Source organism: Vulpes vulpes, chromosome 2 (assembly GCF_048418805.1).
Source record: "Vulpes vulpes isolate BD-2025 chromosome 2, VulVul3, whole genome shotgun sequence".
NCBI classification, from domain to species: domain Eukaryota; kingdom Metazoa; phylum Chordata; class Mammalia; order Carnivora; family Canidae; genus Vulpes; species Vulpes vulpes.
The window spans coordinates 60,135,595-60,260,529 of record NC_132781.1 but is presented as its reverse complement, the minus strand read 5'-3'; the positions used below and the strand labels follow the sequence as shown (position 1 = coordinate 60,260,529).

General features: G+C 43.6%; 2 protein-coding genes across 8 annotated transcripts; one reads left to right on the top strand and one right to left on the bottom strand.

Annotated features, from left to right (window-relative positions):
- Positions 1-7,471: 7,471 nt before the first annotated feature.
- RBM18 (RNA binding motif protein 18) lies at positions 7,472-30,834 on the bottom strand. Of its 5 annotated transcripts, none has more exons than XM_026009252.2 (6): positions 30,672-30,834; positions 27,447-27,575; positions 18,252-18,378; positions 15,003-15,089; positions 13,223-13,308; positions 7,472-9,490 (listed from the first exon to the last, which is right to left on the bottom strand). In XM_026009252.2, the coding sequence occupies exons 2-6, from the start codon at positions 27,557-27,559 to the stop codon at positions 9,331-9,333; spliced, it is 573 nt and encodes a 190-aa protein (XP_025865037.1). In that variant the 5' UTR covers positions 27,560-27,575; positions 30,672-30,834; the 3' UTR covers positions 7,472-9,330. The 5 variants fall into 5 exon arrangements, with proteins under 5 accessions (XP_025865037.1, XP_025865038.1, XP_072604808.1 ...); XM_026009253.2 differs by having other exon boundaries at positions 27,447-27,565; positions 30,672-30,769; XM_072748707.1 differs by having other exon boundaries at positions 30,442-30,678.
- MRRF (mitochondrial ribosome recycling factor) lies at positions 30,702-88,336 on the top strand. Of its 3 annotated transcripts, XM_072748706.1 has the most exons (8): positions 30,837-30,910; positions 31,536-31,598; positions 35,975-36,186; positions 44,649-44,804; positions 48,069-48,187; positions 55,151-55,242; positions 75,864-76,023; positions 84,919-88,336. In XM_072748706.1, exons 1-8 carry the CDS (start codon positions 30,843-30,845, stop codon positions 84,994-84,996), a joined length of 948 nt encoding a protein of 315 aa, XP_072604807.1. In that variant the 5' UTR covers positions 30,837-30,842; the 3' UTR covers positions 84,997-88,336. The 3 variants fall into 3 exon arrangements, with proteins under 3 accessions (XP_025865035.2, XP_025865036.2, XP_072604807.1); XM_026009250.2 differs by lacking the exon at positions 31,536-31,598 and having other exon boundaries at positions 30,702-30,910; XM_026009251.2 differs by lacking the exons at positions 31,536-31,598; positions 35,975-36,186 and having other exon boundaries at positions 30,768-30,910.
- Positions 88,337-124,935: the final 36,599 nt, after the last annotated feature.

Here is a 124,935-nt window from a genome sequence, read left to right as displayed (position 1 = left end):
TCTTACCATTGGCTTTTATTACCTGGTAACCCCAGACAAGGTATTCGGTTCCTGCTTCAGCCTCAGCTTCCTTATCTGCCAGATGGGTGTGACAACAGAGTCCACTTCTTATCCTTGTGAAAATTGAGCAAATGATCTATGTCAAAGGGCTCCCATCTTACAGGATGGACCGGCTACATCTTCCAGGTATTATTCTACTAGACGCCACATCAGTTTTTTAAATGGGGGATGGCAGGGCATAAATCAACCAAATGATCAGATATGCTTCGAATAACTAAAGGAGCTGCTGAGCCATTATTCCAATCCAAGATTTGCCTGACCTCCATGGAGACAGGACTGAACTTACTTTGAAAAAAGAAATCTCTCTTCTAACAACTCCTGACTCTAGCAGGAAGGAGAGTCCATCTATGAGTGACTTTGAGAAAATCAGGATCAGCAAATTCAGGGCATTCCATGAGGATACTAAATTTCTTCCTACAGGAAGAAAGACTGTGGGCAAGTCACTTAGCTTCTCTGAGCCCCAGTGTCCTCACTTGCAGAATGGAGATTCCAACATTATCTCTCAGCAATGTAGTGACAATGAACCATATATTAAAAACCAATATTTGGAAAGTGTCACCTCGGTTTCTGGCGTTGTATAAACACCTTCCATGTATAATGTCATACAGAATCTGTATATACAATGTCATCAGCATCGTGCATATATGACATCATAAGCATCACATATAGGTTACAATGTGATCTAGTCTTTATCTCATTCTTTCTCCTGGTCACTAAACAGGATGTGATCATTTCATCCTCCAAGGTGAATTTTGCCATTCTTCTCCACTGGAGTCTAGGTCCAAGGTTTGGGTTTAAAAAGAGACTTCAATAATAACTGGATAATTCGTGGGAGTGCCCCCCACCCAGCAGCGGTTCCGCCCCACTGGGGTGTAATTCTAGGAAGGTAATGTGAGCCCAGGGGAGGCTAGAGACCCAGCTTCACATTTATTCACTCTGACAGCTAAATTGGTGAGCAAGGGGGGGTGGGAGTTAGATGAAAGTCATTTCAGAGTAAATACTAAATACAAGATTTAAACATTCAGGTTTGACAAATGGGAAATGAGCAATGGGAAGGGACACAGGCAGTACACCCTTTCCCAGCTCGGGACCCAGTCCTTACCTTGTGACCTCCTGGGCATTTCCTGTTTGAGATGAGGAAAGACCACAGAAAGAGTATGGACTGCATGACCTGGGCAAGGAGTTTGCCTCCCCTGGCCTCAGTGTCCTCATTAGTAAAATGTGTGTGTGTCATCTGAATCAGACCACTGGGGAAGTGATGGAAAGAGCACCAGCCTTGGGGCCAGATAAACCCAAAGTCAGTCTCAGCCCAGCCACTTCCTGCCTGGGTGAACTTGGAAGGGTCAATTAACTAAACCTCAGTCACCCAGAATCCCCTTCTAGTTTTGACATTTGCTATGTGAATTCAGGACAAAGGGCAATAATAAAGCATTTACTCCTTGCCAGGCTAGGCGCTGCAAACACAGAATGAACCATCCTGGTCCCTGCCCACGAGGAGCCCAGTCTGTTGGGAGAGAAGACAGACAGCATTTGCAGTGTAACGTGACGGGTGCTCCACAGTGGGTGGCACAGAAGGAGGGGCATTTCACCAGGCTTACAGGGCAGGCGTGTCAGGAAAGGTATCCTGGAGGAGGTGACCTTTGAGTGAAGTCCTAGAGGATGAGTGACTGTGACTCAGGCTAGAGAGGAGCTCAGGAGCTAGGTCAGGATGGAGACTGGGTGCCCAGTGGATGGTTCATTAGATGAAGCTGAGGGGGCAGAAGGAACTAGACTGTGGAGGGCTGAGTGCCAGGTGAGGAGTTTGCATTCATCTGGAAAGCTTTGCATCTGCCAGCCGAACTGTACAGAAAGCAGCATCCTGGTTCTGCAGATGCAGTCTGGGATGGTGGCTAGGGATGCCGGGTTTGGAACTGGGTAGCCTGAGTTGATACCTGACTTTATTACACACTGGTTGTGGGACCTAAGGCAAGTGACAAGCTCTATGAGCCTCATTTTCCTCAACCATAAACGAGGCATTTACAGAATCCAAATGAGCTGTGATGAGCCCAGAACCAAGATATGGATGGCTCAGCGGTTTAGCGCCGCCTTCAGTCCAGGGCGTGATCCCGGAGACCGGGGATCGAGCCCACAACCAGCACCCAGTATGGAGCCAGCTTGTGTCTCTGCCTCTCTCTCTCTCTCTCAATCTCTGTGTCTCTATGAATAAATAAATAAAATCCTTAAAAAAAAAAAAAGAAGACCAAGATATATCTCCAAGTTAAAAGTTTGGCACTGGCCTGGCATCCAGCAAGCATGTGGTCACCCAGTGAGTGTCATGAGGGCACAGAAAGTTCTTATTAAGTGGGAAGTCCTCAAAGGGCTAGATACCTTTAACGTACAAGCTGTGAGTGTCCCTCAAAGGCTTTTGACAATGAAGATGACATGGTCAAATTGAGGGTTTGGAAAGATGATTGAAGCAGTGGCTTGAGGACAGGTCTGAAGGGGCTGTATCCTTCACTGCACTGACTCCTGAATATATTGCAATTATCTAAGGTGAGGTGAGGAGGCAGTTGCAAGGACAAGAAGGATAGAAGAAAGAAGAAATATAATGAAGAGATAATTGTTGTATGTCCCGTTATTATGTTATAAAGGATCATATATATAACTGTACATACAATATATATGATGTTATGTAGAACCATATTATGTATGTTATATATATAATACATTTATTTTATGTATTATATGCGTCTATACAACATCATATATAACTAATATGTAAAATTGATCATTTAGAAGACAGGATGTGAGGAGTAGGGGAGTGGCAAATAATGTCGAAGATAACTCAGGGTTTTCTCATTTTTTATTTATGATGTTCTTCCTCATGGCATGGAACATGGGAGTGACCGGGCAAAGGAGAATAAGGAACTCAGATTGGATTTAACATGCTAGGGGAGTATGGTGGAGGTGCCTAGAATGAACTGGATGTTAGGTCTGGCTCAGAAGACAGGCTGGAGCTGCAGAAGGGAACCTCCGGTACATCAGTGCAGGGATGGCAGCTGAAGCCATGGGAGTTGAGGTTTTTATAGCCTTGAGGATTAATTCCACATACAGAAGAGAGTTGATTTGTTTGCTTTTTGTTTTCAGGGGAAAGCAACTTGTCCCTGAGGCTAATCTTATTTTCAGTGAGAGTGATTTTTTTTAAAAAAGATTTTATTTAGTTATTAATGAGAGACACACACACACAGAGAGAGAGAGAGAGAGAGAGAGAGAGAGAGAGGCAGAGACACAGGCAGAGGGAGAAGCAGGCTCCATGCAGGGAGCCCGACGTGGGACTCGATCCCAGCCTCACGCCCTGGGCTGAAGGCAGGCGCCAAGCCGCTGAGCCACCCGGGCTGCCCTGAGAGTGGTTTTTGAATGATAAAAAATTTTAAATAATTTTTAAAAGTATACAAACATGTAAATCTTATCATTTGTATTTCTGTCGAACATACAGTGATATAAGCTAAAACAGAATTGGACGTTTGAGAAGCAGAAAGACAACTAATTGCCTTGGGGACAGTGAGGATGAGCAGGAAGATGTCTGTTTGACAAGTGGGGTGCGGATGAGAAGGGACTTCCCAGGTAGAAGGAACATCTTGAGCGAGGACAATGGGAGGTCTGGCAGATTGCATCACGTTTGGGGTGTCCATGCAGTTGGCTTTGATTAGGGGGAGAATGTGTTTGGGAACAGATTGTGGAAGGCCACATACACCTGGCTTATCCTATGGGTACAGAGGTTCAGAGGTGTCTTAATTCCTCATATGATTAGCTCTCACTTCAATAGGCTTTGTTCCTCTTCCTCCAAGATTATTTTTTCTTTTTAAAGATTTATTTATTTGACAGTGAGAGAGAGAGAGAGAGAGACAGAGAGCACACAAACAGGGTGAGTTCAGGCTGAGGGAGGGGGAAAAGCAGGCCTTCCAATGAGTGAGGAGCCAGATGTGGGGCTCGATTCCATGACTTGAGGATCATGACTTGAGCCGAAGGCAGATGCTTAACTGATTGAGCCACCCAGGCACCCCCTCCTACATTTTTCTAAACCTTTTGCCTGGCTTGTGTTTAAACATCCTGCAGCACTCAGCTCAGGTATTGCTTTCTCTGGAAAATGGTCACAAAGCCTTATCAGCAAAAGTTAAATGGCTCTCTCTCAGAAGTGAATATAGCTTTATTCAGAAATGTAAAGGTAGAGTTTATTTATGTGTTGTAAATGGTCCCCAGTTCCACTTCTTACTACAAAGTGGAAAACTGGTAAATCTTTCCTTCGTTAAAAACTCAGTTCTTCAATATTATCTCTTGAATAAAACTTGCATTAATGTTAAAAAAAAAGGGGGGAAGGGGAGGGATTGTGCCTTACCATCTCACACCCGCCACCCCTGGCACGTGGCAGATGCTCAGCACATACCTGAATGAATAACTTTCCTTTTGATGAGGTCGCCCACCAGAAAGCTTCTCAATGGGGAGAGAGCTGCTTTTAGAAGAGGAAAACTTAATTTGATTTTTTATGGCTAAATTTTAAATTCTATTTCTAGCTTACAAAGATCACAGGACATATTAAAAACAAAATGCCATTCTGTGTAATTAGGACTCCTAGCCAAGTAAGACCAAATGCAGAAGGAAGATATAGTCCCACATCCCGGGATAAATTCTGACAGATCTGTTTTTTATACCTGGGATTCAAGTCTCTCTCCAGAGACCACTAGGGAGAGCCTGCTTGAGAATGAACCAACCCAGATGAAAACACAGTCGAGAGATCGATTTCTGACTGTATTGAACACTTGGACTTTTTGGTTACGTAAGCCAAGTAAATTCCTACCATAAGGTAGCCGGAGTAGTATTTGTCACTTGAAGTGAGTCCTTACTCATCTGCTCACACAGCTAGAGCTATGAATCTAACTCAGAGCATACCTGATGCCAAAGCTCTCTGGGTCTTAGTCTCCTCCTGTGCACAGGAGGGCATTGAATCCGTACCCATATGATTTTTTTTCAGTGTAGAGATGGTATGGATAGCCAGTTCTCTATCCCAAAAGATGTGATGAGGAACTGACAATACTCACTGTATGCCATTCTATCACTGTGGTGGGAAAATAGCCAGACACTCTGTATGTGAGTGGACATGGCTATATTCCAGGAAAAATTTATTTTTACAGACATTGAAATTAAAAATTCATTTATTTTTCGTGTGTCACAAAATAGTATTCTTCTTTTTCCTCAACCTTTAACAATGTGCAAGCCATTCTTAGCTTTGTAGGCTGTACAGAAAGGGACATCCGTATAACACCAAACATAGGTGTTTGCAGGCCTGAGTTCTACCTGGTGCTGTTTACTATGGGATCCCAGCCAAACTTCTTTGTCTGTCTCGGGTTTTTTTTGTTTTGTTTTGTTTTCCATCTGGGCAATGAGGGGCCATATGGGTTAGCCTCTCAAAGCCCTTCAGCTCTCAAGTACCACACTTTTTTTTAAAATCAACAACTATTTATTGAGCATCTATTATGTAGACAACACATGGTTTTACATGTTGGGCATATAGCAGCAAATAGAAGTTCCTGCTCACACGGAACTTATATTCTTTTTTTTTTTTTTTTAAGATTTTATTTATTTATTCACGACAGACACAGAGAGAGAGAGGCAGAGACACAGGCAGAGGGAGAAGCAGGCTCCATGCAGGGAGGCTGACGTGGGACTCGATCCCGGGTCTCCAGGATCACACCCCAGGCTGAAAGTAGCGCTAAACCCCTGGGCCTCCGGGGCTGCCCGAGAACTTATATTCTAATGTGAAAAAAAAAGATTAAACTGATGTCTAAAATTGGATAGTGGTAAATGCTATTAAGAAAATGAAGAAGAGGGAGGATTGGGAAGTGACAGGGCTGCGATTTTCGAAAGGGAGGTCAGGTGCCCTCTTGACAACTGATATTTGAACACAGACACAGACAAATGAGGGAGTGGGCTCTGTGGAATCTGATGTAAGGACCTTGGGGTGGGGGGTTCCTTATATTCAAGAAACAGCAAGAAGGCTGGTGTGGCTGGAGCACAAGGAACAAAGGCGGTAGCAAGAGGCCATCAGGACAGACAGGCAGTCGGGGACAGGCCACTCAAGGCCCTGGAGGTCTCTGGATTCTACTCTAGGTGTGATGCAAAGCCACCAAGACAGGAATGATGTGCTCAGATTTTAAAAAGGATCACTTTGGCCAACCGTGTGGAAAATTGACTCTGAGGAGGCACTAGTGGAGGCAGGGAAATCATCAGGAATGCCCTGCAAGAGTCCAGATGACAACGGCTTGAACAAAAACTGTAGTGTTGGGTGTTGGTGTGAAGTGGTTGGATTCAAGATGGATTCTGAAGGCGAAGTTGACAGGATTCGTTGAAAGACTGGGCATGAGTAAGAGAGAAAGAGACGTCAAGGATAAATACGATGGGATCAAATCATATTTTAAGATTTATTTGAGAAGGAGAAAGAGAGAGCAGGGGAAGGCAGAAGAAGAGGGAGAGAGAGAGAATCCCAAGCAGACTCCTAGCTGAGCTCAGAAGCCGATGCGGGGCTTGCTCTCACAACCTCAGAGATCACGACCTGAGCCAAAACCAAAAGTCAGAAGCTTATTGAGTCACCAGGCGCCCCAGGATCAAATATTTTAAGAACAAAGTGATTATATATAGGAAACATTTAACATTCAATTTATAAGGGAAGAATTAATCCCTTATGTACGGTAGTATTAAAAAAATCAGTTCTATTTGCTGATTCAGAAATTGACTGTATGTAATTTAAACAAAGGACAGAGCTCTGGGATATTTGGTTTTAAAAAACCTTTGCTGTTGATTTTTGACATGCTTTGAAAAACCATTCCTCTTGTGATCCTCTTACTCAACAGTGAAATGCCTGTTAGAGAATGTCCACTGGTTACGGTTACATTTTGCATTTGATAAACCAGGAGCTGAGATTACGAATATAGATCATACCACTTTCCTGAATATTCCCTAAATTCTTCACTCTTGTAACTTCAAACAATGAGTCAACCAAGTTAACTCGTATTTTACAAACCTTACACCAGACTGCTTTCAGCATATTTATGACACATACATTTATTCTTTGAAACCTCTAATCTGAAAGGACCAAATACAGTGTGATACGCTCAGTGACTTCACTTAGCTTCTTTTCAAATGGTTAGATTTGCTGTGAAAACTACTTTCTCATCTCTAACAACAGAAGTAGGCAGGCATACCAGGTGGAGAGAATTGTCTCTGAGGTCGCCTCTAGCCAGAGCCTTCTGCAGAGAAGGTACTTAGAAAAAACATCCCATCTAGACACCCTGGCCCAAGTCCTGAGGGGAAATGAACCTACCAGAGAACTGTAGTCTTTATTCCAGAAAATAAATGAGAGGAGACACAACCACACAGGCACTGTCTTGCATTTATTCACACAGAGGAATTAAGAATCAGTACAAATAATTAACATTGCTTTAAATACAAATAAATAGCTCTGGTTTCTAAAGGAAACAACTCTAGATAATCCAAAGTTAGGTAAGGTTCCTATTAAAAATAGAAGACTATTTTGCATTAAGTCCTACTCCACCATAACCCCTTGAGGACGTAAGGATAAAATGGTGAATTAGTACTCTTAAGAAGTCACCAGAAAAATGGGAGATAATGCTCCCACCTCCCTGAACTATCCCTCAAATGGAAGGAGAGTTACTTGCATCATAGACAGAGCTAATAAGTGCAGAAAGTATTTACCATCTAAAGCTATCTAAAAAGATTTACCTTGGGAAAGAGGATGAGAATTTCTCTGAACCAGTTCTATAAACTCTGAAACCTCACTCTGCTCAAGATTTGGTTCAAGTGTCTTAAACTCACTTATGCCCACAGGAAGACTTGAATTCCTATAACGCAAGCTTCCTCTTGCTAGGAAAAATAATGGTAAGTCTCCATAATCACTAAGAATGGCGGATAGGTATCAAAATGATTTACCTGGTCAAGAAGCAAAGGTGCTGCCCAATGAAACAGACTGTCAACCTGGCACCAAAATGACCAAAACTGCTGACAGAAACACATTGCCAAATCTGTTGACTTATTTTTCTCTCTCTGCTCCTATATTTAAGATATTCCAAGTGGCAAAACATCGGGCAGGAGTATGTGCTACAAAGGAAGAACCCCTTTAAAGTCATACAGTCTTCTAAACCTTTAAAAACTACATAAAACATGAAGTCATTTTACAATCTTGGTGCCAGAGGAGGGCCTGCTCCACTGACCTTCTGTGTTCACTGCATGTCCCCTCCTCATGCTGTACAAGACAGTTCCATTTCTTCTACTCAGACCCCTAATTAATAAATAGTATGGTTGATAGAGATCAATATAACAACGATTAGGTTTTCAAAGAAATTTTGCTTTCCTATTTAGATTGGCCATGATACAATTCCAAATAGAACATTCTCATGCTATAAAAAAAAAACCTCATGCAATAAGTGCAATTTTAAAAAGTCCCACGTTAATAACAACGTTTGGTATTATAGAAGGCAGAATTTAAATATTTAGATTTTTAAAAAAATGATCACTATAGAATAAAAGCTGGATTTCCAAATAGGACTTCCGTTGTGGTATAAAATGCTAAATTTGATTCTACAGTTTTGTTTATGCAAACAATCTTAAGATATACACCATGTTTTCCTAACTGGGATTTTGAAACACTAACCATAATTCTTAAACAGATTACCACAACATTTGCTCAAAGAATCAGCTCCTTTTGCCAAGAACTTTTCCTTTTTAGTCTAGTTGGAGGGATTTCCATAATAAATTCAGGAACAATAAGTTCTCAACATGATTCAAAATTTTTCACTTTCTTTCCTCTTACTTTTTCTTTATGCTGTAAAGACATCTGAGCACAGAAAAGTGTTCTATTTTTTTTTTTTAAGATGGACGTTAATAAATTTAGTTTCCTGATTTAAATAACATTTTTTACGTTTGCCTTTCTCTCTGGCCTACTATATAATGTTTCTGGAGTTACAAATCCAAAAAACCAGCCAACTAGAGCATCCCAGTGTTCAAATCACAATTTTGGATACAATCCTATTTATTCTGGATGATGCTCAATTCCACACATACTTCAGGGAAGAAACATCCATGAGACATCCAAAAATGTTGTTACCAAACGTTAACATGTGATTGTGCTCTGTTGGGAAGTACCACTCACATCTACAAAGTACAAAGGCAGAGGATTTCAGGTATAGAGACCAATTTTGCTGCTACAATAATTCGTAACCATCATCTTCGAGATTTCCAAGCTGTTCTAGAATAAGGAGTAGTCCTTTTTTTATCTGGAGGCTTGAAGTAGGAGTATACAGGAGCTGCTGGATACTCTGCATCAGGATTCTCTGCCATCATTTTCAGCTTTGCTTCAATGGCTTTTATCTTTGCAGTGACACTGGAAAAAAAGAAGAGGATCAGAGCGGGCCTGGGTACACTCAGAAAATACTTGTGTATCTCATCTTTTTTGTGCCTTTTGTGCATATCACAGAAGCAACAACATACTAAAACATGAATATGCAAATATTTCACATAAAACACACACTCAAGTAACATTTTAAAAAAAGAGACCAAACCTGAACCATCTATTACATTTTTACTAAAATCTCAGACACTGGTAACAGTACTTCACATATGGCTACATTAAATATTCAGATGCAAACACTGTTTGACACCTTAATGCTCAGCAGATAATAGGCTCTCAAATAATTCAGATAGAAACTGAAAGTGGGATCTGGAAGAGGCATTTATACACTTATGTGTTTATAGGAGCATTAGTCAAAATAGTTAAAATGTAGAAGCAATCCAAGTGTTGATCAATGGATAAGCAGGATATGGTATTATTTCACATTCTGAAATATTATTCAGCTTTAAAAAGGAAGGAAATTCTGACATGCACCACAACATGGATGAACCCTGAAGACATTATGCTAAGTGAAATAAACCAGTCACAAAAAGACAAATACTGGATGACCCACTTGTATAAGGTACTTAGACTAGTTAAAATCAGAGACATAAAGTAGAATGGGGCTTGCTAGGGGCTTGGGAGATATGGGAATAGGAAGTTATTATTGAATGGGTATAGAATTTCAGTTCTGCAATATGAAAAGAATTATGGAGAAGGATGGTGGTAATGGTTGTACATTGCAAATATATTTAGTACCACTGAACTATTCACTTAAAATTCATAAGATGGTGGAGATCACTGGGTGGCTCAGTGGTTTAGGCCTAGGACGTGATACTGGGGTCCTGCGATTGAGTCCCACATTGGGCTCCCTGCATGAAGCCTGCTTCTCCCTCTGCCTGTGTCTCTGCCTCTCTCTCTCTCTGTATCTCTCATGAATAAATAAATAAAATCTTTTTAAAAAATTCATAAGATGGCAAATGCTATTTTATGTGTCTTTTAGCGCAATAAAAAAATTGGAAAAAATAATTTCTGTAGGATTGAAAGAAACATAAGATAGATCATATTCTTCATTTTGCAGATGAAGGAACCAATGCACAGAAAGGTTAACTTGCCCAATATTACACAGCTAGTAAATAGAAGAGTTGAGGTTTAAACACAGATTCTAGATCCCATGCTATTAACTACTACACTGTACTACTTGTTGAATCACTGAATAATAATGGAAAAAACACCCTGGGAAATCCTACAAAATCTTTTTTATGAACAAATATGTATTTATAAATACAATCACTTATGGAATGCTTACAATGAGCCAGGCACTGTGCCCAAAATTTTACCTATATTGTTTCTAATCCTTACAATAATATGCACTTTTTACAGATAAAGAAACAAATGCAGAGAAGCAGTAACGTGCCCAGGGTTCATAGAGCTAACAGACTGCACAGCCTACACAGGATTCAAGCCTAGTTTGTTATTACCAAAGCCCTTGCTTTCTCCTTTCCATCAGATTGGGAGCTGAGTAGCTCTGTATTAGAAAGAAGAGGTGAGGAGACACTGCACAAGTTGGGGGAATTCCCTTCTGATGGAGGTCACTGCCTTCCCTGGACCAGGATGCAAAGCCCTCAGGCAATGGGTATTCTATGACCCATGATTCCCCTTCCATTCTCAGTGCTGTCAGTGGTCTACTGTCAGGGAGAGAAACTTGGAAGGGAATGTATACAGTGGCCTTTTAGAGATCCTCAAAAAGTTTACATCGGCTGCACATACTCAAAACTTCACATGGTCAATGTAAAATTTAAAACCTAAGTTACAATCAAAAAGAACACTGATGTATTACCAATGCATCTTATTACCAAGATGCATTCCAGCATTTCTTCCCCATTAATGGGATAGCCAGCCATTTGTTTTGTAGGAGTCACCAAAAAACAAATTTCTCTAATTAGGTATAGATGTTAATAAGAAAGATGTAAGCTGAGGTTCTCTGGATTACAAAATAAATGGAAAATACTCAACTGTCTAGTAGAAGTGCAAACACTGAAAATAAAACTAAAAACATGTCACTGTAACATGTAGAACAGCATGCATAAACACAGTGGTCTCTTCCCAACACGAGTCAGATTTATAAAATTTGTGATCACGGCGGTTCAAACTTTATGGGGAAAACAGCAGAGTGGATATAATCCCCAGGGAAACTTACAAAAGTCATCATATATGTTTTTTTAATTTCTGGGAGTACAAAATAGTAAAAGAGCACAAAAATAAGAAATCAATAATATTAACTATTACATTTAATATTTACAAAAATATTAAACTTTATTTATAATATATAAAATACAGTAATTTACCAAATAAAATATTTCAGTAAGTATTATATATACACAAACCAATGATGCTAAACTACTAACTATAAAATTAATTTTACTTTACTAACATTTATCCTGAAAACATTTAGGGATCACTTTCCTCTGAAGCTTCATGAGATGCTTATAAATCTGTTTTGTTTGGTGCAGATAGCATACAAGAAAGGTTGGGGCACCTGGTAGCTAAGTTATGCATCTGTCTTTGGCTCAGGTCATGGTCTCAAGGTCTTGGGATTAAGTCCCTGTTGGGAGTCTACTTCTCCCTCTCCTTCTGACCCTTCCCTCTCTAATACATAAATAAAAATCTTAAAAAAAGAAATACACAAGGAAAACTTGTTTGTTTGCTGTCTGGTCCTCCATCCAAATAGGCATCACTTTCCTGACTTTATGACTGCTTGCTGATTTCTAACCCTTATAGGACACTGATGCTCTTTCACCTATCTGCTCTTCCTCCCCTGGAAAAGGCTTCAGAATTGTATTCTTGTATTCACAGCATGAACTTTCTTTGAAGTAGTAACTCAAAGTAGTAACTCAAAAACTCAGCAGACCTAACTTTGAATTTGAGATCTGCTATCTGCTACCTGTGCGATCTTGGCCGAGATAGTTTACCTTGCTAAGCATCAGTTTCCTTGGATATAAAATGACTATTACAGTACATTTACCAGAATTTTTATAATTAAATGATATACGGCATGTGAAGTGTTTAGCACAGTGCCTGCTTTAGAGTAACCTCAATAAATCTGGCTATTGTTATTAAAATTTCTCCCTAGGCTATAATGTGGGGAGAAAAAAAATCCAAAAACCCTCTATTTCTGCTCAACCATCCACTTAACTTTGCCTTTCTCCACTCAACCCTTTGTTCCTTCTGTTTTGAATTAACTCTGAAGAAGTAACTGACAATTTGTGCACATTAGAACCAACACTGTTACTGTCAGAGAAACACAGCACAGAGAATGAAAGTGCTATAAACCAACACTCTGTATAAAGGAACTCACAGTTGGGGAGGAAGTAGTAGACAATGACAAACACTGATGAGACTTCAGGCTTCATGAAAATGCTTCTCTTTAGGATTGTCTGCATGCCCTGTATCCCAGGGTCCAGCATGATGGCTGGTATATGGCAGGTCCATCCAGTCTTTTTTGAGTGAATGAATTCTCTAAGTATATGATCTTAGGGGTATGCAAGGAGAGGATATGTATACATTCAGGAGATTAACTGAACATGTCTCTCAACATGTCAAAAGTTAGTGGATTCTATTCTAAATTAAGAGTCTAAAGATTCACTAAGGTATAAATGAAGGCTTGGAATGAAAAGTGGCTCATACTCTTGGATATTTGTGTTTCTCTTTAGTACAGCATCTTACCTTAGGTTAGACTGAGTGGGCTCAGTGCTTGAGGATGGCTCAAGACTGATAGGAAGGATCTTATCATTCTTGTTATGATCGTACCTCTGAAAGAAAAAGACAAATCACTTGGATAAGCAAAACCCAGTCCTTTACTGTAGTACATAAATTCAGAAACCACAAATCTATTAGCGTATTGTCAGCGTGTTTCTAGACAATCTGAGGACTGCTTTACATTTAGAATTATGCAAAACTCCACACGGTTCTGCCTAAAAGCTATACATTTAGAAAGAGAAGTTTAGAAGTAGCTTTCCATCTAGCCACTAGTCATCCTTATTTGGCAGTTGAAAGAACTTTGACTTTCTAATTCACAGCTGGTATAAATATACAATAGGATTGCCTTCCTACATTTTTGTTTTAACTGTCACATATCACCTCTTACAATATTTATTTTGCTTTATTCAAAATACTTAAGAATTTTGCTAGACTTTTGCAAAATTCTTAACAGGTCTGATTGGAGACGGAAAGTATTAACGGCTTTCAGCCACTGATATAGAAAACATCCTATAGCAAAAGAGTAGTTTAATTTGATGTCAGATAATTATATACCTCTTGTAAAAAGTAAATTAAATACTAAGGAGTAATCAGGAGCCTGTGGTCAAAAAGACTTGTAGGAGAAGAGAGCCACAAGGCATTGAGATTTTCAAACGAAAAGACAGGAACAAAGGATGATTTCTCTTGCGTGTCTTTTCAATGAGACACAGAATGAGAAAATCACAGCCAGTTTGGCAAATGAGACTTGATTTTCTTTTGAGTAAAAAAGTATTTCGTAATTCTCCTTGTTGTTTCTATTTTTAAGGCAACATGTCCTAGAAATTGAGATGGCTCTGTGATTACCTGAGATCCTTCATAAGGATCCAAAGTGCTCTTTGAGCTCTGTTTTTCAGTTTGGACACTGAGCTCAAATGTTTAACTGCCATGACTCCTTACTGGGAAGCTTGATGGGTAGGGAGTCTGTGATCACAAGCAGTGCTCCTTAGCTAAACACTGAAGCTCCACTTTTTAACTGTTACAAATCTTTTCACAGGCAGGTCTCTTAAGACCCCACCACAAAGGAAGAGAATAAGCTCTTGGGATTGCTCCAGTCCACATACTTCACCTCTGGGCCAGGTAAAACAGAATGCCATTCTTTTTTTTTTTTTTTTTAAATGGTCATATCTTTTCCAGTGCATTCTCCCAAGAGACCAGCCAGAAGATGAATAAGACGATTTGCCACTTCTTGGGCTTTGGAGACAAAACAGACCCTGCAAAGACCTACAAATAACTCTCAAACTCTCTGGAGTAATGAGACACTGGTGCTTTAAGCACTCATACAAACCACCCATTTCTCAAGCAGTTAGGATAAACATATTCAAGCTCTCCAGAAAATTGAGAGGCTGGGAAGAGTCTAATAATGCCTAAAGCAACTAATTTTAAAAATAAATACATTTTTTCTTCCAAAGAACAACCCCCACTGAAAACATGATAGAGGTCTGAGTATACACATCAGCCACATGGAAAAATCAATCAAAAACAGAATCTGTGGGTATGTGGAAAGAAACAATGAAAGAACTTAATCCCTCCTGAGATGTTTCTTAAAAGAAAAATCTGGCAACACAGATGGTAAATACAAGTAGGAGACCAAAGTATGACTGCTCCAGATGTGAAGAGGCTGGGATGCAAATGGATAAATGGACAACTATCTTCTGGAAAACTCATTCTGGGCAAGCTTGATGTTGTCTTTCTAGCCAATTAGACTTACCTTTACTTGAGCATGTGCCCATCGTACCACCAGCTTCTTAGACAGAGCCAGCTTGCCATTGAGACACTGGATGGCTTGTTCTGCTTCCTGTCCAGGAAAGGGAAGAATGTTAGCCAAAACTTCAAATGCCTAATTGGCTGTATGTATCTCATAGGGTCTCACTAGCTTTGATAGTTGCAGTCCTAACCAGACTGCCTTTGATAAACAACTTGCAAAGGATTTATAATTAAAAAATAGAGAAAGAAAGGAAAAAGACAGAATAACAGAAAGGGTATGAGTTTTGTAAAGTCAGCCAAACACAAATGCCAATCCTGGCTCTGCCACTTACTGGCAGTGTATCCTGACTGACAGGTTCCTTAATCTCTGTGAATATTAGCTTCTTCGTCTATAAAATATGCATACTACTACTTGTTCCTCATTGGCTATTGTGAGGAGTCAAAGAGTGCATGTAAAGAAAGCATGCAGCACACAGTAAGCACTCAATGTTAGTGGATTGTTCTTACTAGGTGATACCTTTCTGTACACTTCTGTCTGTCAGGACCTACTGTGCTAAGAAATTTACTTCCCTCAGGGACCCTGGAACTATACCCCAGACTAGGGCTTATACTTTTGATCCAAAGTGAGAAACAGTAATGGCTTCAAAGGATATGGGAGTGAAGGAAACTAGTCCGGAAAAAGCAGGAATGAGTCAAAGAGCCTGTGAGCAAGGTATTTGTGTGAGCCAATCTATGCACCTGGCTTTTGGAGCCAAAAGTTCCCTGACCCTTTCCCTATCAGATACAGAAGCAACAAGGTTAAAAGGAATTCCTGAAGCTGGATAAGAGTCATTCTAGGACATTCCCAGGAAGCCTGGTCGTACTTTTCCATCCTGCCAAACCTTCTCTGCCCCATGTGTATCCATGAGGCACTCAGCCAAGCATAACCCACGTCTACTAGGGGGTGAAGAAGCCCATAAGAAACAGGAAGAGGAAGAAGAAGAATCTATCTGAGATCACAGTATAATACCCACAGGCATTCCAGTCTGGCTTTACCAGTGATTCTCTTCCCCCTCCAGAGTTTGTCAGTATGACATTCAACAGACATCTGTGTACTCACTATGTGTCAGCCATTGGAAAGTCATTGCCATGCTTGTTTGTCTAACTGAGAGACAGATATGAGATGTTTTACTCTTAAGTGTCACCAATCAATTAGAATTTACATGGTACTCTCTATTGATTCTGCAGCATCAGCAGTAATAAGATGCCAGCAAGGGAATAAATGTTTTAAAAAAAATTCCTCTTTGTATATCACTTCAGAGTTCATGTATTCAACAGCATTACTAAATGCCAACTGTATTTTCTTATATACCCTCATCTATTTTTTTCAACTTCCTGGAAGGCAAGGAAGGTATTTTTAATCCCCATTTTTAAATGAAAACTGAGGCCAAAAGAAGTTAAGAGACTTGCCCAAAGTTAATAAATAAAAGAACCAGCAATAGAAGCTAGGCTTTGTGACCTGTAGTCCAGTGTTTTGTTTTGTTTTTTAAGATTTTATTTATTTATTTATTTATTTATTTATTTATTTATTTATTTATTTATTTATTCATGAGAGAGAGAGAGAGAGGCAGAGACACAGGCAGAGGTAGAAACAGGCTCCATGCAGGGAGCCTGATGTGGGATTCAATCCCAGGTCTCTAGGATCAGGCCCTGGGCTGAGAGTGCCACTAAACTGCTAAGCCACCCAGGCTGCTGTGTAGTCCAGTGTTTTAAAAATAACATGTATTCCCAGCATGACCACTGATTTTTAGCTGTCTACAAGGGTTGCAAGAATATTCATCACATTCTATCATTAGGGAAGAGTAAAATATTTAAAAATGCTAACCATACACAGCATTCTTCTAGTTTCCCCATTCAGAACAGCCACATATCACTTAGTACTTCACTCACAAAAGTTAGAGGAAATTGAAAGAATCCTCAGCACTGATAAGGACAAACAACACTCTCATACAGTCTCAGAACATACTGATACATCATTGCTTGAGGATAGCAGTTGCATCAAGAAAAAGTATGTAAGGCCTTTGTTGACACTATTCCATTTCTACGGATATACATATGTGTGAGCATAATTAGAAGTATGAAGATATTCATTAGCATACTGTTTATACTTGTGAATCACTGAGGACAACCTAAATAGCTAACAACTGGGGATTAGTCAGTTAACTTATCATATATTCCCACAGTGAAATATTGTGCAGTCATCAAAATGACATTGATTCATTTTTAAACTGAGGTCTAAGTTAAAACTCTGTATCAGTGATTTTTTGCAAATATGTAGTCGCACTGGTGAAACCACAGTATCGTGGTATAGAATGTTATCTGGATGTATAATAGAGGACAGAAAATTTTTAATATACTTTGAGTGGTAAACAGGACAATATGATTTTATATATGTGCTCTAAGCCATATATGTGTATGCATGTGTGTGGGTGAAGAAAGACAAGACTAGAAAGATATATAACTAAATATTAACAGTGATTATGCCTGGGTATTGGGCTGATAAATGAAGTCACTGATCTGTATTTTCAACTATATTTAACATGTATTATTTTTTATAACAAGAAAAACAGCCAAATATAATATTAATGAAACAATAACTAGGCAATGCCCTTCCACGTGACTAATAAAGTTATAGAGAATACTAAACAGTAAGTCTGTATTTAATAACATTCAAATTAAATTTCTTTATCAAGGTATGTTCACTCAAAAGACAGAATTTTACTCCAAGAAGATACACGTAATGCTCTCTTCCTTCATGTATATTCAAATCTGTATGCAGTTGTTCTGAGACTGAGAAGGGTACATTTTTAAGAAATCAAAATAAAAGAGTTTGTGGGTGGCTCACCACACACAGGGATGATTCTGCACCACGGGGCAAAACTACTGAAAGAAAAGGAGGCTTTGTTGGCCTGCCATTAAAGGAACAAACAAACCACAATAGGGAGGAAGATGTCCATGTGCTTAATGTGGGCACCCCAAAGCATCTGGTCAGTAAAGTAGGTCAGCCGCCTCAGACCGGGAGCCTGGGGAGGGTAGATTTTGAAAGCCATTCACTCCTTTATCATGGGTCCTCCTGCAGGACTCAGGGCAAGGCACAGAGAGATGAATCTGACATGGCTCCTGCCCACAAGGCACTGCTACTCTAGTAGTTGAGAGAGATGTATAAATAAGTAGGGGAGCATAAAAGGCACCGTGAAAAGGAAGGTTTCTTTACCTGCTTAGTTTCGAAGTTAACGAAACAGTACCCTCGAGGCTGCCCCTCCAAAGCACCTGATTTGTGGAAGAGGAAGTCAAACTGCTTTACTGTGCCAAACTTCTGGAGGAGCTTGAGGAGGTGGTATCTGTAGAGAAAGAATAGACCGTATGTACACTCTGGGAATCTGGCTAGCCACTTGGCCCAAAGTGTGAGATGAAAGCAGGAGATAATTTATCCTGAGGGGGGAAAATATCTTGCACCCCCACCCCCTGCCTTCTTCCAAACTGCTGCGTTAGTTTATTTGGCAAACAGACTTGTTTGCCTCTATTTGGAATGGGACTCGAATTGTCATGGCTATGCATCTGTCCAGCACAAAAATACCAAACAAAAAACCACACCTAACAAACAGCTGTCTGGCCCACATGTACCATTTGTTTTTCTTTCGGAGAAAAGCTCAAAAATAGTGTCAATTTATTTATTTTTAATTTCTTGGCAATGAACTAGTATTTGTGAGTAACTACAACTCCATCAGGAACACATACCCACACTCCAAAAGCCAAGGACTATCCTATCTCAAAAATAAATAAAGTAGCACATACATACACATTCACACAAACAGAAAAACAACCTTGGAAGACTTCTGTAATAGATTTCATAATTAATCATTAGCCACAAATTGCACTTGGGTAAAGCTCTGCCAAAAACCAAACCACAGCTAGTAGCACCTCCATAGGTGCCTCAGAGTTTCAAGCCCCGAAGTGACTGAATGTTAGGGACAATGTGGAACCACAATGTGACTGAGGCTTAGTCTCACACAGGGCAGGGGAACCCAGTCAGTTCTATAATCACCCAGCTGTGGGTAACTAATCAACCTCAGAGTTTTCACACACTTTCTACTCAGGAACATGGTTGATAAAGAATATGGATGAAAAAAAAAAAAAAAAAAAAGAATATGGATGACCCAGGAAGAAATTTGACCCCAAGCTCTTGCTTGTCATTTTGCCCCTAGTCCTCTTCTTGGATTCCTTTCTCTCAAACTTATTTGGTTTCTATAGAGCTTTTAAGTTATTCAAACAGATGTGGCCTTTAACAGGTTGCTGTGGCCAATCTCAATTCCAACTTCCTGTCATCTGATGTAAGGGTGAGACAAACCAACAGCTTTCCCGTTTCCTTTTCCTTTGGCCTTCCTCCTGGCATCCTCCACACTATTCAAATGGAGTCAAGGCTTTCTCTAAACAATGCTGTCCCTGTGATACTAAAAAGGTATCAGCCCACATGCTAAATCTGTTATTACTGGGAATTCTACCCCATAGGGAGTCAGTAAAGCTGTAGTTACAGCCACATTTATATTCACATTGTTTTCTAGGAGAAACTCATCAAAATTTTATTCTTAAGAATCTCCTTTGGGAGGCAGGAAGATTTGAAGTGGATCATAAGCTATATATATTAAATTTGATACTAATACATATCAACAAGCAAGCCTATTATCCTGGGTCAGGTGCCTGACACAGAATAGCAAGGAAGACATAATACAGGTCTTGCACTGGGGCAGGATACAAGGATCCCAAGGCATATTATGGACATTAATCTGGTCTTTAGACCTGTTTTGAAAGGGCAAACAACTGTATCTCCCTAGATTCCAAATTCTCAACTCCCATCAGGAGACCTCAGCTACTACTGAGGATGTAGGAGGTGAATCTTTAGGGAAAAGAGAGATACCTCAAGTGTAAATTTCTGGTTTTACTTATTTTTGAGTAGGCTTACCGTAAGGGTGAGCCTCTCGAATACACAGATGGGCTGGGAAGAATCTCTCCTGGGTCTCTAATTAACGGATTAATTAAAGTAATCTCTATGCCCAACTTAGGGCTTGAACTCACGACCCCAAGATTAAGTTGCATGCTCCACTGACTGAGCTGGCCAGGAGCCCCTCCTCTGTGTCCTTAACTCACAGCTGCATCTTCTACTTACTATACCCACTCAAGCCTCAACACAGTGTTATTTGCCATGAATGGTGGGTCAGGCCCGTTTTTCTAAAGAACAATCTAAGGGCTACTGTGGGCTGGTCATCTTTTCATCAGCTCCATTCTGCCTAATAGCAGGAAGGTAAGGCAATCGGCATTTCCTAGGAAATGAATTTTAATCTACTCAGAAAAAAAATGCCAAAAGATTATTCTTTGAAAAGCTAACAAATATGTTCTGCCTGAGAAGTGCGACCTTAAGATTCCAGGAACATCTGCTTAGGTCTGTGTCTTTCAACTTCTCCAGGATTTCTGTCCTTGTTTGATAATTTCTTGAAATTATCGGAACACCAAAACAAAAGGAATGAAATGTTTACTATTTTGCTTCCTGGAGATGGGAACTGCAAGCTCTGATAGTGAAAAAAGCCTGAAGAATCTTGCTTTCACATCTGCAAGCACTTTCATCTGCTGCTGAAGTATGAGAGGGCTTACTACTCCTCAGAGCCTTGCTTCACTTAATGAAATGTGGGCCCTGTGGCTTCAGGAGCTAGTACACCAGTCCCAACATATTTCTGCAATATAGTGCTTTCTGGTGGGTCCTGAAAAACGGCCTTCCTGCCTTATGGCACATAAGTAATTAATCTACACAAATGTTAAAATGGACAGTTACTGCTTGTCAAAAACTGTAATAGGCACTTGAATGATCCAGATGAATCCAACTAGGTCCCTACCTTTAAGGACCTCACATTCTGGTTAGAGGAAAGAGATATGCAATCAAAAAAACTACAAAGTACTATGATACTTGCATGTAGAGGTACATACAGGAGCACACAGATAAAGAGGCCCAATTGTGTAGGGGACATCTGGTTAGTGAGTATCACATGAAAGGTGAAAAGGAGTCTGCTCCACTGGAAGAGAGCGAGGGTAAGGCAGTTAAGGGATGAGGCTGAAAGGCAGGCAGGGGACAGGTTGTGAAGGATGTTGGTGTCCTCGGTGAGGTAATTTTAATTTGATGCCGTAGGCAATGGGAGGTCAATGAAATGACATTTAAGACTTATTATTTTTTAAGATTTAAAAAGCTTTTTTATTCATGAGACACACACACACACACACACACACACACAGAGGCAGAGACATAGGCAGAGGGAGAAGCAGGCTCCCTGTGGGGAGCCTGATGCGGGACTTTATCCCAGGACCCAGGATCACACCCTGAGACAAAGGCAGATGCTCAACCACTGAGCCACCCATGCGTCCCTTAAGATTGTTTTAAATGCATAATTTGTTTTAGAGAAAATTATCTTTATAAACTGGTAGAAATTATTTGCTGGGTCTTTATGTTCTCTGTTCTATACGTTTATTAAATAGTGTTACTGTGTTTCGAATCTAAGCAGCAAACAGTAAAGGCTGACTCTTGCAAACCAAGGCATCAAAAAGAAAGCATGACAGAAAAATAAGTAATGGGCTGAGAAAACCAGAGTTTCTTCATGGGTAAGCACACTGTTTTCACACATCCATGCACATGCTCTCCCCTTCTGTTCTATTTCATCCCTGAAAGTCGGCCTCAGAAGGACCTTTTTACCTGGATGGCTCTCCACTGCTTTTAAGTTTACTTAGTATAACTCACTCTGACCTCCCCTCCACAAACAGATGCTCTTTCTAGCTATTCTACTGGTCAGTGTGAACATGATTCTCCATTTCTCAGGCAAGAAACATCAGGGCCATTTTCAATTCTGCTCTTCAATTGTGTTCTTCATCCCTTAGTCACCTACTGGCTTCCAGGTTCACTGTCTCTACCTAAGGTGATAGGCCTAGTTTCTGGCAGTCTCTCCTAGCTAATCTTTGGTCATCTTTGCTCCTCCAACCCACTCTATGTACTGATATGATATCTCATTTCTCTACTAAAACATCACTTCCAGGTTGTCGGCATCCTGCTAAACACTCACAGTAATAAGTCTCTTCTATAAGAAATTCACATTTCTTGTTTGAATACATTGAAAAAGCCCTGTATTAATCAGATAGTATTCATTATTTTATATTTTTTAGATTTATGTATTCATTCATGAGAGACACACAGAGAAAGGCAGAGACAGAAGGAGAAGCAGGCTCCTCGCAAGAGCTTGATGTGGGACTCAATCCTAGAACCCTGGGATCACTACTCATGCAGAAGGGAAATGATCAATCACCCAGGTACTCCCTATTGTGATAGTATTCTATCTCTTCCAACTAATGTTTTCACTATCATTGAGTATTCAACCACTCATTTAGTCCAAAAGGTCCTCCCGACAGACTGCTCACCCTTTCCTTCCTTCTTTCCTTCTTTCTCTTTCTCCCCTCCCCTTCCCTTCCTTTTCTTTTAGATTTTATTTATCCATGAGAGACACAGAGAGAGAGGCAGAGACACAGGCAGAGGGAGAAGCAGGCTCCATGCAGGGAGCCTGATGCAGGACTCTGTCCTGGGTCTCCAGGATCAGGCCCTGGGCCAAAGGCGGCACCAAGCTGCTGGGCCACTTGGGTTGCCCACACCCACTCTTTCTTATTTCTACTTAAACCCTCTACTTAGAATGCTCCTTCTTTTAGAATTTCTGCTGCTTCGCCCTTCATTTCTCCTTATGAATTATGCAGTGGCTATTAATTAGGCTTTAATTATTATTAAATTATTATAATTATATTATATTATAATATAATATATATTATTATATTAATAATATATATTAATAATAATATATATAATATATAATAACATATATAATTAATAATAATATATAATATATTATATATTATAATATAATATAATTATATTATTATAATTATATTATTATTATTAAATTATATTTAATTAATTATTATTATGCAGTGGCTATTAATTATTATTAATTAGGCTTTCTACGCAGCACATTTAATGTGTGAAAAAGAAACCCAGTATTAATCCTTTCAGAGGAAACCACAGTGTGGAAAATAGGTAATGTCTAAGGATATTAACTTTTTTGGTTTCTCTGTTGCAGGCACTAGCAATGGTATTTGGAGGTATTGTTTTTTACCCTATGGTTAAACTGGGTCCCACAACAATTTAAAAGAAGTCCTTACATTTTAACATTTAGAATAGGATAGTTTAGGCTAGGATTGTTCTGTTATATGGACTATTAGAATATCTGCACAAAGAACACTAAGTTAGGTGATGGGAAATCAGTCCCATCATTCACTATTTTTCAGTACACTAAGTCAACGTACTCAACTCTTCCTGTCCCAGAAAAGAGGGAAAGAGGTGCATGGGTGGCCCATTCGGTTAAGCGCCTGACTCTTAATCTGAGCTCGGATCTCAATCTCAAAGTTCAAGCCTTGCGCTGCGCTCCATGCTAGGTGTGAAGGCTACTTAAAGACAAGTAAACTAGAGAAAATATTATCTGTTCTGCTTGCCTCATAAGGTTGTTGTGAGCTGAAATAAGAGGAATAATATAGTATTAGAGCTAGAAGAAATGTTCAGATCATTAGTTGAACATTTTCGCCTTAAAGGTAAGTAATATAAAGTGTCATATAGTTCGGAGCAATCAGAATAGAGTAGAAAGAACATGAGTTTACAATCTGCTACTTCCACAAACAATAATACATCATCATTCCTTGAAATCTAAACCTCTAAAACCTATTTAGTCGTACAGGTATTCTTGGCAGATAGCATAGCCATGAAATGGTGAATACTGCAACCACAGAGCAATGAACACAAATTAACATGAAGCAGAATATCAGAGTGCTACAGAGTTGGTTAGCAATGCATATTCCACTGAGAGAAGATTATTGGGACGTTCCAGGTAATTTGAACAGGACTCAGATTAATAACTAAGAAGCACATATACATAGGGTAACTCAAATGAATTACAAAATAAACTTTGAAAAATTTAGTGGAGGGATGCTTGGGTGGCTCAGTGGTTGAGCGTCTGCCTTCGGCTTAGGGCGTGATCCCAGAGTTCTGGGATAGAGTCCCACATTGGGCTCCCTGTAGGGAGCCTGCTTTTCCCTCTGCCTATGTCTCTACCTTCTCTCTGTATCTCTCAGGAATAAATAAATAAAATCTTTAAGAAAAAAAAAAAAAGAAAGGGCAGCCAAGGTGGCTCAGCAGTTTAGCACTGCCTTCAGCCCAGGGCGTGATTCTAGAGTTCTGGGATCAAGTCCCATATTGGGTTCCCTGCATGGAACCTGCTTCTCCCTCTGCCTGTGTCTCTGCCTCTCTCTCTCTCTCTGTTTCTCATGAATAAATAAATAAAATCCTAAAAAAAAATACTTAAAAAAAAAAGAAAAAGGAAAAGGAAAAGAAAAAGAAAAAGAAAAGAAAAAAAAAGAATTGAGTGGAAAAATCTTTTTAAAAAACTGTCACAGTTTTACATATCCTTGTAACTATTCACAACAATAAATATACACCTATATATTGCCTCCAACAAGAGGTGAGAGACCATTTGTATAAGAGGGGCATTCAAATCAGTTTATAAAAGAGATCAGGAAGAGGGACAGTAAAGAGCAGGGGTATGCACAGGAAAGAGATAAGAAGAGTGCACCGCAGGGGGAAACAGCAGGAACTAGCAGCAGTTTATGGGCGGGGCGGGGGGGGGGGGTGGGGGGGGTTGGTTTAATTATGAAAACTGGAGTGTGATCTACAAACTTCTCCTAAGAGTCATTACAAGTTTAAAGACCTAGATTCAAATACTGTGAGATTGAACTACAACCCAGGTGCCCCACATTCATGAAAGTCACAGCACGCAATCCTACAATGTCTAGAAACGACTATATATATATATTTTTAAATATTTTATTTTTATTTATTCATGAGAGACACAGAGGGACAGAGAGGCAGAGACACAGGCAGAGGGAGAAGCAGGCTCCATGCACGGAGCCAAATGAGGAACTCGATCTTGGGACTCCAGGATCACACCCTGGGCCAAAGGCAGGCACTCAACCACTGACCCACCTAGGCGTCCCTGGAAATGACTATATTTTAATAGTCCATCTAAGTTCATCACTACCCACTTTAAGAGGAACAGGATCCAGAAGTTTATGTAATTCAAAAACTTGGAAGGAAATTACACATTTCCATAATACCTATGTTACTAACATGTTAGGTGTCTTTGCTGTAATTAAGTAGAGTAAATGAGATAATACGAAGCATTTCATGCCAACCACAGCTATGACTGGTAGCTGTATCTTTAAAAAGAAATACATTACTATGTAATAAATCAGTTTGGCAGAGAAAAAAAATTTTTTTTAAGATTTTATTTACCTATTTGACAGAAAGAGTACAAGAGCACAAGCTAAGGGAGCAGCAGAGGGAGAGGAAGAAGCAGGCTCCCCGTTGAGCAAGGAGCCTGATGCAGGGCTTGATCCCAGAGCCCTGGGATCATGACCTGAGCTGAAGGCATACACATAACCAACCCAGGGGCCCCAGAGAAAATGTTTTAACATAAGCAATCCATAGAAGAAAAATGGTAAACAAAACTGCATGTGGCAAAGACGTGGGGAAGCCACAGAGGTAGACCCTGCAAAGCCCTGATCTGCAGTTTAGTACGTGATGTCCACCTTTGGCCTGACATAAAAAGAGCAGAGATAGCAGTAGGAAAGTTTCGATTCAATGTTCCTGTTAATGATCTAACTGAAGAAAACATTCATATACTCCAGCTTATGACATAAACTGAGGTGGCAGATACCCATTTGAACCTTCCTATCAAGCAGCAGGACACAATTAGAACAAGTCTCATTACAATGAACTGTAGCCAAAACAATGAATAGTGTTTCCATGTTCCAGATTTCCACTGAGACAAGCAGAGGTGGGAATGGAAACCACTCTTTGGAGCATCCCCTCACAGCTTGGGTTTTAGATGATGGAAACAGCCTCTCTGATCAACAGACATAATTGAGAGGCTTGGGTGATTCACAAATTTGTCCTCAAAGCCATGAGCCAAAAAGAGAACAAAAACAAATGCACAGTTCATATTCCAGGGCCCCAATGACCAAGGTAACATAATATGGGGACAACATATCTTAAATGGCATCATAATTCCTAGAGGGATCCAAAGGTATCTATATTTAGCTAACTGAACTTGAACAGGATCAAGGAACTGAACTTTCTTTTATGATCCTGATCCATTAGTTCACACCCCCTCCTCTCTCCCAATCCCAATTGTATATACCGCCTCCCCTCATCCTAGATCCAAGTAAATGGATTCTCTTGTCTCCTCTCATCTTGCCTTTAACATCATTCCAAAGGGAGTAACTCTTAGGACCCATGGCATACTCCATGCTTGCTTTAAGCACTGATGGCACTGAGCCCAATCTACTCACTCCTTACCATCCATCCTGCCACCAACCACAGCCCTGTACCTACTAAACTAGGAGAAGGAAAAACTTAATTCTCTCTGCTAAGAAATTGTTTTAAACTATAATGGCCACAGTACAAAGAGTGGGGAGTCAGGACAATTTAATTAACTTTGTTACCCGGGGCAAAGTACTGCCATGTTTTGGGCCTCAGTTTCCTTTGCTGTAGGATAAAAGAGCTGGATCATATCAGAGGTTTTCAAGCGTGCTCCAGAGTCCTCTAATTTACCACCAAAGAAAGGGTGGCATCTGCCAAAAGGCTTTGGGTGGACCTCCCTCCCTTTAAGCAGAACAGCTCAGAGCCTTTATTTTAAAAATAGGCTCTGGTTACCTTGAGACAGGGTTCCTCAGATTTGAACACTGCTTAGCATGGCACTTGTCACACAAGAGGCACTCACATCATTTAACGAATACAGGAAAACCAAAGGGACTGATGTGATCTCTAAGATGCCTTCCAGCTCTGACTTTCTATGGTTCCATGGCTACATGATACAATTAAGTGGTACCCTCTGCCTGTTTGTGACGGTGCTGAGACTTCTCCTGCTTGTTCTTTCATTTTGAGGAACAAAAGTACGCTGTGGGCTGATTCTAGAAAATAATGCACTGTAGTCACTGGGTAAAAGGATTCATATCAGTGAAATCAGGAGAACATCTTTGGCAAGTAGGAAAAAGAGGTCTATGTTTTAAACAATACCCAAGCCTGTGTTCTTGCTGAAGAATCCGGATATGGGAAAAATGTCAACATAACAGGTTAGTGACAAAAATATATACCCTTCAAAGATAATTAAAACATAAATAAAAGGGCCAAAAAATATCTTGCATCTCTTGAAAGTTTTCCTGAACATTATCACTACAAACATCCCAGGTTTGTAGGTAACAAGTTAAGATGACTTAGACTTACTCTGTGATCTTGGGGTCCAGGTTGCCAATCCATAACCGGTGCCCTTCCTGCAGGGAACCTTCAGAAAGGATGGATGCATTCTCCAGGGGAAGAGTTTTGGTTTCTGCTTCCATCAATCTCTATGAAATACTAAAGGAAATGTGAACATTCAGGCAGGAGAGGAGCAACACTCTGTGAACACCAGACTTTAGATTCAACTCAACAAACATTTATTCAAGGAGGGCAAACTCTGACCAGTTCTTCAAAGGCCTCAACTATTCCACAACTGGCCCCAGCACCAGTTCCCTTGGGACAGCTCCTCTGGCAGCTGGAGTGCAAAAGCTTCCATTTAAGGTGAAAGGGATATGGTTCTACATGCAGAAACTAAAGTTTTCCTCTTCTGAAGCAGGAGGCAGACTGGGCAGGAGGCCAAAGTCTCTATTACTACATGATACTTCAGTTTAGCAACTGTTACCCAAAATAAGTCTTGGAAATCACCAGAAAGAAGACTCTTAATGGCACTGAAGGAGATGAGTGGGAAAGAGCAACATAACATGTTTTCCTCACAGACAAGACAATCTAGGAAATTTAAGGCCCTAGACTTTGGAGTTAGAACTCGATTTTAAAGCTGGTTGTGGGTTTGGTGAATTCCCTGAACATTCTGGGAATGTCCTCCTGTTTCCTCATCTATACTATGAATGGAGATAACAGTTCTTATCTTAGAGGGCTGTTGTGAAGATCAGAGAGAGTGCATGAAAAATCATTAGATACTGCATCTAACAGCAGTAAGCAATCAGTAAGTGTTCAGTAGCATCATATTATTTGGGGAGACTCAGAAGAAGAGATTAACTCCTCCACAGTCATTCTAGTTGCACCATTTACTAGCTGTGTAACCTTGCTCAAGTTACTCTGCCATTCTGTACCTCAGTTTCCTCATCTCTAAAACGGAGTAACATCTCATCAAAGTTGTGCAGATTCAGAGTTCACACACCCAAAGCATTAAGAACAATGAATGGCACCTAAGAAGCTTCTAATTAATATTGGCTTAAATTATTACTAGCCTTCCATCCTGAAAAGACTCATCTCACAACCAGAAAAGGATGATGAGGGTTATGATGGAGACAATAGTGGCAAGAGAAAAAACCTGGGTGTCAAGAACACCTGGTTTCAAATTTTGGCATTTCCAATGGAAGTCACTTCTCTCTAAGCTTGTTCCCTCATCTCTACATACTAAACCTTGGCCTGCTTGTAACTTAAGGTTGCTGAGAGGGCCAACAATGAGATGACAGATGTATAATAAAGCTTTAACAAGTACATAATGTGGCAGAGAAAGAAAAAAGACCTGGGAAGATGGCAGGTTGTGCCAGACTTCAGAACTAAGAATACCCATAGGACCCATGTATATTATGTAACCAGGAATGCCCCAGCGGTCAGTGCAGCAGGAACTGTGTCTTAAAAAACTAGTGACATAGACTGAACACTGCTGTTACCTCCTATTTATCTCAGCACAGCTTATGAAGTCTGGCACAAGGTGGGCCCTTAAGTAATTGCTGAACGTGTTTATCTAGCCCCACATGGGAGAGTATTCTTCTTCCTTTCCCACTCACATGTTCATTCTGTTCAGCAATGCATAATAAACAACTGCTAAACCCAGGGCTATGTGCCGAAAACAGATATATGAGTAAGCTACAGATTTTGCTCTTACCATCTGAGAGAAAGGTGAAACACACATAAACAGAATCCCAGGAGTGGAAACAGGAGGAGGAACATTTTGTCTTCTCCTTGCTTTCCTTTTCTCCCATTTTCCTACAGATCACTCATTCATTTAAAAAGAAAATCGAGTATCTATTTCTAGGCCTTGTCTAGATACTGGGGACAGAGCAGTGAACAAACAAGTCTCCACTAGGGATGCTTATATTGGAAGACGGGCAGGACAAAACAGAAGCAAAATAAATAAACAAGATGTAATTAGTGACAGCTGCGAACACCATTAAGCAAGGTGATCTGACATGGAGACGGAGGTTGGACTACTTCAGAATTAGTGGAAAGGGAAGGCCTCTCTAAAGGACCTAACATTTGAGATCACGCTTCAATGATAGGACCTCCTGACTTTCTCATGTCTGAAAAAAGCAATACCACCAACTACTTATTATCACAGGAGGGTACCATGTTTTGATGCTGCGAGTACGGGATATGGGGCCAAAAGATTTGTATTCAAATCCTGGCTTTTGCATCCAGTTACTGCATGACTTTAGTTAAGTGTCTTCTCAGAAAAGCTCTCCCTAAGGGTTGAGCTCCTTGTTAGTGTCTATCAAAGCCACCTTTCTTTCCATATAACGCCAATTCAATGTGATTTACTATTCTATCTTCCCTTTCCCTCACCAGAATGTAAGCTCCTAGAGGGCAGGGCCTTGCCTATCCTGATCAGAGTTCTACCCCCAGCACTCAGTACACGGCCTGGCTCACGGCTGGTGCTCAATGTTTACTAAATAAGGCTCCACTTGGAGCTTCCATTCCTTCTTCCTTTCTAGGATGGGCCCAATTATCCCCAACTCATGGGTCGTCGAGAGGTTTAAATAAGACAGTATCAGGGATCCCCGGGTGGCGCAGCGGTTTAGCGCCACCTTCGGCCCAGGGCGTGATCCTGGAGTCCCGGGATCGAGTCCCACGTCGGGCTCCCAGCGCGGAGCCTGCTTCTCCCTCTCCCTCTGCCCCTCTCTCTCTCTCTCTCTCTCTGTGTCTCTCATGAATAAATAAATAAATAAAATCTTTAAAAAAAATAAAAATAAAGAAGACAGTGACAGCTCAGCACAGGGCCTTTTGAGGAACGGCAGGGTGTAATGAGATCAAGAAGGCACGCGACTATCAAAATCTTTTAGGTGTGCAACGGCGACCACCCCCTAGATTAAAAGTGCTCCCACCACGCTGATACATGTACCCTCGCGGCTAGCCTGCAACAACACGGAAGGCAAGAATGGTCACACGGGGAAGCTAAAGTCCAGAGGAGCAAAGCCACCTGTTCCTAGAGCTCAGGGTCCCGGCAGGGTCAAGCCTGAACCCCGACTTCCCGATTCCGGGCCGCGGATTCCCAGATGCGGCGGGTCAGGTCTCGGATTGCTGTTTCCGGGCTAGCGGCGGGACGATCCGGGGCGGGGCCTGGGAAGCCGCCGTGCGAGGGCAGCCTCCCCTGTGAGTCCCTCGCGGGGCGGGCTCCGGGGCGCAGGGGCGCATCGCGACCCGACTTACCTCGTGGTCTCGGCGGCGTCCCCTCGGCTCATGCCCCAGAAGCAGGTCCCGACTCCGCGGCCCGACGGCCCTCCAAAGGCGTCCGCCTCCACACCGCCCGCTGCCAGGCCGCCAATGACGCGCTACGCCTGCGCCGCCACCGCGCCCCGCCCCGCCCCGCCCCGTGACGTCATGGCGCCTGCGCCGCCGCCGTCCCCGCGGTCGCGTGGGTCTTTTCCTAGTACCTGGGGCGATAGCCGGTGAGTGGACTCTGCACGGCCTGGAGGCGCGCTGGGCCCTGGCGCCAGAGACTTCCACTCAGGGGGTTCTGGGGGACCGCAGGGGTTCTGATCGCCGTCCCCCGGCCGGCTCCATGCGAGTCCGGCTTGATCCTTGGGGCTAGGGGCGGGACCTGTCGCTTCCCAGAGTTGCATGGGGGTGGGCCTGGGGCTGGTCTCTCCAGCTAGGAATTTCGTGGATGGCGGAGGGGAGGGGCCTTACTCCACAGCAGCCACTTCGCGGTAGCCCACTATTTGGCAGGAACATTTAACTTTCCCGTGGGAGTAGGTATTATTATCACCCCACCTTCCGTGATGAGGAAATGGAAGCTCAGAGAAATAACTACAAGGGTCGTACGGCCAGGAGTGGTGGAGCTTACGTTACAAAGCCTCAGCTTTTACTGACGAGCGGGAACGGTTGCCGTTCCAGCAGCTGTTACCTGGTTAGAGTGTGTGAGCCGCACTCCTCTCATTCGATCGTCCTGACAAATAGTATTGTCATCTACGCTTTACAGATGAGGTTGAGGTCGCGTATCTGGGAAGGGCTAGAGCCAGGACTCTTTCCCAGGTTTTCTCTAAGTTTGGTGTCGTTTTCTTTTCACTATAGGCTGTCGCACTGCCCAGAATCCTGTCTGACCTTTCATTTTACGGTCGAGGAAACGCAACCTAGGTGGGGGAAACGATTTGATACAGGCCACGTATCGGTGGTAGAGCTGCCACAAATGCGTTTTGAGGACAGATGGTTTTGAGTCTATGGAGGGTCCGTTGGCAGGGAGTGACGAGATAGGAATATTGGGATCCATACCTTCTAGCTGTTAGGCAAAAGCTCTTTTCCCACCTGTTAAAGTGTCTTATCCTCCTTCGGCTACGTCAGGGACATGATTCTATACGATAGTCATGATACTATGAATAGTCAGATACCATATAGGCAATTGCTAGAAATCACCTTTACGAAGCACAGGATGCTTTACAAGGCACGGAATTTAGAGAGCATACCCTACTATCTATACGAAAAATCTGGCAAACCAAGAGATCATTGGAGCACTATTGAGAAGTAGAACGCAGGACCTTCACTCTGAGGCTTAGATCCCAAATCTTGCACCATAATTGTGAACTTGGGCAAGGATTTACTCTTTCTAGACTCTCGTGTGTTCATCACTTGTATTCAGTGTCTTCTGTGTTCAGAGACTGTGCTGCGTACTGGAGGTATGGCAATGAACAAGACAACCATAGGTCGGTCCTTGGGATGGTTATAGTCTTATGGGGGGACTTAGGTAATGATCAGATAACCACACAAATATTAGCTGATAAAGTTTAACTGCTATTAAGAAGTATAGGGCGGTAATGAAAGTGGGCTACAGGACATTTGATCTAGTTGAGCTGCAGGAGATGGCCAAAGAAGGCATTCTTTGAGAAGCAACGCTTAAGCTGAAATCTGAAAGAAAAATGGGAGGTAGTTCATTAAAGAGGTGGGGGAAGATCATTTCCAAGCAGATTCAACTTCAGCAGTATGTTTGAAGACCTAGGAGCAGGAGGAACATTCCAGGAAATGAAAAATCAGTGTGCTTATTTGTAAAGTGTGGGTGGTAATCACAACTCTGGTTATTGAATAATACATGTGGAAGTATTTTATATACAGCAAGGGCTCACACCGGTGTTTATAAAAATGTGCATATTATAAGCTAATCTACAGCTGGATTGGGAGAGGTTGATGGGACAATGGATAAGCGATGGCTTTTTGTCCTTCATCTAGTTCTTTCCAAAATTAAAATACACCTTCTGTGGAAAACAGAGAAAGTCAAGTTTTGAGAATCTTAACTTTGGAAAAACATTATGTGCTTCAAATAGCTTTAAAAATTACTTCAACAGTTTGAATAATAATGTCAGTAATTGCTGTGCATATTTCATATACGTAATAGTATAATATAGTGGTTAAGAGCACTAATAAAATCTAATAATGGGCAGATTGTTTATCTGTGCCTTTGTTTCTTCGTCCACAGAATGGGTATGCTAATAATAGTTATTTCATAGTGTATCATGAGGCTCAAGTGAGTTAACCTGTGCAGTACGGCACTAAGGATACTTTCTGGCACGTAGTTGTAACTCTGTAAGTGTTGGCAGTTGTTTCATTGTTATTGTTATAATTATCCTTTTTTTATTTTTGAAAGATGTTATTTATTTATTCATGAGAGACACTGAAAGAGAGGCAGAGACACAGGCAGAGACACTGGCAGAGAGAGGAAAAGCAGGCTCCATGCAAGGAGCCTAATGTGGAACTTGATCCCAGGAATCCGGGATCAGACTGAGCCAAAGGCAGACGCTCGACCGCTGATCCACTCAGGCATCCCTATAATTTTCCTTTTCTTTTCTTTTCTTTTCTTTTCTTTTCTTTTCTTTTCTTTTCTTTTCTTTCTTTTTTAAATTATCTTTTTAAAAGCTCATTAATATCACCATGATTGCGGTGACTGGGTAGCTCAGTTGATTAAGTGTCTGTCTTCAGCTCAGGTCATGGTTCTGGGGTCCTGGGATCCAGCCCCATGTTGGGCTCCCTGCTCAGGAAGAAGCCTGATTCTCCTCCCTCTACCCCTCCCCTCTGCTCATGCTCTCTCTCTTTTTCTCTCTCAAATAAATAAAATCTTAAAAAAAAAAAATCATCATAGTTAAAATGGGGTACAAACTAGCTCAGAGAGGCTAAATGATCTACCCAGGATCACACAGCTAGTAAGCTCACAATTCCAGTTCAATACTGTATCCAAAGCCCATTGACTTCCTGGCACATTTTTTTTTCTGAGTATAGGTTAATTTTGTTGTATAATACTTGGACTCCCATGACAGTTCCTTTCCTTGACTTTAATACTTCTGTGCTGAACTGTTAATATGCATGTCCTTAAAGTAAAGGGCCTAAGGGGACTGCCTTTATTGAACTTCCACTTTGAAATTTCCTGACCTCTATGCAATTAAAATCTACTCCTAAAACATTTCAGCAATGTGGTTTATTTATAGAGTTGTCTTCCGTTCACATGTACTGGGTCTGCTTTTGGGTGCTGCATTTTCTGTCAAAAGTTGTTTATTTCTAACCCATTTTGATTTCCTGTTGCTTTGCAGATTGGTACTATGACCTGCAACAGGAATACCAGGAAACCTGTCTTAAATGGAGCAGCCAAACTGAAACCCTGTAGATTAAAAAATAATAATAATAAAATAAAACCCACATTATTATACAGCCATATTTGGATATAAGTGTAGGTTAGGCATTGGCTATCTTAGAAAAATCTAGATATAGAAACCACACTTAGAGCCAAATTTTGTGAACAGTTTTGCCAAGATAGGGCAGAGCTCTATAGTTTCATGCCCTTGGACAGTGACTCTCTTGAGCCTCAGTTTCTACATCTGTAAAATGGGGATTACTATACTTTGTAGCATTATTGGGAGGATTAAGTGAAGTATATACAGGTAAAGCAAGCAGCTTGGGCCTGACTTCAATTTATAGTAGCTATTGATAGTAATTAAAGAAGAGGAAAAGATACTTCTGGATTTTTTTAATCCAGATTTACTTTGACCAACTTTGTATACTAATCACTGTCATCTAGCATCCCTTGCTATTAAAAATTCCATCAGGAGAAAAAAGAATTCCATCAGGAGAAATTATTTGCCTTTGCTTTATTCATTTACTTTTCTTTTAAGAAATAATGATAATGATAGCTAGCATTTATTAAGCAGGTATTATATCCCTGGCACTGTGCTAGGTGTTTTGCATACACATACTATTTCATTTTAAGATCAAGATTCTTTTTCTCGTTTTGGAGATGAAGAAAGGGATGCCCAGATAGGTGGAGTGAATTGCCCAAAGTTGAAATGTGCATCTAGATCTGATTGACTAAGCTATCTTGTACATTAGTAATGACATGCAAGATTTCTTTATTGTATCTGACTTTTCTTGTGTGGGAGTCTTTTTGAAAGGAAAGGTGATAGCTATCAACAGATATCCTTTCTGGGGGGCTCCTGCTGTCATCTGGCACTGTGACAATTATTTTACCTGCATAAACTCATTTATTCTACCAACCCTGAGAAGTAACTCTAATTATCCGCATTTTACAGTTGAGGGAATCAAGTGGCAGAAATGTTCAGGAGCATTTAGTCAGTGATGGAGCTTGCATTGGATTCCAGGTCTTCCTGGCTACAGAGCACATGCTCTTACTTAGTTCTACTGCATCAACATTTTAGAATGGGGCTTTTTTTTTTTTTTTTTTAATGAGGTGTAGGACGGATTTTCAAAGATAGTAGCTTTCAGGTATTTGATGTGAATTGTTCTCAGTTTTAACTGAGTGATAGCCAGATTCCTGGCAGATGCTAGCTGTAGGCTCCAGCATCTTTTCATGGTCAGACCTTAGATGTATAATGTGTAACTTGTGTTAACACAGAAGAGAGTGGCATTTTCCAGAGCTTTAGTTCTATAACATGGAAGACCTCAAACCTCAACCATGCTTCAGACTCACATTAAAGTGCATTCTAATTGGTAATCAGTGTATAAGGAACCAAGGAAATTTTTAGTTAAATGCTGTCGTGTGAATTTTCCAGTCATTTTATGCCTGTTGAAATGATTTTTTTAAAATTTAGGTTAAAGTCATCTTCCAGTGTTCTGCCCTCCCTCTTTATAGTATAACTTTATCAAGATTTTTTTTGCCTTTTTTCATGTAAGGGTTTAATTAGCATCATTAAAGACTTAGGCTGCTGCGCATTTACTTACTCTGTGTTCCCTGTGTACCATAAGAGGCATTTGGTACAGTAGTAAGAGCCTGGTGATTTGGAGTCCTTTAGACTGTGGGTAAGTTGCTTAAATCTCTGTGAGCCTCAATATCTTCATCCTCTAATATAGGACTGATCATATTTCCTCAGATGGCTGATGGGAGGAGATAATATACTTAAACTGCCTAGCACATAGCTCAGTTTACAGGGGTTGCTTGATAATTGGTACAAAATATTTTCTGAAGTTGCATCATAGTCTCTTTTACTTAGGTCTCCTTTTTGTCTTATTTTTTTTTTTAGTGAATGTTCACAAGTATTGTCTTCAGTCATGGCCTTGGGTTTAAGATGCTTCCACTTGGTCCGCCCTGTCTTTTGTAACTACCTTGCAGCCTTGACCAGACCTATTTCGGAAGGGACACTGAAGACAGTGAGTGGAAGACAAAATAACCATGAGCAATCCATGGCCTCTCCAGCTCTACCAGTCCGTCATTTTGCTACCAAGAAAGCCAAAGGTAGAGATATATGATTATCATAGCTGGAAGGGATCTCCGAGAGATACTGAATTTCTCTCCTTGTAGAAGAATGATGAGATGGTGTCTCAGACAGTGGAAATGATCAGCTTAAAAGATACTACAGTGGCAGAGACAGTGGTAGAACCGAGGGTCTGTTTGCTCATTACTGTGCTGCCTCCTGGGTTACCATTGCATATAAAATGTCTGATTTCCTTCTTTTAGTTTTAGAATCAGAGATATAAGTGCCAAGCAAATCAGACTATTTGTGGCAGAGATCAACGTATTTTCTCCTTATAGGAAGACCTATGTTGGAAGTAAAATTAAAACCAGAAGTTTGTTGGGTTAGGAAGTTTTAAAGCCATGGATTTAGATGGATGATCTTAATGGTTTGTGTCATCCAAGAATGAAACTTTGATATACCGCAGCTCTCAGCTTAAATGTCGATTCCTCATGGAAGCCCCCTCTGACCTCTTGGACTGGGTCAGGTCCCTTGTTACGTGCACTCAGATGCACTGTTATTTTACCTTTGACGTCCTTAGCACAGCACCCATTAATTAATCAATTAATTGTAAGATTAATTATTACTTGTTGTATGTCTTGTATGCCCTATAAGGTTAGGATCTGTATCTTGTTTAGTACCTAACAGGGCCCAACACGTAGTATTGTATCAAAAAATGTTGAATGAATGAATGGAGTGACAGACAATAGTCAGACATACCAGCTATTTGCAGTGGTGGGTCAGGGAGTCTGTTCCCAAGGATGGTGCTGGGAATACGCTGCTGACTATTTTTTCCACTGACTTTGCTTTTATCATTTCATATGGACCTTCCTTTTTCTATTAATGGAAAATGAACAAGTTACTGAAAGAGCATTAATACTTAGAAGACTTACATTCTGTTAATACTGATAATGGCAACAACTTTTAATCTGTATGTTGCACTAATGTTTTTAAATTCACATATTTAATATGTTGATATTTTTAACTACCCAGTGAAAGATTTATAATTATCCAGTGAAGAAATTTTTAAAATTATCTCGTGAAGCACAGATCTCACCATTTGCCAATGAGGAAGCTGAGGTGCCTATGTAAGCTGTTTGTCCATGGTCCCATCTAGTTAGTGGCAGAACTGGAAACGGGGTGGGTGGGCTCCTGATACACACAGCATCATACGTGTTAGCAACAGCATGTAAGCAGCATCTTTTCAAATTTAATTGGCTATTAGTTTTTATGTTTTTTTTTTTTTATTGCCTCTTTAAAAACCCAGTTGTTTGACTTTTTTCTTTTAGATTTATTGGATTCTTACTGTGTTAGGAATGAGAGTACTCCGTAGATTGTATAACTGTCTGCTTTGTTTTTTACTTAATGATATCTTTTATTGAGCGTAAGCTTTATTTTATTTTTTATTATTTTTTTTTAAAGATTTTATTTATTTACTCATGAGAAACACAGAGAGAGGCAGAGACACAGACAGAGAGAGAAGCAGGCTCCATGCAGGGAGCCCGATGTGGGACTCGATCCTGGGACTCCAGGATCACAGCCTGGCTGAAAGGAGGCGCTCAACCACTGAGCCACATCTTATGCTCAGGCATACCGAGCATAAATTTTAATATGGTCAGATTCTTTAGTCCATTCTTTTATCATTTATACATTTTATGTCTTATTTAACAAATCCTTACCTATCCAAGGTCGTAAAGCTCTTCTATATTAAGTTCTAAATATCTTAGAGATTTCTACTTTTCATGGGTTTTTAATCTATATGGAATTTATTCCGAAATATGTTGTGAGGTTGGGAATGTAATTTTAAGTTTCTTTTTTATAACGGGTGATAAGTTATGTCAGTATCACGTGTTGATTAGCCCATTCTTTATTCCTCTGTAGCATGTCAAGTTTCTTTATATGTATTTTATTTCTGAGCTCTTAATTTTGTTGATTACATATCTCTCCCTACACTAAATTCATTTCTACCTGAATCACTGTTATAAAGTCTTAAATCTAGGGGTACAAATCTTTCCCTTCATCCTACGCACAACACTTTTTCATTTTCTTCTTTCTGGCCTTTTGCTCTTGTAGATGAACTTTATAATCATAGTATGAGTTTTTCTCCATAAAGATTTCTGCATGAACATTTCTTTGATCAGGTTTATTTCTGGGCAGTCATCATTTTGGTCACATACATATATTTTTAAAGTAAATTTTTGAGTTATATATGCAGGAAAGTACACACGTAAATTGTAAGTGGTTACAGGTCAGAGAATTCTCATCAAATGAATCACAGCCTTGTAGCTGGCACCCACATCAAGATATAGAACATCACTCAGACTCTGGAAGCTTCCCACACGTCCCTTTCAGTTGTCACCCTTCAAAAGATAACCCATTTTATTGACTTTAGCACCGTAGATTAGAATTGCCCTTTTTAAGTCTGGCTTCCTATGTGCCTGGCTTCCTTTGGTAGCAGTCTATTTGTGAAATTTGTCTTTGTTGTTGCATGTAGTAGTTGTTTGTGCATTTTACTTTCTTTATGGGATCCTAGGGAATGCTTACACCACAACTTGTGTATGCTTTCTGTAGTTGATGGGCATTTGAGTTGCTTCTGGTTTTGAGCTAAAATAAATAATGCTACTGTGAACACACCTGTATGTGGCTTTTGGTGCCCACATGAATAATTTTCTGTTGGTGTACATACACCAAGAGGTGGGAACTCTGAGTCTTTGAGGATGTGTATATTCAGTTTCTGTACATACAGTTTTCCGAAATGGTTGTGCCAGGGTACACCCCTACCAAAAATGTTTTTGCTTTCCCTTTGCTCCACATATTTTTGAACACTTGGTATATAGTCAGTCTTTTTATTTCTAGCCATTCTGATGGGTGTGCAGTTATATCTCGTTGTGGTTTTAATTTGTAATTTCTTGATGGATAATGATTAGATAATAATGATTAATAATAATAATAATGATTAGATAATCTTTACATTTGTTTATTGGCTCTTTGTTTATCCTTTTTCCAGTCTTTTGCCCATTTAAAAAAAATTGATATGTAGGAGTTTTAAAGACTTCTGCTGTCATACATATGTATTGCTGACATGCTTGCCTTTTCACTCTTAATGGTGGTTTTTGATGAACAGAAGTTCTTAATTTTAATGTCCAATTTATCAAGCTTTCCTTTATGGATAGTGCTTCTTTTTTTTTTCTGTTTAAGAAAAATTTCCCTACCTTAAGGTCATGAGTATATCTATGGTATTATTTTTATGGATGATTTGTTGTTTTAAATTCATATCTTTTAAAGATTATGTGTTCTGTTAGGTTGCTGGTGAATAGGAACACTTTTGGTTATTATACACTGATGGGTTTTGCAACCTTGAGCTCTGTTATTAGATCTATTGTTTGTATGTTCTTTTGGATTTTCTAGGTAATCATAATATCTGTAAATAATGATAGCTTTGTTTTTCTAATCCATAGACCTTTCTAATTCATATACCTTTTCTTTTTCTCCTTCCCTCCCCCCCGCCATTGACTAAGAACTCTAATATAAGTTGAATAAATGTGACTGATGATAGTAGGCATCCTTATTACATTTCTGACTTTACAGGGGACGCATCTCATATGTTAACATCAAGAATTATGTTTGCTTTATTTTTCAGTAGTCTCTTTTGAGCAAATATCTTTTGTCCCTATTTTGTTAAGAATTTTTGTTTTGAATGAGTATTAAGTTTATCAAATGCTCTTACTGCATTTATTGAGACGGTCATCTATTTTTTAATCTGTTAATGGGGTGACTCAACATCAGTAGCTTTCTCTGATGTTAAACCACGTAAAAAAAAAAGATTTATTTATTTATTTATTTATTTATTTATTTATTTATTTATTTATTTATGATAAACATAGAGAGAGAGAGAGAGAGAGAGAGAGAGAGAGAGAGGCAGAGACACATGAGGAGGGAGAAGCAGGCTCCATGCCGGGAGCCCCATGTGGGACTCGATCCCAGGACTCAGGATCGCGCCCTGGGCCAAAGGCGGGTGCCGAACTGCTGAGCCACCCAGGGATCCCCTAAACCACTTTTGATACATGATTTGTATGTACATTATTGGATTTGGTTTGCTAATATTAATTTAAGGTTTTTGAGTCTATACTTTTATATAAGATTAGCTTTAATGTAACTCTCTGATATTGAGGAGTGTAACTTTCTAGCATTATCCTTGTCAGGTTTTGGTATCAAGACTGTATTAGTCCCATAATGTGAGTTGGAAGTTCATCTCTGTCTCTGTCTCCCTCACAGTGGGATGGTCGATAAGATCAGGATTAATTGGTTCTTCACATGATTGGTAGAATGTGCGTGTGAAATCATCTGGACCTGGTATTATATGTAGACAGACTTTAAATCATATTGTTTCTTTAATGATTATGATTTTCTCTTTTTTCTTTAGTTAGTTTCAGTAAATTGTATATTTTCAGGAAACGTTTCATTATTTCTAAGTTTTCAAAGCTGTTGGCATAAAGTTGTCCATAATAGTCTCTTAAGATTATTGAAATCTCTAATGTTTTGATAATGGTCTCCTCCTGTTCTTTCTTAATGTTATTGATTTCTCTACTTCCTTTTCTCCCTCATTTTTTCTTGACAGAAGTTTGTCAGTTTCATAGCCTTTTAAAAAAGAGCTTTTAATTTTGGTGATCTCTTTTTAGTTTTATTGATTTCTGCCCTTTATTGTTTATTTTCTCCCATTTCCTTCTTTTTCTATCCTTTGAACTGGACAGTTCATTAATTTTCAACCTTTGTTCTTTTCTTATAAGCATGTATAGCTATAAACTTCTATCTAAATACAACTTCATGGGCAGCCCCGGTGGCTCAGCAGTTTAGCACCTCCTTCAGCCCAGGGCCTGATCTGGAGACCTGGGATCGAGTCCCACGTCGGGCTCCCTGCTTCTCCCTCTGCTTCTCCCTCTGCTTCTCCCTCTGCCTGTGTCTCTGCCTCTCTGTCTTGCTCTCTGTGTCTCTCATGAGTAAATAAATAAAATCTTTAAACACATAAATAAATAAATACATACATACATAAATACATAAATAAATACATACAACTTCAGGTGCCTCCTAGAAGTTTTAGATGTATAGTATTTTTATTGTTTTTTTCTAAATATTTAAAATTTTCATTGTGTGTTTCTGTAGTCCATGAGTTATTTGAAAGTGTTTAAAATTTTTCAAGCATATGTGTTTTTGGAGAGTTAGCTTAATCCTACTGAGATCAGAGAATGTGTCCTATTATAATATTCTTTGATATTTATTGAAATTTGCTTTGTGGGTTAGAACATGGTCATTTTGTATAAAGGTCCAAGTGTGCTTGAGAAGAATGTGTATTCTTTTATTGCTGGGTACAGGATTGTATATGTGACCATTAGATTGAGTTGGCTAATTTTGTTGATCAAAGTTTCTATTTTTTTTATTTGCTCAATTTATCAGTTATGAAGAAAGGTATTTTGGATGTCCTTGTATGCTTGTAGATTCATCAGTTTCTCCCTTTAATTCTGTTAATTTTTTGACTATGTAATGGGGTATATTTAAGCTCAAAATTGTAATATCTTTCTGGTGAATTGATTTCTACTGTCATTGTGAAATGGTCTTCATTTTTTCTAATAATGCATTTTGTCTTAAAATCTATTTTTAGTTACTAATATAATTGCATCGGCCTTCTTTTGTTTAATATTTGCCAGGGTTATAGTTTTTCCATTCCTATACATTAAATTTTCTATAATCTCACGTTTTTGTAAATCTTATGTATCGTATATGACTAGATTTTAAAAGTTCTTATTGATAATCTCTAACTCTCTTCTTGGTCTGTTTATATTGTGATTATAGGCATTTGTATCTGTCATTTTATTTTGTACTTTATCATAGTTTTTTAGTTTCTTTTTTTCCTCTCCTTTCCATTGAATTAATCAAATTTCTTTATTTCACTTTTTTCATGCTTGCTGATTTGGAAGTTGCACATTTTATTTCTTATTGTCTTAGCAGTTACCCTTAATTTCTGTTTTTAACTTTTTATAGGAATTAAAAGCACCTATAGAAAAATGCAGCTATCATAAGAAACAGCTTGATAATTTTCACAAGCTGAAAACACTTGTATAATCAACATTCAGATCAAAACCCAGAACATTCCCAGCATGTCAAAAGTCCCCTTTATGCTCCCTTCTAGTAACTTCCCACCTTCTACTACTTGTAAGTAATTATTATTCTGACTTCTAATGGCATGGATTAGTTTTGTCTGTTGTACTGTGTATTCTTGTATCTGGCTTTTGTACTGCACACTCTATATTCTGGTGTCTAGCCTCTTTGCTCAATGTTATGTTTGTGAGAGTCAGTTTCTTCTGTGTAGTTGTAGATCTTTCTGATGACTGTACACTATTTCATTCATATTATCCATTCTAATATTGATGGGCATAACTTAAAACTTTTAACATGCATTCTTAGTTTAAGAAAAATCAAAAGTTGAAGATCTTGTTTCCATCGTTTCTAGCTCATGTTGTTGTTCTTGGAGAGTCTGCTGTTATTCTGGATTTTGATCCTTTATGGATCACTTGTCTTTTATCTTGGGCTATTTTCAGGATCTCTTTGTCCTTGCCTTTCTGCATTCACAGGATGTCTAGGTATGAATTTACTTTTACTATCCTACTTGGAACCTGTATTTCTAAATCTGAAGATTCTCATCTTTCATCATTTCTGAAAATTTTAAGCCATCATTCTGTTAACTTAAGAGCAATAAGGTTTCAAGCACAGTGATGGTGCAAGCAAATACATATTTTTTTAAAAATCACTCTGGTGCTTACTAGTTGGTATTTCGGGGAAAACATTCAAGTCACTTAAGTGCTTAGATTTCTCTAAGTGCTGTGGATTCAATTAAATGCTGTATATTTCTCATCTCATCTCCCATACAAGAGGGACAATAATAAACTCTGTTTTTCTTACCTCTGAGAACTGCTCTGACTCTCTAATTAGAAGAATGTATTTTAAATTGCATTGCAAATTATAATATGCTCTAGAGGGGCACCTGGGTGGCTCAGCGGTTGAACGTCTGCCTTTGGCTCAGGGCGTGATCCCAGAGTGCTGGGATCGAGTCCCACATCGGGCTTCCTGCATGGAGCCTGCTTTTCCCTCTGCCTATGTCTCTGCCTCTTTCTCTCTGCATCTCTCATGAATAAATAAAATCTTAAAATATATGTATATACTCTAGAAATATCACAGGATCTGGCCCACCGTAGATGTTCAATGAAATTTGTTGTGAATAAACTCAATAAATATTTGTCAAATAGTTAACAAATTTAAGATAGTATTACTTAGTATTTTTACTTTTTTTTTTTTTTTGCCTTCACCTACTTTCCATGAAGAAAGGCAGGAATATTTGTATTACTCATGGGAGTGATCTATATATATAGAATGTATATGGAAAAAGAACTGGTGGCTTAGGCATAAAATCAAATTTTATTCGGCTGCCATTGCTGTTGATTTTCTGAAATACAAACCATTGTTATTACCACTAGTGGTGTTTATTTTATTATTTTTTAAAGATTTTATTTATCTACTCATCATAGAGAGAGCGCGCGCGCACACACACACACACACACACACACACACACATGGGGGGGGCGCAGAGACACAGGCAGAGGGAGAAGCAGGCTCCATGCAGGGAGCCCGATGCGGGACTTGATCCTGGGACTCCAGGATCATGCCCTGGACCGGAGGCAGGCGCTAAACCGCTGAGCCACCCAGGGATTCCCCCACTAGTGGTGTTTAATATTTGTTAACTACTGTTGTTCTTTTTATCTGTCCTGACTATCAGATACTTTGCATATCCTCCCTTAGTATTCATTTTAAAATGAATTAATATGTTTCCTGTGTCTCCAATTAGATTTTTCAGAGACAATCTAATGGAAAGTTCTTGGATTTAAAATTAGACAGATCTGGGACCACATCTTGGCTTTACGATTCCAGGACCTTATGACATTAGGCAAATCACTTCACCTTTCTCATTTTCAGTTTATTTTTCTAAAAAATAAGGAATTCATTTATGGAGTGCCTGCCATATGGACAGTGCTCTTTTAGGTATTTGAATTACTTAATTTGTATCATAGCAACCTGGCAATACAGATATTATCCCTGTTTCACAGGCAAGAAACCCGATACTCAGAAAAGTAGAGTAACTTGCCCAAAGTCATAAAACTGGTATTCATCATAGTCAGGATTTTCACCTGAAGTATTTCATTATAAAGCCTGTGTCTTCACTAGTATCTCAGAAAGTGATTAGCACAGTTCTGGGGACCGAGTGAACAATAATTAAAGTTCTTTCTTAGGATACTGTTAATGTACAATTTTTTAGCACTTAGCATTTTTCCCTGCACTTAGTAGGTACTTCTTCACTAATTGTTTATTATCTCTGTCTATGCTGCTCTTCTTTATTCAATGATTGTTGACTTTCTAGCCAAAGGGAAAGGACAGTTCCAAACCAGAGTGAATCTTAATGCTGCCTTGGTTGAGGATATAATCAACTTGGAAGAGGTGGATGAAGAAATGAAGTCTGTGATGGAAGCACTCAAAGATAATTTCAATAAAACTATCAGTATAAGGACCTCACCAGGTTAGTGACTGAACCAACGTTTTGGAGAGGGGCATAGGGGAAAGATCATGGCTTTGGCAGAGCTGGGTTTCAGTCCCAGTTTTGTTACTTACTTACTAACTGGTGACCATGGACAGTTACTTTACTTTTCTGGTCCTCAGTTTCCTTGTCTAATTCCTACTTTATATCTTTGGGGTGGGTATCAAAATAAATACAGAATGGTTGGAGCACATTGCCTGGCTCATAGTTAACAGTAATACCTGATTCATCCATTTAGCAAATATTAGTCTACTCTGAAGTAAGTATTATGCTGGTACACAGTGGTGAACAAAAAATAGGCATAGTCTTTGCTCTCATGGAATTGCACTCTCAGAAAATGGGAGTTTTATTATGGTTATGCTATATAAACATTTTTGGGTATTTAATCTCACAGTAACTGACATCTTTGGTCTGATTTTTCCTATTTATCCCATTTGGCCATTCTTATGGCTTTCTGGGAACCAAGTGGCTGCAAACCTATCCATCTGAGGCATATCTGTACCCCTGAGTTTGACCAGGAAGATTCCGTTTGGGTTAATAACTTCCTGAAAGTGGCTTTTCTAAGTGGGAAATGTCAGAACTGTCTAGGAGAACTGTTTGCAGATGTGATGGAAGAAGTGAGTTGTCAGCTAATGGTGCAGGCAGGCAGGAAAAATCCAATTGCTATTAAATTGGCCTTTTGGAAATTGTCATCATCCCAGAGTCAAGCCTGAGACCCCCTCTGAAGTTATCTCTCGGAGCTTGGGCTGCTCCCACTCACATCTTGGTTGGGATAGTTCCTAAGGAAACTAGAAAATATTTTGTGAACTTGTTCTTAAGAAAACCAAGTGAAAAATATACAGCTCCATTTATAAACACCAGGAGAAACATACTGAGTTCAGAGAGACGAGATCCTATGTGAAATCAGAAGACCATTCCATCATTTGTCAAACTTTGGACTGGGGCATTTCTGCCTTTGCTGGCAGTAGAGCGTGCCATTCAATCTCTCCCAACTGTTTATTTTAAACTTGCTTATTATTTTAGGTATGAAACTGATAAAGTGCTTTGTCTCCCCTGTGCTTTCTGGCCTGTTAACATTCTGCAGCCGAAACCAGAGAGCAGTTTGAGAGGAGCTCAGGGAGAAATGTGATACTTAAAATTAGCCAGCAAGCTCCACTCTTGTTGAACTTAAAAAGATGATGGGCCTGGAAAGAGGTAGGGAGTGTAATTTGTTAAATGTTAACCTCTGAGAAAATGAGGGGCAGAAATGAGGCTGAGGGAGATTCTCGCTGGGGACAGATTGAGGGAAAAGGATTTGATGCATTATGTCGATATGTATTTAGGGAATGGGAACCACCACAATTGCATACTGAAAAGCCCATGTTGCAACTTCTGTGGCAAAGGATCTTATGGCAAATCAGGAAAGCTGAGCTAAGATCCATTTTCAAAAGGCCTCCCATTGGTATTTCCTCTTTGCCTCCTTCTCTTCAGGGTTATGTTTGTGTAACGTTCTCCGTAGAACTCGGGGCCATGAAGAGACTGGGTGAAACTGAACTTAGCCAGTCTTCTGCATGCCAAATTTTGCATATCCTCTTTCATTACTATCTGAACCAGCAGGCACTTTTCCTTTCACACCTCCAACTGTCTACCAGCAATTTCTATCTCTGAAGAAGTTGATTGCTCTTAATAGTTGTCTAAGGTATAGATTTATTCATGTGTTTGTTCTTACCCTTTTCCATTCATTTGTCCATCTACACACTTAGTATTCACCAAAATGTTATTGAGCACTTACACTGTGCTGATTAATAGGTGCTGTAGATACAGAAAGAAAAGACATTGTTCCTGCCTTCCAAGAGCCTAGAGCCTAATGTGAAGGAATAGACAAGTAAACCAAGATGGACAAAACCATATAGCAAAGCAGAATGGTGAAGACCATGCCTTCAGAGTTGGCCAGACCTGGGTTGAATTTAGGCTCCGTTATGAAGAACTGTTGTGACCTTGGACAAGTTACCATTTGGTCCCTCGTTTCTTCATCCATAAAGTAGTGCAACTATTGCATAGTCATTGTGAGAATGAAAGCAAAGACATTATAGAAAGCATTTAGCACAATGTCTTCTCATAGGAAATATTCAGCAAATACTGATTATTATAAAAGGGTACATAGGGTCCTTGGGGGCTCATAAGGGCATTTGTAATGCAGCCTAGAGTTCAAATAAGGTTTCTGAGATTGGATGTTATTATATCTGAGTGTTAAAGAATGAGCAGGAGTTAACTGAGCAGAGAAGGGCATTCTCTCTCTCTTTTTTTTTTTTTTTAGATTTTATTTGTTTATTCATGAGAGAGGCAGAGACACAGACAGAGAGAGAAGCAGACTCCCTGCAAGGAGCCCCATGTGGGACTTGATCCCCGGACCAGGATCATGCCCTGAGCTGAAGGCTGATGCCAACTGCTGAGCCACCCAGGTGTCCTGAGCATTCTCAATAGAAAGAAAAATATATACTCAGAGTCCTGAGGCAAGAAAGAGAAGATTATATTAGAGAAATTGGAAGTAGAATAGTTTGGTTAAAACTTGAGGCGAAAGTCAAGAAATAATTTAACATTTACTGGGCACTTGTATATGCCAGGATAGTTACAAATGCTTTCCAGAAACTCTTCACTGAATCCTCATAACAACCTTATGAGAGAAGTACAATATTTATGTTACATCTAAATATCAGGACACAGGTGCCAAAAGGTTGAGGGGATCTGCCCAGGGTCACACAATCAGGCGGTGGCAGAGTGGGTACTTGAACCCAGATTATTGGTCTTCAGAATCATGGAGACTTATACCATTATATGTCCTGGACTCTTCCAGATTGAAGCCAGTGGTATCAATAACCTCCTGTCTTGCAATGACATTGAATCTGGTTGAATACTTCAAGTCAAATCTTTGGGCCATAGTAAAGTACTATGTTATTCTAACAACAGTTTGCTGGGACAACACCCAATTTGTCTAAAGGGACCCCTCTCTGCCTTTCTCTTTGTGTCTCTGAATAATCCATTTATCGTTGGCCATCCTGGTTGATGGTAAAGAAGTCCTAATTCTGTCAACATTTCAGAGCTCTTTCCAGTACATGACACTGCTGCTCCTCTGAAAGCCCCTTGAGCAGTTTTGCTACATTGATAAGGAGTCCCTGAATCTTAGCTGAATCTGAATTAGGTAGGGACTTGGGTGTGGGGCTGGTGGAATTCCTTCTGAATTCTCAGACTTTGTGACTTTGCTTCTAGGATCCCTTGACCGTATCACTGTGGTAACTGCTAATGGGAAGCTTGCTCTAAACCAGATTGGCCAGATTTCCATGAAGTCGCCACACCTGATTTTGGTGAATATGGCCAGCTTCCCAGAGGTGAGGTGGCTTTGCCCATAAAGGATTCTTCTTCATGGTCTCTTTTGGAATGGAGGAGGCTGGGTCAAGTCAAGAGGATGTATTCCCTCCAGTTTGGGATGAAACAAGAGAAGGCATGATAAAGGGAACTTAAGGATTTAAGGAAAGCTCTCTTCCTGTTTCTAAATTCCTTTGCAGTTAAACTCAAACACTAAAAGACCAGGCAAGTAATTTGAATACTGAAACAGTCTCCATCTAAGGAAAACAATAGTGGCAATGCAGTGATTGGCACTTAGCCAAATGGAAGGGACTGGGGTTAGTGGGAGAGCTTGCGCCCTGTCTGAAGGGAGCAGCCTCTGCCCAGCTTCTACTGATCCTTGCCAGGCAGAAATGTACACCTGGTAATCAGTGTTATTTGATATTAAGGTTTTTGTTTCTAGAAGTCAGTAACTCACATTTTATATAAGATCTTTGTTAGGGGCACCTGGGTGCCTCAGTCAGTTAAGCATCTGCCTTTGGACCAGGTCATGATCCCAGGGTCCTGGGGTTGAGCCCCACATTGAGGGGGTGGTCCCTGCTCAGTGGGGAGTCTGCTTCTCTCTCTCCCTCTGTCCCTCCCCCTGCTGTGCTCTTTCTGTCTCTTGCTCATTCTCTCAAGTAAATAAAATCTTAAAAAAGAAAAAGATCTTTGTTTAAATGTTGATAATTGATTCACTTTTTTTTTTGAAGACTATGAAACAAAACATATTAATGGGCCATATTTGGTCCATGGGCCCTCAGTTTGTGCCCTTTGCATTAACATGTAGAGCAGACCCTCAGGAATTCATATTCCTTTCTGGAATAATCATTGTAGAACTACACAGAGCACGGAGCTTCCAAGATGAAAGATGGTTTGCATTAGATCATTGCAACCTGGAGGCTATGATTTTAAGTCTAGTTGAGGAAGATAAATGGCTTTTTCCTTATTGGTTCAGTTGGAATTGACCAGATTGGAAGTCCTGGGGAATCTGGAACCTGGTCCCATCTCCCTTCAGGTGGCTGTTTGACCTCCATTTTCTTTTAAAGTATTTTATTTATTTATTTGAGAGAGAGAGAGAGAACAGGGGGAGGGGCAAAGAGAGAGGGAGAAGTAGACTCCCTGCTGAACAGGGAAGCCTGATGCAGGGCTCAACCCTAGGACTCCGGAATCATGACCTGAGCTGAAGGCAGATGCTTAACTGACTGAGCCACCCAGGCTCCCACCCTGCCCTGCTTTTTTTTTTTTTTTTTTTTAAGATTTTATTTGTTTATTCATGAGAAAGACGCAGAGAGAGAGAGAGGCAGAGACATAGGCAGAGGGAGAAGCAGGCTCCATGCAGGGAGCCCAATGTGGGACTCGATCCCGGGACCCCAGGGTCACGCCCTGGGCTGAAGTCGGCACTAAACCGCTGAGCCACCCAGGGATCCCTGATCTCCATTTTCTAATCTGTTAATATGCAGTGAAGGAATCTGAAGTACTTTTCTGTTCCAATGGTCTCTTTCAGTAGTTCTTTCCCAGAGACCAGAGTGAAACCTGTTGGATTAGACAGACTGGGTTAGAGGTATGAGTAAGGGAAAGCCGTTGATAAGAACAAACTGTTTCAAGTTATCTAGGTAAGTTGATGGGGACAGGTGACTTGAGGACCCTACTCTTCCGCCATCTTGCCCTGCCTCTGAACAAACTGTTTCAGAGGGCTACTGTAGCTAATGTTGCAGGCATACTTTGCGGGGGGGGGGGGGGGGGGGGGGGGTGCTGTTACCACTCCCCCATTCCATTTTTCATACCAGAGTGAACTTTCATAAATACATATTAGATTATGTCATTCCCATGTTTTAAATTTATCAGTGGCTTCATGTAATCTTTAAGAAAAAAATTATTGTGGCCTAGAAGGCTTTGCATTATGATATGACCCTTGCCTGTCTCTCATCTCTGTAGTTTTATGCCACTGTCATCCCTGTACACTGCTCTTGGCCCACTGGCCTTTCAGTTCCTCAAACACACCATTTGTGTCCTCAGGGCCTTTGCACATGCCGTTTCCTTTGCATGGAACACTCTTGTGTGGCTAATTGCTACTAGTATTTTGGATCACAGCTTAAGTGTCACTTTCTCAGGGAAGCCTTCCCTAATCTCAATCTAAATTATTTGTCCATGCTAACCTCTCTTATAACCTCTCTCATTTTCTTCATCACACTCGTCATTAACAGTGAGGCATTTGTTTACATCTTTATCTTCCATCTCACTTCCACTAGATTGTGAGCTTGGAATGTAGAAATCTTATCTAACTTGTTCACTGTGTCTGGCACCTATCACAGTGCCTGGCACATGGAAGCACTCAGTCAATTTTCCTCAAGTGGATGAATACTTGTCATTAGACTGATGGAAGGAGAGCATTCTTTCCTGGTGTAACTGAGAAGCAGAGAAATGGACAAAAAGAGAATCGTCAACTCTTTCCCTTCCTGGCTCCTTCTGAATGGCTGAGGCCTTCTGCCTTGTTCATCTGATCCCATAGGCACCAAGGGCCAATTTAGGGAATAGCCTCCTAATTACACAGCTTGAAGACCTCATCAGGCAGATTGCTTTTCAGAGCCAGCCACTTCTGTTATTAAATAGCAAATGGCATTCACAGAAGAAGCATCTGATTGGCCACCAGAGCATCTTATGAGGCAGGAGGAAGTATTAACAGCTTAATTTTTTCTTAGGAAGTTGGAGTATATCTTCATTTTTCAACCAAAGCATCTTTGCCATTTCTCTTAAGTTGAAATCCTGTGAATTTTGAAGAAAAAAAAAAAAAAAAAAAACCTTCATAATCATCTCAGTAGAGAGGTTCTTTACAAGGACAGAGTGAGGAAGTATGAGTTACATTGTCTTTTGAATTCCTTTATCTCATCTGGTGTATATAGTAAACAAATAGCTCTAACTAAATATTTCCTTCCTCCAGTTTAGAAACTGTCCATTGAGTAACCAGGTTCCTAGCTTCAAAATGCTGAGCTAATCCCCTCTGTGTTTATGTAATTCCTTTCTGTTTTACATGCAATTGGCTTTCTTTCCAAACCTGAGCATTTCTGTGTCATGCTATAGTGACACGATGCAGATTTACATGCATAATCTTTTCAAATGCATTGAAGACAGAAAACTGCATTGCATTTGTTTAACATGTGTCCTGCTTGATAAATGATACACACAGTTGCTGCCTTCCATAAACTTGCCTGCAGCTAGAGTTAATGATGGGAAAGGAAAGAAGGGAGTAAAAACCACAGCTTGATTTGAACAAGGCAAATGAGAAAAAAAAAAAAATTGAACAGGCTCCTCTATTGCTCTTGTAGAAGGAAGAAAGCTAATGTGTATTGAGTGTCTACTGTGTTGCCAGGCATTACTTTCTCGTATTTTTGTTCAGTGATCGACATAGGTCCTCTCTAAGATGAAGCATTATTTATTCCATTTTATAGATGAGGCTTGGAGAAGTTAAATATCTTTCCCATGTTCACACTGTTAGGATATTCAAGATTTGAACACGGGTCTGTTTGACACTAAAGCCTGTGTTCCTTTCACTATTCCTAGATTAATTCAGCAGTAACTTATTTTCTATGGGTTATTTGGTTCTATTTGAGGGGTTGGGAATTCATTGATGATTAAGACAGCCAGGATTAATACGCAACTGATAAATGGTTGAACGCTTTATCTGAAACTAATGATGTACTGTTGTCTAATTGAATTTAAATAAAAAATTTTAAAAACAACCAGGGTTCCTGCCTTTCACATGACTTTTCACATGAGGGACTCATTGGGATATAGAAAATGGAAGGCCAGTAATTAAAATGGCCCTAGCAAAGTTGACTTGAACCCAGATTGTCAAAGTTCTTGTTCACCTATCTATGGAAGTTTTATCATCTTTCATCCTTTAATGTAGATTAGCTTAAGAATACCAATAGCAGACATTCTTAATTGATCACAGTACTCTTTATTGCCTGACCCTAGATGGAGCCTGTGAACTTTCTCCACACAGTACTCCAAGCAGCTACAACTAGTTGGTCAGTGCTACTGTTTAAGAACAGCCCATTTGCCCTGGGTCCTGGTCAGCATCCCATCAGTAAGGGGGTACAGGCTGGGATGGAAGTGCAGTAGAAATATGTGCCTTTTTTGTCTGCACCATGAGTAGTTGAGAAGCCATGTTGGTAAATAACTGATTCCCTGAATTTCTATATCCTACTGTATCAAACAAAAATGTACATACTTAGATTTCCTCTTTTAATAGGTTTCTTGGCAAATGAAACCTCTGATTCACAATTTTTCTTTCACATATGAAAGGACACAGAAAAGTATAAAATAAACTTTGGAGGGGGGGGGATATACATGAAGTAAAAATGAGGAGTTGGGTTTTTCTAACAGATCTGAGCCAGTTCATTAATCTACTTATTCAACATTACCATGTACCTGGCACTGTAATTGTACTGGGAAGATGTACGTATTGAGGCAGCTTCAAAACAGCAGTGGGTGTTCCCATGTCTAGGGGAGAAGGTTGTATGGGAAGACTGGGTGGACCAGATGATCATAGGCAGTTGGTGGCGGTGGGATGTGACAGGTGAGTTCTCCATGAGAAGCTTCAGAAGAGGGGGACTCAGAGACTTGAGATCAGGCTACTTCTTCAAAGTAGAGATTCTCCCTTTATTGCTAACTTTAAAAATGGAGGAGAAATTTTTTTCTTTATCCAGCTCTTTTATTTACCTTGACCATTGCCTTTATACACCAGGCCAATTCCAAATTATTTTTGGCTACTTTATTTATTCATTTATTTTTAAGATTTTATTTTTAATCTCTGCACCCAATGTGGGGCTCAGATTTACAACCCCAAGATAAGAGTCACATGCTCCACCAACTGAGCCAGCCAGGCTCCCCTATTTTTGGCTATTTAAAAAAAAAAAAAAAAAGGGATCCCTGGGTGGCACAGCAGTTTGGCGCCTGCCTTTGGCCCAGGGCGCGATCCTGGAGACCTGGGATTGAGTCCCACATCGGGCTCCCGGTGCATGGATCCTGCTTCTCCCTCTGCTTGTGTCTCTGCCTCTCACTCTCTCTGTCTGTGACTATCATAAATAAATAAAAAATAAGTAAAAAAAAATCAGATTCTCCATGCCTCAATTACTGAATACATTGAGCTAACAGATCTGGAAGAAAATTTGAAATAATGTCATTGGGTGGAGAGTTGAGGTGCCAGGAGTCTCCTCCTAACTTTGCCAGTAATTGGAAGTATGTGGATGAGGTCCTCCCCACCATTGCTCTTGGCTGTCAGGGAAGATGGTATATGTGTGCAGGGTCCCTATATACATATGGAAGGGACTGTACCTGATTATGTCAGAGATTACTTCCAGCTTCAATGGTCTGTCATTAGAGGTACCATTTTAGGAATTTACTATTTTAAGCAGTGGTCAGTCACACTGTTATATTCTGTGTACAGTCTCTCAAAGGAATAATTCATCTGCATGTGGACTTCTAATTTATCTTTTTGATCTTATGGTAACACTGTATGTCCCTGTAGAATTAAAGTCATGTTAGGATGAAATGGATAAACTTTTTAGGCAAACCCTCAAAAATCAAAATCAAACCTGGAAAAGTAGAATAGGTATGCAGTAAACCCCATTCATTAAACCGCAAAGTCTAGGGAGGAGCTTAAGGCCAAGAACTGGCCCTGTGAATCCAAGTGAAGTAGATTGGCTCTGGTCACACCTAAAATTCTTTGCAAATGTCAGAGGCCTTTTTTTTATGAATTCCACATTGTCATGCCAATGAAAGTATCTTTCTTCCACACTACTTTATCTTTAAGGATTTCATAGCAGGGATGCCTGGGTGGCTCAGCAGTTGAGCTCAGGGCCTGAATCCCGGGGTCCTGGGATCGAGTCCCATATCGGGCTCCCCATGGGGAGCCTGCTTCTCCCTCTGCCTATGTCTCTGCCTCTCTCTCTGTGTGTCTCTCATGAATAATCTTTTTTTTTTTTTTTTTAAAGGATTTCATAGCAGGTGTAGTTCTAATGTTGCTTGAGGTGAGATGACCCACATGTTGAGAAACCAATGTACCATTGTGCCACCTAGTTCAGTAGAGAGCAAGACTACTCAGAGAAGAGCCTGAAGGATGTCAGATTGGACAGCAGCACATCAGCTGAGTGATGATATCAACCTAGCCATGTTTGGAGGATTTGTATATTCTTACCTTTATATAGGGAGTTTATATGATAAGGCCCCTTGCCTGGATGTCACTGTGTGTGGGGCACAGAGCAGGTTGCATTGTTCATGTTATCTCATTTAATCCTCTGTGAGGTCGCAGTACCGCGTGATCTCAGATTATAACATGGAGACTCAGAGAGGTCACGATTGTTGCCCAGGGTCACATGGTTAGGGCAGCTAGGATGTGGACTGAGATCTATCTGACTCCAGAGCCCATACTGCATTTCCTAGAGCACATACCCAGCAGAGACTCATTGCTCATTCCAAAACATGAGTGAGGTTGGTGTGAGTGTAGATGCGAATGAGTTAAATTTATTTACTCATTCCAAATCGGCGCTGGTATATTTTGAGTGTAAAATGTCAACTGGAATTTTTAATGTATAAAATCTTTCATCTGTCTTTACACCAATCTTTGCACAGACCAGCCCCCCTCCCTTGAGGATTTATTGTGGTTTTGATCTGTGTTGCCTCAAACCATTGAAATCTTTTCAAAGAAGCAGAGCTGTTTTCTTTTTATTTTTTCCTTCTCTTTGCTTTTCTTCCCTCCCGCAATATACTGGTACCAGGAGTGGACATAGTTTGCTATTCAGCTTGATCAAAGCACTCTACACCAATGTAACTTCCTGATCTTACTGGTAACAGAACTAAATGTTTCCATGTTCTGCCAAGATGGGTTGCCAGTTATCGACAGAGGGCTTGCATCTGGTAATAATTATTTACTAATTCTGTTTACCTTTTGATCTGGTTTTCAGTGTACAGCTGCAGCTATCAAGGCTATAAGAGAAAGTGGAATGAATCTAAACCCAGAAGTGGAAGGGACACTAATTCGGGTACCCATCCCCAAGTAAGTTTGGTTAAAATTCACATATTTTGACAGAATGGGGCATTTGTCCTTGGAAGGACATAAATACATCAAGACTGTTAGACTGGTAGTATACCTTACCTGTACTTTTGTCTTGGCAAACTCCAACATCTTTTGAGATCCAGTTTACTGATTCAGAAATATTTATTGAGTGCCTACTAGGGGCTGGAGATACAGCAGTAGACCTGACAAAGTTCTTGTCTGAGTGTGTGTACATTCTGTTTGAGAAGGTAGGACACATAAATAATAAAGTCATTCACATAATGAAATACTGCGAGGAAAGAAAAGATGGTGGGACACAGTAGAGTGCCTTGATGAGGGTGATGGTGGAAGGACAACTTCAGCTTGGGAGGACTCTTTAAGGAGGTAACATTTTTGCTGAGCTAAATGGTGGGGAAGAGCTTTTCAGGCAGAGTGAACAGCCAGCACAAAGGCCACAAATCAGAAAAGACCTTGACACTTGTGATCTCCAACTCATGCTCCTCAGAGGGTTACTTTTTACATTGGTCCTTGCTTGTTGAAACTTTTAGGCATTAGAACAGAATATTGTTAATTATATAAATAGAACTTAGGGTTTTGAGTGAATAAAAATGTATGTTTTGTTTTGTTTTGTTTTTTAATTAAAAAGGAAAAGAAACACTCCAAGGTCTTTAATAACAAGACCTTGGCATGTTTGAGAACAAGAAAGCCAGAGTGTCTGAAACTTAGGGAGGGCGGGAGAGAGAACGGTGGGAAAGGCTTTTCAGGCTGCGGTTAGGAGTGTGAGCTTTCCTCTCATTGAAATGGGAAGCCACTGGAGGGGTTTAAACAGAGTGTTCTGATCAATATTGACTTTTTGGGGGTCTCTCTGGCTGTGAATTAACAAATGGAATGTGGAGAGACATCGTAGTCACAGAGAATAGTCAGGAGTCAGCTGTGATGGTCCAGGTGAAGAAGGAATCTTTGCAGATTCCACAGCATATAGAAGTAGTTTCTCCTTCTGTCACCTCATAGCATTATTATCTTTAAGTCCCTCTTCCTGCACAGTGTGCCTCACAGACAGCAGGTCCCAAATCAGCATTGAATTAACTCATTTAGTCATTCAACACATATTTAATAAGTACTAACTACATGCCAGACACTTTCCTGGTGGCTTGATACAACAGTAAACAAAATAAACAACAAAAGGCTGCTGTCCTCCTGGGCTTACTTTCTAGTTGAGTAGGCACAGTAAACAAAGACTTATTTGAGAGAGAGGGAAAGAAAGCACACATGAGTAGAGGGAGGGGCAAAGGGAGAGGGAGAGAGAGAATCTCAAGCAGACTCCATGCTGAGTGTGGAACTTGAAGCCTGAATGGGGCTTGATTTCACAAACCTGAGATCATGACCTGAGCTGAGATCAAGAGTCATATGCTTAGCTGACTGAGCTACCCACATGCCCTGAAAGGAAGTGACATTTGAGCAGAGACCTAAGTGAAATGAATGAATGAAGCCTCAAGTAACTAGAAGGGAAATAGAGTCTTTTCCCTAAAAAAGACTAAACACCATCCTGTATTTATATATGCTTACCTCACTTCTCACATAATCCCTGTGATGTATGTTTATTACTGGTATGGAAATTTAGACTCAAAGAGGTAAAATAATATCTCAGATCACTCAGCTTATGCTAAAGCTGGGACCTAAGGCCAGGTTTAGTTGATTCTAAAGCCTCATGATATACCATGCTAGCAATAAGAATTAATTTCTAACACTGAAAGTCCAGGAACTTTCCCCACTGAACTTTTGTTCCCCACTTTATGGCTAGAAATTGCCTGTCTTATTCCATCATTCTTTGTATTCTGTAAATCAGAATTAATGCTGTGCTTTGAAATCATATGAATTGGGAGCAGTAGAACCTAGTGTTTAAGAACCAAGTAGACTTAGGTTCAAGTCTAGTACTTGTTTGCTTGGTTCATTAATTTGCTCAGCAACTTTTTACAAATGTACCACGTGTCAGGCTCTGTGTCAGGGGCTGGGGATATACAAACCTAATGTTTGTCTTCGTGGAGCTCACAGGCTGTGACCAGTCCCCTTTTTATACCATCTGCAGTTTATCTGTGGAATTTACTATTACCCACAGTTTACAGATGAAAACTTTGAAAATCATAGAAATTAAGGGACTTGCCCAAGATCACATGGCCAGTAATGGGCAGTCATCCTTCTCAGTTTTTCTGTTACTAGACTACATACTTGTTCTGCTGCACTGCTTTATAGATGGGTCATAATGACTGTGGAAAGTGTATTCATGGACATCAGATGTTAAGACTTGCAAGTGGAATGGATAGCAGTCAGCAGGTTTGCTTTTAGTACTTGCCTTTTTGTCTGTGAAATCTTGGAAAAGCCACCTAACCTCCACGAGCCTCAGCTTCCTTGTATACCAGATGAAGAGATTGGTCTCTGTGGCCTGCCAGATCCTTCTGGAACTTGAAAAGTCTGTGGATGCTATGAATTTATGCTGCTAAAGGCTCATTGCTGCCTTGGGTTCTTCTGAGAGTGGCCTGGTTGTGTATCCTATTCTTCTTGCAAAGATCCAGTTGACATAATGTGCTCCTCTGCAACTTGAGAGGAGTTAGTGAATGTACACTGTATGTAAGTTTGAAGGATCAGTGAGTTTTATTTAAATTCCCAAAGACTTGGGGATCTGTTACATTCTATTTTACATTATTTTATGTTAGTTAATGGGAGTAATCTAAGAGAAAGTTGACAGACCAAAACCGTCTGCTCCTGCAAATCTCATTTTTTATATACTTACTTCCCTTTGACAAGGTGGTAAGGTCATGAGGCCCCTTACTGAATTATAAATTTGGTAGTTTTCCAGATAAAAAATGAATGATCTGTTCTTCATTATGGAGGCTATGTCATACGAGAGGATAAAGGTTGATTTAGACATAGAGGACCAAGGTTTTTATTTGGTTTTGGCAGTAACTCCCATATGACTGACTGTGCACGTCGCCCTAGCAGCCTGAGGCCTTCTAGTTCCTCACTTGTAAAATAAGTGAAATAATACATAATGATATATAGAGATTTGGTGGGATTAGTAGAGAAAATAGATTAAGTTGTATGATCTCCTTAGAGGAAAGAAACTATATAAGATACTGATATTATTTCAGTAAACTTAATTTTCTCTATATACATAATTATAGTTTAGGAAGAAGGAAGGAATTATAGTTTAGGAACGAGGAAGGGAACTGATATGAGTACAGACAATGTCCCAGGACCTGTTAGGGGCTTGACACAGACGGGGAAAGTGGGAAAGTATTATGGTTAAATTTCTGCCTTGGTACCACAGAAGCATGCAGTTGAGTTCATCCTGTCCTGCTTTTTAGCTGTGTGCTGATGGCAACTGTCCCCACCTCTCTGAGTCTCAGGGAGGTCATCTGTAAAACATTTACAGGATCTGCCTTCTGAGATTATTGGGAGGTTTCAGTGAGATAGTGTACACAAAGATTTTGATGCTTAGCCAATATCCAGTGAATGCTAGCAAATGTTTCTCCATTCTCTTTCATAAATAGGCAGGAACACTGTTCCCTTCTAAGGATGAAGACACTGAGATCCCGAGAAGTGGGGCCTAGTTCTGGGTCAGATAGCTGGTAATTGGCAAAGCTGTGAGGGGGGAAATAATATGCTAAACCTTCTGTTAGGAGGCTAGGAGATGTGAGGAAACCAGAAACATGCATTCCTAGGATTAGTTTCTGTTTATAAAATGTCAAGTTAAGGAGCATCTGGGTGGCTCAGTGGTTAAGCATCTGCCTTTGGCTCAGGGCGTGATCCCACAGTCCCCGGATCAAGTCCCATGTCAGGCTCCCTGCGGGGAGCCTGCTTCTTCTCCCTCTGCCTATTTCTCTGCCTCTGTGTGTGTGTGTCTTGTGAATAAATAAAAACTTAAAAAAATAAAATAAAATTTGAAGTTTAGTTCTAGAAAAGTTTGCCTTTCCTTATTGATCTTGATTCTTCCTCTGCCTAATGATCAGTCTGCAAGGTTTCTGGCCTTAATTCTGGCTGCCCAGAGCTAAGTTTTATTTGCAGTTGCAGCAGATCTCAGCTAGTACCTCATCCTCATTATAATCCTCTGATTCTTATATTCTTATTTAAATGAGTCTACTGAGTATGTGACTCTTACGAGATCTTTTGGGGAAGTAGGGGGAAGATAAATCCTAAATCCACAAGGGGCCTGACTGGGAGCCTTTCCCAGTCTTTCCCAGCCTCCGGGAATACAGTCCCATGTGGCTATGCACCGGTTCTCCTCGAGACTATCCTCAGGACAGGTACCACTAAGCCTCAGAGGCTGGGTTCTGTCTGTACTCACAGGCAGTGTGTACAGCTCTTGTTTTCTCCTCTGGCCAGTGTTCTTTCATTTAGAGAAGTCAGCCTGCTGGATAGAGTCTTTGAACATTCCTGTTAATGTGTCAGATCCAGTGAAATAATTCCTTCTGCTTTTCTTACCTATTTATGTAATCACATTGTGGTACTGTTTATTAACCACCTGCTCTGCAGGTGTGGTGCCTGAGGGTGCTGTGCTGAATGCCTTATAGTTTTTCCCCAAATTCTCACAACACTCTGATGAGGTCAGGAGACGATTCTAATGCCTGTTTGGTGAGGCACCTGAAGCTCATGGAAATGAATGCTGGTTGTCATAAAGCTAAGTGGCAGAAGCCACATTAGAACAAAGGTCTTCACTCTTTTACTTCACTAAGTAAAGTGATCAGGGACCCTCAAAAGTTTTGAGCAGGAGATCCTTTTCACCAGGCCAGATTTCCACCCCCACCCTATTCATGTCCCCAAACACACACACAAACACACCCTCCCTTGCTCATTGTCTTACCAAATTGCCGTGAGAAAACCACAGATAGTAGAATAAGCTACTTGTTGGAGAGCACGGACCTCATATCTGCCTTTAAAGAAACCTGTAAGGAATCATGAATTCACTGAAGAAATAAAAGTACGTGTGATTGACTCACTCCCTGCTGAGGTTGCATTCTGTCTTGATTGTTCTCCTTTTTTGTTATTTTTCATCAATGTCCGCATTGATTTTATTTTAAGTAGAATTAAAGAAAAAATTAAAATACCTCCATCCTGTTCTCCATGGGGAACCACTCTGAGCACCTTGATTTTCCAGACTTTTTTCTATGCAGATTCAAACATGTGTTTCTGTCTCCTCCATTTTTCTCGTAATGATAAGGGATTAAATTACACATACTGTTCTGCACTTGTTTTTTAACTTAACAATGTGTCATTACTCTCTGATGAGAATTCTTCCACTCTCTTCTTAAAGGACACCTAGCAGCTGCATTTTACACACAATATTAACTAGTTCCCAGTTGAAAATGTTGGTTGTTGAAAGTTTTTCTCCTTTATTAACAGTGTCATAAGGATCTTCAAGGTTTGCTTCTGGTTCTGCCTGGAGTAGGAAGTGGTAGGGCAGGGGGAATGTACCTAGGAAACAAGGGAACAGGGAAGCTTTAGTGCAGCTCTTGCTGCTTGATGGTTTCGTGCTTGTTTGCAGCAGTGTGCCGTGTATTGCTGAGCTTCTTAGCAATGTGAACATCTCAGGGCAAGACAGCCATCTGTAGCTCACCCAAATGACCCCTCCAGAGCTCCTCAGATCCAGACTCCTTTACTCAGTCTATTGGTTTAAATGTTAAATTCATCCCAAAACACCCTCATAGAAACTTCCAGAATAATGTTTGACCAAATATCTGGGCACCCTGTGGCCTAGTTAAGTTGACACATAAAGTTCACTTTCAGAGTTTTTATAGACCATTATGAGGATTTTAGCTTTTGCTGGGAATGAAATGGAAGTCATGAGAGGGTTTTGAGCTAGGGAGTGACCTGATCTGAGTTAGTCTTTGATCATACTGGTTGCTATTTTGAGAATTCCACTGTAGGAGGCAAGGGTGAAAGCAGGGTCCAGTTAGGAGCTATTGCAGTGACCTAGGGGTGATAATGGCCTGGACTAGCTTAGTAATGGTGGAGTTGTTCAGAAGGTTGCTTCTGGATATGTTTTTTTAAAAAAGCTGCCAGGATTTGCTAGTAGATTGTGAATTTAGAAAAAGAGGACTCAAAGATGCCTCCAGGGTTTTCGTTCTGAGCACCTGGAAGGGTTAAATTGGTACTCACTGACAGGGCAGGCTGTAGGAGGGCAAGTTGGAGGTAAGGGAAGAACAGGTTTTGTACGTAGTTATTTTGAGATTACTGTGAGATATCTAAGTGGAAAGGGCAAGTAGGCTGTTTGATTTATAAGTTTAGAGTTAGAGGACAGGTGTGGGCCTCTGGGCGGCGTGAACCTGTAGAGGAGGCTGTGAGATTAGAGGAGATTATTTTAGAGAGTAATGTAGATCATGAAGAGAAGGGTTTTGGTGGCTAATGGCCTTGATGTTCCACTTCAGGATTTATGAGTCAGGAAGTGAGGAGGAGCCAGCAAAGGAGACTAAGTGGCCAGAGAACCAGGAGGGCATGGATCTGGGAAACGGAGCAAAGCATTTTAAAGAGGAGAAAGTTGTTGGCCATTCCGAACACAGCTGTTAAGTCCAGGGAGAGAAGTTCTGAGAATGATCACTGGTTCTAGCTACCTGATTTATCCACAACTTAATCTTAGGTATAAAGGAAAGCACAAGGGTTTTGGGGTTCAAATCCCTGATATATCTCTCTGGGTATGTCAGCTTGGGTCCAATGAGAAGCACATGCCAGGACAGAATCAGATGTGCTAAAGGTTTATGGGAGGAAATGCCCGTGAAAGAGATAGAAGGCAGGTTTGCCACCAGTGAAGAAAGAGGAGGATTGGGTGAGAAGAGACTTGTCCTGCAGTACCCCTCTGAGAAAGTCACCCAGGCTGAAGGGCCATTCCTGAGCAGATTGCATGTGTAATTTTAATTCCTTTGTCTTTTTTTTTTTTAAGATTTTATTTATTTATTTATGAGAGACACACACAGAGAGAGAGAGAGAGAGAGAGGCAGAGACATAGGCAGAGGGAGAAGCAGGCTCCACACAAGAAGCCTGATATGTGGAACTCGATCCTGGGACTCCGGGATCACACCCTGAGTCAAAGGCATACACTCAACCGCTGAGCCACCCAGGTGTCCCTAATTCCTTTATCTTATAGCATTTGTCATTATCTACTTCTCCTTGTAAAGAAATTTTGGAAACATTCTTTTTCTGATTATTTGGAAGTAAAACCAATGATATTTTACTTCTGTTTAGTGATTGCTCCTTTGATCCTTAACTCTTCTCACTAACTCCCTCCCCCAGCCTCATGTTCATCTTTTTCTATCTTTTCCTCCATTTTTAGGGATGGGAGAAGTTGAGTCACGAGGTTATAATTATCTTGGAATTTCAGTTGCTCAGGAACACTGTAGTTTGATTGTTAATGAGCATTCAGTTTGTTCCTTGAATGTGAATTATGGTGAATAAGACCCCCTACAAGGTATATCCCAAATCAGAAAATCTGAGGACCAGTCCTGGCTGTTGGTGTGAGATTTGCTTTGTGTTTCTGGTGAGCAGAGGGGCCTCGGCTCTTCTTAACACCCTCAGCCCACCGAGCTGCTTGGCAAGGCCTCCCAACAGCCAGAGAGTTGCCATTGTCAGCTCCCACTTTTCCTCTGGGCATCTCGAGGATGACAGGCCTTATTCCCAGGCCAGGCTCCTTCCCTCAGACTTTGTTCTGAAGTGACAGCTTGGAGGAGGATCTGACCCACATGTTTTACCAGATTCTAGTAAAAAGCCCAGAGTTAGAGTTCTCCCAGCCTGAATTCCCTTTCCCAAGTGCTTTTCCCCACCATGTGCTGATGTATGGCTTCTCACGAACGATGACCAGGTTTTTTCCAGGGAGAACAAGCTGGGTAAGTCAAGGTAGGATGGTCCCCAGGCTGAGTCAACTGGGGGTGGGGAGCTAAGATGCAGCCAGAGCAAGGCAGCACTGAAAGCTTGGGGGGAGCCAAGGTTACAATAAGAAAAGCCATGAAAACAAAACCAATAAAGGGAGTTATGTGACCTTACACTAGGTATTTCAATTCTCTGAGTCTCAATGTCTTCATCTGTAGAATGGGATAATAGCCATATGTACTTTGGGGAAGATTTATTAGGAGAAGCTCCTGAGACAGATCAAGAGGAACGAGAGCAGGGGTGGAGGGGAGAGCCTTTGGAGCATGACTCAGTCCTGACACCTTTGAAGAGAGGAAAGAAAGGCAGGCAGTGAGAGTGAATGTTAGTTTTTTAAGTGGTCGCTGTTAAGGTAGCTGTTGTTTCAGAGCATCTCTGTGACCTTTCCTGTGTGCTGATTGTTGACTGTTGCAGGGAGCAGTATCAGCATTGCCATTCCCCAGGCGAGGAAACAGGTGTGCTATCAGTCCTTCCACTTTCCATCCAGGACACGAGCAGTATTCAATGACTAGAACCAGAGAGGCATATGACCTTTTTTAACAGTTTTAGTGAGATATAATTCACCTACTTAAACTGTACAATTCAGTGGTTTTTGGTATATTCAGAGAGTTGTGCCACATCACCACAGTCAATTTTAGGATACTTTTCATCACCCCAAAAAGAAACTCTGTACCTGCTAGCAGTCACTCCCAGCTATATCCTCTAATCGCCCTGCTTACCTCCCCCCCACCTTGAGATTGCTGTAGGCAGCCACTAATCTGTTTTCTCTCTCTAGATTTCCCTGTTCTGAGCATTTCATATAAATGGAATCACACATTATGTGGTCTTTTTTGACTGGCTTTTTTCACTTAGCATAGTGTTTTCATGGTTCCTCCATGTTTTAGCATGTAGAAGTACTTCATTCTTTTTGTTGCTAAATAATACTCCATTGTAGGGGCATATACCACATTTTATTTATCCATTCCTAAGTTGATGAACATTTTAATTGTTTCCACTTTTTGGCTCTGAGGAATAATGCTGCTGCTATAAACGTCTTTGTAAAAAATAAAAAAATAAAAAATAAACGTCATTGCACAGACTTTTGTGTAAATATATTTTTAGTTCTCTTGGGTATATATACAAGAGTGGAGTTGCTGGGTCATATGACAGCTCTGTTTAACTTTTTGAGAATCTGCCAAACTTTTCTATGGGGGCTGCACATTGTACATTCCTACCAATAGAGTATAAGAGTTCCAATTACTCCATCTCCTTGCCAACAGTTGTTTTTTTTTTCCAACAGTTGTTTTAGTTTATTGTTGTTATTACTACCCATCCTAGCGAGTATGAAGTGGTATTTCATTATAGTTTTGATTTATATTTCCCTCATGACTGCTGATGCTGAGCATCTTTTCATGTGTTTGTTTGGCATTTGTATATCTTTAGAACAATATCTTTTGAAGTTCTTTACCCATTTTTTCATTGAGTTGTTTGTCCTTTTATTGAGTTGTAAGAGTTCTTTATATATTCTGGGTACTAGACTTCTAGATGTATAACTTTCATCTCATAATTGTAGAAATAGTACACATTTATTGCAAAAACTCAAACCCAACAGAAAAATAAAAAGTTCTTTTACTGTTTCCCAAATATTCTTCCATGAAGTAACATGAGTTTGGTGTATATCTTTCCAAATTATAAAAGATGCATATACAATCCTAAGTTTACATAAAAAGGATTGAATATCTGCTTTTTTTTTCTTTGCTTAACCATGCCTTGTGTACATCTCTTCATGGTGATCTTACTGTTTTTGCTGCTGCAGAGAAATACCCTTTTGAGATGGGTATAATACAGATAAGGAAACTAGGGCATCAGAAAGTTTTTGTTCAAGGTCACAGATCAGCAAGCAGAGGAGTCATGATTCAGACTGAATCTGTCTACTTCCAGAGCTCATGTTCTGTGACATGTTGCTCGGGCTGCCGACCTGGAATCCGTCTCCTAGCTCTGTGGCCTTCTTATCTGATTGCTTTAGTGCCTCGTGGACCTTGGACCCAAGTAGTGTGTCTGATGTATATATTCCAGGAAACACCCTTTTCTTATAAACCTGCACACATGCAAGCCTTCAGCAATCCTGAAAGGGAGAAAAAAGTCCGAGAAGAATGCCTGAGGACCTCATTTGGGCTGGGGCATCCGCAAACTGCATTTGAGTCACCACAGCTGCTTTTCCTGCTCTCTCCTTCCCACCGCCTGCTTGCCATCGCTGCTAGGTCAGGGCCACTAGTTCTGCTAGCTGAGTTCCAGTTCCTTGTTTCTTCCTGCCTTCCAGGCCCTTAGGAGGCCTCCCTGCACCGTTAGGGGGCCTACCTCCTCTCTGGTGTCGTGGCTTCCCATCTAGCCTGCAGCTTTTCAGGCACGCCTCCTACTATTTCAGGATCTATGTGTGTGAAACGGGGGCTCCCTCCCGACACATACATGGGGCTGAAACACGTAAACGAGTGCAATCAGGATTCCAGAGTGGAGCATGGATGGAGGAGAAAGTGCCACCAATAACTATGCAAAAGCTGCACCCCAAAGGACAGGCTCTTCTCCCTACCTCTCTGTCCTCCTCACTTTGTGTCCTGCACCTATGTATGGAATGTGGCAACCCAGTGCTATAGGTCAGATCACTTTTCCATTGCAGTCCTCTAAGGACTCCCTCTCTCTTCACCCCATTGCACTTGGACTTCTAGGGGAGCTGGAGGAATAGTAATGAACTATATATCTAAGCAGGCCTTAATGCAGGAGCCATGCTGTTTTTACCACTTCCACTAGTAAGAATAGCTGCTTTGATTTGTCTAGCACCAACAAGGGAGATCTGGAATGCAAGGGTCAACTGACTTGGGCTCACATCCCAGATCTGCTAGGAACTTGTCATGTGGCCTCGGGCAGGTTACGTGATCTGTCTGAGCCTCCCTTTTCTTATCTGTAAAGCCAGGTAAGAGTGTCACTATGTCTTGGGATTCACAGAGCTAACGCCCAGAGAGTGCATTATCAGCTCAGGGCCTGGCACAGGGAACAAACTCTGCAAATGTCAGGTATCATTATTATTGAAGGGGAGCAGATGCCATCTGAGTCATGTCTAGGCAAATGCAAGCATGCTTTTAGTATGACAGTAACAGGGTTCTTCCTTACCTCACTGTCACACTTTATTTTCTTCATAGCACTCACATTTCATTTTTTATACTTAATTTGTTTCTCTCTTTCACTAGAACATGGATGAGAGTTGCTCTGTCAGTTTCATTCGTTGCTGTATCCCTAGCCTCAGAACAGGGCCTCGTGGGGATCCCTAGGTGGCTCAGCGGTTTAGTGCCTGCCTTCGGCCCAGGGCGTGATCCTGGGGTCCCCGGATCGAGTCCCACATCAGGCTCCCTGCATGGGGCCTGCTCCTCCCTCTGCCTGGGTCTCTGCTTCTCTCTCTCTCTGTATCTCTCATGAATGAATAAATAAAATCTTAAAGAAAAAAAAAAAAAGAACAGGGCCTCGTGTGTAGTAAGAATGTAAAAATGCCATCAGGGTTTATGGAATAGATGAATACGAGCACTTACTATAGCCTAACTGCTATTCCAGGTGCTATTTGTATTCACTGTGATAGATCCATAACAATCTTTTGAGGTAGGTATACAGTTACTCCTTTTTTACGGATGAAGAAACTAAGTCCTAGGGGAATGGTGTTCTCTGTGCCCAATGTCACAAGTTAGTAAGTGGAAAAGCAGTCAGTCTTTCTCAGAGCCAGGGCTTATACCCCTTCTGCTGTGCTCTGTCAGTAGCAAACACCATCAGTATTTTTATTACTGACAGCATTGACAGCTTTTGAATAGTTAATACATAATAGGCAGAGTTCCTTAACCATCTGCTCCTTTGCTCCTCACACTCACTCTGGAAGAAAGGTTGTGTTGTTATTACTCCCCTTCATTTGACAGTTGAGGAAATAATAACAGGTAATGTTTATTGAGCATCACCATGTGCTGGCACATGTATTACTTTGAGTTAATGGTAATATACACATTTGACAGATGGGGAAACTGAGGCAAAGAGGTAAAATTAATTGCCCAGGGCCACACAGCTAAGACATCTGAGCCTCAAACCCCAGCTGTCTGGCTTCAGGAACTGTTCTTCTAAGTGCTTCCCTTGATGTCTTCTCAGTTCAGAGAGGTCAAGTTACCTGTGCTCAGTCACCCAGATTATAGGTGTCACAGCCAGGATTGGAAACCAAGTCTGCCTTCATCACCAAACCTGTGTTCTTTCTCCTGTATGTGAGAGCTGAGGGAAGAGTTTCCTGCATTCATCTTTGGACTTGGGTTCCATCCTGCAGGAGTGACAGGGAAGGAGAAGTCGGCTGACTTAATCAAGGCCACTCTGCTAAAAATGTGAAGATGGGAGCCCCAACCTCAGCCTCCTTTCTCTCTCCATCCTGCTGGGCTGTATTTCAGCATGGTATGTCTGGCTTAGCCAGGCCTTTAAGAGTCACAGGACCATTGTCTGAAAGCAGGTGGCCAGTTGTGTCCCCAGAGAGAACTAAAGTTACTACAGGTGGTAGAAGTCCCTCCAAAGTGCAGGTATGATTTCTTTTGGGCCAAAATGACCCCTGATGTCTTTATGAGACATTAGTGTCTGTACAACAGGCTCATGAGCTGGGGATGGTAGGGGTGAGGAAAGAAGGGAGGGGGAAATTATACCCATAAGCATAGGAAGTCTGGCTGGGCTACACAAACAAAAACATTTCCTTCGGGGCCAGTGGCCCCAAAGCAGTGGACAGCGCCCACCAACAAACAATAAAGTCAGGCATGTGTCTGCTGCTGATTGCGGGCTGATGCTCCTACTGGGGGGAAGTCTCCCAGAAGCCGGTGAAGAGCTGGTGAGGTTTGTCTCAGTGGAGCTGTCAGAGATGTGTTTTGATGGACGTTCCCTGGAAGTGCAGCTTCCTTCTCCCTCAGCCTGTCCCTCACAGCTGCTAGAGAACTCATGGCTCCCACTGCCCCCACTGCCTGCTTTCCTCTGTTCTTTCTTTCCCTCTGCTTACCATCCACTCAGCAGCCCAGGCTCAAGCCACTAAATCCTACTGATGGTTTTCTCCCTCACCATTTACATCTTGTTAGTATCCCCAAGCTCTGGAGAGTCTATGGTAAGAGTAAGAATGTAGCCACCTTGTAGTGAGCACCTGTCATGCACACACTTGGAGGCGTGCCAACCCCTTGCTACCACCGTTTAATCTCAGACTTGCTTCTGCCCTCTTAATAACTTTCTTCCTGCCATTTTATACACAAAGAACCAGTTTGGAGAAGTTGAATAGCATGCTTACAATTCTGAAGCTAAAAAGTAGCAGAGCCAAGGGGATTCCAACTTAGGTCTCCTTGGCTTTGGAGCATGTTTGTTCCACCTTTTAAAGTCCGCTCTAAGTAACCAATGTTCCTTTTGAAGTCGATTGTCTGACATATCATAACTGGGCTTTACTGTAACTGCCCACGCTGAGCATAGCTTCCTCTGATATACACGTGGTGAATAGCTTTGTACATGTGTCCCATTCTCCCTGAAACAATAGGAAGTATCATTTCAGTTTGGGGGATTCTCTACTGTGTGAGTTACCATCAGGGCATGCCCTCTGCTTATTGTTCATGGGAACGTGCTCAAGGAATTTTGCAGGAAGGCCCCCCATCCAGGATGTTACTGGAAGACCTGCCTGGTGGAGTATGTACAAATAAGGTGTGACCCTGCCAGCTCAGCCAAAACTCCTGCCTTATGCTAGGAGGCTCTCCGACCCTAACGGAAAAGGCTGCTGTCTTCATCATCCAGCCAAGAAACTGTTACAGGGTTAGTCCATGGCTTCCTATCTGCCTGCCTGGAGGCTCTTGGGTAAACTTTTGCCATGTGCTTAGATCTCGTTTGTACATTGCTGTCTACACAAAATACAAATCTGATCATGCTTCCTGGGCCTTACTCAAACTCATTGGACTCCATGTTGTTCTTAGGAACAATCTGCTAGGACTCTTTTTTTTTTTTTTTTTTAAGATTATATTTATTTATTCATGAGAGACACACAGAGAGAGGCAGAGACACAGGCAGTGAGAGAAGCAGGCTCCCTGTGGAGAGCCTGATGCAAGACTTGATCCTGGGACCCTGGGATTACAACCTGACCCAAAGGCAGACACTCAACCACTGAGCCATCCAGGTGCCCCTGCTAGGACTCTTTTTGTTTTTTTTAAATTTTTATTAATTCACAATTCAGTTTTATACAATACTAATTTATTGAGTAGCTATTATATGTCAGACATGCTTTTATTTTTTTTTTAATTTTTATTTATTTATGATAGTCACAGAGAGAGAGAGAGAGAGGCAGAGACATAGGCAGAGGGAGAAGCAGGCTCCATGCACTGGGAGCCCAATGTGGGATTCGATCCCGGGTCTCCAGGATCGCGCCCTGGGCCAAAGGCAGGTGCGAAACCGCTGTGCCACCCAGGGATCCCCCCCTGCTAGGACTCTTTTAAACTTTTTTATCATAGTAAGATATACATAAGAAACTTAACATTATTTAAAAATGAATAGTTCACTGGTATTAAGTATACTTACACTGTTGTGTAACCATCTCCAGAACCCTTTTTCATTTTGCAAAACTAGAAGTCTATGGGACGCCTGGGTGGCTCAGCAGTTCAGTGCCTGCCTTCAGCTCAGATCATGATCCTAGGATCCAGGATTGAGTCCTGCATCGGGCTCCCTGTGAGGAGCCTGCTTCTCCCTCTGCCTATGTCTCTGCCTCTCTCTTTCTCTCTGTGTCTCTCATGAATAAATAAATCTTTGAGAAAAAAAAAAGTCTCTACCTATTAAACAATAACTTCCCATTCCCTTAACCCCTCATGTAGTCCCTGGAAATTGCTATTCTCCTTTCTGTCTCTCTGAATTTGACTATCCTAGATACCTTGTATAAAGTGGAGTCACATTTGTTCTTTTGAGTGGGTTATCTCACTTAGCATAATGTTTTCAGGATTCACCTATGCTATTCCGTGTGTCAGATTTCCTTCCTTTTCTTTTTTTTTTTTTTAATTTTTATTTATTTATGATAGTCACAGAGAGAGAGAGAGAGAGAGAGAAGCAGGTTCCATGCACCGGGAGCCCGACGTGGGACTCGATCCCAGGTCTCCAGGATCGCGCCCTGGGCCAAAGGCAGGTGCTAAACCGCTGAGCCACAGGGTTCCCTTTCCTTCCTTTTCAAGGCTGAATGAAGTTGTACTGTGTGTATATACTACTCGTGCCTGTCTGTTCACTTGTCAGTGGACCTCCTGAGCCTCAGTGTGACACTGAGGAGCATGTGTACATACTTTTGAGCTTGCCAGCCTCCACATTTGGGATAGTCTTTCTACTCTTTGTGTCCTCAGCCTCACTGTCTGTTTCAGTCCCTCAGAGAGCAGTACCCACTTTCTGATCTGGAAAGATGCCTTTACTTGACACGGACCATTCCCGAGGGTGGGAATGATCCCCCCAGACCCTATACTCTTACACATCTTAATTTAAATGTCACTTAGCTTAAATGTTCCCACATTTCATTCCTGGAGCCCCAGGGGACCTCGATCAGATTCTCCCCTCCTGCTAATTATTTTCATAGAACTTTGTATGTCTTTATTGTGCTTATTATGACTGTAACTTATTAATTGTGCATGTGTTTGTTTAATGACTGCCTTCCTCGCCAGACAGTAAACTCTTACGTTTAATGCTACATCCCTCATGTCTGGCATTGGGGCTGGCACATAATATGTGCCCAGTAAACAGCTATTGCATGAAACTATAAACAAAATGAATGAATTAGTATTGAAAAGAGAAAATTTCAAGGCTACATGCTGGGAGCATGTAGATTATAAAATGTACATGAGATGTTAAATTACTAGTAGGATCTCAAAAAGTCATCTTGCTGGAGCATTGATTGTTTGCCCTGTCATTTCTCTGTTGATAAAAACCTCCAAAAAAAAAAAAACCTCCAAGAATAAACTCTTCATTATTTGAAGATGCCTCAGTGAGTGCCAACACATAAACAGCAGCAGCAAAGGCAGCTGACATTCTCTGATTGTTTATGCTCTACTAGGCTTTTGTCCTGTGTACATCCTATGTATTTTCTCATGAAATCCTCACATGACCTCTAAAAGGTAGATGGTGGGGTGTTTTTGTTTGTTTGATTTTAATTTCTATTTCCAGATGAGAAGACCAAAGCCCTGGGAGTTTAAATGATTTACTTGAGGTCCCTCGGCCAGCTAGTGTTAGGCCCAGAAGTAGAGGGGGTCAGAGCAGACTAAGCTTTGGAGGCCTGGGATAGAGCACCAGCCTTCCCCCTAGTACCTTTCCCCTCATTAGCTGGAAGAGCTCTCTTTTTATCTGTTTTATACATTAGAATTGGAGCCTCTGCCTTGGTTTTCTTTGAAGCCAGAGTTTTGTGGCTACAGAAGAATTTGAAAAGTCCAGGCCTGCAGAACAAATTTGACCTTTGCAGCTTTCTGCCCTCCCACCACTAGATATCCCACTGTGCTTCTGCCTGAAATGCCCTCTCTTTTCTTCTGCCATGGACCAGAATGCTTCTAAGGCATATTCCAAATCTAGAGGCAGAATGAGTTGTATTCTTCTGCTTGCTCCTCCTGTGGAAGGCCCACCCCTCAGTCCTAACAGCACTCAGGCTCTTTCTAAGTTAAATGGCTGATGAGTTTGTCTCCACCGCTGGGCTGAGCCTCTGGGGAAGTTGGACCAGGCCCCTTCTATCCGGAGCTCCTCTGCCTGGCGCGGGATCTGGCACAGAACTCAGGAGCCTCAGCCAGTGCCTGATGAACGAATGAATGCACGCCAAGTGCAGAGCGAGTGCTCAGCACTAACCGGCTGAATGCAGAAGCCTGGGTACAAACTAGCGTGTGTTCAGAGAACTCCATGAATGCGAGATGGAGATGATCAGATGTATTAATCACTGGTTTGGAAAGGAATTAAAATATTTCCATAATATAGTATGATTCTTTTCTAAAACAGATGTGCCCTCATTGTTTCATGAGGAAGTAATTAAGTGTATTTGATTAAAACATTCATAATCGCTATCATTTATTCAAGGCTACTATATGCTGCTCTCTTTTATTGGTGCTTTATATATGTTGTGTCTGCTTCTCCCTGTCTCCCTGGGAGGGTTGGTTGTCTCCATTTTAGAGATGAGGAATCTGAGGCTCAGAGAGATTAAGTCACTTGTCCAAGGATACTCAGCTTCTGAGTGATAGATATGAGAATGCAACAGGCCTGGCTGACTTGAAACCAGTGCCTTTCTGTCACCCCAACTACTTCTGAACTTATGTTTGAGAGACCTTTCAGCCCAACACCCTGAACCAGCATGCATATTCCTTTCTTCCTCTCAGCCCTCTCTGTGTCTGCCCCTGCCACCCCCCATTCCACTTTCCATTTCCTTAGATTATTGCCTCCCTTGCATCCTGAAACTGAAATGTTTTTGTTACTGTCAATAATTGGATACTATTATGTGTGGAAACTGTCTGGTGTCAATAGTATACTAATGTCACACTTGTATTAGTAAATACAAAATAATATGTTGTTATAAAGCCAAATTATATATATTATGATTTTCTTTATACAGCCTTTTACTCCTAAGATTTCTTTGAGTCCCAATTTAAATGTTTTTTTTTTTTAATACAGGTTTTTTCTTCCTGTAAAGTGTAAACATAACAATGTAGTGAAAAGAAAGTCAGATAGAATTTTTTATTTTATTAAAGGTTGTCTAAACAGTGGAATACCTATTTCAAATTATATATGGAATAAAAGATTGAAATATCTCTCTTTAGAGAAGTTTAAGAGGTTTCTTACAGACTTAGATTCATTAATTTTCTCCCCCTCCTAGTATTTCAGCAGGATTAAGTTTTTTGAATCAGTAGATCAAGTTTAAATTTCCCTGTTCCTTCCTTATACTGACATACGCTTTGGCAGAACAAAAAAGAGACCTAAACATGTCAGCATGATTTTTGTTCAATGAATTAAAAACCATAAAAGTAACAAGATCTGATCCAAATCCCTAAACTCCTGACATGGTGGTTTTGTCCTTTTCAGTCCCAAGATTCATATTACTGACTTTGAAAAGCTTTCTGCCTGAAAGCAGAAGTGATGGCAGCAGTGCATAATTTATTTGAAATAGATTGCAAGGGGTGGGCAGCACAGAGTAGTGGAAAGCATGTAGGCCAGAGAGATCTGGATTTGAATCCCTGCCCTGTCACTCAAGCCCATGGGCAAGTTACTCAACATCTGTGCGCCTCAATTTCCTCATTGGAAAATGGGAGGGGGATGAGAATCTAGCTGGAAAAGTTGTTGCGGGGGTCTGTGAGGTACTGTACTTACAGTACTCACCTGGCATAGACAGGCTTAATAATGGCAGTAATCAGGATTATTTCTATTTTGAGAATACCTTCAAATAACTGAATCCAGAAGGATTGATTTATAATGCAGACATCTGCTTTGTCTTCAGAGCTCATCTTCCCTCAAAATTCTTTGATTTTTTTTTTTTCTCATCTTGGTGGAGAGAAGAATAGCAGGTAGATGCCACTAAATCTTTAACACCTGTTTGTCACTGTTTCACATGGAACAGATACCCAGGACTTGCTCGTCCTTACCAAGCAAGAACCACACTGATTACGGTAAAGAACCGTAATCCAGTGATGTCTATTTCAGGACCCAGGGAGCCGAGGAATTTTGTCTTACTAAGACTGTTGGCATTTGAGACAGGTCAGCCTGGGTTTGGCCCCAAACTTCTTGGGCCTCATTTTCTTCATCTGTAAAATGGGGCTCATGTTCTTGCAAGAACCTCCATGATATGGATTTCCAGCTTTTTTTCTTGTTACTCTCTTGTTATCTGTCCTGCAGTAACTCCTTGGATGCAACATGGTCTCTTTGCGGCTTAAAGCCTTTGTATGTGCTCTCTCTTCCTCCTGGGAGCCCTCCTTGCCATGCCAGCTCAGGCAACCTACATTTGTTCTTCAGATCCTAGTGTGCGTATTAGTCAGGACAGGATGGGCTGTGCTGCAGTAACAGGCAACCCCAGAGTCTCCATGGCTTATCACAGAAATCTTCTTGCTCAGGCTGTGTGGTGGGCGCTGTTTATCATGGTCACTCTGGGACCCAAGCTGATGGGAGGAGCTCTGTATCCACTTGTATTGCAGCCAACAGAAGCAGATGTGGGGTAGCACACACTAGCTCCTAGCACTCCTGCCCTGAGGTGACACCCCCATTTCTGCTCACATTTCATTGACCAAACCGAGTTGTGGTACCACACCAAACTTTAGAGCCAATAATGAAAATATCTTTCTACTGGAAGGAGTAAGAACCAAACCACTAGTAAGTGGACCTGAAGACTACCCCATTTAGAGATTATTTCTTCAGGAGGGTCTCCCCTTACTTGCCCCCTGCCCCAACTCGGGACAGTTGCTGATGAGTCCATGCAGCTCTTTAGTGCTCCTGTGACACCTTGTACTTCTCTGCTTCTCTTCCCACACTCATTGTGTCTCCTTCCTTGCCTCTCTCCCTGACTGAGCTCCCTAAGAGCAGAACAAAGGTCAGTTGGTCAGTGTTCACTGTGTTACCCTCACGCCCACCCCTGGTTGTGATAGGTAAGTAGGTCCTCATTATCTGGAGGACAAGGAAACAAAGGTAGAACAAACGTGCATGCGGGGTGACTTTGTTGGGTCGTTGTGATGAGTAAATGTAAAATAAGAATAATTATAAGTGCCTTGTGTAGTTGTAAGAGCCAGCTTATAAAGTGCCTGTGCCAGGGGTTTGTAGCAGGCCCTCCAAGTACTCATGGTGGTAATACAATGAGAAAGGAAGCGGTAGAAATAACTGATGTTTGGCAAGCACTCACATGTGCCAGACCCTCCCATGGCTTCTTTGTGGAAGTTAACTGACGTGGCGGTTCTCATGTGTTAGGGCTCATGTTGTATCTTGGTCAGTTTTGAGGCTATTCATAAGTAGTTTACTATAATAATTAGTAAGATTCTGAGGATAGCTACTTATTTTGGGTGACTTAGAGATTTTTTTTTTAATGAAAGATACTGCTTTTTTTTTTTTAAGATTTTAAAAATTTATTCATGAAAGAGACACACAGAGAGGGGCAGAGACACAGGCAGAGGGAGAAGCAGGCTCCCTGTGGAGCCCCTGATGCAAGACTGGATCCCAGGACCCCGGGATCACGACCTGAGCTGAAGGCAGACACTCAACCACTGAGCCACCCAGGAGTCCTGGGTGATTTAGAGATTTAATGGTGCGCTTTCTATAGCCTCATGTGCTCATTTGTGCTACATCTTTAGTGGGAGAGAATGGTTATAGAGTTAAAGCTAACAATTGCTGCCTGTCAGCATTGAGCACTTGACATGGACCATGGTCAGCGCTAAACAGTTGATGTACACTGTCTCCTCTGTATGGGGACTCTGACGAGACAAGTCAGTTATGCATACAGTAAGTGGTGTGGCCAGGATGCCCTGACTCAAGGTTTTAAGCAGTCCTCACCTCACTCACCAGGAACTTACTTAGCCCTGAGCACACCTGTGGGCATGGTTTGGGAGCGTCAAGATCACCATTGACAGAGAGCAAAGCTACTCACTGCTGAGCAAGTAGACACAGTGATGTTAAATTCTCGGCCAGCAGCTCACGTATAGGATGATTTTATTGAATATTTTTTTGTTTTGTTTTATCAGAGTCACCAGGGAGCACAGGGAAATGATGGTGAAACTGGCCAAACAGAACACCAACAAGGCCAAGGATTCTTTACGGAAGGTTCGTACCAATGCAATGAATAAGCTGAAGAAATCAAAGGACAAGGTCTCGGAGGACACCATTAGGCTCATAGAAAAACAGGTACTGTTGCCAGCATCTGTGGTACGTATGTGTCTGACCCAAGGAACCACTTGTTCATGTCTGAAGAGAGGGAGAGTACAACAGAATACCCCTGACTCTTTCCTTGGCACGATCAGGATTGACTGAGTCTCTGTTTCTGGGCTTAGCCATCGGAACATGGAGGAAGGGACGATGCCATGGACTCTACTCTGCTGGGCTCCAGACTCCGTGCTGAATGCTTTCTATCATTTCATGTATCCTTGTCGCTACAAAGTTGTGAAGTAGGTCCTGAGGAGAGTGAGGTTCAGAGAAGCTAACTTGCTCCAGGTCACACTGCTGGTCAATTAGAAATGGATCCCAACGCAGGCAGACTAACTTCAGAGCCTGGATGCAATGCTCTCGTGTGTGTGTGTGTGTTGGGGGGGTTGCTCTTCTGAGTGCTGGCAAGAGAGGACTTAGCAGTGTTCTTACTGCACTGAGTAGTGGCACTTGAACAAAGTGCTATAAAATAGTGAGGGATGGGGGGTAGAATAACACGGGCAAAGGTACTGTGTAAAAGAATGTATGCAGGTGGGTAATTGTAGTGTGAACACTGGCTGAGGCTTGGGAGTGGATGGATGTGGCAGCTAATTCATAGCAGGGCTTGAAAACCAGGCTGAGCAGCTTGGACTCCAGCCTGTCCAGACACTCCCATGCTAGCTATGCAGGTCTGTCAGTCATCTGTGGCCACAGTAATGCTGTGACCACCTCAAAACTCAGTGATCTACAGTATCAGCCTTTATTTCTTAGTCTCATTTCTGTGGTTCAGCTGGGGAGTCACTGTTCTAGGCTGGGCTCAGTGGGTTTGCTCTAAATGTTGGATTGGGTTCAGATCTGCTTTCTCTGTCCCTCAATCTTCTGGAGTCAACAGGCTTCCTAGGACACCTTTCAACAGCAGATGCCAACAGATTAAGCCCAACCATTCAAATACATTTGAAGCACCTGCTCTTGGCACATCCCACTGGCCAAGCAAATAATATGGGCCAAGCCCAGTGTCACCAGCACAGGGAAATATATATGTTTGTGGAAGTCTAGGGAAGGGTGTGAATATTTGTTGAACAGTAATCAAATCTACCACAGCATCACAATCACTTAAGGAGCTTATAAAAATACAGGTTTCTGTGGCCCCATACCCAGAGATTGAGTCAGTGAGTCTAGTGTGGGGCCTACAGATTATTTTTAGATTCTCCCCAGGTGATTCTGATACATTAACTCCCTGGAAAGACTTTTTTCCAGACTGGGGAGATCACATCTGTGTTCATGAAGGATGACTGTGTTGGCTGGGTAGAAAACAGGTTGTGGAGGCCAGGAGGCCAGGGAGGCTGTTGCAGAAATCCATCCAGGAAATGGTGGCTTGAACCTGAGTGGTACCAGTGGAATTAAGATAGGAAGATGAATTTAGCAGTACTTAGGAGGTAGAATGATATTTAGCATGAAATAAAAGGCTTACCCAAAGCTTCTGCATTCACATTTTTTAGGGAAGATTAAACATGAATGTGGGCAGGATGGGGAGTAAGGAGGCTAGAGGCTGGAGGCAAGGAGCATGAGCGCTGTTAGGGAGACATCTGGAGAAGGCCATAAATTGACTAACTGCTCCCTTCTCTTGGACCAGCAGTTAGAATGACAGTTGTAGGCCAGCCCAAACAATCACCCAGGAAAACATTTAGGATGCCTGGGCTCTGCTCCTCATTCACTGAGTTTTAGTAGGTTTCCCCAGGAATGTATATTTTTAAAAAGCTCCCAGATAATTCTGCAAAAGCCAACACAGATGGTAATTAATAACCTAGAAGCCTAATGGTGTATCCCTGTGATGTTACCAGAGTTGCATCAAGGTGGTTCTGCACTTGATGTCCTGTGACCTTGGGGACGCTACCTGACTGCTTGAAGTCTGCTTGTTCTGTAAAAAAGGGTTTGTAATTCCTAGCTTAAAAGATTGCTGTAGACGTGCTAGAATTCTACACCATTAGAGTATCTGACACCTGGCCCCACCTGACCCTCAGAGCTCCCTTCCTGCCTTCATTGTGGCCTCTTCTTTCCCTGCATCAGCTAAAAGAGGTTCCTAGATGAGGCTGGTCTTTTCTGAGCACTAGTCAGGCCTTGAAGGAGTCTGTCCTTGGTCCCAGGTGGCCAGCTCCCCGGATATTCCATCTCTGCAGTCTACCCTTGACCTTTTCCTTGCTTCCTCACAGTAAAGCCTTGGACCTCAGGAACATGCCAGGCACTTCTCACTCAGCAAGACTGGGCCTCTGCGTCAGGGACCAGAGCCCATGTCCATGTACCCTGAAGAGGGAAAAATGATCAGATAAGCAGTATACCCTTGATCAAACGCACTGACAAAGACATTGCTAGAAGCTTTCACATTAGCACCTGGCTTTTCACCTTCCTTTTCAGATTAGATTTGTTTCTTCTATGCTTATTGCTATTGATTATTATTATTTTTTGAAATGAAAATGACTATTAGTTTTTTCTGACACTAAGCTATGCATGGTAGTATAATATTTTTTTTTAATGAAGAAGAAAGTAATTGAAATTTCATCACCCAGAGATGACCATTGTTAACATTCTAGTGCAGATCTGCACATTTTCACCGTGATGACATGCGTAATATTACAAAATAAAAGATCACAGTGTATGTACATAACATATCCTGCGCAGTAATCTTTATTAAGATATTCTCATTTAAACATGAGTTCTTACCATTAGTGTTAATAACTGCCTTTATTATCTATCATAAATGGAGTAAGAAAATCTTTAGGAGACAGACTTGTGCACATTTTATTTTGTCCTTTTTTCCTGCCAGGAGGCACTGAGCTGGAGTTTTGGGTCTGTGGTTTTTGTTTTCATTTTTAAAATAAACAAGGCAGGGGGTTGATTGTTGTTTTATCAAGGTTTTTAAAAATTTATTTGTTTACTTTGTTCCTGATTATCAAAGTAATGTATGCTCACTGTAGATAACAGGGAGAGTTCAGAAGACTGTTTTAAAAAAAAAAATGGGGAAAAGTTCACACCATAAGCCCACATTGCAGAAGCAACTGCTGTTAATATTTTGGAGTATTTGTGCTTTCCCTCTTTTTTTTTTTTTTTTAAAACTACCTAGTTTGTAACGTATCTGAGAATATGTAGTATGCATATGGTTCTGTACTCAGCTTTTTATTTTCTGTTTAGGATTAAACCATTAGCATTTTCTCGTGTCTTAAAAAACTGTCTGTAAACAGCCATTTCTGACGGTTAGAGAATAGTCTGTCTTGTGGTTATATCATAATTCACTTTCATAGGCCTCTTGTTGGACCTTTTGTTTGTTTAAACTTTTTTGTTATAAATAAGGTTGCAGTGAATATTTTTATACATAAATTTTTGTTAAGATGATTTCCCTGGGATAGAGTCCAAACTGTGGAATTATTGCACATTGGGAATACATATTCTTAAGATTCTTGGTATGTGCTGCCTAAATCACTCACAGGGGTTTCAAAATGTATGATGTTTTTGTTTTTGTTTTTTAATTTTGCCTTTTCTAATCCCTAACATTTGAACTCAGAAATTTTTTTTAAGATTTTATTTATTTACTTGAGAGAGAGTGAGAGTGAGCATGAGCAGGGGGAGAGGCAAAGGGAGAGAAAGGGAGAAGCAGACTCTCCACCGATCAGGGAACCCAATATATAGGGGGCCCGATGTGAGGCTCTATCCCAGGACCCTGGCATCATGACCTGAGCTGAAGGCAGATGCTTACCTGACTGAGCCACCTAGGCATCCCTTGAACCCAGAATATTTAATGTGAGTTTGAAATGATGCTTATCTTGGAAGTTTTGTCTTTACTTCTATACTCCACAGAAAATATTCAGTTATTTTTTATATAACTCTATACAACCTTTCAAAAGGGTAATATGGCAGTATATACCAATATCCATACATTTCTGACTCAGTGGCTAAAGAATTTATTCAAAATAAATTGTCAAGAATCTTACCTATTATCTGTTAATGTATTCATAATATATTAATACATTATGAAATACATTAATGTATTTCATAATAGTTGAAAATTAGAAACTGTCTAAATTTCTGACAGTGGGAACATAAATTCTTCTACATCCATTTACTGGAATCTCTATATAGAGACAGTTATAAAAACATTTTGCAGGGGCACGTGGGTGGAACAGTCAATTAAGCGTCTGATTCTTGATTTTGGCTCAGGTTGTAATGTGAGGGTCTGGAGATGGAGCACCAAGTTGGGTTCTACACCCAGTGTGGAGCCTGCTTAAGACTCTCTCCTTCTCCCTCTGCACCTCCCCACAGCTCTCTCTCTTTCAAATAGATCTTTTTAAAAAATATATTGCAGAAATAAGTTTCTTTTGGAATTTATTTTTTACGGTAGGTTACATAACAGTATAATAATATGATTCAGTTTTTATAATGAAAATCTTCATGTACATGAAAGGATTGGCAGCTTAGTTTGGAGCGCCTAGCTGGCTTAGTCAGTAGAGCATGAAGCTCTTGATTTGGGGTTGTGAGTTCGAGCCCCACATTGGTTGTAGAGATTACTTAAAATAAAATCTTAAAAAAAAAAAAAGATTGGCAGCTTATCCACTTGAGAATATTAATAGTGGTCATTTCAGGCAATGGGATTATGAACAATTTAAATATTATTCTTTATGGGATTTTCTTTTTACATTCCAAAATTCTTTTGAGGTCAGATTTTTTTAAAAAGCTATATTATAAACATTATACAAATGTTTCTTTGGTGTATAAAAATGAAGGGATCAAGTTGTAGGTTGCATGCCTATAATCACGTCTGATCCTCACCCACCCCTACCCACCAACTTCCCCACCCAGCTGCCCAGGCCAGCTCTGCCGAAGAAGGACCGAGGCCTACCCGCTCAGGACTCTGACATCTGCCAGCCTGCTGTTTCACCTTTGCTTCAGTTTGCTATAAATGGGCCTGCTGAGCATTAAAGCGCTTGGCAGAAATCACCAGTAAAGCTGGCCAAGATCCTTTCACTGCCGCCTTTTTCTGAGAAATTGCTGCTCTGAAGTGAAGCTGGGTGCTAATGGGCAGAAGGAGGGAAGGGCTCCTAGTGGGCAGGCAAGCAGGAGGGGAGGCTGGGGTGGGTGAGGCACTGGGTGTTCTGAGCCAGGCTTTGGGGAGGATGACTTGCCACCTATCTGCCCCAGCCATGCATTGTGTGTGCCTGCCTTCCCCTTTCCTGTCTCCTCCTTTCACTTTCCTGAACCAGAAGGGAGCAAATGTGATGTTGCTGCTACTGCTGCTGCTGGTGCCACAGCCATTGATATGGTCTTTATGAGGCAGCAGATTAAAATGGAAAGGGCTCTTGCTTTGGCGGCAGGCCTGACTGGTTCAAATTCCCAGCTCTTTCACTTCTCCGCTGCTAGGGTCAGCAAATAGCTTCACTTTTTTGAGCTTGTCTCCTCATCTATAAAGTGGGAAGAGGGGTGCTCATCTCACAGGTTTGGTGAGAGGACCAAGTGACCCACATACTGAAAAGTGACTGACATGCTTGCCAGTCCTCAGTAATTGTGTCCTCAGCATGTGTCTGTCCCATTCCTTTCTCTGCCCTTCTGACTATGAATGTGGGGCTGGGATTGATTGTTGGAGTGACTCACACAGCTTGACTGGAGTGAGGAAGGACCAGGCCAGGTGCTGGGGACTCATCAAAGGCAATCAGGGTGGGTAAGTTCCTGGCTCAGTCACACTACTGACTTTTAATGTGATTTTGGGCAGGTTAGTTAACATTTTATGCCTTGGTTTACTCTTCTGTAAAATGGGGATAATACCTGTTCTCACCTGCCTTATAGAAGTTACGTGTAATTGTTGGGTTTGAGTGAAATAACAGAGGACAAAACCCCTTTGCATGCCACGAACGACTGTGCAACTGTCAGGATAAATGGTTAAATATTCAGTGTTTTAAAGGGGCATAATAGCATTTCATATGTTTTGAAGAAAGTGTGAAATAAGTCATAAAGTTTTTAGCTCAGTGTCTGGCATGTAGTAATACTAGGTAAGAGGGAACTGTTGCTGGTGCTATTGTCATTGTTGTTAATCATCATTGTTTTTTTAAAGATTATTTATTTATTTATTTATTTATTTATTTATTTATTTATTTATTTATTTTAGAGAGAGGGAGAGAGAATGTCCAAGCAGGGGGAAGGGCAGAAGGAGAGGAAGAGAGGGAATCTCAAGCAGACTCCCCAAATAGGGAGCCTGACTTGGAGCTCCATCCCACGACCCTGAGATTATGACCTGAGCCAAAATCAAGAGTCGGGTGTTCAACTGACTAAGCCACCCAGGCAGGCACCCCATGTTAATCATCATTATTTTAAGAAGTCTGATAAAGATGAAAAAGATGAACTTACAGACAGACTGTCCTCAAGGGCACTTTGTGCCTATAATTTGGTAGAAAGTTAGTAAATATTTTCATTAATTGATTAATTTGAAAAGAAGTCAGGAAGTGATAATAAAAATCAGAGTAGCACAAGCAGCATTTGCATAGCAAATAACCAGTTTAAACTGTGCTTGCATATTCATGAATGCATTTAACCCACACAACTACTCTCTGAGGAAGGGACCAGCATCCCCATTTGATAGATGAGGTAACTGAGATTCAGTGACTTGCACATTGTCATCCACTGAGAAAACCGGGCTCCCATATTATCACAGTGTTACCCCTGGTACTCTTTCTCCCCCAGTCCTCATTCCTGTTCCCACATTGCCCTGGTGACATTTTTTCAGAATAGGCTTCTGGCAGTTGTTCCTGGCTGCCCCAGGCTGCCAGCCTCCAGGCACTAGAGTGAGTGCTGCTGGGCATCATGCCACCCTGCATGCAAGGCAACTATTCTGGGCGGGGGCAGCAGGATCTAAAGAGTATGTGGCTGAGTGAGGAGGGATCAAGCAGCCATTCTGAGTGCAGCCGCTCTGCCAGCATGCCCAGCAGCCTCTGACACTGCTTCCTCCAGCTACAAAAAGTGCAGCTGTTGCTATGGTGAGAGCCTGTTTGTATCCCTGCCTGGGGCCAATTGCTCCAAATCCTCTTTAACCTCTCTCCTTTCCAGTGCGTTTAGTTCCTAGTTCTTGGGTAAGGCCTGTGGTCTGCAAATATGTAAGACAGCCGTCATGTGGCTGAGCACACAGATCCTGGGCCCATCCTTGAAGGCTTCCTGTCTTAGGTCCCTTTTAGACTTGGGAGGGAAGCTGTAACACTTACTAAATTGTATTGTGTTTTGTTTCTCATTCTTAGTACATGTTTATTTTTGAAAATTTGGAAGATACAGAAAAGTACAGAAAACCTTAATTATTCATTTAGTAAATATTTTGTGAGCACTTGCTATACACTAGGTCTTTTTTTTTTTTTTTTTTTTTTTTAATTTATCCGTGAGAGACACAGAGAGAGGCAGAGACACTGGCAGAGGGAGAAGCAGGCTCCATGCAGGGAGTCTCAGGCGGGACTCGATCCCGGGTCTCCAGGATCACGCCCTGAGCTGAAGGCAGTACTAAACCACTGAGCCACCCAGGCTGCCCTACACTAGGTCTTATATAAGATGTTTCCTTCCATTTTTAAGAAATAAGCATTTTTTGTAACATATTTGAGATCGGGCTTTTTCTTTAACTCTAAAGGTAACATGAGCATTTTCCCATGGTATTATAAAGAATATCTTGAAACATTATTTCTGTTTATCTGATTACAAAAGCAATCCATACTTGTTATAAACTTTCAAACATTTCAGAAATATGTACTAGAATGTTATTCATATTTGAACCCTTTCCATAAGAAGTGGATAATCTCAACCATTTTTTAATGGCTATATGTATTCAACTACTTCTGTGTTATATCACTTTAGATTTTCTGATTTTTCATTATTAAAAATAAAGCCTGGATGGGGGCACCTGGGTGGTGCAGTCAGTTAAGCATTAAGCTCTTCGTTTTAGCTCTGGTGGTGATGGGTTTTTGGCTTGGGTGGTGATCTCAGGGTTGTAAGATTGAGCCCTACATCAGACTCCTTGCTTGGTGTCAAGTCTCCTTGAGACTCTCTCTCTTTTGCCCCTCCCCACTCTCTAAAAATAAATAAATCTTTAACTATAAAGCCTAGATAAATATTTTTGCATATGGAACTTTAGAAAAATTTTTTCAGATTCCATCCATGTGGTAGTTTCCCAGTTGAGAGAATTTAGGAGTTAAAAACCGGTGTGGACATTTGCATTGATTTGAATTCCTATCATTGATATATGAGCTCATCCATTTTACCATAGCTTTCTGGCATTGAATACTGTAATTAAAAGCTACAACATCAGATTTTGTTAACTACAATAACTGAATTATATCTTGTTTTAATTTGCATTCCTTAGTGTCTGTTGAATTTTCCATGTTTGTTAACCAGATGTACTCTTTTTTTCAAGATTTTTTTTTCCTGCTTAATTATTGGGATCTTAGTAGTCTTATCAATTAGTATGAGGCCTTTATACAGCATGGTGTCTGAGGTGTAGGAAATTCTAGTCTCACTAGAATTCACTAATGACCGATAAGGCCGGCTTCTCTGTATTCCTGTAATAAGAATTAAGAATTTGGGGCTATGAAATCAGACTACTGGGGATTAAATTTTATAATTGTTACTTGCAGCTGTGTGTCCTGACAGGTGACCCAACTGCCTCAGTTTCCTCATCTGTGAAATGAGGATAATGACAGGATTTCATGGGGCTGCTGTTAAGAGGCAGTATATAAAGTTCTTGGCACAGTGCCTGGCTGGGACTAAACAGCGTGAGCTTTTGTCACCATTGCTGTTTCCCAAATAACTTGTACATAATTTTGGAATGCTTGTTCCCCTGCCCTATCCCAGGCTGTTCTCGAGCCGTCTCCTTTTGTGTCCCCACAGATCAGCCAGATGGCTGACGATACAGTTGCAGAGCTGGACAGGCATCTGGCAGTGAAGACCAAAGAACTCCTTGGATGAGAGTCCACCTGGTGCAGCGGTACTCCAGAGCCTGGTTTCTTTGGATCCTGTGGATGGCAAGTTGGTGCCTCTCTTCCCTGTCCACGCCGAAGGCTATCATCATGCAGTTGTCACTGTGTGGCTCAACCTTCTAGAGGGACACCCAGACTTGTTCATTCTCTTCTTCCTCCTCCCTGCCCAACCCATTCTGCTTTGGCCTTCTGCCTGGGTGGGCCTCCAGGAGTCCCTGCTGCCAGTGGATGGCCTCTACTCAGAGTATTTGCCCTGATCCTGACATTGGCAAGCGATCAGGACCACTGGCAGGCTCCGCACCTTATGTTTCTCATCTCAGGAGCTGCCTTTTCAATCATTTGGGCCTAGTCCCCAACTTTGATCTCTGGGCTGATTTGGGCCTTCACCTGCAACTGGATCCCTTTGCTACAGGCCCATTTTTACCTAACAGTAAAATTAAAATAAATTGGAAAAAATAACCACCACAAAGGAGTGGTCCATCTGGATTAACATTCTCTAAGGACCTGTGTGTCAAGCCACCAGACAATACGTTTGCCTCTGAGTCATCGTAACACCTGCTCTTTCCTCTGCCTGGACCATCCTGCCACTGCTGACCTACCTGGCCAGTCCTGTTTGTCCCTCGGGTCTCAGCTTGGGTATCACCTACTTCCGTCTTCCCCAACCTATAACTCCTGTTGTCGGCTCTTAGCACTGTCCACTGCTTTTTAGCGGAACCTTCACTATTCTTTTTGATAATTAGTCCATAGAGCTTCACTTTCCTCAGGACTTGATATAATGCCTGGAACACAGTAGGCATTCAAATATGTTGTGAATGAATTGAACGAAGTAGCCACTCAACAAATGCTGACTGCTTTTCTTTTCTTTCCATCATAGTACCATCACTCTGTCACTTTCCAATCTTGCCTTTCCCCAGGGCCTGCCTGTTATTGACAGAGGACTGGTTTGTTGTGGCTTATCTTTTGGTTAAGTATGGTTTTTTCTTTAGTAATTACCTTTTCTTTTCTCTTCTTTTCTTTCATTCATAATGTAGCTATCCTATAGCCGTAATACAGCTAGATACAGTTCTAGGCAGTATCTTTAATCTTCATGGTAAGCTTGTGAGATGTATATTATCTTCATTTTACAAATAGGAAAACAGACTTGACATCATGGATAACTTCCCCAAAGTGACAAGCCTCCTAAGTGATAGAATGTTTTGTTATGCATGGTCAGACTCATTTTACATAGAGGGAGGAGCTCAAGAGAGGTCAGATTTCTTGCTCAGGGTATATGTTACCCTAGCAAGTGGCAGAGCTGGGATTCAAACTGAGGCCTGATCTAAAGCCTGTGCTCTGCCCAATGCATCCTGCAGCCTGCATAAACATCTAGTGAGCACCCACTGTATGTCAGGTACAGTGCTGCATGCTGGGTAGACATGTAAAATAGATAAGATATGAGGGGTGCATGGCACACTAGACTAAGTCTGTCTTTGAGGGGTGCATGGCACACTAGACTAAGTCATTATCCAAAATGTTCCGGGTGGAAGGTAGGAAGTTCATTCCAGTTCTGCCAGATGGCTGCTTTTAGAGAGGAATCTACTCGGGCAGCCACCAGGCCTGGCTGCAACTCCCTCGAAGCAGCATCCAGACTTCCTGCTGTCTGACTCCTCTTGAGATCCTGCCCCTTGTGGAGGTCTGCCCTTCTCCCTCTGCTGGTGCTGATGGAGCACACTGTGCACAGCCGGTGGGGGTTCAGGGTCAGAGTCAGGTAAAAAATGAAAGAAGCTAACATAGTCTCCTGGCCTACTTACCTGTCCTCAGTCCAACCCCAGCCCTGAGTGCCATCACAGGATTGGAAGTCAGCTGGGGGTAGAACAGGGATAGAAATAGCAATCAAGGAGCCTTTTTTGGAGTAAACCACATGGCAGGGCATTGCAATTGTCTTTTGTGAGTGGCCGAAATCCCCCACTCACAGCAAATGTACTTCTCAAAGATGCAGGATTTTTTAATAAACAGAGGAAATGATAAATTATGTTGTAACTCCACTCCAAAGGCATTTGGTTCTTAACAGCCAAATCCTCTGTAGTCTTTAAATAAACAAAAACTTATTTGGTGAACAGACGGGGAGGGAAGGAGGGGGATGGAAAATGAAAGATTTTCTGTACTTGGGTCCCACATGTCAATAATTTCTCTCCTGTGTGTATGTTGGCCAAAGCTGTATATCATGATAAATGAATAAAGGAAAACCTCGAGCCCAGGGCAGCCAGACAGCTCAGCAAATGACTTTCAGCTGATTGCTCTATTTCAGTTGACATTTATCAAAGAGTTTCTCTGTTTCTCCGTGTCAGGGCTGCCATGGTGGCAGGGACCGGGGATGAGACTACCTTTTTGGATCTGCTGAGTAATGAGTAATGCTGGAGCAATGCCTTCTCCATCTCTCCTTCCTTGAACTTCTTTCTTTCAAAAGGAAAAGCAGGGATGGAAATTCCTACCTTTGGCACAAGGATTAACCACCTCCTCTGTTCAGCTCACCAGCTTTCTAAGTCTCACAAAACATGGAGGCCAAAGAGAACTTTTGTCCTGTTTTTTTCTTTTTTTATATGCTTGTGTGCATGCGCATGTGTATGTGTGCGTGTGTGTGTTGGAAGTTACAAAAGAAACTATAAAAAGTTAAAAGAGAAACTTCTCTTAAGTTCCCATTTTTACTCCTCTTTAGCAATTAGATGTGTATCCTTTCAGACCTTTGTATGTACATAATTTTTAAGAAGCAGGGAAGGGAACTATTCTGTTCATATTCTGAAGCTTGCTATTTTTTTTAAAAAAAATCCAACAACATATTATGGCCATCTCTTCATATGTGAACATGGAGCTGCAATTCACCCCTTTTTTGTTGCAGTGCAGTGTTCCTTAATATGGATGTATCTTAACTTACTTCACTGCTACCCCTATGATATTTTTTTTAATATTTTTTTTTAAAAAATGATAGACATGGGGCGGAGGGCAGAGACACTGGAGGAGGGAGAAGCAGGCTCCATGCCGGGAGCCCAACGTGGGACTCGATCCTGGGACTCTAGGATCACGCCCTGGGCCAAAGGCAGGCGCTAAACCGCTGAGCCACCCAGGGATTCCCCCCCACCATGATATTTTTAAAGAATCATTTTACAGGATTGCCTGAGTGGCACCATTGATTTGGACATCTGACTCTTGGTTTCGTCTTGGGTCATGATTGTGGCATTGAGCCCTGTGTCGAGCTCCTTGCATGACTCTGCTTGCAACTCCTTCTTCCTCTCCCTCTGCCTTCCACCCCTCCCTGCCCTGTCTCTCAAATAAATAAATCTTTTAAAAAATCATTTGACATGCATTGGAGGATGTTTCTTTCTTTCTTTTTTTTTTTTTTTTTTTATGATAGTCACACAGAGAGAGAGAGAGAGAGGCAGAGACATAGGCAGAGGGAGGAGCAGGCTCCATGCACTGGGACCCCGACGTGGGATTCGATCCCGGGTCTCCAGGATCGCGCCCTGGGCCAAAGGCAGGCACCAAACCGCTGCACCACCCAGGGATCCCTGGAGGATGTTTCTATTTAAAGATGATTTTTTTGTTTTTTTGAGAAATAAGAACTCCTAGGTTTATTTGTTTTGTTGAGTTTTACTTATTCTTCCTCAACCTAGACTAATATTTGCTGAATGCCTACTGAAGAATGGTGCCATGCTGGACACCTTACATGTGTTACTACATTTAAACTTCTGAACAATGCTATGCTGTGTAAATATCACTCCGCTCTCTTTACATGTGAGAAAACTGAAATTCAGAATGGGCATTTAGCTTGTCCAAGGTCACACAATTAGTCAGTGCCAGAGTGAAGTTTGAAACTCAGATCTGACTTTAAAGTAGGTCCTTAATTAGTGCGCTTCAGTCCGTAAGTCTTCACTGAGTACTTATTCAGAATGCACTCAGTACTGCGCCTGGCCCCAAAGGTCATCGAAAGAGAAGCACAAAGCTCCCTTTCATAAAACAATTTACCTATGTCTAATAAAGGTGTGTTGAAAGCTGCATGGGAGGTGGTGGCACATAGTAAATGCTGAAGGGATGGTAGCTCTAAGGGAGACAGGAACGGTTTATATTTACATATATCTACCTCACACCTGTTTGACAGACTCCTCTAGAACTTGTACGAGAACCAGTGAATAAGCAGAAAGACCACCAGCAGTGAATAATGACAATAATGACAGTAATAGTATTGATGGTGTCAATAACTAATACTGGCTTGGTCTCTTTTAGTTTTCTAAGTTGCCCTGTGTCCTCTATCCCATTGAAATCATTGAGCGAAACTTTGCAGTTTCTTTTGCTATGATATGTGGTCGGTTTCCATGAGGTGGGTTAAAAGGAATGGTCTCTGTTCTGGGAGTACAAGTTTTGATATGTACACAGGAAATGTAGTTTATAGATTATATTAGGTTTTCCATATTCTAATTTTTGGCCTTTTGATGAGTCTGGGACTGGAAGTGGGGTGTTTCAGTCTTGTTATTAGCATTCATATTTCTTCTTGCACTTCCTATAATTTCTCCTGGATGACTTGCTGGGTTGTCCAATGCCCAGAGAGCTTGGCTCTTCTCGTCTTCATCTCATTGCTTGGAGTCTGAGTTCTTGTCCTCTCTCAAGATCACAGCCCCTGCTTACTTTCTATTCACATTTGTTTGATGTATCTTTCCCATTCCTTTATTTGAGGTTTCTAAATCACTGCTTTAGGTGTGGTTTCTGTTTTGGAGCTAGGTTTTATGATCCATTCTGAAACTCCTTTTAAAAATTATCTTTAGGGGGCACCTGGGTGGCTCAGTCGGTGGTTAAGCGTCTGCCTTGGGCTGGGGTCATAATCTCAGGGAATAGCCACTCAGCACAATGTTCTCCAGGTCCATCCATGTTGTAGCAGGTGTGAGAATTTCTTTCCTTTCTAAGGCTGACTCCTTTTTTTCTCCCCCTGAAGATTTTATTTATTTATTCACGAGAGACAGAGAGAGAGAGGCAGAGACACAGCAGAGGGAGAAGCAGGCTCCCTGTGGGGAAACTGATGTGGGACTCAATCCCAGGACCCCAGGATCACACCCTGAGCCAAAGGCAGATGCTTAAGCACTGAGCCACTCAGGTGTCCTGGCTGACTCCTTTTCTTTTAGGAGGTGGCCTAAACTCATTCAAATGTATTGATAATGCTGAAATGTTTAATAGAACCCTACGGTTACTCTTTTTTGCATGCAGTATTAATATTAGGTATTTTGGTGTCTAAACCCTTAGCAGATGAGGGGCTAGATGTTAGGTTGAGGAGGAGGATTGCTTCTGCACAGAGGAGGTTCACTGCTTGTTGAATGAACAAAGAAGTAGCGGTCCCTGTCTCTCACATTCCTCTGTTCTGGTCTTTAATTCATCACATGCTGTTAGCTCAAGCTGAGACATAGCCTTCATCACACCCTGTCTTCTGCTCCACACCCTTCAATGGCTCCCTGTTGCCTGCTGAGCTGTGTACAGACTTCACCGGGGTATGCAGTGACTTCTGCCGTCTAAGCCTCTGTATCTCTTTAGCTGTGATACGCCTCTCCCAACTACCCTAAGGCAACTAGTGCTTAAGCTCAATGCTATTATTACCTTTTCTGAATTTTTGTCCTGCTTTCCTCCACTTCCGTGTCTTGTCTTTGGCTGTTTGCTTGCCACACGCTGCCTTAGATCGCTGTCCCACCCAATAGGCAAAATTTGTCTAGCCGCCACAGCTCTCCTTGGTCCCACAGCCTTGCACTAATTTGTTTCTGTATCTTGATGTTTCTCCTGATTCCTAAATGTGTGTGTGCCCACTGACCTACATATAGGTCTAGCACCCCAAACTCAGCAGGCCCCATCTGGAAAATGTGTCCCTGCCAGGCCTGCTCACTCCCCTGCGTTGCCTCCTGGAAATGCCCTTGCTGTCCAAGCAAGTGCCAAACCAAGACCTTGGGAGCCACCTGTCACCTCCCTCTCCTTCACACGTTCCTCTGGGAAGTCACCAACCTGTCAGTTGTACCTTTGAAGTGCTCTCCTTCCTAACACATCCTCCAGTGGTATGTACCAGGTAACAGAAGTGCCAAATGTTTCAGGCTGGCTCTGCCTGTATCTTGGGCCTTCCTCGGAGACAGTACACCACAGGCCCGAGATACACCTTGTATGAATCCCTGAAAAGAAGGTTCTCTGCTCTTATAATCTTTGCATCCCATGACTAGCACAGTGCTTGGCTCAGAGCAGCTGTGAAGGAAATATTTCCCCAATTGTCCGGGGCCTGCCTGGGCCTTGAATACAAATGAAGTCAATTCAGCATCAGTAACCCAGAGTCTCCCTAATTATTCTCACCTGCTCACTCAGACCTCCAACCTCATCTTGCAGAGTCGGCCTCCAGAATTTCTCAGCATCTAAAGGCTGCTTCCCGTGGTGTCCCTGATCACCTGGCATCCACCCTGCTCCTCTGCTGTCCAGACTCTCCCTTGCCAGCATCTGCAGTTGTGAATGCCACCTGGAGCTTCGCCTTCACTCCCATTGGAAGTGTCTGTCGGTGACTGGAGTGCTGGCTGCTGGGCTTGGGTCACCCAAACATGCTGGGTGGGCTCCTGAAGACACAAGGGAAGGTCTCTTCCCTAGTGCCATGCCACCCTTGGCCCCTGCAGAGCAGAATTGCTGGGGTCCAAGGCCCTAAGGCTGCCTCATAGGCTGGTACCCGCCCCCCAAATTGTGGGGCACAGCCTGTCCCCTGCCCCTGCCCTGAGGTGGCTTGGGGTGCATGAGCCTTCTCTCCCAGGCTCTAGCCTCAGCCCAAATTGCCCCCTTTGGTGATGATGATGATGATGATGATGATGGTAGTGGCTAACAGTCCTGGACCTTCGCTGGGTGTGAGGCAGCTCTAGGATGCTAGTTATTAATTGCTCATTTTATAAATGAGGGAAGTGAGGCACAGGGAGGGGTTAAATTGCTCAGAGACACACAGGACCAGCAGAAGACACAAAATGCAGGGCATCTGGTGTCTGACTCCCAGTCAAGCAGCTTCAGAAATTCTTTCAGCAAACCGGCCCCACAAGGTGTAGGAGGTGCCTGCGAGCTATGGTCTTGTCTCAATCTTGCCCTTTATTTTGTTTGTTTGTTTGTTTGTTTCTTAAAGATTTTTTATTTATTTATTTATTCATAGAGACACACACAGAAAGAGAGAGGCAGAGACACAGGCAGAGGGAGAAGCAGGCACCACGCAGAGAGCCTGACGTGGGACTCAATCCAGGGTCTCCAGGATCACGCCCTAGGCTGCAGGCGGCGCTAAACTGCTGAACCACCGGGGCTGCCCCAATCTTGCCCTTTGTACCCCGAGTAAAGGTCACTCCATTTCCCTGTGGGTACAGTGAGGGGCTGCACAACTGGGCCAGTCCCTGACAACATCTCCTATTTGGGGGCAGAATAAGTAAAATACAGACAATGTTGCAAATGTTTTCAGAAAATTAAATTTATTGAATGTAAAGAGCAATCTTGTATTGTTAGATCTTGCTCTATACTTTTACTTTTGGTGTTAAATGTTCTTTCTATCACAAATCATGAGAAGTTGGTGATTCTAAAAGAAAAAAAAAATCCCATTTAGAAAGATAAACGGTCACCTTCTGTTGGTCACCTCTGTTCTTTTTTTTTTTTCTTTTTTTCTTTTTTTCTTTTTTCTTTTTAACTTCACGGATGTATGAATCCCAAAGTCTGGTAGCTGTGGGACCTCCAGCCTACTCCTACACTGAGGTCCTGAGGCTGTCCTCCAGGGGAAGCCCGAGCTGTCACCAGGGAGCAGGCAACAGAAGGAAGTAGTCTGACCTGTGTGGGAGTTGGGGACCCTGTGGATGAGCAAGTCCTGGAGGTGGGGCCGGGGTTGGATACAGGACAATAGTCAATCAAGAGGATTCAGAGACACACGGGGAGGAGGGACGGGGTCGAGAGAGCAGAGACAGAGAAACAGAGAGGGAGAGAGGGAGGGACACAAAGGCCAGAGGGAGGAAGAGGCAGAATCAGAAACAAAGACACGCATGCACACACACAAGTACAGAGTGGGTAGTGACACTCTGTAGTGTCAGAGTGACAGAGTGACAGAGACAGAGACAGGGTGACAGTCTCACTGTCCCCCGGAGAGATATTCCAAGACCCCTAGAGAGAGATGCTGAGATAGAGACGGAGACACAGGGAGATAAATACATGCGAAGGGAGAAACGACAGATTTCTGGATTTCCGGGGAGAGGAACACAGTTAAGGGATAGAGAGGAGGAAGGGAAGGAAAGAGAAGGAAGAGAGAGACAGCGGGTGAGCAAGCACAGCAGCGCGGGAAGGGACACACGCAAACAAGTGGGGGACAGAATGAAGCAGAGGGAGGCATGGGGGTACCAGCCCCGCCGGGGTGGCCGCAGGGCCCAGGGTGTGGGTGGAGGAAGAGGCAGCAGCCAGGCCAGGGCTGCAGGGACCAGATAAGAATGGTGGCCAAAGGAAGGCGGGGAAGGAAAGACATTTACACCCCCCCCCAGGGGAGAAAGCCAGGGAGGCTGCCCCGGGTCCAGAGAACAATGGGTACTTGACTTCAGTGGGTCATTAATGAGACAATTAATGGAAAGAGTAACAGAGGCCTCCCCAGGGAGGATTTGGAGGGTGGATAAATGGAATTATTGTGGAGGGCGGTTCTAAGTGGGGGAAGGCCTGTCCCCCCACTCCCAGATGTCCAGCGTGCCAGCGCAGATTCCTGGCCCGGGGTTCAGGGCCTCCCTCAGCAATCGCACACATGCCTGATGCTCCCTCCTTGGACACCCTGGACCCCTGCCAGCCCCCAAATGCACCCCCCACATTTCCTATCCCCATGCCTTTGCTGCCATCACTTCCTCTACCTGGAATGTCAGCCCTTGATGGTCTCCATCCATGGAAACCCTGCCCACTCCAGGGGTAAATCAGCGTGGTGCTTCCACGGGATGCTGCATGTTGGAATAAGAAGAGAGCCCCTGAAACACAAAAGGCAGTGGAAAAGCAAGCAGAGTCGTGGGTACAATGTGACACCCTTACGTAAACTAGCATGACACACACACAAAGTAATTTTAAAAATTATTCCTATTTTCCATTATACATATATTTTTTAAGGGGTGGGGGTTGTGAATGGATACTTGCCAAATTCATAATGGTGATTGCCACTGGGGATGGGGGGGAAGAGTGTAAAGGTACCTGAAATCATCTCATGTATGTGGATAGAAATGAAAACTCTACAAGTGTTAATTTGGGCTTGTGAAAATAGGAACGGTTGGTTATTCCTTTGTTTTCTGGTTTTGTTTAAAAAATTTTTTTTTCCAGAGAAAGAGAGACATCCTAGCTATAGTCCAGAGCCAGCTCAGGGCCACTTCCTACAAGAAGCCTTCCAGAAATCCATCCACCAGTCAGATGTGGTCTCCCCTTTTGCTGGTATCCGCCTCTCAGGGCTCAAAGCGCTTTCCCTCCTGTGTTTCCCTTTGTGATGTTTGTGGACTGACTTCCTGACTGGACAGGAGCCCCCCAGCAGACAGGGGCTTCCAGCCCCAGGCCCACACAGAGGCAGTACCTAGCTAGGGGGTGTCCATAGACTGGGTCAAGCTCTCCCATCCACCGCTGTAGGAGGCAAATCACCAAGGCTCTGATGACATCATAGCTCCAATACCCACAACCAATTTTGGGGAGAGAGGAGTAGACTCCTGAAATTCAAAGCATTCCTTTTAGAATGGGACCTTGGGGGTGGCAGCTGCTACTCAGAAATGTTTAGGAGGTCTTGTTTGCTGTTGAGGAAATCACCTGGTCCTAGTTTGCTGGTGTTTGTAGCACCATTGCTAATAACTAAGCTGAAGCTTGAGTCCCAGCCGAGTCCCATCTCCCCTCCCTAGTGAGGCAGAGACATGTAGCTCCTCCCACCCAAATATACCCTTTAAAAGAATCCCTGAATTCCCCTGGCCCCCTGTGAGTCCCAGTTGCTGGTAAAATGGAGCTGTTGTAGAGGCCAAAGCAGGAAGAAGAACCAGGTCCTTGCCTGCCCATGCAGGCAGGCATGGCCCAACCCTAACTGCAGCCCCATCTCCTGAGCATCTATTCACTCCATGCTCTGCCCTGAGCTACGGCATCTAATTTGGCTCTCACAGAGCCCCTGTTTTATGGGTGAGGACTCTGAGTCTAGACGATTTGCTCAGGGTCACCGGATAGCCCTAAGTGTTGGGACTGGGACTGAGGTCTGAGCTGTTAGGTGGAGGAGAGTGTGTCTCTGGTGTGGGCAGTGGGGAAACATGGCTCTCCTGACTTGCAGGCAACTCCCCTATCTCCCTGTGTGTTTGTTTTTGAAGGTAGTTTCCTGGAATTCCATTGTATGGGGGGGGGGGTCTAATGTGGGCAACAGCCCAGGAGGACCCTTGTGTGCCAGTCTAAACCCTGCCCCTCACAGGAAGGAGCCAGTAGCTGGGGGGAGACTGAGGCACAGAGAGAGACCAAGTTACTCATAAACAGAAGAACAAGTGGGTGGCAGAGCTGGACATGAGCTCCAGCCTCCTCACAGCTTCCAGCTCCCCTGGCCACGTACATAGCAGGGCAGATTTTACCTGGGGCCTTGCAGTCCACTGGGCATTGTGGTGTCATGATGTCTTCACAGGACATAGAACTGAGAGTTTGGGGACCAGGGATGGGACTTAGAGATCATCTTGCTTGGCTCTCTCTTGGCAGTGATGAGGAACTCAGGGCCTAAAGAAAGCAAATGACTCACAAGGCCTTTTTGATGTCAGGAAGTCCAAGCCAAAAAAAGCAGCCTCATGATCCACAGAATCCCTTGGATTCTCAGAAGCTACTGACTCCAACTTTAGAACTTGTTTTAATAATAGGTAACCTGGTAGGCAAGCCCAGAGCAGATTGGAAACTATAAATTAGGATGTGGGGAAGGGTGGCTTACACTCAGTTGTATGTTGAGTGCTAAATGCATGCCTGATGAATGAATGAATGAGGGAATGGCTGCCTCCCACCTGGTTTCCCTTCCTCTGCGCCGTCTCCTGCTGTCAGATCAATGATCTTAAAATGGCCTTGCTCAGAAGTTCCCCCCAGATCTTGCCATCGTCTGGATAACTGAACAGCCTCTGAACCTGTCTTGTTCCTCCACCGCTGGCCCCTCGGACCCGTTCTCCACACGGTGACAACACAAATCATGCTGTTCCCTTCAGATGCCGGCTCCCAGTCACCTGCAGGAAAAAGCCCCATATTCTTGCTTCAAGTTCTAACGGCAGGGTCTGACTTGAACCTTCTTTCCAACCGCCTCTCACACCAGGCCCTCCCTTGCTCGGGCTCCAGTGGCTCTGGCTCTGACTTCCTTCATGTCCCTACAGGCACTGGTCACTGGACTGCACTTGCCACTCCCTCTGCCTGAGGCCCCCCAGACCCCACCCTGCCTGACTGGCTCCTGGCTGTCCTTTAGATAGCCTCCTAATTTTACTGCTTCCTGGCAGCCTGCCCTGACCTTCCTAGATTGGGTTCAGACCCTCTGTCTGCGGTTCATACCGCCACTGGACTGAACCAGCACCACAGTGTCCCATGTGGTCTTCAGGGTCTGCCTCCTGCCCAGACCATGAGCTCCAAGAAGGCAGAGATCATCTCACGCGGCACACACTGTGCACTCAAGTACCTGCTGAAAGATCGAGTAAATATGTTTGGCTGCCCACTGAAATTGACTCACTCAGCATGTATTGAGCATCTACTGAGTTTTGCTCAATAACAAAACTTTTTTAGCATTTTTTTTTAGCATATTGAGCCCAGTTCTCCACACACCACAGTGGTGAACAAACTACCATAAAGTCCCTGCCTTCACCGGGAGCTCACTTGGAAGAGGCAGATACTAAACAGATGAAAGAATGACAGTGCCAGGCTGAGCTAAGTGCTATGAAGGAAAACAAAGCAGGCGTGGAGCATTGTGTGCAAGTTTGGTGGGAGCTGCCAGTATAGAGGGAGAAGTCAGGGAAGGCCTCACAGAGGAGGTGGCATTTCAGAGATGATCCAGGGCTCCCAAGAAGCACAGAGCCTCTCCCCCACTCAGGCTGGCTGGGCCCTAGGTGTGTCCAGGTGTGACAGTCCCAGCCACCCACACCATTTCTACTTCCCAGGGCAGAAGAAAGGAACCCAGGCGGGGCCTCTGGCAGGGTTCTGAGGCGGATACGAAAGCCCGAAGGAGCTGCTCTCCACAACAGCCATGATTGGGCTCTTCCTGTATGGCACAAGGCAGCAATTGCTTTATGCGCAGAGTACTCAGCTGATTGTGGCCCGGCGGTTGGTACCCCTAGACCGGGCCGCCAGGCTTTACCTCGCACCCCCAGTACTGCGGCGGGCCGTGCGCAGCGCGCCAGCCCAATCTCGCCTCCTATATTCAGAGTTGATTAGACACTATTTCTGCCTGGATTTTCAGAAGGCTCAAGAGCTTTTTTAATCACTACAGTGGCTCATTACGGTTTTGCAGTGACACTCATGTCCTTCAGTTCTCTCCTCAGATTAGATTCTATAGTCAGATGAATATTGGATGATTTCATTACATACAAATGCAATCAACAGTTTTGCATAAATTTCTTCTCTTTTCTTGAGTTTCAATTGACCCCAGCACCCATGGTGGCAGGCACGATCCACATGCAAATGAGCTGGGTTTGCAGCCGGTGAGGGACCCAGAGGAGGCGGGCACTCAGCACCAGCCCAGGGAGGGAGCAGGCCTTGATTGCTCACACTCTTTGGGAGAGGGGCCCTGGCAGAGGGGGTGCTGCCCCGGGGCAGCTTCTGTGGCTGAGGCAGGGTATCTCCGTTCCGGAGGACGTTTCCTGCAGGGGAACTAGACCCAGGGATGCTCAGAGTCAGGCAGGCTTTCAGGGCAGAGAGTGAAAGGTGGGGTTACAACCCCGGCTGCTAGGCCCACAGGGGTGTGCTCAGGGCGCTTGGGACCTGGGCTCCTTAACAACTGGTGCGGATGCATTTCAGTACCTTAACAACCGGTAGGGCCTCAGCAGAGCATTCCTGCCGAATGTTAGCTCTGCCCCAACGGATGCAATTGTTTTTATTATTATTGCCTTCATAGTATCATCATTGTGGGCTTGAGCGACAGCCAGCAAAACTCAAAAAAAGCCAGCCAAGGCAGTTGGGAAAGTTTGAAATCTGGGCAGCTGCCCTTTGCCACTTTCTCGATTGCTTGTGCTCTTTTTTGGGTGGAGAGGCAGGATGCTCTCGGAATTGGGCCTCAGAAAGCTTCTGATCCCTCATTTATCTGGTAATGAAAACCCTTTCCACTGCATTCCTGTGGAGAGGTAGAGCAGCTCTCACTTGATCTCCCCTGGGGATGAGGAGCTCCCTGCCTGTAGCGAGCCTCTTCCAGCTTCCTCAGCTTCTGACTGACTGGATGCTGCCCAGGAGCATGAGCCCTCTCAGCCCTGACCCTGTGCTCTGGGCCCCCGGCCCACCTGTGCTCCCTCAAGGTCCCCCCATGAGGCCAGCATTTGGGACTGTGCTCTTCCGAGTCACCTCTCCTAGGGCTGGTCTTCTCAATTCCTGCTGCTTGTCCCAGGAGGGACAATTCCTCCAGCCTCCCAATCTGGGTCTGTCCTCCAGATGCTCCTGGTGACCATCATGGTTCATAGTCCAGGCCTGGACTCAATACCAGGCACAAGGCTGGAGGGGACTGTGGGGAGTAAGCTGTTGTGTGGTCAGGAGACCCTCAGGGCTAATGGCTGCACACTTCATGGTGGGGAGGGGAGAGGACCAGGATGAGGACATCAGACCTGAGGATCTGCCAGGACAGGGGTCTGTGCATCCCAAAATTCCTTAAAGCTCCCCATGGAAACAGAGAGTGGAGGATTAGGGCCCAGAGAGAGACCGGGATGCACAAGTAGTCAGGGACCCATCAGGGATGTGACCCAAGCTGCAGTCATCATCATGGACAGCCAGAAGCCTGAGGTGGACAGAGCCACAGCCACAGCCCTGGGCATGAACGAGACAGGTCTGTGCTGCCACAGCCCAGGTGCAGGCCCCTGCCTATCACTGACCTCAGCTCCCTAGATCAGGGTCACGGAGATCCAGGAATCTGAACCAAAGCAGGGGGCACCATTTTGTGCCCATGTTGCCAGTGGGACCACTGAGTCCAGAGAGGGGAAGGTGGGGCTAAAAGCCACACGGTACTGATGCCAGAGCCTCCTGATGCAGGCCCTGAGGACCATTCTACTTTCTGCTTCTCAGCCTCCCCAGGCTCCTCTTTCTGTTTGCATCTCCATGTGCTTTTTTCTCTCCCCTGTCTGTCCCTGTCTCTATCCCTGGTTCCCGTCTGTCTCTGCGTCCCTTCCTCCTCTTTCTCTCTCCCTGCCCCTCGCTCTCCACCCCGCCCCCCATCTCTCTGTGATTGACTGCCGCTTCTCTGCCAGACCACATCTGCTAGCTTGCTCTCAGCTGCCTGAGTTACTGGAGCTGGCCTCTGTTTGGGATTGGTAAGTCTGAGAGCACAGGGCTGCCTCCCTTCGACCTGTGAACCCTGGAAGGAGGAGGTGGGGCTGTGGGTGGGCTTCTGAACCCTTTGGAGCCTTCCTGCAGAAGCCAGCACCGGGCCACCCATATTCCAGCCCTGGTCAAGGAGAGCAGGAAAACAGCCATCACGGACCTAATCTGGCCCTGGCCTGGGAAAGGGGGCTGGGAGGTGGGGGTGCGCAGCGTAGAGGAGAACTCCCACTGACTCCTCAAGCACACTGGGATCCTCCCAGTGAGTCCCCTATCGTGGATCTGGGTTCAAGTCTGCTGCTGTCTGTGGCAGGCTCCCCTCCAGGCACATCCTCCCTGTAGAACAACCTGCTCCCCCAGCTCAATCAAAATCTAGTCCTCACCCCCTTGCCACCTCCTCTCCTTTCCCAACTCAGCTCTCGCTCACTCAGGCACAGAGGATTGCTTTCTGCCCCTGGGCCTTGGCGCATGCAGAGCAAAGAGGAAAGAGCTGGGCTCCAGAGTCTGGCAGGTCTTTGCCACATGCTAGCTGGGTCATCTCAGGAAAGTGACATAATCTCTCTGTGTCTAGTTTCCTCCTCTGTAAAATGCAGATAACACTCCTTCCCTTGCAAGGCTGGCATGAGGACTGAGTGAGGTAAGTTAATGAAAGTTCCTGGTACAGAGCTGGGCACGAAGTAGACATCTGGTAAAGCATTTTTTTTGTGTGTGTGTGTGAACAAATAAAGGAATGAATAGCAAATGAATAGTAGAATTCAGACATGCATAAGTAGGGCATGGAGAAGAAATGCCTGGGGTCAGAAATGGCACAAGCAAGGGCATGGAGGTTAAGAAATCTTTGAAAGGGAACAGGGAGCCATGAATGCTTAGTAGGTACAAAGGCAGAATCCAGAATTCCAAAGGGAAGGCTTATGAGACGAGGTGAGAGAGGCCTGGTAGGCTCAGGGCCAGGCCCAGGACTGGTTGTTGTTTTTTGTTTGTTTGTTTGTTTTAATTTATTATTCATGAGAGATCGAGAGAGAGGCAGAGGGAGAAGCAGGCTCCTTGCAGGGAGCCCAAAGCGGAACTCGATCCCAGGATCCCGAGATCACTACCTCAGCTGAAGGTAGAAGCTCAACCACTGAGCCACCCATGTGCCCCAGGACTGGGTTTTATTGTTTGTTTGTTTATTTATAGATTTTATTTAGTTGAGAGACAGAGAGAGAGCTCACAGAGGGACAGAGGGTAAAGCAGACTCCCCATTGAGCAGGGAGCCTGATGTGGGGCCTGATGTGGGGCTCGATCCCACGACTCCAGGATCATGACCCAAGCCAAAGGCAGACGACCGCCCCTGGGTTTTGTTGTTTTAATGGAACATCCCTCGTAGCAGGGAAAGTCATGATCAGAAGATAGAAACTTACTCAAAGTCAGTCGTGCACGGGATGCTAGGAGTAACCGTAGCAGCAGCTCCCACAGGTAGAGGGCCTGCATTTCACTGACATGATCTCCTTTCACCTTCATAGCAAGCCTCTAAGAGACGAGACATTATTATTTCTCCCCTGTTGCAAATGAGAAAATTGAGGTCTGAAGAAGTAAAATGATTTGTCCCAGGTCAAATCCAGCCAGGATTTGAACCCTGGTCTAGTCTGTCTCCAAAGCTGGTTGTCAGTTCTCTTCCAAAGGAAGGACCCACACAGTCTCTGGGCAGGTGAGGCTCTGTGAATAAATAGCTTAACATATATGATTAGTGAAGGAGAGTGAAGAAGGCATGGTTGGAGGGCTCAAATAAGAAGATAGAACCTTGGCTCAGAGGGATCAGGGAAGGCTTCCTGGAGGAGGCTGGGCACAGACGCCAAGTGGAGACACAGGAGCCAGAGGTGGGGTGGAGGCAGCCCTGCTGGGGATAGAGGTGGGGGTGGGGGCTGTCACCCAGGGTGACACGGGGGCATCATGTCTCTGCTCCCGGGCAGCCTGGGGTTAAGGCTCTTGACCTGGATCTACTTTTTCCTGGGGGTCCCATTCCTCGGCCCCACCTGGCCCAGCTTGTGTTTCCTTCTTGCCAGTTCTCAGGATAGTGGGAAGGCCAGGTTTCTGGTGACTGCTTCCCCAAGTCCCATTCCCACCTTTGCTGCTCTCTTGCTGCAAGACTTGGGCCAAGGTGGCTCCCTTTTCTGATCCTCCCAGCCCCACCTGAGACTAAGGATGCCCAGAAGGGGCGCAGCTGAAGGTCAGAGGCCCCTGAGCTAGCACAGGACCAGGTTTAGAGCACGTGCTGAACAATGTCAGCTCTCCCTCCCTTCCATGGGACGCCTTTGTCCCCTGGGGCAGGCTCAGACCCCCATTCCAGGGCATAAAAAGCCAAAAGACAGGATGTGTACTGCTGTGGCCAGACTCTGACACCATCCTGCTATGTGATCTCAAGCAAATAAATCACTTAACTTCACTCTACAGTTTTCTCATCTGTGAAATGAGGCTTTTTTAAAAACCCAGAGTCCCTTTTCTAAAACCTGTGAAGTCAGATGGTTTCTGAGCTTTTCTGAGTCTGAAGTCTAATACAGAACATAGCCCATACAACGTATAACCTCCCAGTGGGGTCTGGGGCATTTCTTATAATCAAATTCTTTTTTTTCCCAACAAAACATGAATATTCACATCAGGTGGTGAAATGAACAAAAATAGCTTCTACTTGATTCAAGTCACTTTTGGCACCACATGGTATGGCACAAAACCTGTGTAAAACCTTTTGGTCATTGCAGCTTTTAGGATTTCTTTATTGTGGAGAAGGGATTGTGGGGCCTGGGGTCTCTGCCTCACTCATGGGGCTAACATGTGGATAAACTGAGTTATTATGCACAGGGCATTCAGAACCATGTGTGGCACACAGCAAGTACTTAAAATGTTCGTATGTGCTATGCAAGGGGTCCCTCCAAAGCCCTCCCATAGCTCCTGGGTCCTCAAGGTCAAGCACCAGCAATTTTAAGCAAGACCCTTTATGATCAGAGTCCTGGTGACCTCCGTCTTCAATCTTACCTCTGCCCTGCACACCTGAAACTTGAACTTCATTATCGTTTTCCAGTTCCTACACCAGGCTCTCTCTGCAGGCTATTGCACTTGCACCGTGTTTTCTGCTTGAAATGCCTCCATCCCCACCCCCTCTTTTTAAAAAGTTTATTTATTTAATCTCTACACCCAATGTGGGGCATGAATCCACAACCTGAAATCAAGAGTCACATGCTCTCCTGACTGAGCCAGCAAGGCACACACTGCTTCCCCCCACCTTTTAAAGTTTATTTTTTAGTAAACCTCTGCACCCCCCATGGGGCTCGAACTCATGACCCTGAGATCAAGAGTGGCATGCCAACCCAACCCTCTTTCTTAACTCTGCTAGGTCTCCAGCCCTCACCTGAGCTTAAACCAAGCACCAGGAAAACTTCTAACCATCCCTGCTAGACTGTGATGTCTGGGAAAGCAGTGGCCATCTGCACAGTCTTGTCTGGCCTGTTACAGTCCATGTTTAATGAACGAACGTCCTCACCCATCAATGGCTTTACTATAAGCTCAGAAACTGAACACATGTTTGTTGAGTGAATAAATGAAACAAGGACAGTCACTCCTATTTGTACCCTAGGATAAGAGTCTTAGAATGCTCTTTCCTCCCTCTGTCTTCAAATTCCTTAAGTGATTTTTTTTTTTTTTAAAAAAAGGGAACTAGTCCCTGTGAGGGAGTCAGTAGGCGGGTTCCAGGATTGCAGGACCTGGGGGAGGTGGCTTCAGCACATTAGGCAGAAACTACTTGTCCTGGGTTGGTAGAGGCCTCTAGGGTCTGGGGAGCAGGGGGTGGAGCGAAGAGGGCCTCCAGCACTCCAGAGCAATTGCTATAAAATAAACTCCATAATCAGGTAAATGCATTTGTGCTGGGGGCTGGTTCCCATGCAGCTGCGGATGTCCTGACCGGAGGGGACCTGTCTAATCTCAAAGTAATGAAAACGTGGGTCCAATTACGACGGAGGGCCGAGGCTTGGGCCATGGAGTTTGGGAGCTGGGCCCTTGGCAGCGGAATTAGAACATTTAAGCTGTCAGGCTGAATCCAGGAGAGGCCTGATTACCTGGTCCACCAAGGGGCCGCTTTGGTTTGGTGTCGACTATAATTTCCTGGCCGCCAGCTGTGAAGCCACGGGCCACCTTATCTCCCCTGTGATGGGGGTCCAGGCCCTGTCTTTCTGACCTCCTACACCCCCTCCCCGCCAACCGGCTCAGAAGGGCTGACCTGGGCCTCCCAAGATGCCCACGTGGGGCAGAAAGGGAAACAGGTACATGAGTGACACAGGCTGGGTATATGTAATATGTGGACATAGGTTAAGCATAGTGTGTACAGTGGCCATGTGTGAATGACATATACAGAGGAGGTAGGTACCTGTGGTGCTCGTGGGATGGATATATTGAGTATGCATAAATGATGGAAGACGTGTCTACACGGATTATGTGCAGCTGGTTTAACAATGAGGTGTGCAAGTAAGTCATATACCTGGGCTCGATGTACAGGTTATCTGCATGTGGACATGCAGTGTGTTCACAGGTCATATGCAGTATGTGCCCTAAGTTGTGTGTGCCGGTCTGTAAGTGCCATGACAGCAGTCTGGCTTGCTTACTGCTAATACCCGCAGCACCTAGATGGGTGTCTGGCTGGGTGGATAGATTGGATTATATAAATGTTGAATGAATTCGTATCTACACAATGGGAGCTATGTGATGCATGCATATGGAGTCTGCATGGAATGTGCTGTGTGTGTGTGTGTGTGTGTGTGTGTGTGTGTGTGTGGTGTCTCTTGTGTAATATGGAAGCATGAGCAGTGGAACACTTCAAGGACTTGAACTGTGTTTGAACTGTGTGGTCACACAGACTTGTGCTTGAGGCTTGCCTCCTCCACTTATAGACTGTGTGGCTTTAGGCAGATCATTTAACTTCTTTGAGACTGATTTTTCTCATCTGCAAAATGGATAATAAAAGTCACAGGGAACATTTATTGAGCACTTACTATGTGCCTGGTATTGTACTACATGCTTCTCATGCATTATCTTATTGGCTTTTCAAATAACTTTTGAAGTAAGGACTACAGTTGCCCTCACTTTACAGCCTGGGAAACTGAAGCTCTCAGGTGAGGCGGTGGGATAGCTGGGATTCAGACCCAGGCAGTCTGATCACATCTTGAACTTTTAACTGCTAGGCTAAACAAATAGCACCAGTTGCATAAAGTTGCCTTAAGGACTGAATGAAATAATCCAAGTTCAGCACCTATGACTGTGTCTGGCACAAATGTTATTACTATTATTTGCACATGGTAGTTGTCAATAGGTACAAGGGGACACGTGGGAAAGGTGCATCTAGTAGGTTTGTATGAGAGAGGCATGTGTAGGTGTGTTTGTGGGTGTGTAGAGTGTGGGCATACATTTACTCAAGGCTTCTGTTAAATGTCCTTGGGTGTATGCTCATGTGATACATGTTCCATAACAGACACAAGACATGAACACAAATGTATCATGATGTATTGACAAGTGTCTTACGAAATTAGAGAAAAACATATACTTGAGGTATGTGATATGTGAGATTCACATATCACAGGGCTCTGTACCTGTGAGTTGATGAATGTATGGAAATGGGGGTGATGACAGATATCTGAGACGCAGCATGGTCATAAATGTGCACATGTGCACACAGCATGGCACCTTTGTGCGAGCGTAGAGGTGGTAGGTGTCATAGAGGCCGGATGTAGTGGATACGTAAGGGTATGTATGCAGGGCGTCGCACCTGGACTGTAGGTGTTCCTGCATTCACATGGGCTTGGGCATGTACCTCTGGGCACACGAGGGACCAGTGTACATGCCGCATAATGCATCTGCCTGCGGGCTACTGCAAGCCCTTTTGAGGTGTACATATTTGTTTGCATTCATGTCACCTCAGTCAAAATCTCCGCGACCACCCTATTTAAGACAGACGTAACTGCCATACCCGTCAGCCCCTTCTTTAATTTTGGCTAGAAAAGTGTGACTCTTAAGTACACTGTGCGATCCAGGCATTCAGGACGCCGGTCCGCTCCCCCGCAAGCCAGGAGGCCAAGGGCTTGGCTCGGTCGTTCCCTGCGGCGTCCTCAGGGCCCTCCAGCCGCGAGGGCGCCCCCGTGGGCGTCGGCGGGCGGGGGGCGGGGGGCGGGGGCGGGGGGGGCACGTGCCGCGGGCGCACGGACGGCCTCGCGCCCCTGTACCGGCGCCCCGGCCTGGCTCCGGCCCAGGCCCAGGTCCCGGCGGCCGCGGGGCGGGGCGGGGCGGGGCGGGGGCGGGGGCGGCGGCAGGAAGCGGCGCATTGTTCGCGGGCCGCGGCCGGGCAGGGAGTTCCCGGCCCCGCGGACCCCGCGTCCGCCCGGCAGAGGAGCGCGCCCCGCCCCTGCGGCCGTGGGCCCGGGTTCGAATCCCGCCCGCCGCGCCCGCGCCCTCCCGTCCACCTGCCCCGCTCAAAACCCAACTTCGCGCCTGGGCCCCGGGAAGAGCAGAGGCCTCGGTGAAGCCCAGGGGCAGGGCGGACGCTTTCCCCGGAAGGGAAACAGCAGTGGAGCTCGGGCGACACCCCTCTGTGCAAGGGGGGCTGCAGGGAGGACCCCCTTAGACGTGGAGTTTTGCAGGCACCGGCGTGGATGGGGAAACAGGGCTAGAAGGAGAAGGACCTGCCCAAGGTCACTGATCACAAAACCTGTGGCAAGCAGACGTTGGCCGCGGTTTGGTGGTGCTGGACTGCAGACGGGATCCAGGGCACGCCGCCGCTGGGCTACTGCTGAGCATCTCTTCACGGGGCTTTTGGCTCGTTACTCATTAGACCTCCACATCCCCTCCGGAGAGGGGCACGAGCTAACTGAGGCCCAGAGGTACAGTGCGTTGCCCAAGCAAGTTGGGGAAGGTTGGAGGTGGGGGTGGTGTGCCCCTGGTCTGTTTTATCTGTTAATCCCAGCAAGTCTGGCACCATGATCTTGGGTGGGGATGTATTTGCAGGAGGGTTAAGATCTAATCAAGGCAGGAAAAAGTAAGGGATTAGCAACCCCACCCCATTCCAGCCCACCCCAGCTCAGCACGCAGCAAGCACTGAGCTTTGCCGTCCAGACTTGGGCTGTACTCTTGCCTCATTGGGAAGGAAAAGGTGAACTTGTCTCCATTTCCACAGGAGCCCAGAGAGGTTAAGTTGACTCACAGCAGGTCACACAGAAAATGGAACACGAAGCAGAGGCTCTCCACCACAGCCAAACCTCTCCTTCCAGGGAGGACCCCTTCCCTGAATCCTGAAATTTGAGGGGATCTGTCCTGGGGTGTCTTCACTACCGGGCCAGGAGACTCTGATTACGGAGAAGCGGCCTTCCCTCCACCCCTGCCCCTACCCAGCCCTGGAACCCTACACCGGGGGTAATTGAGATCAGATGGAGCTGTGACCCAAGGAATGCTCCCCAGGAACCTGGAAGCATTTATTGTCTGGAAGAGAATCCAAGGCCTGCTCTAGGCTGCCCTCCCTCCCTGGCTGTCTCCTCCCCAGGCGGCTAAAGGTGGATAGGGGCCCCAAGGAGCCTCTGGTGCTGCCCGGGGTTACTGCAGCCGGCCTTGATGAATACAACTGCTGAAAGCGCCTTCCTGGCTTCCTCCTTCCTGGGGATATGGTTACAGGGGGCCAGACTTCCTGCCCAGCCTGCCCAACCTCACTGTGTGGATCTGCAGGCTCTCCCAGCAGGCAGGCGGCTACACCCCCCACCCCCAGCTGGGACACTGGCAGCCCCAACTCATTCAGAGTGCAGCTCAAATGTCACCTCCTCAGGGAGGCCTTCCCTGACCGCCCTGCATGAGCGAGCCCACCTACTGGCAGTCTCTCCCTCCCACTCTAATTTGCTTTGTGTCACTTATCTCTAGCTGGTTGCCTCATTTGTTTTCTTATAAGCATCTTTATTTCCTGCACACAGACCCCTGCCTCCCAGAACGTGAGCCACGTGAGGGCAGGAGCATTGTTTTGTTCACTGCTATATCCCAGGGCCTGGAACCATGCTGGGTACATAGTAGGTGCTCAGTAAATACCTACTGAATGAACAAACCAAGAATAGGCCTTCATCTTTGACCCCTGAACTTGGAACTTGACCTTGAATCTCTTCTCTGAGCTGAGATTTACCATCGCTGACCTCCACCCTCTGGTTTGTCGGGGATCCTCTGCACTGAATCCACATTCCTGGGTAAAACTCCAGCTTCTTTCTTTCTTTCTTTCTTTCTTTCTTTCTTTCTTTCTTTCTTTCTTCTTTCTTTCTTTCTTTCTTTCTTTCTTTCTTTCTTTCTTTCTTTCTTTCTTCTTCTTCTTTCTTTCTTTTTTCTTTCTTTCTCTTCTTTCTCTCTCTTCCTTCCTTTCTTTCTTCCTTTCTTCCTTTCTTCTTTCTTTCTTCTTTCGACTTTATTTATTCACAGAGACACACACACAGAGAGACAGAGAGAGAGAGAGAGAGGCAGAGACACAGGCAGAGGGAGAAGCAAGCCCCATGCAGGGAGCCCGACATGGGACTCTATCCTGGGTTTCCAAGATCACACCCCAGGCTGCAGGTGGCGCTAAACCGCTGCTCCACGGGGGCTGCTCAAAACTCCAGTTTCTTTTCTTTTCTTTTCTTTTCTTTTCTTTTCTTTTCTTTTTTTTCTTTTCTTTTCTTTTTTCTTTTCTTTTCTTCTCTTTTTTTCTTTCTTTCTTCTTTCTTTCTTTCCTTCTTTTTTCTTCCTTTTTTAAATTGGAGTTCAATTTGCCAACATATAGCATAACACCCAGTGCTCATCCCATCGAGTGCCCCCCTCAGTGCCCATCACCCATTCACCCCCACCCCCCGCCCACCTCCCTTTCTGCCACCCCTTGTTCATTTCCCAGAGTTAGGAGTCTCTCATGTTCTGTCTCCCTTTCTGATATTTCTCACTCATTTTTTCTCCTTTCCCCTTTATTCCCTTTCACTATTTTTTATATTCCCCAAATGAATGAGACCATATAATGTTTGTCCTCCAATTGACTTACTTCACTCAGCATAATACCCTCCAGGTCCATCCACATCGAAGCAAATGGTGGGTATTTGTCATTTCTAATGGCTGAGGAATATTCCATTGTATACATAGACCACATCTTCTTTATCCATTCATCTTTCGATGGACACTGAGGCTCCTCCCACAGTTTGGCTATTGTGGACATTGCTGCTAGAAACATCGGGGTGCAGGTGTCCCGGCACCGGTTTCATTGCATCTGTATCTTTGGGGTTAAATCCCCAACAGTGCAATTGCTGGGTCGTAGGGCAGGTCTATTTTTAACTCTTTGAGGAACCTCTACACAGTTTTCCAGAGTGGCTGCACCAGTTCACATTCCCACCAACAGTGGAAGAGGGTTCCCCCTTCTCCACATCCTCTCCAACATTTGTTGTTTCCTGCCTTGTTAATTTTCCCCATTCTCACTGGTATGAGGTGGTATCTCATTGTGGTTTGGATTTGTATTTCCCTGATGGCAAGTGATGCAGAGCATTTTCTCATGTGCGTGTTGGCCATGTCCATGTCTTCCTCTGTGAGATTTCTCTTCATGTCTTTTGCCCATTTCAGGATTGGATTGTTTGTTTCTTTGCTGTTGAGTTTAAAAAGTTCTTTATAGATCTTGGAAATTAGCCCTTTATCTGATATGTCATTTGCAAATATCTGCTCCCATTCTGTAGGTTGTCTTTTTTTTAAAGATATATTTATTTGTTTATTTACTTATGATAGACAGAGAGAGAGAGACAGAGACACAGGCAGAGGGAGAAGCAGTCTCCATGCTGGGAGCCCAAAGTAGGACTCGATCCTGGGACTCCAGGATCGCGCCCTGGGCCAAAGGCAGGCGCTAAACCGCTGAGCCACCCAGGGATCCCCTTGTAGGTTGTCTTTTAGTTTTGTTGACTGTATCTTTTGCTGTGTAGAAGCTTCTTATCTTGACGAAGTCCCAATAGTTCATTTTTGCTTTTGTTTCTTTTGCCTTCATGGATGTATCTTGCAAGAAGTTACTGTGGCCGAGTTCAAAAAGCGTGTTGCCTGTGTTCTCCTCTAGGATTTTGATGGAATCTTGTCTCACATTTAGATCTTTCATCCATTTTGAGTTTATCTTTGTGTATGGTGCAAGAGAGTGGTCTAGTTTCATTCGTCTGCATGTGGATGTCCTGTTTTCCCAGCACCATTTATTGAAGAGAATGTCCTTTTTCCAGTGGATAGTCTTTCCTCCTTTGTCGAATATGAGTCGACAATGAGACTGAAGAAAGAGAAATTAAGGAGTCAATCCCATTTCCAATTGCACCCAAAAGCATAAGATACCTAGGAATACACCTAACCAAACAGGTAAAGGATCTATACCCTAAAAACTACAGAACACTTCTGAAAAAAATTGAGGAAGACACAAAGAGATGGAAAAATATTCCATGCTCATGGATTGGAAGAATTAATATTGTGAAAATGTCAATGTTACCCAGGGCAATTTACACGTTTAATGCAATCTCTATCAAAATACCATGGACTTTCTTCAGAGAGTTGGAACAAATCATCTAAAGATTTGTGTGGATTCGGAAAAGACCCCGAATAGCCAGGGGAATTTTAAAAAAGAAAACCATAGCTGGGGGCATCACAATGCCAGATTTCAGGTTGTACTACAAAGCTGTGGTCATCAAGACAGTGTGGTACTGGCACAAAAACAGACACATAGATCAATGGAACAAAATAGAGAATCCAGAAGTGGACCCTCAACTTTATGGTCAAAACTCCAGTTTCTGATGTTCACTCTGCTGCCTGGATTGTATTGCCTTAGGCTTTCCTCTGGGAGCTCAAGGCTGACTTCTGCCTTCAAATCTTTGATCCTCTCCCCAGGCTTTGCAGTGGGATTTTGGGCGAGTCCCTGCCCTTCCAGAGCCAGCAAACTTCTTTAAACAAAAGCTTATATGGGAAGGCCAGTGTGAGACAGATCAAAAGTCAAAACGCCGGAAGGGGACCCAATCCCTGAGCGCCTGGTCTTTCCCCATTACCAACACACGTTTGCAGATCCCTATAACTTTGGAGAACACGGTTGGAAAACCTCAGACTTGATGTTTTCTCAATCTCTTTTAGCTCTGTAATCCCACAGAGGCCCTTGCTTTCCCTTCTCTTTCCTTTCTTTTGGGGGCCCTGAATCTCCTTTAAACGCTCTTCATTCATACCTCTTGTGTGTTGATGCCGTTTCTTGGAAGATGAGGGCAGTGAGCTTTAGGGCTCCTTTTCTCCTTCCCCTTCCCCACCAAACTGCTCTCTCTCCTTTTATTTCTTTCACCTAATTCTTCTCTGTTAGCCCTCCCCTTTATATGCCCCACTGATAACACTGGGACCACCCCTTACCTGATAAGGGATGAATGGATCAAAGGAGTGAGGTTGCTGAAGAACATCCTTTTCCCTGCCATCCCAACCTTTTCTCTTCCTGATTGCTTCTAGAGTTGCTGCAGTTCCGACAGGGGCAGTTCTATCTCCCCTGTCCCTTGGGGGAAAGAAGTTTTCCACTCTTCCTGAAGAGGGTATCAGCATTAAACTTCTTTTGCCCCCTTTTTGTCCCTTTTGGGGGCATTAAAGATGGAGAAATCTGTTTTGGTTTCATCGAATCACGATCACCTGTATTTATTGCTGGGAGAAGGCTGAGGGTGGGGGGATGATCATGTGTGCCCAGGGTTGGTGGGAAGCTCTGGGTGAGGGGTGAGGGAAGACTGACTGGGGACAAGGGGGAATATTTGTGGCAATTTTTTTTACTTCCTCTTGGCCCCCAGCTGTGACAGGTTTTGATAAAAGGAGAAACAATAAAGAGATAAACCATAAATAAAAAAATTATTTTTTATAATAAATTTATTTTATATTGATGTTCAATTTACCAACATACAGAATAACACCCAGTGCTCATCCCGTCAAGTGCCCCCCTCAGTGCCCATCACCCATTCCCCCCCACCCCCCACCCTCCTCCCCTTCCACCACCCCTAGTTCCTTTCCCAGAGTTAGGAGTCTTTATGTTCTGTCTCCCTTTCTGATATTTCCCACACATTTCTTCTCCCTTCCCTTATATTCCCTTTCACTATTATTTATATTCCCCAAATGAATGAGAACATACACTGTTTGTCCTTCTCCGACTGACTTACTTCACTCAGCATAACACCCTCCAGGTCCATCCACGTAGAAGCAAATGGTGGGTATTTGTCGTTTCTAATGGCCGAGGAATATTCCATTGTATACATAGACCACATCTTCTTTATCCATCATCTTTCGATGGACACCGAGGCTCCTTCCACAGTTTGGCTATTGTTTTTTTTTTTTTTAATTTATTTATTCATGAGAGACACAGAGAGAGAGAGAGAGGCAGAGACACAGGCAGAGGGAGAAGCAGGCTCCATGCAGGGGGCCCGACATGGGACTTGATCCCGGGTCTCCAGGATTACGCCCTGGGCCAAAGGCAGGCACTAAACCGCTGAGCCACCCAGGGATGAGTCTTCAGCGCTCACTTGACCATTCGTTTACTTGCCCATCAAACATTAACAGGCCACAGTTATGGGCTAGCTTGCCTTCATCCCTGCTTTCCAATGTCTTATGTCCAATTTCTAGTCCCCTTTTGTCATTCAACAAAAAGTCCACAAGTACAGCTCATGTGCCTGGGTCATGAAATCTTAGAGAACTCAGACAGGGCTGCCACTGCCCAATACCATAACTTTGTGTGACTTATGGAAAAGTCACTCCCTTTGGGGCAGATGTAGCCTTGCTGCATCCAACTTGAGCAGCAGACAGTGCCTTTGAATGAAGAAAAAAGTGTGTTGTTGGTGGACAAAACTCCACATTTGGGTGCAGGCTGATTACATTTCAGACCCCTTGTGTAGTGCAGAAACTTCATGGGTAGCTTGATGGGAGTACGATCTGTGTTTGGCTCAATGATATACTATTATTGTCTTTAAATTTTATTTATTTATTTTATTTTATTTTTAAAGATTTATTTATTTATTCATGAGAGACACAGAGAGAGGCAGGGATATAGGCGGAAGGAGAGGTAGGCTCTCTGTGGTGAGCCTGACATAGGACTCCATCCCAGGAACCTGGAATCATGACCTCAGCCAAAGGCAGATGCCACCCAGGCATCCCAAATTTTAAGTAATTTTTGAACAAGAGGCTGCACGTTTTCATTTTGCACTGGGCCTCACAAATGATGTAGCCAGCCCTGATCCTATACAGAGTCCTGCTTAGAAAATAGCAGCCCCCATTACACAGAGGGGAAAGCAAAGACCCAAGAAAGATCAGCTATCTGCTAATGTGGATTGAGGAGGCCTGCTGGGGCAGAGGCTGGTCTGCTAGCCCCAGCTGTGTGAGGCTGTACATACTCAACTGGGGACGGGGGCGGGGGTGGGGGGGAGCCAGGCGTGGTCCCCACCTGGAGGTCCTCAGGAGCAAGGAGAGAGGTGTGTGAGTGTGCATAGAACATGAGACCTTCAGAGCAAGACGAAGTACTGTTGGTTTGTTGGAAGTGCCTAGCCACAGCAGGTGCTTGGTGGCTGAAGTGTGGGGCAGTGCAGAGGATGGAGTGACTCTTTCCACCAAGGGCTTTGGAAGAGCCTTCTCAGAGGAGGTGATGAGGGACCTGACAGTAAGGGAGGAGGAGGATTTGAATCAGGAGGGGAGGAGAAGTGCGTTCCCAAGGGCAAGTCCAGTCTGAGCTGAAAGAGTTGAAGGGTGTGGTCTGGGTAAGAAAAGGCATGGAGAGGTAGTGAGCAAAGGGCTTGAATGCCAAGGTGAAGGGTCTGGATTTCATCCTCTCTGTGGGCTCTGTGGGCTCTACTTGAGCTGGAGCACATCAGTATGAATTTGTTCTCTGTGTTATACATGAGGTACTTGGGATTTTGTAAAAAGAAAAAAAATTGCTGCCTTAAGAAATATATTTGAAAGCCACAGATATTAGGGGTTGAAGGGTAGAGATGCAGTTCAAAGTCCCCTGCCAGCTTCTGGCTCCTGTGCAGGGCTAGTGCTCTTTATAAGGGAGAAACCAGGAGGGGCGGGTGCTGGCTGTGGACCACGGGCAGTTTCTAGAACCCAGGACTCCTGCCTCCTAGATCCGGGGATCTTTGCATGCTGCACTTGCAGGAACTCACATGTACAGGCCCCTGGGTGAGGCTCCTTTGTCCATTTTCAGAGGTCTCTCCAATGTGTCTGCATCTGAAGCCAGGAGATTCTCTGGTCTTCCTCCTTTCCCTGGCCTTCCTGGGAAAAGGTGGCCTATGCTGCCACCTGGTGGCAACTCTGAGGTAGGTGAGGCACAGTTTTCCTGCTCTGAAGCTGGCAGGCTGTCCTGGTCCAGACCAGGGCCTTGTGCCCTGGGGTGAGGGTAGCCCTGGCCCTCAGGACTCTGGGGTCGTTAATGATCGTATAGTCCATCCCAAATCTGTTCTTCTTTGGTCTTACCCTATCTCAAGGACTTAACACCATGATTGTCTAGTCTGGAAGCCTGGGTGTTACCCTGGGCTCCCTTCCACTGCCTTACTCCCTAAATCCAGTCTGTCCCCAAGTCCTGTCAAGTCTGCCTTTTAGGTAGACCTGGAATGTGTCCACTGCTCTTTATCACCAAGACGAAGGCTCAGGTCCAACCACCACTATCCCCCACCCCCCACGCCGTCCCCATGCCCCATCTGTTGCAGTAGCCACATTTGGTCTTCTCCGCATCCAGGAGACCTTGCTAAAATGTGCAGCTGCTCATGTCACTCCTTGCTCAAAATCACCCCTGGCTTTCCATTGGTCCCAGGACAAAGTTCAACTTCTTTACCAGGGAAGCCCTCTGGAAACTCTCCCGTACAAGTTCTCATGGGTCCCCCTTCGGCATCCCGAGGTGGGCAGTGCCACAGCACAGTGGTTACAACTGTAGACTTCAGTGCCTGGCTGCTTGCTTTCACATTTCACCTTTGTCATTTGCCCCTAGTGCCTCCTTGGTTAGGTTCCCTAACTCAGTTTCCTAAACCGTAAACCAGGACTGATGGCGATTGCACTTACTGCAGAGGGTTGTTGTGGGTATTGCATGAGAGGAGTTGCAGTGACATGGGGCCAACTACAAGGGCAGGGAGCAGCGTCTGCACGAGACTGCCGTCATTCTGACACTACTGTGAGTTTGGGAGGTGCTGCAAACTCCCCTCGGCTTTCATCATTTGCTAAAATACACAAAACTCACTGGAAGTCTTATGCTCATAGTTATTATTTATTACAGGGAAAGGATACAGATTAGGATCAGCCAGGGGAGGAGATACATGGGGCAGAGTCACACAGGTCACACGGCTAGTGGTAGCTGAGGCAGGATTTGACCTTGGAGCCTCCTGAAGCAACAGTGCTGTCAGGGAAGGTGCACGGCTTACCCACCTCTGAGGGCACATCAGGTGGAGGAAGGTCCTGGGGGCAGCAGCAGAGAATCCAGGGAAGCAGATTTCAGTTTCAAGAGTTTAAGGACCTTCTAAGAACAAAGGCTGCCTGGTGGTGGCAGGGGTAGCAGGAGAGTGAGTGGGTTCCAGCCCTGCGAGGTCTGCTGCAGGGACAGGGACCAATCTGGGGGTTCAGGGAGGGCCAAGAGTGGGTGGAAGCAGGGCCAGGCCTCTCTCCCTGCCTACCCCAGGCTCCACTGGGTGCATGGTGGCAGTGGGGAGAGAAGGCTGGGGAAAGGGGAAGGAAAAGCCAGGCCAGGTGGAGATCAGAGAACAGTGGCAGGAGGAGCAGAGGAGAGCCTTGCCTTCCCAAGGCTTCTGCGGAGAGCTGGGATTCAAGCTTAGATGTGTGTTCTGAGGAACAGGGCACTCTCGGGTTAGGACAGTTCACACGAGAAGGAAACTACTTGAAATTGGCCTTTTGGGCAGATGGGGCAGGATTGGGACCCAAAAGAACCCTAACCCGAGAACCTGCTGGTGAAGGAGCAGGGCCTAGGAGGGCCAGGAGCCCAGATTCTGGCTCCTTCTCCTGCTACTTGTCCTTGGGCAATTTCTTTCCTTCTCTGGGACACAGTCTCCTAATCTGTTCCTTTTTTTAAAATTTTTTTTAAGATTTATTTATTTATTCATAAGAGACACACAGAGAGAAGCAGAGACTCAACTGTGGTTGGGCCTGATGCAGGACTTGATCCCAGAACCTTGGGATTACGATCTGAGGCAAAGGCAGATGCTCAACCACTGAGCCACCCAGGTGTCCCTCCTGATTTGTTCAATAGAGTTTTGGGGCCAAGGATCTGAGGTCCCTTGTACAGAGAGGCAGCTGGGGCTTAGGCAAGAGGGGTGGGAGAGTACTGGAGGTCAGGCCAGCCCTGGTCCTGGTGGTGTCTGCCCACGGCTTAGAACCAGTTCCCCTCTTTCCCCAAGTTCTCCTTGGTCCACCACACTGACTACAGCCTTCTCTTCTCCTTTTCTATTTTCGGACCTTCTCGGGTTTTGAGGAAGCCTGGGCTGGCAGCAGCCCAGGAACTCTATGCTGCTGAGGGAGGCAGCCCCAGAGCAGTTATATGTGTGCCAGTCACTGGCTTAGGAGGAGGTATTGGGGGCCTCCCTTCTGGGCTGGATAAGGGTCGTTTCTCCAGTCTGGCTCTGGCTCAGGCCCACCAGGGGTCTCTGGTTCCTGCTGGGGCCCAGATTGGCCAGGAGCCTGGTGCCGGGTGGGGCTGAAGAGGAATGCAGTCCTGGCCTTTAGCCAGGTCCGAAGCTTCACCTTGATCAAGACCCAGACAGTCTTGGGGCTGTGCCTGGCTGGGCAGGGAGCCTGCAGCTGAGGGTTCAGGGGCTGGATTCTGGCTCCAGTCTGACTAAAACCCCAGCCCTGTCCCCTGCTGCAGCAGGAGGCCAGACCCTGGTCTCCTCCTTTCCCCTAAGCCTTTTGAGGGCCTCCTGCTTGTTCTCTCAAAATTGTCAGGAACGGTCAGGTTCAGTGGTAAATGACCTTCACCAAAAGGGCACCCAGGATGCTTCTTGTCTCCTTTCTTCCCACCATCCCTGCCCCCCAGAGCATACATGTTACTATGAGACAGACAGGCAGAGAGACAAGGAAGTGCTGCTCTGAGACGATGTAGAAGGCAATTAATTCCCATGTTCATGCAGATGGCTTCTGGGAGCAGGTGTCACTGTCCTTCCATCTACCTCCCAGCTAGTCTGGTACCCAGACCTTCCTACTCTGGCTTCAGAGTCTGAGGTATCTAGTTGATAGTGTCTAGTTCTTGCTCCACTAACTCTAAATGAACTTTGGCAGGTCCCTTGCCATTTCTGGGGCTCAATTTCCTCATTCATAAAACAAGGTGATGGCCTGGACTCCTTTCCAGTGTTATGTGCACAATTGTGATTTCCTGAGCGAGAAATCAGCTTGAGCTCGGGGTTCAGCAGCCTTGGGGAGGCTCTCAGGTAGCCTGGGATGACTGCTGCTCCCTTGGTAGGGAGAAAGTGGAGGGGATGAGGAGATGGAGGCATCTGTGTTCAGGAGAAAGAGTTACCCAGCCAAGGCGTGGAACATGAAGCGGATTGTGCCAGACATAGAGACAGAGATGGAGAGGGACTGAGCAGCAAGAGGGAGCTAGCAGCAAGAGAGATACTGAAAGAGGAAGAGAGTGTTCCAGACAGAGATGAAAAGATAGGGCCACCCACAGATAGAGGCAGAGATAACGAGAGGACAGAGAGAGAGAGAGAGAGAGAGAGAGAGAGAGAGTGTGTAACAGAGATACAGAGATACAGAGACCAAGACTGAGAGATAAAGACAGGAACAGAGCAGCCATAAATGATTAGAAAGAGATCCAGGAGGATGGGTAGGAAAGTCAGCAACAGAGTGTCTTGCTCCCTAGGGGTCAAGCCAGATCCTGCTGTTGCCCACACTGTGCCTGGGTCTGGTGGTTGCTCTTCTTCTCTTCGGATTTCCTCTGGGACTAGAACCCTCTGGCCTCCCAATCTAAATGTCCTCCGACATAATGCCCCTGGGAGTAACGTGTGCAGACAGGAGAGCCTGCACAGGCTTGGGATGTCTGAGGCTTCATGGCCTCAAGTCTTCATTAAAGGGTAGAGACAAATGGTGGGAAATGAGAGCTAAATGGAGGTTATTACCTACAAGAGGATGCAGTTAGGGTTGAGGGAAGAGCAAGAAGATAGCAAGTCCAAAGAAAAATGTCCTCATCTTCCTTTAAATGAGGCATTAACTTTGTGTCTGACTATTTGGGGAAAGATAGGAAAATCTGGTAGTGGGAGTCAGGATTGGAATGTAGGTATCAAGTGTTGGAAAGAAGGAGGAGATACAAAGGGAGAAAAACTGAGCTGGGCAGGATGGGTTTAGTTGGGTTGAGCATGGTTGGTTTTGTTTTGTTTTGTTTTTGTTTTGTTTTTTGGTAGGTTTGGTTTTGGTGGAATAGACTTGCGTAGGGGTGGGTGAGGTGAATAAAATTCAGTTTGATTGGAATGAATGGAAGTTGGGTTTGGGTTTGGTCAAGGGGAGTAGAGCTGAGCTGGTTTACTTCAAATTGAACTTTGTAGAATTAAGCTGAGTTGTTTTGTGTTGAGTTGAGTTGACTCGAGTTGAATTTAGGAGAATTGTGGGAGATTGAGCTGAGTTGATTAGGTTGGGTTGGTCTGGATAAGAAAGTTGAAGATTTCAAGTAGACAGGAGTAAGGAGGAGCCCAGATCCAACACAATCCAAATTATGTTGCCAGGGAAGGAAGACGAAGTGAGATACCAAGGACAGACCTGGTGAGGGGAGATGTGCCAGGCTGAGATCTTGAGATCTCAGCAGATCTGTGAGTCTGAGATGGTTTGGCATATAAATGATCTATCTCAGTGTTTTCCCATCTTCTACCTTTCTGCACTTCCACTGGTATGGAAACTCACTAAGGATGTGATTTGCATCTTGCTATCAGAAGAAGGGAATATCAAAATCCCATTGAATGTGTGCATGTGCTTGTGTGTGTATGCGATTTGAAAAAATACCTAGAAGTGATTCTTAAATGCCTCCGTAGCAAGGACACGCTCCTGTTGAGAATCAGTATCCCATAGAATTTTTTCCAGCTTATTGAAATGTATTTGACATATAACATTTATAAGTTTAAGGTGTACAACACGGTGATTTGGTACAGGTGTGCACTGTGAAATGCTTAGCACAATAACCTTAGTTAACACATCAATTGCCTCACATAGTTACTGTATCTGTGTGTGTTGAGAACGTTTAAGATCTACTCTCTTAGCAACTTGTAAGTGTGCAATACAGTGTGATTAACCACGGTTACCACAATGTCCATTGATACTTCCAAGGTATTCAACTTGTAACTGGGAGTTTGTATACTTTGACCACCGCTCATTTCCTCCACTTGCCAGCCTCTGGCAACCACCAGTCCGCTTTCTGTTTCTGTGAGTTTGGTTTGGTTCAGTTTTGTGTTTGGGGGTTTTTTTAGAGGGGGGAGGGGCAGAGGGAGAGAATCTTTTTTTTTTTTAAATAAATTTATTTTTTATTGGTGTTCAATTTGCCAACGTACAGAATAACACCCAGTGCTCATCCCGTCAAGTGCCCCCCTCAAGTGCCCGCCACCCAGTCACCCCCACCCCCCGCCCTCCTCCCCTTCCGCCACCCCTAGTTCGTTTAAGGGAGAGAATCTTAAGCAGATTCCACATTCAGTGAAGAGCCCGACATAGGGCTCCCTCTCACCGCCCTGAGTTCGTGACCTGAGTCCACACCAAGAGTAGGATGCTTAACTGATTGAGCCACCCAGGTGCCACTGCCAGTGAGTTTGGCTCTTTAGTATTCTACATGTACAGACAGTATTTGTCTTTGTCTGACTTGCTTCGTTTAGCATAATGTTTTCAAGTTTGTTATAAATGGCAGGATTTCCTTCTTTTTTATGGCTGATTTTAAAAAATATTTTTAACGTAATATTCCATTATATGTGTGTATATATACATATATTTGTATATGTTTCTTGGTTATATGTTAATGTCCCCCATAGAACATTAACTTTTGCAAGAAGGAGTTCTCTTTGTGTGAACCCCTGGCAAGATTAAAAAGGAGAATAAAAGGGGAAAGCAAAAGCCAGAAGGCTTTCCCTGTTTGTCTCTTAATCCAATTCTTGGGTAGCAGCCCTTGAGGAAAAGGAAATGTAGCATCTATTGAACACCTTCTATACACTGAGTGTTTCAACAGCCTTTTAAATCATCACATTATCCCTCTTTTTATAGTGGAGAAATTGTGACCCAAGGGATCTAAGCAATATGGCCAAGGTCACACAGCTAGTGTGATGGAAACCCAGGTGCGCATGTCTCTAAAGTCCATATTTTTTCCTTTATGCCAAGAGAGCAAGAGAATATTTAAAGCACATGGATGGGCAAAGGAGGTGAGAGGGTCTGAGGAGCTAGAGCAGGTGGGGGGTGTACGGGGAGGGTGAGCAGGAGAGAAGCTGAGGGAGTGGGCACCCAGAGATGCCATGTTAGTCAAAGCCTGGTCATGGGACCTGTAGCCTCAGCTAGGCAGCAGGATCAGGTGCGGGTTTATGAACCTGCAGCATCTGGGAATTGCGATCCTCCTAAGGATCTGGGCAGGTGGGGCTTGCAAGGAGATCCCCAAGGCTCCTTCCCCACCCTTAGTCTTTTGTTCCTCTGGGGCTCACCTCCGTGTCTGAGGGTTTTGTGAGGGCAGAAGTCTCCAGCAGCTGGCCTGGAAGTTGGCCCAGATTTATCTCGTGATTATTTGTAGGATGGGTGGGTGTGGAATTGAAAAATCATAGAGCAGTGAGGCCACTCCTGTGCTCTGGCTGTGAGATGCCCCCAGGAGAGAGAGCCTGTTGCTGTCTGGAGGGTGGCTTGGGGGAGGGGACCAGATCTGGGGATTCTGGGGCACTTGCAAACCCAGCACTCCTCTCTGGCTGTGGGCAGGCAGCTGACCAGTCCTCACTCACCACCCAGTTCTTTGATATGGTCCTGTGGTCCTGGCCACGTGGCTGGACCCCTTTCCTCCCAACCCCTTGGTCACACACACCCCACACACACCCCACACACACCCCACAGAGCACTGGGCAGCCCAGTGAGAGAGCCTTGGGTTGGATGGAAAGGAGAGTGGTCCTTTGTAGCAATGGGGTCAGACAACCTGTTCCTTTCCAGGTGCTCTGAGAGGTTGGAATGCCTGCAACTCCTTCTTCCCTCCTTCATTCTTGGCTTACAAATGGATATTTTCAGGGGATTTAAGCAGAGAAGCCAGAGTCTGAAAATCTGGAGCTGCAGTTGAACAACCAGAAGACCCAGGTCACCTCACCTCTCTGAGCCTCAGTTTCCTATAAAATGTGTGTAACATTCCCTCCTAGGGTAATGGAGGTGGTCCAAGGAGATAACAAACTCACGGTGTTTGTAAACTCCTGATTGTGTGTGTGTATAAATAATAGTCATTCATTTATTAATTTTTGGCTCATTTAAGAAACACTGATACAGTGCTTGTTAAGCATTGACCAACATACCAAGCATTTTATAAGCAGTAGCTCATTTAATCCTCATAACAACACTATGAGGATGGTACTAATATTGTCCCCATTTTGCAGAGGAGGAAACTGAGGCACAGAGGGGTTAAGTAACTTGCTCAGTACATATAGCTACCAAATGGTAAAGCTGGGAGTCACACACAGCCTTGTTTGATTACAGGGTATTTCATTCATTCATTCATTCATTCATCCATCCATCAAATATTTATTAAGTACATGCTCTGTGTCAGGCCCTGAGCCCACAAAAAGGAAACAGACTTGGTCCTCATGGTATTACGGTTCCCCTCCAAGCCAGAGGTAGCCTCCTGGAGGGAAGAGAGTTAGAAATGCATGGGGCAACTATGGACTGTTGCCCTTACTGGGCTTAATATTAGCCAGAGAAACTTCTTGCCCTGTGAGGGGCAATCCTACACAAAATGTCAATAGTGCCCCATAGAAAAGCATTGAAGAAAAGAGCACAGGCTTTGGAATCATGCCAGACCTGGATTGTTCCCAGCCCTGCCATTGCAAGACTGTGTGTGACTTGGACAAGTTGCCTTACCTCCCTGCACCTAAACTTCTATCTCTGCAAAACACGGTCAGAAAGATATGTCAAGTGCCCAACAGTATCTGGCAGGCCTTGAAATTGTTCAGCAAACGTGAGCATTCTCTCTAGCTCAAGCAAATCCCAGGAAGTACATAGGAGAAGCAGCTTTGGCTACTAGCATCCCTCTGAACCCTTCTCCCTCCCTCCTGGGGAGGCTCTGATGCTGTGAGTCTCCAACAGGCAGGCATACACTCACAACATGTAGCTCTTTCCTCTTCTCTCCATCCAGGCTGAAGCCAAAGGCAAGAGAGCCCCCCCTTTCTCAACAGCCCTGAGGCTTTAGGAGAAAGCCACTTACCTCTCTGAGTGTTGGCTTCCTTGTCTGCCAAGTGGAGAGATAGAGCATGGTTGTTTCTGCCTACCCTGCCTTCCTTCCCTCTTTTTTTGATAGCAGCGCCCAGTTTTCTTTTGGGGAACATCTCTCTCCCATTCTCAGTTCACATGGGTACATGGTCTAGGACTGGCCGGTCTGAATAGGATATTCCTATCTAGGAATATTCCATCTTCCTGGTCAAAACATTTGGTTTAGGGATGGGCACATGAGCTGAGCCAGAGCAATCAGAAGTTTCCAAGAAGGAGGCATTTTCTTTTCATATGAGATTGGGGTGCTAGGGCAGTGTGAGTCTGGAGCAGCCTGAGCACTTGGGGAGCACCTGCCTGAGGGTGAAGCCAACAAGAGGGAATAAACACACAGAGAGAGACACAGAGAGAAACAGAGAAAACTTGACGCCTGGCTGTAGCCATACCTGTCCTCAAATTTTCAGCTTGGGAGCCAACTCTTCCCCTTCTTTGCCGAAATCAGTTGGAATTGGGTATCTCTCATTTGTAATGGAAATAATCCTGACTTATTTAGGGCTGAAAACACCGACGTCAGAAGACTGCTGACAAAAGAAATGATGATGTAAGTGAAAATATTTTCCTAAACTGGGTACAGCTCAGTGACGGTAAGTTATTAATGAGGTGCTTAAAGCAGGAGCAGACATTCTATGCCAGTGATGAGTCAGTCCAGTTCTATCTGAAAGGCTCAAGAAAATGCACTTTTAAGGCTCTAGCCTGAGAACTGAAGGCTTGTTTGGAAGTGCATATTCTTGCCCACTAAACTTTCAGGCCATTGGGTATGAGGTTTCAAAGGATGAGATGTTCTTGCATCTGGGCACCACTGTTTCTACTGTGACTCATTCCAAGGCTGGTCATTTTACAAGAGGTCACATGGGTGGCTCAGTGGTGGGGCACCTGGGTGGCTGAGGGGTTGAACGTCTGCCTTTGGCCCAGGTCATGATCCTGGGGTCCTGGCATTGAGTCCCACACTGGGCTCCCCATTGGGGATCCTGCTTCTCCCTCTGCCTGTGTCTCTGCCTCTCTCTGTGTGTCTTTCATGAATAAATAAAATCTTTAAAAAGAAACAAACAAAAAACAAGAGGCCAGAGGACACGGAGGAGAGATACCTGGCCCGTTTGGGCAAGTCCCTGCTTCACCCTGAGTCTCTGAGTCTGTCACTGGAGAGGGGTAGGTGGTTTGGACCTTCTCTTAGGGCAACTCCTGGCTCTGACCTACTTCGGACTTGCAATTCTCAGACCCTATCCTGGGACAAAAAAAATTCTGCTCATCTTTGGATTTTGCAGCATATACTTCTTCCTGGATTCTCCTGGGGAAGCCACACACCGGAAACCACACCCCACACCAGAAAGAAATCCTTCAGCGCCTGGCAGACACTAGAGGTTGACTGGACAATCTCCATTTCCAACACTCAGTCCTTCCTGCTTAACCCAAAAACTCCATTTCCCATTTTCCTTTGCAGCCAAGCAAGGTCATGTGACACAATTCTGGCAAGAGGAATGGAAGGGGGGCTCTGCTGGGGCTGTGGCTCCCCCTTCTACCCCATTCCTGCCTGGAACATGGCTTGAGGACATAACCCATCCCAAGGGTGTTGCAGAACAATGGGAAGAAACTTCAAGAAGAATCTACTTTTCCTCTCTAGCTTCCATATTTGGGACCTTGTTATATGGCCAAATGCATTCCTTGTGCACAAGGCTAACACTTGGCTGCAATCATTCCCTCTTACATTTTGTGTGCGTGTCTAGAACACACTTTTTTTTTTTCCACATCTGGGACCAGGCTGACAGAACTGGATTAGTTGTATAATAATAATAATTATTATTATTTTTAAATATTTTATTTACTTATTCATGAGAGACACACACAGAGAGAGGTAGAGACATAGGCAGAGAGAAAGGCAGGCTCCATGTAGGAAGCCCGATGTAGGACTTGATCCCGGGTCTCCAAGATCATGCCCTGGGTGTAAAGGCAGGTGCTAAACCACTGAGCCACCCAGGGATCCCCCTATATAATTATTAATTATAGGAATTCCATCAATGATGATCATTGACCAAGTGCTTCCTGAGTGCTGGGAATTTTGCTAAGTGGTCTTATCCTCACAGTGGTCCCCAGAAATAGATATTATTTTTGTTCTTATTTTCAAATGAGGATACAGTCTCAGAGATGACATATGATAGGTTCCCAGTCATACAGCGAGAATAATGAACCTGGGCTCCCAATCTAGTTCTGCCTGACTCCAAAAGCTCTGCATACCCCCCACCCCCCGCCCCGCAGAACATCCAATTCAACAGACTCATTTAACAGAGAAACTCAGGTCCAAGAGGGTAAGTGACTTGCCAAGGTCACATGGTGAGTTCAGGAGGTTGTGTCACTAGAAATGGGATCTTCTGGGTCTCCCTATCAGGGCTCTTTTCTATGGCACCTGCTGCTCAGGGAACCAGGAAACTTGAAGATGGAGCTAAGGTCTGGGGACCCTGGGAGCTACCAAATTTTCTGGGTAGAATTAGGATGGTATGTCACATTTCTCATACCGAAGGAGAGCTATGAACATGGCTCCTCTTTCTTCAACTGTGGTGCAGAAGGAGAGGGGGGGCAGAGACTGAGACTTTGTCCCAGCAACTTCTAGAGCAGCTACTGTCTCTTTAGCAAGACCATAGTTCATTTTCCCAGCTTGGTTCCTCCAGCTCCTCCCTTGTTACAGGCAGCCAGGCCCCCAGATCTCAGGAACTGATGATGTCCGATGCTCCGCAGATTCCGTTGTTGGTGGGGGTGGGCTGGGGAGGCCGTGTTGCCAGTGGCGTGACTGCTTAGCCATCCTGTGCCGATCACAGATCAGATGGCGCCAGCTGCTTATTGCTGGGGCCTGTAGGACAGGGGACCCTGCAGTGGAAACTCCCCAGATGAGCTTGGGGACTCTCCACTCACCAATCTCCTGCTTGTTTATCTGTCTTCTTGGCCTACCTCCACCAGGATTTGGGTGTTTGTTTTAAAG

Excerpts from the sequence above, each read along its gene's own strand:
- RBM18 (XM_026009252.2), bottom strand. The coding sequence starts at position 27,559 with ATGGAAGCAGAAACCAAAACTCTTCCCCTGGAGAATGCATCCATCCTT. Across the intron at positions 13,309-15,002 it reads GGGCACATGCTCAAGTAAAG|AGGTACGATCATAACAAGAA; the intron begins GTAAGTCTAATT and ends TTTTTCTTTCAG. Across the intron at positions 9,491-13,222 it reads CCCACTCAGTCTAACCTAAG|TGTCACTGCAAAGATAAAAG; the intron begins GTAAGATGCTGT and ends CTTTTTTTCCAG.
- MRRF (XM_026009250.2), top strand. The coding sequence starts at position 30,702 with ATGCCCCAGAAGCAGGTCCCGACTCCGCGGCCCGACGGCCCTCCAAAG. Across the intron at positions 44,805-48,068 it reads CAGTATAAGGACCTCACCAG|GATCCCTTGACCGTATCACT; the intron begins GTTAGTGACTGA and ends CTTTGCTTCTAG. Across the intron at positions 76,024-84,918 it reads TTAGGCTCATAGAAAAACAG|ATCAGCCAGATGGCTGACGA; the intron begins GTACTGTTGCCA and ends GTGTCCCCACAG.